The sequence below is a fragment of the Mauremys reevesii genome, linkage group 1, assembly GCF_016161935.1.
Source record: "Mauremys reevesii isolate NIE-2019 linkage group 1, ASM1616193v1, whole genome shotgun sequence".
NCBI classification, from domain to species: domain Eukaryota; kingdom Metazoa; phylum Chordata; order Testudines; family Geoemydidae; genus Mauremys; species Mauremys reevesii.
In genome coordinates, this window is record NC_052623.1 from 237,162,063 (window position 1) to 237,290,712 (window position 128,650).

Consider the following 128,650-nt stretch of genomic DNA (forward strand, 5'->3'; position numbering starts at 1 on the left):
CTAATCCTTACAATCTAACTCACTAGTTCTTCAGTCACCACAGCATCTTCCAGGGTAGATGCGAGCTGAATTTCTAACTGAAACAAGTGGAAACCTCCTCCCACTTTTTTTTTTTTTTTTGGACACTAGCCCCCTTAGGCCATCTTTTATACCTCATAAAGAAACAAAAAATAAGTGTTTTCTCCTTTTGCAAGTCACTGTTAAAGTGTCAAGCTGAGACAAAAATGTTAATGAAGAGAGACTCTTCTATACAATTACACCACAGTTCACATAGCACAGTAAGGGGACCCGCGTTTCCTCTTGGTCTTTAACACTGAAAGGTAAATTCAGTCCTGGTGTAAGCAGATGCATTTCATTTGTAGTCAATGAGAGGTGAGCCTCTGCTTACAACAGGACTGAACTTGGCCCAGATAATGCAGTAACACTGTCTTCCTTGATAGGCCGCTCTGTTAAATGCTTTACATAAAACCTGGCAGCCCATAAAGTGTGACTAATGTGATAAATAGAAAGCAATAATATAGTGGTTTTGAATCTCTCCTCCACATTCTGAGGGAAGGAATGCTATAAAATACATACCCCACAAATAACTTACTTTGGTATTATAATACTATTACTTTTAATAGCCCTGCCCATAACCTGTTCACATAAACCACATCCTAGCCTTGCCTTCTTTGTACATTTAACTACCTATCGCATCATTAGACACGCAGATATGTCTGCACAATCAGGTGAAATCCATCTAGTGCTGTAAAGGTGTCTTGTGACAAGGTAGATACATTCAAAGTGTCTAGTCTTTTCTCAAGCAAACTCCCACTGACTTCAATGGGAGTTTTGCCTAAGGATTATACCACTTGAGTCCAGAGTTCATAGCAGTAGCAAAGTATCATTGGGGATGATGGGATGAAGTCAACTCATCACAGCATCACTGAAAGGAAACATATTATTTTCAGCCCTGGGATCCAACTCTAAACTGTTCCAAATTCAGTGCAGTCCAGTGTGTTCGATACTGGTGTACATTATATGGCGTCGTCCAGAATAACCCAGGAAGCAGAGGCAAAATCTTATTGAAAAATGACCTTGCTCCATTTAATTTTCAAAACAAAAACTGTAGTTCTGTTTACAGACTTTGGGCTCTGAAACGCTGTAACTGCCATTGACTTCAATGAGAGCAGGAGCAGGCACTTTAGCTTTTCCACATGAAAATAAAGGTCAACCTTGCACGTCTAAGCAATTAAACTGTTATTCCCCCTGCTCATTCCACAAAGGGTTAGAAAGAATGCATAAATCCAGTCCGTCCATCCTTGACCAGCTCCTCACCGAGCTGATCCAGGCTGCACATTTCAAGTGTGGCTACAGCTCCCTCCTCAGCACAAAAGGAGGGAGAGAAAAGCAGCTATGACCGGATTTGGCAATAATTCCATTTCTAGGCTAATTGTGTGTAAACATCAAGTGGAAATAATACTGGGTAGTATGAGGTTAACACGAAAGATAGAAAAAGCCCTCATGGTACAGTTTCAGGTGGTGTCCTTGGAAACAAATACAGTAACACACACAAACCTTATTTAATGGAAACTGCGGTTTCTAAATAGAAATACAAAAGCAGATCCTTGCATTGTAATGCAAGGATCTGCTTTTGTATTTCTAACACTCAAGCCTAGCGTATCTTCCACCACCAATGGTAACCAAGTAGTTTACAAAAGAAAGTATATATAGGCACTGCCCCATCAAGAAGGGTTCAAGTTTTTCCTGTTTATCAAAGTAACTAGTAGTATTCTTTATCAACATAACAAGAAAGCTTGTTGACCTTAGCAAACAGACGCGCAAGGATCTCAGAGCAAAGATGTAAAAATGAGATTTCAAAAGGCAGTTAACATAAAATACACAACGTATTTTCAGCGGGCATGTCATGCAAAGAGTTACATGGAGATAATGTGAACAGGAGAAGGAATGCCATCATGCAGCATGGAATATAGTGTAAGGCACAAAGGGAACATAGAGGGCGTTTTGTTTTTCCTTTTCTTTTTTTTCCCCCCCTAAGAAGGTTGTGAGGATTAACATCTCAGCAGCTTCCAGGATCACTCAACATTCTTGTACTTTGTGAACAGGTTGTACAAAACCCTGAGGGTAGACTTCAGATCCAAGTTAACAACATCTGTGGAAGAAAAGGAGAGATTCTTAGGTTGCTTTAGTGCTACCTCCCAGTTTCCTATGAGTGGAAGAAAGTGTCTTCTGATCTGTGAACTCAGAAATAAAAAAAATAAAAAAAACAGGCCCAGTTCCCTTGGATAGCATCATATGATAGACTTCAAGAAACCTTAGCCATTACTTCAATCACTGATATTTTTAACTTCTCTCTGGAGGGAGGAAAAAAAAAAGAACCCTTATCCCTCTCTGATCTACAATTTATCATGGACTGAAGGGTTCTTCTGTCTCAGACCGGATATCTCACAAATAACTGAAAAATACTCCATGTTAGATACCATGTCACAGCTTTAACAATTTCTAGTGAGTTTCTACCAGGGACACTGCTAATCAGGGTTCCAGAGTGGGGATTTAAGTCCAAATTGTATATTTCTTGTGAGATTCTGGACCCAACATATCTAGAACCTCTGCAATGACTTGCTATGCAGTGAGCAGGACTTAAACTCCTGCTTTGTGTGCCAAACCTTCCTGCGTCCCCCCTCTCACTGTGCTGGAGTGTGGGTACATTTTCATCAGAGCAAGGAAGGGAAGAGTGCATGAACAGTTACAGTCCACCATAATGACAGGCCATCTTCCACCCTCCCCATTCTTCCCCTTTGCAAACTTCACGCTTATTGCTCACAGGCTTGGTATTCCCCCACCTCAGATGCACAACAGAGAGAGCTTCTCTCTTTGTTCTTCCTGTCCTGTTGCTACGATAACATAGAGGAAGTGCTGCAGAGAAGTACATTCCAAAGGCTGCCCGCCCAGAGGAAAGTACAGCACAGAGTGCCCTTGCAAAACTGAAGAGAGGATCTCCCAATGTCGACAGCGCAGGAGAGGGGAAAAGCAGCAGGTAAAGATGTAGGAAAGGGAGAGGATAGGAAGGAAAAGTAGGGGGAACAGGAAGAGGAAAATAACTGAGGAGACACAGTGCGGGTGGAAGAAGAGGAAGGAGGACAGGTAAAAACAAAAAAACCCACAAACCCCATTCTCAAAAAAGTGACATGTGAGAGAAGAACAATAAGGAGCAAAGAGAGGAAAAACCTAGTTCTTTGAGCTGGGGAAACCAATCTGAGGTACAATAAAACATCCACAGCCTGCTTGAAAAAATAATTCCCATGACACTCGCTCGCACCTGCTTCACTCTTTAGATGACAATTCACAAGCCCCCCTACGCTTCACACCAGGTTTTCAGCCTCCTCTCATCCTCTCTTTCTTTGTCTATTATTTTGCACAGTTGCATGAAAGGAGGCTCTTTGTCTTTCTCGTTTAACGTGGGGATTGAATACGTGTGAGTACATGCTGGCTGTAGAGCTCCACAGAGAGGACACATCACAGGCTTCCTCACCATGCCCCGCAAATGTGCCTGGCCTGAAATGATCCCTTGTTAGGTAGGAGAGAAATTCATTCTCCATGAACATATGCTTCTCAGCCTCCGTGACGGGATGGCCAACTGGCTCTCAATTAGTGCCACTTGAGGGGACAGATTTGTGCTGCACACACTTGTTTGGGAAGAAATTAACTATTTTACACAAACCTCCGGACAGCCACCACCATTACTAAATGATGAGCAGCTTCTATCAGCTTGGCCAGATTTGAAGCGGTGACTTAGAAGTGAAAAACCACATATCTAATTACCAGTTCCCAGCATCATGCAATTGCCCCATGCTATCCTCTCTTCCTGATCCTTGGATGTGTGCATAAGCAGCAGGAGCAGGGGAACACCTAAGAAAGATCTTGCTTGCATGAAAATGACCACTATAACACAGGAAGAAAAGTCCTAGTTTTAGCAGAATTGTTTCTGTATATCAAAGTTTTCCAGAAGGCATAGGAAGCTGTTTAACACCACAGCATCCCCAGCAGCAAAACACTCCCAAATGGCCTGAGAATGTGTTAGTACATTCTGTGAAACAGATCGAGTTGCCTCAGACAGATTTAAATGTGAATTTAGCCCTAAGGAGCAAAGTTTCTTACCAGCCACATCCTCCACAATCAGCAAGCCAAGGGGAATCTTTGGTGTGGGCCAACGAAACCTACAGGCAGATTCAACCTAATGGTGTTGGCAGCCAACTTGAAGTTCCAATACCAAATGTATAGTTCTGGTAGTGCAGAGCACCCTTAAAGCTGGCCCATGAGGCTAGCTGAGGATACTGTGGCATGAGTAATCAACACCTGGCATAGAGCCTGCATAGCCAACTCTACACCATCCAGCCAACACATAGAGTATTCCAAAGGAGGGAAGGGTGGCCAGAAAGCACTGAGCTCCACCAATCCCCCTTGGGCCCACTGCAGGCAGCTAGGAATTAGAGCAGCTCTGAGGCTGCTCTGATCTCTGCCTGAGACCAAATTAACCTCCAGCAACCCTGTGCATTGGGGGAGCATGAAGGTGACATAAAGCCCACGTCTACTGCTGCACTAAGCACAGCTCCGCTAGAGCCAAGGATCAAGGACTACATCTCTAGGTGCCCAGTACTGAGATTCATTGTCTCTGTTCTTTGTTATAGTACCTGGACTGCAAGATAAGTGAACAGTGCAGTTTAATTGCAATCATCACTTTACAGGTAAGATAAAATGGGATGATTTTTTTTTTAAGGTGACAGATGGTCCTCTGCCTTCAGGGATTCTTAGGGTATCTGTGCCATCTCCCATTACTCCACTGGTTTACTTCTTCCCTTCCCTCCTATTCTCAAGGTCCTGCATCCTAGAGACCTCCCTTGAAGACCAGGTGGGTCTCCTTTCTGAGCCACTGCCACCACTTCTGCCTCAGATGGTGGGAGGCAATTGGGAGGGAATTGTGACATGTTGCTCACTCCTCCTGCTGAAAAGGAATAAACCCAAGTCTTTTACTTGCTAATGTAATGTAATGATTCATAAAATTTAAGGTCAGAAGGGTCTATAATCTTCTAGTCTAACCTCCTTCATAACACAGGCCAGAGAATTTTACCACGTAATTCCTGCATTGAATTTAATAACTTGTGCCTGAATACAACATATCTTTTAGAAACACATCAACTTTTAATTTAACAAGTTCAAGTGATGGAGAATTTGTTCTATTAGTTAATTACTCTCACTTATAAAATGTATGCCTTATTTCCAACTGAATTTTTCCTTCCAAAGAACTTCTAGCCATTGGATTTTGTTAAACCTTTGTCTACTAGATTAAAAAGTAATGTGATATCAGATATAGCCTCACTGCATGCATAATTATAGGTCATGAGATGAGAGGCACTGACAGGAAGGACACCAGACATGTCCCCAAAAAAGCATGATCCCAATCTTCCTTGTAAGAGGAAGTTTGTGTGGCCAGTGCTCACTGACAGAATGCTGACAAAAGGTGCCAATAAATAATAAAAATAGCCTAAAATAGAGTTTAAATGAATAATACCTCTACAGCCTATCAAAATCCCTTAGGAAAATAATCAAGCAGCCCACTAAAATTCACTCTAATGACTTAGGGCAACATTTTGCCTTCAGATGTGTCTATTAAATTCAATGGCTGTAATGAAGGCCAGAATGTGGCCTGTAATTTGGGCAGTGTTGTATAAACCACACAAGATGACTTATGATATTTGACTGGGGTGGGAGTGAGTGGAGCAGGCTATACTAAACTATTCAATTGAAGACCAGACCTGTCTCTTGCGAGAACCGCAGAAAGCACGTACGCTGCAAAGTGGGGTGCTTTCCGGTCCATTCAGCACAAAGTGACACCAGTACAGCAGGGCATACACAGTGAGTTCCACACATAAAACATTCTATGGAGCGTGAGAAACTGCATCACTGCAAATTGTTATTCAAAGGGACACTAATGTTTGCAAGTGCCAGGATTCCACAGCAAGATGAAATGAAACTACTGGCAACAAGCACAGCCTCCGATGCTACTTTCCCTTCCATAGAAATCCCAGCTCTGTGCGGTATATCAGCACCCTCACTCAACCCAGTGTAGCAAATGTGAACCGGGGGATAAGCAGACCAAGATGACTGCCATATTAACTAACCTTGCTCTCCTACTTTTATTAATAAATTTAATTCCTAAAGGTACAATAATCAGCTGATTTAAAGACTATGTTGACACCGAAACCTGTCCCAGTTCTCACTACAACATCCTCTGCTGTACCCTGAATCAGAGGGCAAACCACATGGAGTCTGGAGCAAAGAGTAAAGTAACACTGTTTTGAATGGCTTTCCTGCAGTAATGATCAGTAATGGTCAGACTAAGCTACCTGTCACTTCTGGGGTAGTCATTACTGGTTAAATTGGAAAAGATGGGGATCGAAATGAAAATCCAGAGGTGGATAAGGATTTTATTCAATCTATTTATTGCTGACCTGGGAACCAAGAGTAGGAGTGGGCTGATAAAGTTGGATGACACCAAGTTGATATTCTCCAGGAGATTTAGATGACCTTGTAAACTGGAGTATTAGTAACAGGATGAAATTCAATAGTGAGAAGTGTAAGGTTATGCATTTAGGGATGTCTAACAAGAACTTTAGTTATAAGCTGGGGACACACCAGTTGGAAGTAACGGAGGAGGAGAAGGACCTAGGAGTCCTGGTTGATCGCAGGATGACTATGAATAGGCAATGTGATGTATTTCTAGTAGGGATAAGGAGGTGCTAGTATGTTTAAGAAGGATGAATTCAAACTAGAACTAGAATGATCCGTGGAATGGAAGGCCTGAAGGATAAGAGGATATATGATGACACTCTTTAAATATATCAGAGGGATAAATACCAGGGAAGGAGAAGAATTATTTCAGCTCAGTGCTAATATGGACACGAGGACAAACGGATATAAACTGTCAGTCAGGAAATTCAGGCTTGAATGGAACAGCCTGTTACCGAGGAAACAGACCTCCATGACTTTAAGATTAAGCTAGATAAGTTTATGGAGGATGGTATGATAGGATAACGGGCTTAGTCAATAGCCACACTGGTAAATAGTACAATGGGTCAATGGTATGATATAACCTTTTCCAGAGGGGTTGAGAGGAGAGTCTTGCCCGCATGGGGGGGGGTTCAGCATAGCCATATTTGGAAGGAATTTTCCTCCAGGGAAGGAGGGACTGGGCCTGGAGGTTTTGGTTTTTTCCCTCCTCCTCATGGGGGGGGGGGGGCTGCTAAAGGAGTGGTGGATCGGCTTATGTGGCCTGCATCTTGCAGGAGGTCAGACTAGATGATCATAATGGTCCCTTCTGATCTTGAATTCTATGATTCTATGATTCTATGATTCTATGATAATGAAAATGAAGATTGCTCGATTGACAGTCAAGATGACATAATTCCTCTCATTAGCCAAAGAGCAAACAGTGCAGAGGTAGTGCAAGCTTCTTGACACTGCTCTATTAATTAGCTTCGGTACTCAGAGGTACAACCTTTAAAAAGTCAAAAGCACAATTCAGTCTTCATGCTCATTCAGTACTTAGCCCTGCACCATAGGAGCAAATGGGAGTTTTTGTCACTGATTCCATAGGAACAAAATTAGCCCCTCAGTTATTTGTCTCTGTGATCAGGTTGCTAGCAAATTAGTGCTAATTTTTTATGTAAACGTTCCACTAGGAAAAGAACTGAGAGCAGCAACTGATCTAACATAGGCTACTGGACAGCTATCACAGAGCACTATCATTTACTAAAATCATGGGCCTGACTTGAACCTGTTAATAGTTAAGTCTACTCCAGTTATGATGCACATTAAGGGAGATAACGCAGATATGCATAAGGAGTCTTGGATAAAAGGGAGTCAGATAAACAAAGTTTTACCGTGTGTGCATATATAATACACACACCCACAACATTATTTCCTGATGTAACCCTGTTGACTTTAATGGAGTCACACTAGAGATGTAATTGCCACTATGTCTGTATAAATAGTTCATGCCTCTATAGCGTATATATTACCTTCAGGACGAGCCTTTGGTTTCTTGAGCCCTCCATCTTGCATCAACTCAAAAGCGAAGGAAACATTATGGACCTGCAAAAAAGCAACTGAAATAAATTCCCAAATTCTAACAAATCAATAAAAAAGCAGTTACTTTCTTCTCCCTTCTCTTGACATCAGAAATAATGATCCTGGGATTTATTTGGTTGGTTTTAAAATCAACAACATTTGTTGATCTGAATCCCAGGTGTTTTCCTCCCAAGAGTAAAGGCAACAGAAATCAAACTGACTGAGGGACTCATTTAAGAAGAAAGTTTCCAAATTTAAAGAGTCAAAAATTTAATGAGTAGTCTGAATTAGGAAACCCATGAAAGCTTGGCAGAACAATCAAGTCTCTGTGTTGGAGACTGGTGTGCTACTGAGATCAATAAATCATACAAATGTAGGGCAGGAAGGGATGTGGAGAAGTCAAGATGTCAGAGCCTTTATATGAGGACAGAAACATCTGCATTTCTGGTGAGCTCTTCCTGTCTGTATACTCAAGGTAAGCTATAGTGTTTCAGACTCCAAGGAACAGATCATCTGCCAAGAATGCAGTAAGGAACTTAACAGCAGTTACTCACCACAAAGCAGATGACAATCAGAGAGAGAGAGATTAGAAGTAAGGTCAGGTTTAACATTTTCAAATGATTTTCACTAGATCATTACAAACTTAGTACCAAGCAGCAACAGTAATCCACAAAAAGTACTCTTTGAATTAAGGCGAAGTCGGAAAACAGAACAGGGAGACACACGGGAAAGAAAATATGAGGAGGATCAATTAGGGCTAGTCTACGCTGTGTGGTCGTGGCGCAGTGCTGGGATAGAGCTCCCCCAGCGCTCTAAAAAAAACCACCTCCACAAGGGGTGTGGCTCCCAGCGCTGGTGCACTGTCTACACTGGCACTTTACAGCGCTGAAACTTGCTGCGCTCAGGGGGGGTGTTTTTTCACACCCCTGAGCCAGAAAGTTGCACCGCTGTAAATTGCCAGTGTAGACAAGCCCTTAGAAGAGAAACCTGTTGGGGAGAGAATATTAGTCTGAAAGGATTTAACGTGAGCAATCAGCTTTTCTTCTGGATGCCTATTGAAGTTTAAGAAATTCTTCTTCTCTGCACTTGGAAAGGTAATTTGGATAACGATATCTTTGTATTTTTGTCACCTAAGTGACTGACTCTGGAGATATGTGGCATGAGGGGGGAGATTTAATTAAAACTACTCATCTCAGTGAGGGAGTTAAGCATACAAAACCCCTTTGCAGTAGGATGAGAAAAAGCGCCCTTTGTTGGGTTAATTGATTAGAATTGTAATCTTTCCTCCTACTCCTGTTTTTCCTTGATTTATTTAGGCAAAACCAATTTCAGAGGTAGAAAGAGATGCACAGTTCACAAATAAAAGCTAACTAATCCCTCCCCCATGCTCACGAACACACTTTCTTCTTCTGTGTCTGTTTCAAAACAATATCTAATAACTTTAGTTCAGCATGAATCTCATGCAGCTAGACATAAACAAGCAACAACACAATCACAGCTGAGTAGCTATAGCACTGTAGATAGGTATTGTACGATTTTATACTCAAGAAAATTCAACCCATAAGAGAGAGAGAAAGAAAGAAAGAGTCTGAAAAAAAAGCTAAGTACCACTCATTGAGGGTTTTTTTAATGAGGTAATAAAATATTCATCTTTCCCAACCTGCTCTATAAATACAGTCCACACAGAATATGAAGTCCATCATCACCCACTCCCTTGGCATTTGTTTATTAGGAAAAGAAAACTCTAAAATAACAAAGATCTACTCAGATCTTATCCTCAGGCTCAGTTACTCCTAGGCCTTTCTCTCATAGGATTTCTCAGACCACATCCTGGATTCTCTTCTCTCCAGGAAGCCACTCCTACCTCCCATACATCCACATCTGGCAACTAATCACCTGCCTCAGGGAGTGAGCAAAACCCACGTTGCTGTTTCTCAGCAGGATCAACAGCGGTTAACAGGGTAGGGAGTTTCAGCAAACTCTTCAGCCAGTTAAAATACTTTCCTAATTTGGTACAATATATTTTTTGCCCCACGGTATATAGTACGATCCCTTCTGATGAGGATGAGCTATATCCATCAAAGGTGAGTTGGGCAGTGAAGACCAAGTCCTTTAAGGTGTTGGGCTCCTCCAGGTAGACGCTGGGTCTCAACCACCTCCACTAAAGTCAGCAGGAACTGAAGGTGCTCAGCGTTTTGCAGGATCGTGCCCTTAAAGAGTACTAAGTTCCTGCAACTTTACTAACATGTCAACCCCTGATGCAGCCAGCTTCACTCCTATTCATAACCCCGGAATGCACTATGCGCTCAGACCACAGCTACCACAGAATCCCACCAGAAGAAGGAGCCCCCCTCGAAGGGGGCAGATACATTGTTTGTATTCCAGAAGCATCTAAGGGCTGCAACCAGGGCAGAGCCCCACTGTTCTTGGCACTGAACTCACTGAGAGATTACTTAGCATCAGTGGTGCAAGTAGAAATCATTTCTTGCTGGTGCACTGCACTCATGGGAAGGACACAAAGGGGAGGCATGTGACCTCCCCACATGACTCCTCCCTGCTCCGCCCCCAGCCTGGGGCCCCCACGCTCTCCCCGTCCCCTCCCCATGATCCACATCCATCCCACATTACATAGGGGGTGGGAGGGGTACTGCTGTACAGACCCCAGGCAGGACGACTCAGGAGATGCATGGAAGGGTTGGGGGCGGAGCAGACTCCTCCGGTGTCTTTCCGGTACACCATGCCAGCTATAAATAGCTTACTGGTATGGAGTACCGGACAGTACCACCATACTTGCACCACTGCATAGCATGGAGGAGGATTACATAGCATGGAGGCTAACAGTAAACCAGGATATCTACACCAAAGGCCATCCCTGAAATTTTTCAAATGATATACTCCAGGGCTCCCTGCTGCCCCTCTCCCAGCCAGCTACCCCGTGCAGGCATGCCCTGCGGTTCCTCCTACTTGTAGCAGGCCTTGAGGCTGTCACTCAGCAAGTACTGTGGGCAGAGCAGAGGGGAAACAAGCTGCTGGAAGTGGGACGAGGGCGGGCAAGCCCTGGTGTAGGAGCCAGCCCCCCAGCAGCAGTGAGGAAGAGCAGAGCTGGCTTCCCCTCTGCCACTCAGGTTTGGACCTGCCACCCCTCCACCATGACGGGGGAATGGTGAGGCCAAACCTCAACGGCGCTGCGGCCCTCCGTGCACCAGGTCCAATGCCCCTCACTCAATTTCAACCCTGTGGCACCCCCATCATGAGGGAGGGCCCATGGGACCCAACCTTAGTGGGCAGTCGGCAGCCAGCACTGGCCCTCCTCTCCATGGCTGTTGGGAAGGCCCAACATGGACAACCTGTTGCCCCTCCCAATGGCATGCAATATTCACAACCTACTTATCACTCTAGGCACCACTGGTCTACGAACTTCCCTGCAACAGCCTGGCAAATCCTTACCCTCTCCTCATAGCTCACTTTGTCTGTGATGCCCATCCACAATAACCCACTTTAGCTCAGACGCCATCATTCATATCTTACCAAACTGAAAGTAATACCTGAAAATGCTTAGCTAGAGTTTTCCTCTGGGTCTCCCAGTGTGCTGTCTGTGCACCTATAGTATAAACCCTTTGGGGCAGGAACAATGCCCCCCCCCCCAATTCTGAAGTGACTTGTGCACAATCAGATCCCTGAGCCGGTGTAGATTCCTATTGACTTCAGTGGGGCTTTGCGTTGCATAATGCCTACGGGACGCTCATTGCCGGATCAGAGCCTACGTCTGACTGTGTGTCTGGTACAGAGTCAATCCCACTATCGGTGCTCAGCAAATGAGCTCTAATCCCAGTACTATCAGAGACTGGCTGTGTGGCCTTGGCCAAGTCACCACCGCTCTGCCTCAGTTCCTCGTGTACACGAGAGGTAATATTACTTATTTCCCTCTTTTACAGGGAAGTGACAAAAATTAGGAAAGATAAAGGATGGCTTTGTGGTGAAGGCACTGGACTGAGACTCAGAACATCTGGGTTCAATTCCTGGCACTGTGGTACTGACTGCCTGTGCTAGCTTGGGCAACTCACTTAGTCTCTTTGTGCCTCAGTTTCCCACATGTAAAATGGGGACAAGACTTCCTGCTCCCACCTTTTGCCTTTCTTGGATTGTAAGCAGCTCAGGGCAGGGATTGTCTCTTATTGTGACTATATACGATGCCTAGCAAAATAGGGCCCTGGTCTCAGAGTGGCCTCTAAGCATTAAGTAATTCAATTGGAACATGTTAAAGTTCTATGTAAGTGCAAACTATTTTTTATTTTATACCCTTTGGGTTTATAAACATCATCTGACCACAATTGTGCTGGACATCGCAGGACCTAGCTTTTCTTCTCTTAAATATGTTTATAGGTATTCATGTGCTGAATGCCTTTCTTAGCCTAGCTGCTGGAGTCATTCAGGAGGTACTGGCAAAGTCACTGGGATTTATACCTTTGTTTCACAGTCAACCTTTAAAGTACAGATTCTAGTAACTGCCAAATGGTACAACGAATGCATCTTTGCTACAGCCTTTGAAAGAAAGGATGCGCTATACTCTGGCTTAATTGGGCATGAAGAGAATTCAGCCAATGGATGGAAAATTGCATGGGTGATATGGTAGTGAGAGGAGCACAAACTGGAATTTCTACTCACCTTCTGATCAAAACTTTCAGGCGTTAAATAAAAGTTGTGGAGTGGAACAAAATAGTCTTCAAGCAGACCCATGAGCAATACCAAATAGACGCCATCTGCAAACTGAGGAGAGATACTGGTGAAATTCCCAGATGGCAGGCAGGAGGCATTTGATTTCATGCAAGGCTTTGCAACAATGAAAAAAGTCAAGATAAATAGCCCAAACCATTTACCTCTACTAGCAGCACTTCATTAGCTGGTTTACAGACATTTAATAGTCTACTTTTTGCCCCACTCAGGGCTGGGAAGGAATTTACTGCACTTGTGTCAGAAATAGTAGGACCCTTGGCCAGTTCCTTTTCTCCCCTGACTCAACCATCAAGGTCCTGTATCATGGTCAATATCCTTGCAGCTGAGGAATGCCAAACGGGTTTTTCTTTGGAGTCCATTGACCTAGCCCTAGGTGGCTAGACAGGTTGCTGCAGAGGGCCACAGGGATGTCTCCCCACATCTGAGAGCACTGTTTTCACCCCCCTCACTACGAATAACTACGTGCTACATTGACAATGGGAAACTATATCTTTAAAACACGACCCAGAAGACCACACACAATTCTTTTACACGCCTTTTCCTTGTTTTACACCATATGTAGGTTCACATGACATGGGATGAGGTGCTCGAAACCATGAGGAGAGCCATATCAAGCCTATGAAGAGAACAACCAGTAGAGTATCACTGCTCTAAACCGATACAATTCCTTTTAAATGTTGGTAGGCACTGTATATGTCAAACAGAATTCCCTATATGGATTCCAATACGACCTGTATGGCATCCCCTGGATTTTTTTTTTTATCAGAGATAAGGTGGCATATTCAAAGAGTTCTCTGGGGCAGGAGCGGTCTTTGTGCTGTGTTTTTACAACATCCAGAACCATGGGGTCCTGGTCCATGACTAGGGCTCTTATGCTGTACAGTAATACAAATAATAAAGCAGTGCAACAATCCACAGAGACCTACACTTCCGAAACCAGAGTCACATAAATGTGTCATGGGATAAGGCACTACCGCTTTAGCAGAAGCGGAACCTCCTGTTAGCTGTCAGTAGACTTAAGGGGGAGATTTTCAAAGGCACAGATGGCAGAGCGGTGCCTAACTCCAATTGGAAATGAATAGGAGTTAGGGTCTTTGTTGCCATTTGTTCCTTTGAAAAAATCTTCATCTACATCCGCTTTGTAGGCCAGCCACTAGAGGAAGAAGTTATCTGAAACACTTGACCAGGTCTCATTCCATCTAGTTAGGGACAGCAGTACAGATAACCCAGCCAGCACGTTCATGTACTATTGCACTATCTGACCAAAGTAAGCAACAGTTCAGTGATCAAAATTCTGTGTGATCTAGTAACTTGTCAGACAGGAAAGTCTCTCAACCTACTTTCCAAAGCATAAAAATCCTTGTTAATTCTGACCACTTTGCACTGCAGTTTAGCAATTGCTTCCACAGTGAGTGCAACGATGGTGTTCCAAGATTCTGATTAATTCCTAAAATAGAAGAGTGTCTCATATAACCAATCTTTCCATTTACTCTAACCTTCCCTGGACCATTTTCTTGTACTTTTTATATTCTTTGTGCATTTCAGTCCTGGTGAATGGTGCTGGATTGACAGCTCTGGGAGATCAAAGACCTGTACCCAAAAATCAGATACCACATTGACAGCAATCATACAAAACTCTTGGGGCAAAAGGGTTGATCAAATCTCCATAGCCCAATTAATCACGGGTGTCTCAGCAGAGAGCTCAAGTGTATTTTTGTGATACAGATAGCCAGGCCCCAGAACCGGACTGAAACCTCCTATTCACTAAGGCCCCAGAACATCAATCAGTGGATGATCAATTTAATCCATATCAGCCTAGGCCAGATTCAGACCAATTACCTAAATGAAATGCTCAGTAGTCCATAACCAATTCCCTAGGCTATCTAGTGCCCACACTTACTCTCCTGGGCAAACAGCAAAGAATAAGTTAACCACTTAGTCCCATTATAAAGCAGTCTATCTTTAATGAACTCTCTTCCACTACGCAGTGCAATTGTTTCTATTACAGCAGTTAGAGCTATGCAAGCTTCTGATATACTCTCAGCTGAGTGAAAGCAACATGCCCCTGTGTCTCCAGAACTCACGTTTGATTGGGTTATAGTGTTTTGAAGGATATCCAATATGTAATCTGAGTTAAACACAGACCTGTACCACAAGAGACCTATGCCACAACAATTACTGAATCAACTGAGGATTTATCCTGGTTCAGATCGACAGCCTGAATTCACACAATTGAGAAAGACATGCCGTGACCTGCTCTCATCCATAATTTAATTAATATAGCTAGTGCTTTGCAAATTTTTCCTTTGATGTGTTAGAAACATTGGTCTGAAACCCAGCCATATATTACAGTCAACAACACAAACAAATATTAAATATTCTAAAACTTCCCTGGTTATCTGAAGCCAGGCAAGGTTACAAATTACCAGCAGTATCTGCTATAAGTCATGTGTGCAGTAAGTGGGCAAGAGAAGCAACCAGAGGCAAACATTACTGCCAATTACAATCACCTACAAAATAAGGCAAACACATATGAGTATCCCTCCAAGGGAATAAAAAGGGAGGGATAGCTCAGTGGTTTGAGTCTGCTAAACCAAGTGTTATGAGTTCAATCCTTGAGGGGGCCATTTAGGGGTTGGGGCAAAAGTCCGTCTGGGGATTGGTCCCTTCCAACCCTGATATTCTATAAAGATAAGCACACGCAAAAGAGTTTGCGCAACTGAGGCCTAAATTAGTAATTTATACCTTGAGATTTATTTTCTTGTATAAAGCTCCTACCTGTGTTTCTAATTCTGTCACTTCCAAATTCAGCTTATTTAGGTGTTTGTTCACGAAGGTGATCAGAGACTGTAAAGGAAAATGACAAGGATTAATGAGGTTAGAAACAAGAACCGATGCCCATATGGTAGGGTTAATACAACATTAGACTAAAATAAACTGGTAAACAATTGTCACAATACCCTCTTTGCCAGTGCACAAAAATAAAAAAATATAAGAATTAAGGTGATATAGCAGTGTAAATTACTATCTCCACTGCAATAGTAAGAGGTGACTCCTGCCATAATACAAGTTATTTTTCTTAGCATGCAAGCACATTTTTAGTCTTGGAGGAAATGCTATGGTGCTTTTGATTCAGTTGCAGGTTCTTCGGGGGAGCCATGGTAAGCGGCAGGAGTGTGCGCTGCCTGCCTTAATTCTTTAAACAGAGCCAATTCTTGCACCAAAATTGTTCTATGGGAACTGGGCATTGGCACTGGGCTGAGATTCTTGAATGAAGGGATGGTCTATGTGTGCTGTTTGTGGCCCCTCTGTTCCAGAACTGATGTGTGTATATAAATAAACAAGTTACAATAAGAATATACCCAGGCTCTGTAGGTCTGATTTCTATCCCAACAGGAACCTGGCCTGCAAGGCCCTAGACATCTGCTACCATTCAGCAGAGGGAAAACAGCAGCATGAATATATACTAAGGTATTTATCCCAACAACCTACCCATATGCTTAAAATATTTTTAGAGGGGACGTGGAGTCAGATTTTAAAAGTTTATATTAAATGGACAGCATTCACTTAAAATTCAATCAACATTTTAAAAATGCTTTAGCAGCAGTTTCAGAATGGAAAAATAAAAACTTGTCCAGGCCACAAGCCTAAACATGTTAGTTAGTTTAAATGTATCCTGGAAAAGACCTCTTCTGTCCTGGTCCATGACTAGGGCTCCTAGGTGCTTTAGTAATTAGGGCTGTCAAGCGATTAAAAAAAATTAATTGTGATTAATCGTGCTGTTAAACAACAATAGAATACCATTTATTTTAAACATTTTTGGATATTTACTACATTTTTAAATATATTAATTTCAATTACAACACAGAATACAAAGTGTACAGTGCTCACTTTATATCTAATTTCGATTACAAATATTTGCACTGTAAAAAACAAAAAAAAATTATTTTTCAATTCACCTCATAAGTACTGTAGTGCAATCTCTTTATCATGAAAACTGAACTTACAAATGTAGAATTATGTACAAAAAAAACTGCATTCAAAAAGAAAACAATGTAAGACTTTAGAACCTACAAGTCCACTCAGTCCTACTTCTTGGTCAGCCAATCACTCAAACAAGGTTGGTTACAATTTACAGGAGATAACATTGCCCGCTTCTTGTTTACCTGAAAATGAGCACAGGCATTCGCATGGCACTGTTATAGCTGTCGTTGCAAGATATTTACATGCCAGATGTGCTAAAGATTCAGATGTCCCTTCATGCTTCAACCACCATTCCAGAGGACGTGTCCATGCCGCTGATGGGTTCCCCTTGATAATGATCCAAAGCAGTGCGGACCGACACATGTTCATTTTTATTATCTGAGATAGATGCCACAAGCAGAAGGTTGATTTTCTTTTTTGGTGGCTTGGGTTCTGTAGTTTCCGCATCAGAATGTTGCTCTTTTAAAACTTCTAAAAGCATGCTCCACACATTGTCCCTCTCAGATTCTGGATGGCTCTTCAGATTGTTAAACCTTGGGTTGAGTGCTGTAGCTATTTTTAGAAATCTCACATCAGTACCTTCTTTGCCTTTTGTCAAATCTGGTGTGAATGTGTACTTAAAACGAAGATGTGCTGAGTCATCATCTGAGACTCCTATAACATGAAATATATGCAGAATGCAGATAAAACAGAGCAGGAGACATACAATTCTCCCCCAAGGAGTACAGTCACAAATTTAATTGATGCATTATTTTTTTAAAGAGCATCATCAGCATGGAAGCATGTCCTCTGGAATGGTGGCTGAATCATGAAGCAGCATTTCTGGCACGTAAATACCTTGCAAAGCCAGCTACAAAAGTGCCATGTGAATGCCTGTTCTCACTTTCAGGTGACACTGTAAATAAGAAGCAGGCAGCAATATCTCCCGTCAATGTAAACAAACTTGTTTGTCTTAGCAATTGGCAGAATAAGAAGTAGGACTGAGTGGACTTGTAGGCTCTGAAGTTTTACTCTGTTTTGTTTTTGAGCGCAGTTATGTAACCAAAAAAACCATGCATTTGTAAGTTAAACTTTCACGATGAAGAGATAGCACTTCAGTACTTGTATGAGGTGAACTGAAAAATACTATTTCTTTATCATTTTTACAGTGCATACATTTGTAATAAAAAAATAATATAAAAAGTGAGCACTTTGCACAATGTATACTGTGTGGTAATTGAAATCAATATTGAAAATGTAGAAAAACATCCAAAAATATTTAATAAATTTCAATTGGTATTCTATTGTTATAAGTGCAATTAATCACGATTCTTTTTTTGAGTTAATCGCATGACTTAACTGCGATTAATTGACAGCCCTACTAGTAATACAAATAACAACAATCAGATAATGCAAAGAAGCAAATTTCAGTTCCAATCTCTATGTAAAATAGTTACTCAGTTTTATGCTCAACAATTTAACATTGGTATTTGCACATGCTAATGGTATAATGCAAAGTCTTTGTCTGTTCTCTTCCAGATGAATATATTAACACAAGCTGGCACACATTAATGGCTAGTTTTCCTTTTCCCTCTGCCCCCAAAAAGAGGCATGTTGAAGGTGGAACAGAGAGTGATCTGCATCAGGAGAACAGACCCACAGGACTGTTCCAGTTGTTGTAAGTGAGCATGTGTTAATGGATGTGTTAATGAAAGTGAAGTTTAAGAGTGAAAGTAAAACGTACGTGTGTGTGTAAAATACAACTTCTTGCAGCCATAACTGATGAATCACAACCTATATATCTACCCCTCTGACAGCCACAGTACACTAGTGAGATTCTCTAGCTGTGGAAGGGCACCCCTCGTACAACGCAATTGCTCAGATCAGACACTGGGTGATTATTTTGGATATTAATACCTGCAGTTTCTATCAAAGTGCTGTATGGAAGAGTGCTGACATAAACACCAAGAATGATCCAAAACCCACTTGAAATTATGGGAGTCTTAACTGATTCTAAGGCTGATCTAAAGGCGGAGGAGGCCTGAAATTACTTCAAGTCAAAGTTGCAGAAACTATCAAGAAAGAGGAAAAAATTCATAGGCAGGAGGTTCAGATCAAGCTGGAGGAGTGAGTGGAAATCCATCAACTTCATAAATTTGTTAGTCTCTAAGGTGCCACAAGTACTCCTGTTATCATCTCAGAGAGGTGATTAAGAAAAAGCAGAAAGACTACAAGGAGTGGAAGATGGGAAGGATTAGCAAGGAAAGCTACCTTATTGAGGTCAGAAGATGTAGGGATAAAGTGAGAAAGGCTAAAAGCCATGTAGAGTTGGACCTTGCAAAGGGTATTAAAACCAATAGTAAAAGGTTCTATAGCCATATAAATAAGAAGAAAACAAAGAAAGAAGAAGTGGGATCGCTAAACACTGAGGATGGAGTGGAGGTTAAAGATAATCTAGACATGGCCCAATAGTTAAACAAATACTTTGCCTCAGTCTTTAATGAGGCTAATGAGGAGCTTAGGGATAATGGTAGGTTGACAAATGGGAATGAGGATATGGAGGTAGATATTACCACATCCAAGGTAGAAGCCAAACTCGAACAGCTTAATGGGACGAAATCGGGGGGCCCAGATAATCTACATCCAAGAATATTAAAGGAACTGGCACAGGAAATTGCAAGCCCATTAGCAAGAATTTTTAATGAATCTGTAAACTCAGGGGTTATACCGCATGACTGGAGCATTGCTAACATAGTTCCTATTTTTAAGAAAGGGAAAAAAAGTGATCCGAGTAACTATAGGCCTGTTAGTTTGACATCCGTAGTATGCAAGGTCTTGGAAAAAAAATTGAAGGAGAAAGTAGTTAAGGACATTGAGGTTAACGGTAATTGGGGCAAAATACAACATAGTTTTACAAAAGGTAGATCGTGCCAAACCAACTTGATCTCCTTCTTTGCGAAGGTAATAGATTTTTTAGACAAAAGAAATGCAGTGGATCTAATTTACCTCGATTTCAGTAAGGCATTTGATACAGTTCCACATGGGGAATTATTAGCTAAATTGGAAAAGATGGGGATCAATATGAACATTGAAAGGTGGATAAGGAACTGGTTAAAGAGGAGACTACAACGGGTCGTACTGAAAGGTGAACTGTCAGGCTGGAAGGAGGTTACTAGTGGAGCTCCTCAGGGATCGGTTTTGGGACCAATCTTGTTTAATCTTTTTATTACTGACCTTGGCACAAGTGGGAATGTGCTAATACAGTTTGCAGATGACACAAAGCTGGGAGGTATTGCTAATACAGAGAAGGACCGGGATATCATACAGGAAGATCTGGATGACCTTGTAAACTGGAGTAATAGTAATAGGATGAAATTAAATAGTGAAAAGTGCAAGGTCATGCATTTAGGGATTAATAATAAGAATTGTTATAAATTGGGGAGGCATCAGTTGGAAATAACAGAGGAAGAGAAGGACCTCGGAGTATTGGTTGATCACAGGATGACTATGAGCCGTCAGTGTGATATGGCCGTTAAAAAAGCTAATGCTGTCTTGGGATGCATTAGGCGAGGTATTTCCAGTAGAGATAGGGAGGTGTTAGTACCGTTATACAAGGCACTGGTGAGACCTCAGCGGTATCCTCAGTGGAATACTGTGTGCAGTTCTGGTCTCCCATGTTTAAGAAGGATGAATTCAAACTGGAACAGGTTCAGAGATGGGCTACAAGGATGATCCAAGGAATGGAAAACCTGTCTTATGAAAGGAGACTCAAAGAGCTTGGCTTGTTTAGCCTAACCAAAAGAAGGCTGAGGGGAGATATGATTGCTCTTTATAAATATATCAGAGGAATAAATATCAGGAAGGGAAAGGAATTATTTAAGCTCAGTACCAATGTGGACACAAGAACAACATTAGGACATTAGGAAATTTAGACTTGAAATTAGACGAAGGTTTCTAACCATTAGAGGAGTGAAGTTCTGGAACAGTCTTCCAAGGCGAGTAGTGGGGTCAAAAGATATATCTGGCTTCAAGACTAAGCTTGATAAGTTTATGGAGGGGATGGTATGATGGGATAGCCTAAATTTTGGCAATTAATTGATCTTTGATTATTAGCGGTAAATATGCTCAATGGCCTGTGATGGGATGTTAGATGGGGTGGGATCTGAGTTACTACAGAGAATTCTTTCCTGGGTGCTGGCTGGTGAGTCTTGCCCACATGCTCAGGGTTTAGCTGATCGTCATATTTGGGGTCGGGAAGGAAATTTCCTCCAGGGCAGATTGGCAGAGGCCCTGGAGGTTTTTTGCCTTCCTCTGCAGCATGGGGCACGGGTCACTTGCTGGAGGATTCTCTGCAGCTTGAGGTCTTTAAACCACAATTTGAGGACTTCAATAACTCAGACATAGGTTAGGGGTTTGTTACAGGAGTGGATGGGTGAGATTCTGTGGCCTGCATTGTGCAGGAGGTCAGACTAGATGATCATAATGGTCCCTTCTGACCTTAAAGTCTATGAGTCTATGATTTCAATGAGCACTGGGCCAAGCCACAAAGCTTCAAGATAAGCACTTCAGTTGCAACTTTGGAGTGAAATTTGTATGATTCTGATGGGCATATTTTTTTCCACTGATACCACAAATATTTTCTACAGGTTTCCAGACTTCTGGGACCTCTTTCTGCTTAAAAATCCACTACTGACCACAGTAGGAAACAAATTTGTAAAATATTTTACCTTTTTCACTACGCTGAGTTTATCTGGTGCATGGTCAAAGAGGGTGTCAAAGGCATCTCGTTCTGATTCATAAACAGACGAAAGCAATGTTAGATACATCAATTCTGCTGTAATAGTCATATGTGGAAGCAAATTATGCATGTTAATTTTCTTTGTTCCCTGTCTTAGGAAACACACAATGGAGATTCAAACAAAAATCAGTCAGCCAATATAGGTGTCTAAAGGCCAGAGCAAACTGCAAAGAAGCTACTCACATGCTTGAAGTTAGTCACGCAAGTAAGTGCCTTGCTGAATTAAGGCCTGAACACAGACCTGATTTCCCCCCATCCTCCATCCCAGTATTCAATGTAAAGAACAAGCATTTAGCACTTCCATAGCGATTTACACTTTCACAGGTCTGCACAAACACTATTTAATCTTATTTAAATTGATTTAAACTAATTAAATATGAGTGCATTACTTCTGTTGGAATTATAATGGTAAATCCACTGCATTTGATGAAGGTTGTATTCATGCTGAAATCAACAAAAGTCATTTTCCTTCTGTATGAAGGGAGACTGTGCATTCTCCAGCGGCTCCAGAGCCACAGGCCCCAAAGAGGTTGCCCAACTCTTTTTTTTCCCCTTGGTCCCACAAAATGCTTAATTTGTACTAAAAGAGGTGTCAGGGCTCCAGCGATTTGTTTACATTCATAACTGATGCAGCAAGCCCACAGGTGCCGGAGCTCTGAACTGCCAAGACCAGAGGTGCTGGGGCTCAGCCCTGGCACACCCTGGCACAAATTAAGCACTGGTCCCACATCACTTTCTCAAATCACTTTAGACACAACCTATGCTCTGGATTCATATCATGCTATGGTGGTTTCAGCCTTTAGCTTATTATTAGAGCGGACAGAAATTTCCCAAATTTTGAGGGTCTGGATGAAATTTTCCATTGCAAACTGGATTTTCAGTATAAAAAAAAAATACTGAACATTTTCAAACAAAAATATTTAATTGAAAAACATTCAGTGTTTTGTTCAGCTCTGGAGTTGGCTGAATTTTTTTGATTTTTGTTGAAAAATTTCAACAAAATTTTGACATATTTTGAAGATTCAGTAAAATAATTTGTAAAATTTTCCATATTTGTCAGCTTAAAAACAGATCTACTTATTATCCACGCTCTACATAGGGTATTTATATGCCCGCTCCCGCCCCGCCCCATTACCATAGTATCTCAGCATCTCAGAATCTTTAATATAGTTAATTTTACAACACTCCTAGGAGAGAGAGGAGTGCTACTATTCTCATTTCACAGAAGGGAAATAGAGGCACAGTGAAGCTGCGTGACTTGCCCAAGGTCACAGAGTTTGTGGCGGAGGAGGGATTTAAACCTAGGCCTCCTAAGTCCTTCATAGACCACATGCCTTGAAGATTATTTCTCATTATTTTAAATAACAGTGAGATGATGCACCTAGTCCCAAACAAACAGTGTGAGAGATGCTATGAAGAAAGGAAAAAAGTTAAACAGAGGCAATACCAAAATGCTTGCTTTTCATTCTAAAGGCACAGAACTACTGCACAATATGGCACATGCTGTAGCAGAATCTGCACCACGGAAGAACAGGGTGAGGAGGGAGACAAAAGGGAAGCTATTCCATGCTACTATATAGGAGTGGTAGGAAATGTTGGTAGGCATTGCAGACCACCCTCAGTTCCAGGAGGTTGACGTGTAAGGTGGACTCAGTGAGCATCCATGTGCCCTGTATAGTGTGCTTGCATAGATTCACTCCCCAGCCGAGGAGGGAGGCATCAGTGGTAAGTATCACAGCAGGTTGAGGTTGCAGAAAAGGGACCCCAGCACAGACATTGTCAGGACATGTCTACCACAACAGTGAGTCCTTGACCTGGGTTGGCAGGAGTTTTTGCATGCTGTGCTTGTGAGGAAGATATACTGTATGGAGCCAGCCCTGAAGACACCGCATGTTCAGCCTCGTGTGTTTGACCACAAATGTAGCGGCAGCCATAGGTCCCAGAAGTTGGAGGCATGTACGTGCTGTGATTTGTGGGCATGCTCGGGTAGTTGAGAGTAGTTGTGTTATCACTGTGAACCTATGAGGTGGTAAAAACGCTCTTGCCCACTTGGCATTGAATAGAGCACCAATGAATTCCAGCGTTTGCACTGGGGTTAGTGTGGAGTTTTCAAAATTAACAAGGAGGCCCAGTTTTGTAACGAGTGTCATTGTAGCGTGGACTGCTAGGAGCGTTTCGCTCTCAGATGGCACTTTGAGAAGGCTGTCATCTAGATACGGAGAAATGGTGATGCCTTGTTTGCAGAGGAAGGCCATGACCACTGCAAGTACTTTGGAAAAAAGTCACGAGCTGTGGATAGTCTGAAGAGTAGTACCCTATACTGGTAGTGACCGTGGCCAATGATGAATTGTAGGAAACGTCTGTGAGCAGGGTGTACTGCAATATGAAAGTACGCATCCTGTAGGTCGAAGGCCGAGAACCAATCCCCCTGTTCCAGTGCTGGGATGATGGTGGATCGGGTGACCATCTTGAAATGTTGTAATTTGACAAACTTGTTGAGATTGAGGTGGTCTAGGACGGGGCGCTAACCACCAGACTTCCTTTGTACCAGGAAGTTGTGAGAGTAGAAATTGCATCCTCTGTGTTGTGCTGGGACCAGTTCTATGGCTCCCAGTTGAAGATGATGTCTCACCTCCCACTCCAGAATGGGCTTGTGAGAGAGGGCCCTGAATGGGGAGGGGAGTTGGTGGGATGGTATAGCTAGGAAGGGGATGGAATAACCTTCCTTTATTATTTCCAGGACCCATCTGTCCAAGGTCATGAGCATCCAAGATGGTAAAAATTGAGCTAGGCAGTTGCCAAACTGTTGGTGTGTAGATGGCGGTACAGATGGTAGGGGCAGCTGGGGCAGGCAGGAGGTTCTCTGGACCTCAACACCACCTTCAAATTTCCTGCTTATTAGAGGGTGTGTGGGACAATGTCCCTCATGCAGGCGATTGTCTGTGCCCGTCAGGTCGGTGACGTCGGTGTTGGTTGTCAAACTGCCACTGTGGGTAGTATGGCTGAGGGCGAGATTGTGGAGGGAGCTGATATTTTCCTGATCTTTGTTGTGGCTGTGGCATGGATATACCGAGAGATTTTAGAGTGGCTCAGGATCTTTCAACGAGCGTAAGGAGTTGTCCGTGCACTCAGAAAAGAGTTTTTGTCCCTCGAACGGGAGATCCTCGACCGTATATTGCACCTTCTTAGGGAATCTTGAAAGGTGCAACCATGATGCACATTGCATTACTACCACAGTAGCAATAGACTGGGCAGCTGTATCAGCCGAGTCCAGGCAGGCCTTCAGGGTCGTGCAGGCTATTAAGTGACCTTCTGAAATGAGGGGCAGGAATTGTTCCCTTTTTTCCCTCTGGCAGATCCTGGTAAAGTTCCTCCAGCTTAGAATAAATTTTATAATGATATTTGGCCATAAGGGCCTTGTAGTTGGAAATTCAAAATTGGAGGGTAGCAGATGAATAGGATTTTCTTCCCAAAAGATCTAAATGTTTCCAGTCTTGGTCAGGATGACCGGATCGGGTTTGGCATTGATGGCCTCTCTCTTACACCACATTCACCATGAGGGAATTCGGGGCAGGATGTGAAAATAAAAACTCCACATTTTTTTGCAGGTACATAATATTTCCTATCTGCCCGTTTGCATGTAGCAGGGATAGAGGCTGGAGTCTGCCAAAGAAGGTTTGCAGGTTCAAGTAGTGCACCATTAATAGGTAGGGCAATTTTTGTTGAAAGAATATATGGTTACATCCATGGGGGCCCCTGAAAAGGCTGGGTGCCCTGAATTGCCCTGAATTGCGGCAGGGTAAGGCTGATAAGTTGATGTCAATTGCCCTGATGTTGATGGGGCAAGAGAGTCTCGATTATCACCCATGTCCTACTCGACATCAGGAGATGCTGTCCTTGTGGGAGAGCGCAAAGAATATGTCGATTGAGAAGTGGGTGAAACTTGGGACACCTCCTGTCTGAGGAGTGGAGAATCTGGAGTGTCAGATATTGTGAGGCCTGAGAGCTGCGTGAACTCCTGAGGGTGATCTCTGGTCATTGCCTGTGTTGAGCATGGTAGTGAGGTATGATATGGAAAAGAGTCAGCAGATGGCGCCAGAGAACTTTTTGAAGCCATAGCTTGTAGTAGTTTGCAACACCGCCAGAGTCTCTCTCAAAACTGAGAGCTTCGGGGGTAGAGTACAGGGGCAGACTGGCAGGGGCGGCTCCAGGCCCCAGCACGCCAGGTGCATGCTTGGGGTGGCATGCTGCGGGGGGCGCTCTGCCGGTCGCCGGGAGGGAGGCAAGCGGGCAGCCTTCGGCGGCATGCCTGCGGAGGGTCCGCTGGTCCCGCGGCTCCAGTGGACCTCCCGGTCCTGCCTGCGGGAGGTCCACCGAAGCCCTGGGACCGGCGACCGGCAGAGCGCCCCCTACGGCATGCCACCGTGCTTGGGGCGGCGAAATGTCTAGAGCTGCTCCTGCCGACTGGAGAGCGATCTGCTCTTGATTTTTGGTGGGTCTTCACTAGACCCGCTAAATCGACTGCCTGTGGGATCGATCTCAGTGCCTTGATCCTGGCTGTAGTGTAGATGTAGTGTAGGAGCAGCTTTGTGCCTCTGGTCAGAAGCCGTTAGCACCACGGATCTAGCTGGGGATGGCATTCCTGCAGTTTGCACCTCAGGAGCTAAGGGAGGGACCGCTCTCTTCTTAGTGTCAGCCTGGTCAGAGGATGATCTTCCCTTACTCGCAGGAGGGGAGTGAGGGTCGGCAGACAACGTTACTGAGCGTGAGGGTCTCTCCAGTGAGGAGTAAGAACCAGGGTTCGACGCTGGTTGCAGGGATTTTTCCACGAGGAATAGTTTGAGTTTAAGGTCAATCTTTCCTTGTTCTTGGCTTTAAGCCCAAACAGCGGGAACACTTCTGGGAAACGTGTCCCTCTCCCAGGCAATGGATATACTGTGTGTGGTCATCCATTATAAAGGAAGTGGCCCCACTTAAACCTAGAGGAGCCAGGCATAAGGGTGAGGGAGTAGCATCCCTGACAGGAATTAGAGAAAACAAAAACTAATTACATTTTTTTTTTTTAAGGATGAAGGAGAAGAAAAGGAAATGAAGGAGCTAACTAACTATGAGAGGGAAAAACAGGTAAGAGACTATCTAAATTACGAAGTAGGCTCTGCTAACTGTTCTGTTCCAGACCACAGGTGGTAAAGAAGGAACCGTGGGCGGTCAGACTGCACAGCGCAGGGCAGGAGAGGTGCGCATCTGCGGTCTGACGGGCACTGCTATTGAAGATCTCCGACTCCAGACGCAAAGGCACTGCCGCACCTACAATGGAGCACCCACGGGGACATCACTCGAAGTAGTAGTTCTGGCTCTTTTGGTAACTGTTCCTTGTGCTCCATTCCCCACTCCTCCCTGGCGCTTCAGGCAGGACTCCCCACAGCCAGTAACAGAGCTGTCCCAGCCATGTGCTCCTGCCCTGTGCAATTGCCTGCTCCACTGACCTGGGCTACCCGAGATACACTTATAAGAAACACAGAGATGCTTTGTCACTGTGTTTGATAGGGCAACTTCCAAAGGTTAATGTGTTACTTACCAAATCTTCCCATCATCATCCTGCAAGTGAGAACATGAGAAAACAAACATTTAGTTCATGAATCATTACCTTCAATGAAAAGACCCTGGGCTTAATGGTCCTGATCCTGTGCGGTGCTAAGGACCCTCAACCCTCACTGAGGTACAAGTCTCAGCACCCAACAGAATCAGACCCAACATGCTGGAGGAAGGGAATGGGCCAAATTTATCCTGGGTGTAACTCCACTGATGTCAGTGGAGTTACACCGAGATCAGTGAGGCCCAATGATGCAAAAAGCGTAATTATTACTTTTCCAAGTCTAAGGGTGAATGAATCAATATATATTATTATATACCAAATCCGTGTATACATTTAGATAATAGATTGCATTACACAGTTCAGAATAAGCATTGCCATGGTTAGGTATATCACAGTTTTATTTAGAGAAAAAAATATAAGCTATATATATATAGCTTATATATGGTTTGCATATTTGTATGTTATGGAAATAACATAGGCACATACTACACATGAATCAAGTCCTCAGCTGGTGCAGTCAATGGAGTGATGCAGATTTACATAAGCTTAGAATCTGGCCCATCTATATGTATAGAAGAGTGTTGTGGGAGTTCTGTACAGGGTTTAGTTTTGTGGACTGTTATAGGTTTAGGTTTGGGGTGGGGGGAGGTGTATTTCTAACTTGTGTCAGAGCACTTAGGATTTTAGATAGGTGTCTTATTTATTTAGATCTACACCATATAAAAATACACACAATTACATACACACACTACCACCTTTCCCCCTAAAACAAAACACTTTACAAACTATATCCAGTACTACTGAACTGCAGCCACCTCCAAGAAAGAGAACTGCCAAGCACACTGCACAAGCTGGAGGAACCATCATTTATGGGAAGTGTGTTCCAGCAAACCTCCATTCCCCTTAAAAGGACCATAAGAGATTTAATGTCTACACAGAAAAGCTGTGCCCTCATTTCTGAAGGTTTCATCCAAAAGGACCCCCACAGAGCAAACCACCTGGTAGTCCACTTAGCTACAAAATGATAAAAGGTTGAGACATCCCTACAGGGAGCCTAGACACTGATGAGCGGGAGAGGGCTCATGTAAGCCCCTTGTTAACACTGCCTTTAGGCCCCATGATGGAGAGTCTGAGCTTTCATTTTTAGCCAAAGTGCATTTCTATCCCTTTTCCTTTGGGAGAAATGTAAAAACAGAAAGCAACGTAGATCAGCTGCAAAGATTAAAAGGGACTATGCTGCTGGGCTCCCACTGTGCAGCACGAGAATGGGGAAAACTTACAGATCCTTCCCACGCTCTATTCTTATGTGAAAGCAGTTAGTAAATTTTGAGGAGGTGCCCCAAGGAGGCATCTTGCGGATCCTCCCCAAATTCCCTATACTGCTCTTGTAACAGTGTGGTGCAATAAGGATGGACAGAAATGGATTCTATAGAGGGGGTAAAGGAGACAGCAAAAAATTGTTGCGCAAAGATCATCAATGACGTATTAGGGTAAAGCTAAAATCATTTGTTAAGGAGAAATATTTTTCCTTTGCAATGTATTTCCAGCAATAAAGTGGCTTCTTCATGAAAAAAGTTGTGCATTAAGGGTTTCACAGAGTCAGTTAATCTGATAAAATGAAAGAGCATAAAAATTGTTTGAGTAATGATACACCATATATACCCCCTACGCTACGATCCTCCTCCCCCTCCTCCACTCCCCACCTCACACACACACACTCACACTCCCCTCTGTCAGATGGATAAGGATTTTCTGCTTACTCTGTTGTGGTCGTGAGCTCCTCTGTAACGTGAGCCGTCTGGAGAAGGCCTTCCCGTTTCTGGAAACCAAGATATAAAAATCAGAAAGTGGAACTGTAATGGAGGAGTTCATAAGAGTTCTGCAGCATCCCGCTCCCATTAGCATCCCAAAGGAGAGCACACATTTTATCTAGCTTTTAAAATTAAGTTTCTGTAGAGATGGGGCAAGGCAACTGACACAAGGGGTTACGATTTAGCACAGTGGCATTTATCAGACTGACAGCCAAATGAATGCTTAGGAGGCATATATCTGCAGCCTATAAATTCACTGGCAAGTCTCCTCAGGCGACAGGAGTCTAAATTCTGCCTGGATCACAAATTAGAGAAAGAGTTTATCAATCCCATCTGAAGTCCCCAGTGGATATTTGTTCATGACACAAACATCAAGAAATGGTTTAAATGAATTGGCAGACCCCAGAGCAGTCTGAGGCTGGGATAACAAGGGTTGTTACCAGAGGTCAGGGTTGAGGAGCACTGGCAGAGCTACCAGTGTGTGAGGGAAGCTTGCCCAGCACAGGAATCTAAATGTGGTTGAGTCAGTCTCTCTCTTTCAGGAATAACAAATTCACTGAAGAATTGTCTGGCGGGGGGGGGGGGAGGGGCGGAGAAGACTGACTATTTTATAATGGAAGTTATTTCCCTTTTACTGGACTTTTCAGGATGATTTTCTGCATGACTAAGATCTGCTCTGCCCTACAGACAGCTAGTGCGTGGTGAGACTCAGTTACAAAACAGGTTTCCCCAGACTCTGTTCAAACATGGCCTTTATGCTGTAGACGAGACCAAGCTGTGCTTTAAGCATGTCCCTGTGCCATGTTGGAGCCTTGGGGACACATTTCATTGCTGTAATTGGGTCCTCCCATATGGTAGTTTTCTAACTCAATGCAGAGCCAGTGTTTTCACTTAGGCCTGGTCCACACAAGGACTTTAATTCGAATTTAGCAGCGTTAATTCGAATTAACCGTGCACCCGTCCACACCAGGAAGCCATTTAATTCGACATAGAGGGCTCTTTAGTTCGAATTCTGTACTCCTCCCCGACGAGGGGAGTAGCGCTAAATTCGACATGGCCATGTCAAATTAGGCTAGGTGTAGATGCAAATCGACCTTAGTAGCTCCAGGAGCTATCCCACAGTGCACCACTCTGTTGACGCTCTTGACAGCAGTCCGAGCTTGGATGCTCTGACCAGCCACACAGGAAAAGCCCCGGGGAAATTTGAATTCCTTTTCCTGTCTGGCCAGTTTGAATCTCATTTCCTGTTTGGACGTCCTGGCGAGCTCAGCACCACTGGCAGCGATGCAGAGCTCTCCAGCAGAGGTGTCCATGCAATCTCAGACTAGAAAGAGGGCCCCAGCATGGACTGACCAGGAAGTCTTGGATCTGATCGCTGTGTGGGGCGATGAGTCTGTGCTTTCGGAGCTGCGCGCCAACAAACAGAATGCAAAGACCTACGAGAAGGTCTCCAAAGCCATGGCACTCAGAGGATACAGCCGGGATACAACGCAGTGCCGCGTGAAAGTCAAGGAGCTGAGACAAGGCTACCAAAAAATCAGAGCGGCAAACGGACGCTCCGGAGCCCAGCCCCAGACATGCCGGTTCTACGAGGCACTGCATGCCATTCTCGGTGGGTCTGCCACCACTGCCCCACCAGTGTGCGTGGACTCTGAGGATGGGATACTGTCGACGGACTGTTCCTCGGAGATGTTCGCGGACGGGGAAGATGAGGAGGACGAGGCAGTCGACAGCGCTTACAACGCTGATTTCCCCGACAGCCAGGATCTGTTCATCACCCTCACTGAGATCCCCTACCAACCCTCCCCAGCCGTTACCCCAGACCCTGAATCAGGGGAAGGATCAGTCGGTAAGTGCTTTAAACATGCAAACATTTTTTCTAACAGAACAGGAATATTAACTATGCGAAAAGAAGGTCAATATATATGGGGATGGAACAGAAATCCTCTTGGGAGATTTCCGAGAAGCTCTCCTGCAGGTAATCGAAAAGCCTCCGCATGAGGTTCCTGGGGAGAGCTGCCTTATTGGGTGCTCCGTGATAGCACACTTTTCCACGCCAGGCTATCATCAGGTACTCCGGGAGCATTGCCTCCACGAGCATGGCCACATAGGCCCCTGGTTTGTGCTGGCTTTCATGCAGCATGCGCTCTCTATCTGCCTCAGTGACCCTCCTCAGGGTGATCTCGCTCGGAGACTCCTGCATTCAATTACAGTAATTTGTGTACTATTAGTATTGGGAGTGCTTCACTGTTCCTTTGCATAACAATGAGCGTCACTTTACAGCCACATGGTGGAGGCTGCAGAGTGGCATTATACAGGGATCTTTCACAGGGAACAGACGCGAGGGGGTGCAACAGGGGCAGAGTTTATGCAAGAGGACAGTGGTATACATTGACTTTTAAGCAGCCAAAAGTTTTTGGCTTACCATGCCTGGCTGCTCCACGGATTCTGCTGTCCCGCCCCGCTTGTCTGGTCTGCAGTGCAATCCCCCAGGCAATGAAAGCGAATTCCGAAAATTCGAACTTTCCCTGAGTGAGTGCTGTGCATGGTCTTGTTCACAGAGACTGACTAGACTATGTTTCCTCTTTGCGGAAATGTATCTTTATAAGGAAGTCAATCCCTTTTTCCCATCACACAGCTGCACCTGTATCCCGACCTGCTCCAGCATGCCCCTCAGAGAGGCTGGCGCAGATTAGGCGGCGCAAGAAAAAGACACGGGACGAGATGTTCGCAGAACTTCTGGGCTGCTCCCGAGCCGAGGCGGCCCAGCAGAGCCAGTGGAGGGAGAACCTCTCCCAGCAGCAGCGCTCACACAGCGAACGGGAGGACAGATGGCGTCTGGAGGACCAGCAGGCGACTCAAACGCTGCTTGGACTAATGAGGGAGCAAACGGACACGCTCAGGCGCCTTGTGGATGTTCTGCAGGACCGCAGACAGGAGGACAGAGCCCCCCTGCAGTGTATCTGCAACCGCCCTCCCCCGCCACAAAGTCCTGTCCCCCCCTCACCCAAAATAACAAGGAGGAGGTGTGCCAGGGGCCGTGAAAACTGTCACTCCACCCCAGCAGAGTGCTCAAGTACCAAAAAGCTCTCATTCGCTAAATTTTGAGAAGTCCTTCCCTTCCTGGATCACCCAAGCCCAAATCCCAGTTTTGTTCCCTCACTGTGTAGTTGATTATTAAAAATAGTTTGCTGTTCATTACTGTTTCTGTCATGTTTCTTTACAGAAGACTTTGTGTGAAGGCGGGGGGAGGGGTTTGGTAATTGCATAGGACGGTCACCATTACCTGGATACATACATGAGGGCAGGATCTACAGCAGGTCACACACACATAGTGCAGTCACTAGGCACCCTGGTCAGTCTGGGAGGTGTTTTTCATGTTCTGTGCATAGGCGGAAGGTGCCCTGCTCCAGCTATATTTGGAGCTGGGTCTCTCCCCCGCTCCTGCCTGGATCGGGCCCTGGCCCCCACGGATCTCCCCCCCGCCCCGCCGCACTCCGTACCTGCCTGACAGTAGAGCGGCTCCCCGCAGAAATGCTGTCTGGTGCCCCAGGGTCCTAGCGCCTGCCATACAAAAATGGCAAGGCAGGCTGCCCTTACCCTGCCCTTCCACCATAGGCCTGAACCTCTCCAATGCCCCAAACCCTCAGCCCCAGCCAGAGCCCTCATCCCCCTACACCTCCTCCCTTCCCACACACCCGTCACCCCTTCCTACGCCCCCACCCCCAGCCCAGAGCCTGCACCCCTCACCCCTTCCTTCACACCCACCTGTAAACGTCCTCCCCTGCCACAAGGCCACATAGCCCCCGCACACAGAGTCCCGAAAAGGAGGGATGGCAGTCTCCGTTGAAACAACCAGTCCGGCAGTGCAGACCGCTCTAGGGGCAGGAGCCTGTCATTCCTCAAGTGTAGAAGCGGTCTGTACATCACTGCACACCCTACCCACCACAGTCTGCGTCCCTGTTTCAACCCTTTAAAGCGAATTCATTAGTAAAGAAAACGTTGCTAATTAAAAATATTCCATTAACTTTATTTTTAAACGTGTGTTGGAATGGGGGAAACGTGGTGAACGGGGTATGTCACCGCAGAAGAAAGTCAACAGTAACTGAAGCAGGGGCAGGTTCAGCTTCTCTGTAAAGAAACTGAACAGTCACAGGTTACCCCGCTCCCTGAAGAACCTAGCTTTCAAAGCCTCCCGGATGCACAGCGCTTCCCACTGGGCTCCTCTAATTGCACGGGTGTCTGGCTGAGCGTAATCAGCAGCCAGGCGATTTGCCTCAACCTCCCATCCCGCCATAAAGGTCTCCCCCTTGCTCTCACAGAGATTGTGGAGCACACAGCAAGCAGCAATAACAATGGGGATATTGCTTTCGCTGAGATCCGAGCGAGTCAGTAAGCTTCGCCATCTCCCCTTGAGACGTCCGAAAGCACACTCCACCACCATTCTGCACTTGCTCAGCCGGTAGTTGAAGAGCTCCTTGTCACTGTCCAAGGCGCCTGTATAGGGCTTCATGAGCCAGGGCATTAGCGGGTAGGCTGGGTCCCTGAGGATCACTATAGGCATCTCCACATCCCCAACACTTATTTTGTGGTCCGGGAAGAAACTACCTTCCTGCAGGCGTCTAAAGAGACCAGAGTTCCTGAAAACACGCGCGTCATGAACCTTGCCCGGCCACCCGACGTTGATGTTAGTAAAATGTCCCCTATGGTCCACCACTGCTTGCAGCACCATTGAAAAGTAGCCCTTTCGGTTAATATACTGGCTGGCCTGGTGGGCCGGTCCCAGGATAGGGATGTGAGTCCCATCTATAGCCCCACCGCAGTTTGGGAATCCCATCGCAGCGAAGCCATCTATGATGACCTGGACGTTTCCCAGGGTCACTACCTTTGAGAGCAGTAGGTCAACGATTGCATTGGCTACTTGCATCACAGCAACCCCCACGGTAGATTTGCCCACGCCAAAGTGGTTCGCTACTGACCGGTAGCTGTCTGGCGTGGCAAGTTTCCAGAGGGCTATGGCCACTCGCTTCTGCACAGTCAGGGCTGCTCGCATCCGGGTGTCCTTGCGCTTCAGGGCAGGGGACAGCAAGTCACACAGTTCAAGGAAAGTGCCCTTACGCATCCTGAAGTTTCGCAGCCACTGTGATTCATCCCAGACCTGCAGCACTATGCGGTCCCACCAGTCCGTGCTTGTTTCCCGGGCCCAGAATCACCGTCCCATAGCATGAACTTGACCCATTGCCACCATGATCTCCATGGCGCGGCGTACCGTGCTTTCTGAGAGGTCTGTGCCACTCTGAGACTTCATGTCCTCACCGCGCTGCCGGAGCCTCCTTGCCCGATTTCTCAGCATCTGACTGTTGAAGAGGTGGACAATAAGGTGCGAGGAGTTGACAACGGCCATAAGTGCAGCGATGATCGCAGCGGGCTCCATGATCGCAGTGGAGTGCTGTGGCGTCGGCGCTGTCATTAACAGGAAAAGTGCGCGAAATGATTTCCCACCGGCGGGAGTGACGGTTGAATGCTGACAGTTACCCAAGACCACCCTCGACACAGTTTCCCCCCCCAGCATGCATTGGGGGAAAATCCCAGAATTCCAATGGGCAGCGGGGAGTGCGGGAACTGTGGGATAGCTTCCCACAGTGCACCGCTTCCAAAGTCGACGCTGGCCCCGTTAGTGTGGAATCACAAAGTCGAATTAGTGTCCTTAGTGTGGATACACAAATTCGACTTCGTAAGGTCGATTCCACAAATTCGAATTAAGTTGAATCGAACTACTCTTGTAGTGTAGACATACCCTTACTTACTTACATTCATAACTTGCCCTTCCATTGACTACATAGGTACCCTACAAAATTAAGGGATACATCATTTCCCCTCTGAAGGAAGAGAATGTTTTTCCTCTTCTTTCTCTCACAGCTTTAGATGCTGTCTTAAAGAGCTCAGATCCCAGCAGCTGACTTCCAAGCGAGTTTTGTCAAATTGACTTATGGCTTGGTTAACTCAGACTGCTGCTGCAGGACTAGCTCTAATTCTGGTATCCGAGGCAAACCACCCTCAGGCGTGAAACCCTCCTATTTCTCCCATGCCCTCTCATTCATTCTTGACAGTTGAACCACAAACATCAACAAGAAATGATTAACGAGAACATCACCGAAAAGAGGCACCCCTCTCTGAAGCATTTCGTTTAACCCAAGAGCCATTGCAGGAATTCCTTCCTGTCACCCCTTCTTCACAAAACAAGAACAGATTTGCTGTTTCTAGTGAACAAGTGAGCCTGGCCTGGAGCAATGTTGGAAGCAGCTGTTATCTTCTGTAATTTTGCTGTCATGTCTCCTCTCCAGGGCCTGGCCCTGTACTGTACTGAGGGCACCTGTCCCACTGTGTCTTAAGAACGCATCAAATCCATCTCATGAATACATCAGATTCTGCACCCACCAGGTGGCCAAAGGATTACTGCCTGGATGGTCTAATAATGTAAGATGGGATGACCATGACCACAGGGATGGACAAATAAGGAAGTCTGAGTGAGTGCCAACACTGAGTGCCCATGCCTCTGCTCTGCTTCCTAGATTGGCTTCTGCAGCCACCTTACAGCCCAGAGGCAGGAAGCAACAGCTGTGAGTGAATGAATTCAGAAAGTAAAGCTGGTGAATAATGGGTCTTAAATGTTAAAAAGAACAGAAGTGAATCCTGCTCCTGGTTTGGCTGGAAACAGTCACTGGAGGAAAAAATGCTGATTTTTAGGAGCTGAGCATGCTGGTCCTACAGCAGTCTTGGCACCTAGTCCCATGGATCCGGCCAGCCCAGGCACAAGTGATCAAGGTTTGGTCCTGACCCTTTACATTGCAATCACGGAATAGACTTATTTTTCCATGAACACCACATACCTTCCTCACCTCCGGCCTCTGACTTGGGACTCCAGCTGTTGGAGGCAGGGCCGGCTCCAGGCACCAGCCCAACAAGCAGGTGCTCGGGGCGGCCACAGGGAAGGGGCAGCATGTCCGGCTCTTCGGCAGCAATTTGGCAGCGGGTCCTTCGCTCTGAGAGGGAGTGAAGGACCTGCCGCCGAATTGCCGCTGAAGACTGAAGCGGCGGCGGTAGAGCTGCAGATCGCAACTGTGGCCTTTTTTTTTTTTTTTTTTTTTGCTGCTTGGGGCGGCAAAAACCCTGGAGCCAGCCCTGGTTGGAGGATTATCTCAGATATACCCCCAAAAACCTTTTAGTACCACTGAGGCCAGATGTGCTGCACATTTGTGATATTAAGTGGACTAGGAGAGAGATGGACTCAGTCTAGGTAAGTCTTGAATATAATCCCACAGACACTATGCATAATGGACTTAAGCACTGCCGTTATGATGATTTATGAATAAGTCTTTCTATAGTCTCCTGATTTAAAATATTTCTCTATTATAAAAAATTAACTGATGTGAATCTATCTTTCAAATGAAAGTTAAAACTCGGGAGGGGGAAGTCAGCTGGGAGCAAAGCCTCAGGATTTTCAGTTCTCTGCTTTAGGCAGGTATATCAAGGGTTTCCTCTTTTTTGGGGGGAGAGGGGAGAGTGCTGAACAACTCATATTAACCTTAGCCCAGCTAACTCAGTATCCAAGGCAGCTACTTATAGAGTCGTACAAAACAAGTTAACTTGAGCTCAAGACTTCATGAGTAACAGTAAAAGTCAGATTGTCATGCTAAAAACAGTTTATATTTCATACACAAAGCATTTAAAAAAAGAAACAAAATAATACCACTGGTCAATTTCAAGAGGCAATTAATACTGATTTTGCAACAACCCACCCTGAAGTTAGACACACTGCCATCTTGTGGAGTCTGTCATAATACAGTTATTAAGTAGCAAGTATATGTTTATGCTGTACTAATCTCTCTGTTATGTGAAATATATTTCTTGCTATGTGTGGTACAGAGATTATAGTTCTTTCTGCAAAGAGAGAGAAAGCAGAAAGACCTCTTTTAAACATAAACTTGCATTCTGCATATACTGTGCAGCATGCACTCAAAAGACTACGAGGTATAAACCCAGATCAAATTGCACAGTTTTTCCAGATCCTACATGTCCCCACCTTTAACTGAATAATTGAATCCAGACAGCACAGGAAAGCATTAGCCTTTCTCCTCAAATCCAAATCAGTGTTTTAAAGAAATGGTAGAAAGGGCATTACATCTTTCAGGACCTGCATAGACTACTTCCTCTCACCTGCAGCATGATGCTATGATAAATTTGTTTTATTTCATTGGGTAGGCTCATAGAAACCAGAGAAGGAAAAGACCTACTAGATCACTGAGTGGCTACCAGATTATTTGTTAATAATATTTAGCACTATTGTAGGGTTTTCACCCATAGATCAAAGTGCTTCATCAATGTGGATATATTATCCCCATCTAAAAGCTGGGGACACTGAGAAATAAGGAAGGTAAGGCAGGATTTTCAGAGGCACTGACCTCAGTTGTAGCTGAGAGTGCTCAGCATCTCAGGAAACAAAGTCACACAGCAAAAGCCAGGAACAGAACCCAGTTTCCTGAATCCTAGTCCCATGCTTTATACATTTGACCATGCTCTCTCCCTAAGGAAGCGACTGCAGGTTTACCTTGCAGACTTCTGAACCAGCAGTGTAAATGCCGGGAAGTCTACTCTAATCCACCCCACTCACACATTTAGCCTTAAACAAGGCAAAACACTTCTTTAAGGGATCCCACATCCCTAAGACACCAGGCACCAGAGAAGTCCAAACACTATGGCTGGAATTATTTAGCTATTGTAAAAAATGTTATTAAATAAAAAACTGAAAAAAGAACATACATTGAAGAAAACAGCAAATGTAGCAATAAAGAAAAGAAAAAAGAAAAGAAGCTAACTTACAGCAGAATTTAAAAAAACGAAAACTGGAAATACAGATAGGATTTTTAAAAAAGTAGAAGCTGGCAGGTTATTAAATTAACAACATTATGGAAACAGGCAGAGGTTAAAGAAGTAATAATTAAATGAAACCGAATCCTGTCTATGTAACCTCATCATCTTATCATTGCTACCCTCACCTTTCCTGCCATTTCTCCTGCCTATTGTTTGTTAGGACTTTTCTATATTGGAAATGGTCAGCCGGTTTCAGTTAGACCTTGTCTACACCACAAATGCTTTCCCATATAGCTCTATTGGCAGAGCCTCCTAATGAAGACACAGCTTATGCTGACAGAAGGCATTTTTCTGCCAGCATAGCAATACCACCTCCCCAAAGGACATTAGCGATGTTGACAGAAGCCCTCTTCTGTCAACATAGCTGTGTCTGCATCGGGGGTTGTGCCAGCATAGCCATATTGGCTAGGAGGTGTGGTTTTTTCACACCTCTGACCGACATTGCTATTCTGACCAAAAAAATCTGTCAAGGAGACCTGGCCTAAATCAATTTAAAGCTGATTTAGTTAACCCATGCAAAATTCCAAAGTGGACATACTGAGGCCAGGTCTAAAACTACAAAGTTCTGTTAGCACACCTAAATTGGTTGGGGTGTGGAAAAAAAAATCCTATAGCCACTTATCTCTATGCCAGCTAATCCCCCAGTGTAGACGCAGCTATATCAACAAAAGGGGGCTTCTGTTGCCATAGCTAAAATGGTTTGGGGAGGGGGTGTTACTATGCCAACAGAAAAATTCCTGCTGTTACTGTAAGATGTATCTACACTAGGGGGCTCTGCTGGTACCGCTATACCGGCAAGACATTTGTAGTGTAGAAAAGGCCTCAAACAAATAAGGCTTATGTTGGTAAATTACCAAACTAAGCTAAGCCAATTTTAAGCAAGGGTTAAACCAGTTTAACTGAGTCTACATTAGAAGTTTGCACGAGCTGAACTAAATCAAGGTAAGACTTTTCCAAGGGGTAAAAATGTCAAAAGTGCCTAAGTGATTTAGGAGTCTAAGTCCCACTGACTGTCACTTCTCACATCTTTTCTTAAATGAGGGCCAAATTCTGCAGATGCTTACATACTGCAATCACTTTCCATGATGTTGAGGGATCCCCTTGAATGCACATAAAAGTGTTTGTAGGATCAGGGGCGGGGCCATCTATTATCTTATTTCTATAGCACCTTGTCTAACAGGGCCCTGATTGCGACTGTAGCCTCTAGGCAATACAATGCTAACAATACATTATTATTAATATGTATTATTTAAAATGTTATCAATGCTGATACACGCTTTAAAAACCGACATACGTTATTGAACTGGTATATATTTCCTTAAGACTGAATCATGTACAAATTCAACAACAAATATTTTTCACCTTATTTGAAACTCTTAAAATACAGGATAGTTATACTGTATTTTAAAATACTACAGGACAGTAACATCAGGATAGTAAATGTAAAAAAAATTTCTCAGTGACATGACATACATAGATAGTGCGCACATGTACATACAGGTGAGTCTCATCTTACGCGCATTTAACATGCACGAATTCAGCTCTGTGCAGTCAGCAAAAAAAGAAAAAAAAAAAAGAGAGAAAAATAACTCTTTGAATATTGTACCTGTAGTGCGGGCGATTCCGCCCACCATTACACTCAATGTAATTTTGACTATACGCGATTTTCGCTTTACGAGCTGACAGCGGAACGTAACCCCAGCATAAGATGAGACTCGCCTGTACACACATCCTCTTGTCTCTCCGAGGTAGGTCTACACTGCAGCTAGGAGTGTGCAGATACATGCTAGCTTGGCTCAAACTAGGATTGTACTCGGGAGACTAGCTTGAGCCACCACCAATGCTGCAATATCCATGCTACTGGGGGGGGGCAGCAATGTTAAAGCGCTGCTGCGGCAAAGGACCCTGCGGTACCTTAACGTCCCTGCCCCTTTTGCCTCCCCTGGCCGCTGACAGCCGGGGAGGGGGGAGCAGAGGGAGCGGCTCCCCTGGGGCCAACGATTTAAAAGGACCTGGGGCTCCGGATGCCACTACCGCTATTGCAGCAGCGGCGTCCGGAGCTCCAGGCCCTTTGAATCAACACAGGAGCCCAGGCGGCACGGGCCAAGGGCTGGCTGGGGGATGCTGATACCCCGCTCCACCCCTTCCAGGGGCCAGACCCACTGCCTTCCCGACCCCCCGTACCGGTAAGTGTCCTCAGTTACTTTCATCCCTGCTGCTGAGCAGAGCTAACATGATCTGTCTACCTGGGCTGGGAGGCATGCTCCCAGCTGCAGCGAAGACATACCTTAAGCATTCCAGCTGGCAGCCTGAAAAACGTCAGTGTTTAAATTAAACCAAACTGTATGTCTTATCTGTCATTGTCTAATTTCATCTTACAAGAATGATCTGTGGTTGCAGAGCAGAAGCCTGGGACTCAGTTCCACTACACCATGTATCATCTCATTCCTGAAATGAATCCCACTACAGCAGGGGTGACCTCACACTGCTACTGCCAAATCTACAGTCAATGCTGGCAGCCGTGCATACATTACAACTGCATGGGCCATCACACTGAACATTTAAAGCAGGACATGAGTCAGCAGCCAGCCACAAGGTTTGCATTGGTAGGTCAGTAGCTGTTCAGGAAACCTGGGTTCAGGTCCCATTTTGGGGCTTTTGCAGCTTCATCGGCCAGAGAGAACCACGTGGCCTGGGAAGAGTGAATGAGTTATGATGGAAATCGAGACAAAAAAACAAGAGTGAGAATGCCCTGCAAGTAGCAAAATGCTCTTTGTGGACCAAGAGAAATGGGCAAAAAAGCCAGGACCAGGCAGCAAAGACAGAAAGGACTGTTGCAATGTCTAGAGCAGTACATTAGAAGTCAGGATTCTTTGGGTCTAACCCCATCTCCCTAATCGAGCAGAGCAAACAGAGGAATGGAGCTGTGAGCAACCATGATCAAGGTCAAAATGCAGAACCAGAGGAACCAGAGTGTTACAACCGATATAATGAACTGGTCCCTGGGAAACACAATGGGCTTCCAAATAAGAGATTCTAAACCTCTCCCCAGATCCTGGTGTTGTTTTTGTTTGAATGGTTCCCTCTTCAATGAGCAGGAGGTAACAATGATTTACCTTTAGTAAAAAGCCAACAAATGGAGCTCTCTGACGTGCAAATTGCATTATACACTATTAATTTTTGTGTATGACATTAGCAACTGGAGGCCTCGACCATTATTAGGGATATATTGTTCTAGGTACCCTGTGAACACATCATAAAAGATTGTAAGATTCATAGATTCCAAGGCCAGAAGGGAACACTGTGATCACCACTCCGGCCTCCTGAATACCACAGGGGAGGGATTAGCTAAATAACGAAGACAAAGATGGTGGGGGAGGGGTTGCAGCATATAAGCAGAGTGATCAGGGTGATGGATGGCAGCCATTATTACCCAACTATACTTGGGAGTTTATACTTACCCTTACAACTACCACTTGCACAGAAACGTGCTCAGGAAGTCGAATGGGAGCCCGGAAATGCATGGCCAAAGCTACCAGAAGGTGGAGAATGGAAATTAGGTTCTTGCCATGGATTGCTGAAGTAAAAAACACAAAAGTCGAAAACAGATTTTAAATAACCAGCCTTTTGAGGGGTGGAAAAAAAGGTTGAAAAACTGTATCGGTTAGCAAGGCAACACTTTAGTCCTGTCACATAATGATCTCAAAACAATTTTACAAACATTAAGAATCCAATTGACCTGTATCCACTGGATAAATATTATCCCCACTTTACAGATATGGTTACAGAGGGGAACCGATTGTCTAAAGACACAAAACAAGTCAAAAGTAGAGCCAAGTATTGAAACCAGACCAGTGTCCAGATCATCCCTCTCTTCAGGGAAGAGTAAAGAACCTGAGGGAGCATATTCCATAATATATAGTGTATAATGCATACAGTAGTAATTTAGGTGTACGCACAGCCTCAGACCTACAGCTGACTGTATCAACAAAGTAGTGCATATTCATAAAAGTCACCACAGACGTACAGAATTGCATTGGCTATTAAAGTGAATTAGCACATCTCCTAGAACAAGTTCAGATATGCTCAATTGTATTAAATCAGACCTATACTTGAGAATGCCCACCCTGAATACATCTGTAGCAAAATTACACAGGCTATGGTGTACCTGCTTATAAGCCACATTAAGATGGTTCACTCTCTGGGTGGAAACACATCACAAATTCTTTTGTAGATAAAGGGCCACACTTTAAAGGGACGTTCTTTCTGCTTACTCCATCAGAAATAGTGTCTCTAAACAGGTTTCAGAGTGGTAGCCGTGTTAGTCTGTATCAGCAAAAACAACGAGGAGTCCTTGTTGCTTTACCAAGTGGAGGGGTCAGTGCTAATGAGACAATTCAATTAAGGTTGAAGTGGGCTAGTCTCAACAGTTGACAAGAAAGGAGGAAAAAATCACTTTTGTAGTGCTAATGAGTTCAGTGTAATCAAGGTGGCCCATATCAAACAGTTGATAAGAAGGTGTGAATATCAGCAGGGGGAAAATTAGTTTTTGTAGTTTTTGCATCTTTTCATATGCTGTGTATTCATACCTCTCTACTATATTTTCCATTCCATGCATCTGATGAAGTGCGTTTTAGCCCACGAAAGCTTATGCCCAAATAAATTTGTTAGTCTCTAAAGTGCCACAAGGACTCCTCGTTGTTTTTTACTCTAAACAGGACATCCTAGAATGAATGAATGGGTCCAAGCTCTCAAGTCTCTATCTTGAGAGGCTAACAAGTTTCTCAGATCTACAGAGATTCAGCAAAACAATGTTTTAATGATAATATATGCTTAAAGAAATGACACATTTCAAGAAGTCCAATTATGACATATCCCTCCTCATCTGAAGGAGTTCGAACCAGAACCACAGAGGTAGGAAGATATATGGTATAAGCCCAACCTTCTCATGCTATGTATACAGCCTACACATATAGATTACTATTAATAGTCTGTAAAAACACTGCATCACAGAATATGTGATCAAGTTATTGGTTACAAGGATGGATGCTGCATTTCTGAAATGGGCAGCAGAAAATAATTTCCTCTGCATCCATGAACATGACACAGTCTCACTTCAAAGCAGACTTTTTTGCACATGGCACTTACAGTCGACATTCCACTTGATTGTCCAGCCATGGGGTCGGAGTAAATCATGGACAGCTTCCAGAACTGTCTGCAGCTTTTGTTTCTGTCCAATTTCAGACTGCGTCACTTCTGCCACATTCAGTTTACGGTCAGCCAGCTTTTCTGCATACAAACAAACAAGCAAAGCAGGACTTGTTAGACAAGCATAGGGAAGAGCACAGGACTCCTGGGTTCTAATCCCTAGATCTGTCAGTTTGGACAAGTAACCCACCTGTGAAATGGGAATATTTACCTTCTAAACTTCACAGTGATGTTTTCCAGTAACGTCAGTGTTTGGTAAGACACAGAGATCCTTGGCTGGTAGTATTGTTGAAGTGTTACATTATAATAATTTTCACAAGGGTACTACAAAAATTTAGCCATTGTACCTTCCTTTTTCCTCCCCTATAGTTAAATGAGTTCAACACAGTAAGGTCTTGTCTGCACAAGAAAGTTGCACCACTTTGACTAAAGGTCTGATTTTGTTAAACTGGTGCAAATGCTGTGTGGACACTCTTATTTTGGTTGAAACCTGAGTTATTTCAGTTTAGCTGAAGTCAATTAAGAGTCGGTTTAAGCTAAATCTAAGGCTATGGCTACACTCGAGAGCTTGCAGCTGAACCATTCTGTGCTCTCTAGTGTAGCCGCACTAAGCCAATGGGAGAGAGCTCTCCATCAACTTAATTAATCCACTTGCAACAAGCAGCAGTAGCTATGTCAGTGGGAGAAGCTCCGCCGACATAGCACTGTCCTTACCGGCGCTTAGGTTGGTGTAACTTGCATCGCTCGGGGGGTGGCTTATTCTCACCCCTGAGTGACATAAGTTATACCAACATAATTGACAGTGTAGACATAACCTAAGTAGGCCAACTCTTAAACCAAAATAAGCATTTACACAGAGGTTTATACTCATTTAACTAAGTTGGTTTAAAAATAGATTTAAGTTAAACTGGTATAACTTTCTCATCTAGACAAGGCCTAAGTTGATTGGTTGTTTTTTGTTTTGTTGTGTTTGTTTGGTTGGTTTTTTACAATGGACAAGGCACAGCAAGTTTTGGTAAAAATCACAGATATTCCTAAAATTTGGGATTCCTCAATAGTTCATCTGACCTATTCCCCCAGAACCACACACTACTGTTTCTCCTTTCCCCTTACCCCTCTCCCCATCAAGCCAATGAACTTGGAGTTGAGCCGCCTCTATCTACTCTTCCTCAAACTGGTGGGGGCGAAGCAAGGAGACCAAGTTGTCCTCCAATCAGCTGTACAGCAAAAGGTACCTCCTCTTCTCTTCCTCAGGCCAGGGGAAGAATGGCCAGCTCACTACACTCTTGGGGGTGGAAGCCCAGTGCCTTTACTTCACTTGATTCTCAGCTAGAACATGTTTTTAGGGGGGAAGCCCTACATCTAACAGAAGTGAATTTTTTGTTAGACGCCTCATTGTTACTGGGATCGGGTGTATTGACACAAGTTAGGGATTGGGTGTATTGACAGCCCAGCAAATAGAGATTTTGCTAATCTTTCATGCTGACACTATGTATATCATGGCATCCTAGTGGCACTACTTATCATCTTAATCAAATTCTGCAAAGGAGGCACAGCCTCTAAATAAATCTGTCACCCATTGGCTAATCTGCCACTCTGGGTGGCTTCAGAATTCTCCAGATGACAAGTTCCTGATTTTCACCTGTCATACATTCTCTAAGGCATCTGAATTCTGTTATTAAATCTCAGGGCATCTTTCACGTGAATGAAACAATAACAATCAAGCGGTGCACAAGGGTGAAGGAACCTACTTTATGAGCCTCTTGTGCATGCAAAAGGGTGAAATGAAGGGTCAACTTTGCTCACATATTGTGAGACCCCAAGCAGAAGAAGCCCCTCCAACACCACATACTTCATTGCCTCTTGTTGTGTCACTAGTACAAGACGACATTTAGCCTCAACAATGCAATGGCTATGGCTAAAGCAGTCAAGAAGCCTTGACTAGAGCACGAGATGGAGCCCAGTTGTGATGACTGTGGATCTCCTGTGAAGAAGAGGAAGGGCTGCATGGCAGAAGATGGGGGGAAAGGCAACCCGGCAAGGATCCTGCAAACTCGTACATGCATAATTTTACTCACAAGACTTCCCACTGAGTTTAACAAAGCTATGCACATGCATAAAGTTAAGCACACGTCTAAGGGCTTGTCTACACGTACAGTGCTGCAGCAGTGCAGCCACGCTGCTGTCGCACTTCAGTGAAGAGCGCCTCCCATCGGCATAGTTAATCCACCTCTGTGAGAGGCGGTAGCTTCTCCCATCGACATAGCGCTGTCTACACTGGGGGTTAGGTCAGTATCACTACATCGCCCGAGAGTGTGGATTTTTCACATCCCTGAGCGACAGTTATACCGATGTAAGTTCATAGTGTAGACCTGGCCTAAGTGTCTGCAGAGTTGGAGCATATGTGTGCCACTGTGCCCTCAATAGAATTTCACTGATTTGTATAAACTCTCCCTATGATGAACACCCAGATTATTTAGTACACCGCCACTTACTGAAGCAACAACATGTGGAAGGGAGCACAGAGACCATATTTCTGCCCTTTTATTATCCCCCGCAGCTAGTTGGGAGCCACACACCAGCAATTCCCAGTTTCTCACCGTTGACCAGCGCCAGCTCCCCAGCATGCTGAAACTGACTCCTAGAGAATAGGCAGCACACCACAATTATTCTGAAGTGCTGCCCAAGCAGCACACTTTGTAGGAAGGAGCACCTCAATTAAAAATGCTTGGCTGGGGCACCTGACATGGAGGGAGCCCTGCCAAAACTTTTGATTTATATTGACATGTCTGAATACTTTTTATTCTAAACTGGTGCGGCTGAGAACCATTGGCTAGGACGGAATTCTAAAGAAACAATATAGTCTATTGAATGCAACCACCGATCCATAGCTATACGCGTTTGTGCAAACACTTTCAGCTAAGAGGTACCCCCACCTTCAGTCATAGCCTGACCAGCCAGTGTTTAAAGCTCCTCCATTTTAAGTCAGGCATTCTGCTTCTCGGTGCTCTAGAAAAGTTGATTACAGAAAGCTACCTTTAATAGAAGCAATGGAGTCTGGTCAATTAGGAGACAAAAAAAATTGTAACTATTTTATATCAATCTTTGCAACAATGTTCCTCACAAAAACAAGGGTCCATAAACGACATGCTGGGAAAAGGATGTGGATAGACAAATTACTCCAGAGGAATAGGGTTTGATGTGGAAAAGAGAACCAGCAACCTCAGTCTATAGCACTAAAAAAGAAAAATTCTTTAAAATACTGTTTCATTGGCCCCAACCATACAAACACTTAGGCCAAGTCAAAAAATAGAGACAGATTGAATGGGGGGAAATGTTGGCGAAACTGTGGCAAACAAGGAGATTTCATGCATATATGGTGGACATGTCCAGTCATTAGAGAATACTGGGATGCAATTTGTAACCAAATATCACAAATGGTTGGATATTTATTTCCAAATGGATCCTTTGGTAAGCCTCCTGGGGCTTCTTAGGGGAAATGGTCACACAAACATTGGTGCTGGAACGAAGGGTGCTGGGGGTGCTGCCACACCCCATGGGTTGAAGTGGTTTCCATTATGTACAGGGTTTGCAGTTTGGTTCTATGGCTTTCAGCACCCCCACTATACAAATTGTTCCAGCATCCCTGAGGAAATGAAGAATTAATCTCTCATCTGCTAGTAGCTGCTTGGCTATTGGTAGCCTCTCACTGGAAAAAGAAAAATAGACCAACCATTGAGGAATGGTTCCAAAAAAATAAATTAGAGAGAGCGAGAGAGAGAGAGGAGGTTGTGGTTATGGAAAAACTGACAAACCGATTACATACCCAGCAAAATATACAGAGGACAGAAAGACACTTAGATATTGGGTTACTTTTTTTATTCAGTACTCAAAGTTCACCTGCAAAAAGAAAAAAAGCCCCTAGCACAACTATCCAATTTTTTTTTTTAATATTAACATTTGAGAGAGATACCTGGTCTGTTAACTATATGAGCATAGAGATTTCACTCTATTTCATAAAGTCACTAGAAACATAGGTATTGTAATGATGGTCATTCTGTAACATGGTAACACCCTGTTAGATAGAAAGAGCTGGTGACTATATTCCTGGATAATGTCTCTTTACACAAAAGCTAATTGTTGTAATGTTTGTTTTGTTTCTGACATTTACAAGGCAAGGATCTGCAAGCTTGTTAAAACTTCCAAAATAAATAGTTTAAAATTTATTTTAAAAGCTCTCCTCCCATTTTACTGAGCTCCTTCAAGCTGTGTTTTGAGGCGTTTTCATTGCACAATAAAGCCATTATTGTCAATCAATGTTTAAAAGATTTTGTGAACATTTACCGGAACACTGTGGGGCTCTTTCTAAGTGTCACATGGGGGAAATTCAGCAAGCAGCATCCATAAGGGCTAATGAAATTAGCATAATTGAAACCCCTCACTCCAGCCCTTCCAGATCACTGACAATGGTCCATGGGCAGTCGCTCTCAATCTGCGGGTCACAAGAATTAAGGAAACTATGAGCCTGTTTCTCTAGCATGTCTCCGATCTTCTATTACTTGAAGCTCTAAGGCTTTGTCTACACTATCACTTTTGTCGGTAAAACTTTTGTCAGTCAGGGGTGTGAAAAAAAACACACCCAGGACCAACACAAAGTTTCATCAACAAAAGTGCTGGTGTGGATAGCACTATGTTGACAGGCAAAGATCGGCTACACGGGAGACCTTACAGAGGCACAGCTGTAGCAGTACAGCGGTGCCACTATAAAGTCTTTAGCACAGACGCTGCCTACGTCTCTCCATGAGATGCTTCTAGCTTATGAACCACTGCAATGATTCCTGCAGCACCTTCTTTGAGAAACAAAGGATTCTGGGTAGAAGCTATTAGGGGAGAGTGGTTGCAAATGGAGAAGTGAAGGTGTAAGGGGGATGCCAAGTGATAGCTAGAATAACTATTTACTTAATCTACTGATTGACTGAAGATCCTCTCTCCCCCAAACCCAAGACATGTGTAAGGGCACAGAGTGTGTACTCCACTCATGCCACATTGTACAAATTTAATTTTTGAAAGAGCATCCACTCTGACCGGAAAGATGAACCATTATAATTTATTAAATGGATTGCTCTCAGCCCAAAGACTTTCAAAACTGGACACACTAGATCTAACATTAAGCCAGTTTCACTTTGATTGACCAGGATTAGCACATGTCTCCTTACCCCCCGTTTCATCTATCTGGGATGTTCTCCCGAGTGAGCAGAGTTTAGACATCAGCATGAATCACCCATTCCGGGGAGCAGGATTCTCGCCTATTCCACATGAACAGAAAGATAGGACAGGCTGATGCTGTGTCTGATGGCTAAAGTGGATGGGCTGAATATTTAACTTTACCAAAGCTGCAGACAGCTAGTCTGTGGGGGGCAACTCGCCATCAAACCAGAGGGGCTGACTTCTTTGCAAAGCCCCCCTTCTGTAGCTTCAACTCACCCAAAAGCTTCTGCAGCACTTGCCCATCATAAAGGTCCTCTTCAAGCTGCTTAACGATGATTCTCTCTTCCACCAGGACATCGTTAATCCAGTCAATTAGAACCTGGGAGAATGGAGATGGGAGGCAAGTGTCTAATCACTGAAGCGAGTTACTTGTATCACAAGCAGCAATCAAAGTAAGGACCAGAAACAGGTAACCCTGCATGAATAATCATCTTGTATATTTACTTCCAAACAAGAGAGAGATCAGGTGGTGAAGAGACGCTAGAACTTTTTTGGGGCCCAGATCTTGCAAGAGTTCTCTCCCTCTCTAGAGCCAGTCAGTAATAGGTGATGAAAATATACAGCTCACTGTCATCTATTATTCCATTCAGGTCCTTTTGCTCCCAAAACACAGGCTTCTACCACTTGAGCTAACTCTCTGTTATAGGCAATTAATACAGTATTGGTCTTTAGAAAGATCTCTAAGACAATCACTAGAGGGCAACAGTCACAAAGACCTGAGCACAGCAGAGCAGCGGTATATATACACACTAAACAGTATTTCACAGCTGTTTGGTCACTGGCCAGAAAGGGATGGGTGTTTTACAAAGACAATATGCTCTAGCTCCTACTATGGACTAAACAGACTCTCTGAAAGAATAATCCCAGTCCTTTATCAACCCAAGCAATACATGGATGAGAAGTCACGTGACCAGATATCAAGTGTGAAAAATCAGGACACTTTTGGGGGGGAGGGCGGGGGGCAATAGTTGCATATATAAGACAAGGCCCCTAATACTGGGACGTCTGGTGACCTGAATGAGACTTTACATAGTGCACCCACAGCACAATACAGACAGACAGAGCAGTGTGGAACCAAAATTCTAGCCAGCTGAGCCAGCCCGACAGTCACTCTGTACTGTGCATGACAGGTCCCATATGCTAAATTAGCTTAACTGTAAAATCTTGCATGTGCTAACCGAAGCAGAAAGGAGCATAAAGAATCTTTTTTAAAAGGAACAATATTAAATTTGTCAGGCCTCAGACATAATCCTCTAAAAAGTAACAGGCAAAACAGTGTCATGCCTTTGTTTAGTTGGCACTAGCATGGGGAAAAATGTAGTTCCTCACTTGTTTTACTCCAGTTTACTATGTTAAGCTCTATATATAACGTACATTTTGCTGAAGTAATGTAATTTTTGTAATAAGAGACCTTGCTTTCTGCTATTAAATTTTTGCTTATAAGTGGAGAGGCAGTATTGCCAACCTCAAGTCTTCAAAAACCATGAGGCAGGGTGCCCAAAAATCATGAGAATGGCTACAAAATCATAAGGTTTTAAATGTTATATATACAAAATTGCAGATTCCATTGATTTGCTTTGCTTTCTTGTTAGAATCCCCATTTCCACCTTTTCTCCTCAGCAATGAGCGTTTGGATCTTAATTTGTTTTTCTATATGAAAGCTGACATATATATATAATCCTGTGATGACAGGAGCTGGGATTTAAAAACAAATATTGTGAGACTTGTGACAAAAAATCACAAGAGTCAGCAACACTGGGAGAAACAGGCATGTGGGATGTGCTAATTACAAGGTGTATCTAGCTAATTTATACAAGTTAGTGAGGTTCAGCTACCTCACAGCAGCAGAGAGAGACACTTTGGGCTTGTCTACATGGGGCCAGCAAAGTGCACCAGAGGGACGTAATTGGTAAAGCACACTAATGTGCTGCACTCTAACTGCCCCATGTAGACACTGCTGGCACGCCCTAAAACAGGGGTGGGCAAACTTTATGGCCTGAAGGCCACATCAGGGAATAGAAAGCATATGGCGGGCCATGAATGCTCACAGAATTGGGGCTGGGGTGTCGGAGAGGGTGTGGGCTCTGGAGTGGGGCTGGGGAGTGAGGAGTTTGGGGTGTAGGCAGGTGCTCTGGGCTGGGACCGAGGGGTTCGGATGGCAGATGGGGGATCAGGGCTGCAGCAGGGGTGCGGGAAGGGGTGCAGGTTCTGGCTGGGGGTGTGGGCTCTGGGGTGAGGCTAGGGATGAGAGGTTTGGGGTGCAGAAGGGTGATCCAGTCTGGGATCAAGGGGTTTGGAGAGCAGGAAGAGGATCAGGGCTGGGGCAGGGGGTTGGGGCGTGGGGAGAGGCTCAGGGGGTGCAGGCTCCGAGTGGTGCTTACTTCAAGTGGCTCCCTACCTACATGGGTCTTTTTTTTTTTTTTTTAAATTAAAAATGTTTTGAACAGATTTCCATGAGGCAATAGCAGCAGCTCTTTAATGCTGTGCAAGATATAAGCACACAACTAAAGAGACTCATGTGTAATGTATTTTTCAAGGGGGGGGGGCAAGGGGGAGACAGAGTTCAAAGGCATCTGATGAGTAAGTGCTCTGCAATAGTTTAGACATTGCTCTTCTGTGAGTTCATAAAGAAGCTACATGTATCTGCTTCGTCATTCACTTCAGCCAAGCAAACATCACTTCCTCAGCGTATACAATAAAGTACCCATTCTCTCCTTCTTTGTGCACCGCATGTCGGAGCCCTTCAGTGATCTCTTCTCAGGCCATGTCTTGATAGGGGCTCCGACCCCTCCGTTCTTCTCCTCGACATTTAGACTGAGATTTTTGAAAGAGCCTAAGGGAGTTAGGCACTCACATCCTCTCATATTTCAATGTGAACTAGGTGCCCTACTCCCTTACACTCCTGTGACAATCCCAGCCATTGTCAGCTGGCCAAAGATTACACCCAGAGTAAGTGGGGGGGCAACCTGCATAGAACAGTTTGGAAGGCATTACTCAATAGGGCAGAGCAGCTCTTGCAGACTAGGTCAGGGAACTCCAGCCTACTAACTTATAACCCCCTTCTGCGGGCAGCAGGGCAGTACAGACTCGTTGGTAAGGGGGAGAATGAGGTTACAGTATTTTTTTAGGGTAGGAAGGGACCATTACAGTAAAAGGAAGAGAAGAAGGAAATGGGGGTTGGGGTGGGAGAGGAAGACAGGCCTCCTTTAGCATTACAGACTGTTCTCTAACTCCAGTAAAAAGCAACTCCCAATTAAGCAGACACATTCTTGTCTCAGATGGTAAAATAGAGATATTGCAGCCTCTTCCTGAATCACCTCGATAACTGTTGGACGGGAATAGAAAATGTTTAGCAAGAAAGAAGCTATAAAGAAATACACGATTAGCATCATTCCTTTAAAAGAAGAGGGCCAGATTTTTTTTTTTTAAAGTGCACTGAAGTGGTTAGAGTTTCAAATTTCCAAAAGTTCTCAGCCCGCAGCAGCTTCCATTGAGAACAATGGCCGTTTTGGGGTGTTAAGCTCTTGAAAATTTGGCCCAAAGACTGTGACTGAAGTTACTTCATCACCTTTCTAGTATCACAATAGTGACAGAGAAGAGATTGAGAGAGAGAGACCATGGGTAAACAGATTTCAAAAGGATCCATGTGAATTAGGAGCCTCAAGTGCCATTTTCAAAATAGGAACCTAAATCCCATTGACTTCCCAAGTCACTTAAGTACTTTGGAAAATGTTACCCTATGTAAGGAGTTAAAGTTACAGCACTCACAGTTTAAATTTAGAATAAAAAAGACCTCTTGGCAAAAGCACATAAAGGAGAGAGAAATAAAACAAGGACTAGTTGTCAAGTTTCTAAAAAAATTAATACAATGGCTACATTTGAAAAGGGGGGAAGCAAAAAATGTTAAAACCTCATTTAATATGCAGCCCACAATACCAGCTCACCTAGAGAAAATGAATTTGTAATTAAAAAATAATTCATCCAAACCTTTTGAAAAAGCCCTCAGAGACTGACAAGAGCTGCAGTTTTCAAAAACCAAAGTTAGCCAGACTGCCTCTTGATTTCCTGATTGCAAAAGCTTGTGTCTTGCTGAGGAAACCTGAAAAAATGCTCTCTGCATTGGATATTTTTAACTCTTTCAAGGGGAGAAACAGTCTCATTCGGTTTTATTTAAAATGTACAACAGAGACAGATTTTTTTCTGATTCATTTCCCACAGATGCTTAACTCTTCATATCTTCCAAGTCTCCCATTTACACAAATACAGAGGCACAATCTAGCCAATTAGCTGCAATAACTGACTGTTTAAGCAGCTCAATATAGATTCAGACACAGCAAAGCACTTTAGCATGTACTTAACTGAGCATGTGATTAGTCCCACTGGAGTCAGTGGGAGTATTTGTGTGCTCAAAGTTATGTGCATGCTTAGGTGTTTTGCTGGATCAGGATCTTAAATTCCTAAAAATGGAATTTCTCTTAGTTGTTCTATAGTATTTGGCTAGTAGCAGTTTTAAAACTGCAGTAAAATCAACTCCTCTCCCCACCATCACCTCACCTGCTGCCTCATACAAACGTTGACATGTAAAAACAATCTCCAGCTGTATCAGATCTCCAGGCACATATATGCATAATAAATTGCATAAACATGCCAGTGGTGCTTTAAATTTTGACACATATATTTATTAAACCACTTTCAGGACAAACTCTTATGTCGGATTTAATGAGCCATGTTTTATTATCAAGTGCCGGGCTGAAAATTGAAATTACCACCAGGCAGAACCCAGAAATAAAATGGTGTGAATATCCTACAAGGGAAAAAAAACTGGTCTGCCTGGCTGACTGGTATTATACACAGGTAAGCTCATTTTTTGCCTCAAACTTCACCAGTCCCATAAAGTGCTTTATTAGAAAGGCTGCCTGGCCCCAGAACACATTGAAACTTGTTCAGAGCAAACTTGCAGAGATCAAGGACAAAGAGCCCTAGGTCACCGCCGCTGCAAATAAAGAACACAAAATAAAAACAAAGCAAGTACATAAGAGCATCTGGCACAATGGGAAAGCAGGAAGCCGAGCAACCAAACAGAGCAAAGAAAGCCAACTCCAAGCAAAACGTCGTTAAAACAAGAGTTGGAAGAGCCCCCTGAAAGAATGTGAAAGCAGGCAGAAAACAAGATAGCTTAGCTCACTATGTGGTTGAGTGTGGAAACTGCTGGTGTAAGTCATTCAGGTCTACAAGTCTTTTGGCTAAACCTTCAATGTGGGCTGTTTCTGGACAGATTTTTTTATTTTTAAGACTGAACATGTAGCTTTTTTTAACAAAACTTAGTCACATGGCAGGCAAAACTCACAAACCCATGCTCAAAGCTCACAGCTCAATGGTTTCATTTAAAGTTTTGTCTTCATCATATCTGACACAAACTATGCATTTCATCTTGAAGGAATGAAAACTAACTGAAAATGTTTGTTGAACTCAGGGATTGACCAAGTAGCATTGCTTGGAGCACGATTCTGTTTAGGAGACTGTTCAAGGGCCAAAACATCTCGTAACATCAGTTGATTTTACAAGGTTTCTGTCAAAAATGGCTCACAAGATTTGGTTGCTGTCGAATCTGAACCTGAAAGGGGATAGGTTTCAAGTTTAAATTTGACAACAACAAAATACCGCAAGCTCTCTTTGCAAGATTTTGATCCTAAATGGCAGAAACCTTGTAAGATCAGCTGATTGTAACTAGGGTGACCAGATGTCCTGATTTTATAGGGACAGTCCTGATATTTGGGGCTTTGTCTTATATAGGCACCTATCACTCCCCAATCTTTGTCCTGATTTTTCACACTTGCTATCTGGTCACTCTAATTGTGACAGATGTGAGACCTGGAAAGTGCAAGGAGTTCAAACTCCTTCAAATATGCCAGACAGGCATGGACTTTTGAGACAATACGTGGGGAATCCACAAGGAGTGATTAATGCAAATTATGCAACCCTGGTTGCGCAAAAACCCAGCCTCTTGAAGCTACACCCTGAGGAAAGGGCCATTGACTGATTGACCGTTGACCTGTTCCTGGAGACTGGAGATCAAAGGCACAAGAGCTGTATAAAGAAACAGCTGAAGTGACCAGTCGGTATCAATTGGTGTCTGGTTCCCGATTTAAAAACTGACATGAACTTGTAACCCAGGGGGGCAGCCAGTTGCGGAGTTTGAAAGACTGACGCCTGCCAGAGCCTTAAGCTGGGGTTGGGGGGTAACCTCTTGTAAGCATTTAGCATGTGTGTAGATTCTTTTATTGTTTTTATATGTTTTCTCTTTAATGCTTTTGTCCTAAGAATAAATGCAGCTTTGTGAAGGCTGGTTGGTAAACCGGTGTACAGTGTTATAATCTCTGGAGAAAAAGTTAATGACAGGTTCTGTACCCTGCTCAGATCTGTTGGGAAACCCACAGGAAGGGCAGAGGGAGTGCAAGCCTAAACCTCCCTGTCTAAAGGGAGAGAGGCCCGTTCTCTGCCCCAAGAGAGGCAAGTGCTGGGAAGTCTAAACCTTAAGTGGATGCCATCAAGGAGGGAGCTCAAAGGTGCAGTTAATCCTGAAACTGTGACATGGATGTTGCAAGATTTCCCTCAGCTAGAATGGGGGAAATCCTAAGAGAATAGGTGTTTACATGAGATTTTGGATAGTTTTCAAAAGTGCTAATTGATTTAGGAGCCTAAATCCAAATCCCATTGACTTTCAATGAGATGTAGGTTTCTAAGTCAGTTAAGAATTGTAATACTGAGTAAAGAAATGCCTAAATCCTTTAAAAATCTGGGTCATAGACACTTTTGGAAATTACACTCTTTGGCTGTATCTGGACCAGAACCAAAAATTAGGCCCCTTCCAGTTTTGGATCCAACCAACAACAGAACAAATAGATATGAGAGTTCAAGGGGATTCAAATCTGCATTACTCTCAAGATCACAATATTTGAAGTTATTCAGTAGAAACTGGAATAGCTTACAAATATCCCTAACTACTCATTAGAATTACTTAAATGGATTGGTTTCAACTATGTTCACATCACTTAGGTGTTTACTCTAACAATTTAATGGTAGGAATGTTCACCAAAACAGAGAATCTTAAAGCAACGATTCAGGATATTAACGGGAAACAAATTTTAAATATGTAAACAGGAACAATCATATTGGAAATGTGATAATAAGGGCTTATCTGTAGGGCATAAACTGAAGTGCACACCAAACTGATGTGTTGTAACTGCCCCATGGGGACACTGCTGGTGCAAACTAAAAGGTACCTAGTTTGCATTAATTTATCTCCATCTGGGGCATTTACAATGCAGCACTTTGGTGTGCGCTGCAGTTCACATCCTGATAATCCAAACTGCAGGGTCATGTAGACAAGCCCTAAGAATTATGACATGCTTATCTAATCAGAGAAGAGCCACATACCAAGCAACCCAAGTGACCAATCAGAAGTAACCATCAAATCTGAATTCCAAATACTCACATAAAATTGTTTGCAAATAAGCCACAGAGCAAGAACAAATGAGTTTGAGAAAAGTTTAAGAAGGTCATCCACAGCCAGGGCCGGCTCTAGGTTTTTTGCCACTCCAAGCAAAAAAAACGTTGGCTGCCCCCACCCCAGCTCTGGGCACCACCAGTGCCCTCCTCCACCCACACCCCCTGCCACCCCAGCCCTGGGCTCCCCCCCACCAGTGCTGACTCCACCTGCTCCCCTCCCTCGCCTCCAGCCGGTCCGGTGCTGGCAGGGTCGGGGTAAGCAGGGAGGCTCCTGGGCCGCGCTTCAGCCCAGGGTCCCTCCAGCAGGGGCTCCCGCCACCAGGACCTGCCAGGATCTGGGAGAGCAGAGCCGGGGAACCGCCCCGGCAGGGGGCTGAGGAGCCGGGGCAGGGTAGCCCCAGAGGGAGCAAAGCCCCGGAGAGCGGGACACAGGCCCCGCACGGCAGCACCCCGTCCTCTATGGCCCCACTGCTGCTGCTTCTGGGCAGCTCGAGCCTTGTGCCCCACGGAGCGGCCCCCAGCCCGAGTGTCCCCCGCTTGGAGCCTGCCCATCCCAGCCACAAGGTGCGGGCGCTGCTCCCCCATGGCGTGAACTGCAGTGGCCCCAGGGCACCCCCCACGCACAACGTGCTGCTGCTGCCAGGGCCAACTCTAAGCTTTTATTGCCGGAAGAAAAAAAAATGGCCAGAATGCCGCCCCTGAAAATGTGCCGCCCCAAACACGTGCTTGGTTTGCTGGTGCCTAGAGCCGGCCCTGCCCACAGCAAAAAAGTCCCCAAATTCCTGGATAAGCTATTTACTATGAATTATTGTCTCAGTTCTTACGTTTTGATCTGAGCTTCCAGCTTTGGGCCATCTAGTAAATTTCATACAACTCTAATCAGAACCTTCTGTTCTACCAAAACCAGAACTGTAATTTGCTACACACAGCTGCGAATGAAGTGGAAAACAAGGACTGATGGCCACTGATGGGATTTATTTGATTATCTAGTTGTTCTTTGCAGCTGGACTTCCTACTGACCCATTGTGCCAGACTATTTTTAAAATATATAATTATACTAAACATCACTTTTTTCTTTTTTAAGCCCACCTCTAGCTTGTGCTCATTTTCAGTTCTGTAAGAGCATTCAAAGCATCTATTATCGTGTCCTCCACACAGCAGCCATTCAGTATAAGAGATTTACTATGCTTGCTGGGATGAAAAGTTATTTTCCCTTTTGTTCTTTCTGCATTACAGTGGGATTCTACAGTCTGTCTCCCCCAGAGCTAGGACAGTTATGTTTTAATCACTTCCAAATGCACACAAAAGCCTGCGGTGCTTAATCCACTACGGATACAATTCTTATTGCAGCAGGGAAGAAGAGATTAAACAATCTTTTTCTGTGGAGCCAAATGGTATTAAACAATATGTCACCGTTAGATTCCCTGGTTCGTCTTCCCTGCCCTGACTCTGCTTTTCACAACACTGATTTGTAAGTGTGTATGTGAGTGGAGTAGGAACAATTAAGAAGGGGGATTAAAAATACTGTAGATGTATCCACTTTTTAGAGAGGGGAAAGAACTCATGAAAAGGTTTAGAATAAAAATTAAAGCTATCAAAGTAACTATTCAGTTTTCCCCTCTTTATTTAATGGTGATCTTAGATTGTAAACTCTGTGGAGCACAGACTATCTTGTTTTGGGTTTGTGCAGCACCTAGCACAATGGGGTCCTGGTCCCCAATTAGGGTTCTTAGGTGCTACCACAACTCAGATAATAAGTAACAATAATAATAGACAGCTTAATGACCCATTAAAAGAATACAGAGCAAACAGAAGATCAACCTGTCACACTTTCATTAGGTCATTCAGGTACAATCACAATTCAATCCCCTCTGCCTAACAGTCTCACACCACGTTAGCCCTCAAATTCCTTTCCAATTATGCCATTGTACAAACTCCTGCCTTAAATTATGCTTGTGAATGGTTAACGAATATTTACATTTATATATGGCTCTCTTCTCTGGAGTAGCCTCACAAGAAGAAACACAAGGCTCTTTTGGGATGGTCCAGAGGAGACAGCCCCTAGGGGCTTCCAGGACATAGAGATCAGTTCTCCATTGCCCTGAATGTTGTACAATCATGTGCACCTGTACAAAGTGGGAATGAGTGAGATTCTACTGGGTTTTAGCCCACAACATATTCAAGGGGAATAGCATCATGTGTACTTGCACACAGCTGCTCTCTAAAGCTGGATTTGCAACTGGACAGGAAGCTGGCTTTATGTTCCTAAAGCAATGCCCCGCCGTTGCTGTGCTGATAATACAACGATGGATGTGTTTGTTGTAAGCACATACATAGGCTGCTGTGGTATTTCTTTGAAGCGTGCATTCACTCCAGTGATGTACCAAGTAAAGATACCCTGACAAGAATGTATCAAAGCACACGTCCTTTCCTCCTTCATGGGATTACATAATCCAGATTTTTCTGACACATCTAAGCATTATTGCACTGTGGTTTCTATCCAAAGCAATACAAACCAAAAGCTTCGCACATAGAGAGGCAAGTACAGGAAATGTAGTAAGACAGTAGTATGAGCATGAAAGCTTCTGGGAAGACAGGATGCATTAGGGCAGGGGTTCTCAACCTTTTTCTTTGTGAGGCCGCCACCAACATGCTATAAAAACTTCACCGCCCACCTGTGCCACAATAACTGGTTTTCTGCATATAAATGCCAGGGCGGCATTAGGGGGTAGCAAGCAGGGCAATTGCCTGGGTCCCCATGCCACTGGGGCCCTGGCGAAGCTACATTGCTCAGGCTTCAGCTTCAGCCCTGGATGGTGGGACTCAGAGCCCCAGGCTTCAGTCCAAGCTTTGGCTTTCTGACCTGGGACCCAGCAAGTCTAACACTGGCCCTGCTTCACAGCCCCTCCGAAACCTGCTCGCAGTGCCCCCGGATCCCTGGTTGAGAACCACTTCATTAGGGTACAAACCTGCCAACACTTCTCTCTCTGCTCCATCCTTCACTCAGTTAACCTCAACACCCTAACCCTTAAACTCACCCTTCTAAATGCTACGCACTCTGGGTTAGACTCCTCCACCTCACACAGAGCATGAGTAAATGAGCATTGTGTGGGGAACTGGGGCTGGAGTGGGATGGAGTTTACAACTGTTATAGGACAGGCTATGGGGCAATACTACAGATCCTGAGCTGGAATAACAGCTGCTGCCGCTCCACACACATAGTGCAGATGCACCCAGCTACTGGATACATGACAATCACAGATCCAGTCCCTCCCCTAGCACACAGGTAGATCAGAAGCTTCTGTTCTCCCTGTCTCATAACACAAAAGCAAAGGGACATTCAATGAAATTGAAAGGAGGAAAATTCAAGACCAGCAAAAAAAAATAATTTTCACACAACACGTAATTATACTGTGGAACTCATTGCCACAGGGGGTTGTTGAGGCCAAGAATTTAGTAAGAATTCAAAAGGGGATTAGATATTTATATAGATACCAAGAATATCCAGAGTGAGCATAATAAACAACAAAATATAATGGAAGGGATGTTAAACCTCAAGCTTTAGGGCTTAACCGTAAACCAATCTCTAGCTTTAAGAGATCTGAATGAGACACCTAATGTGGGGGGCAGATTATGCCACATTCGCCTACTGTGGGGTTCTTGCATCTTCCTCTGAAGCATCTGGCTCTAGTCATCATAGAGAACAGCATGCTGGACTAGATGGACCTCAGGTCTGCTCATTATGGCAATGCCTATATTCCTATACTCTCAATGCTCCTCTCCACTTGGACCTAGCCTGGAGCCCACTTCCCCAGTGTGCAAATATGAAGACCACCCTGCACAACCATTTCACCTGCCACGTTCCTGGAACAGGGGTACTGCTGGGGCTCCACAACACAGAGCATGGGCCCTCCTCCACCATGGCAGAATTTCTCACACAGCGAAAAATCCCATTCCTCCTTTACTGATCATTTCATCCATCTGCGCTCCTTTCCTGTAACCCAAACTCACACCTACCAAAATGGTTTCCCCTGCTATCTCACGTCATGAGGAATAGCATTGTGATCATTGCTAGATTCAAGCTGAACTCTGCCTCACTTCAGTATTTAAAGGGATGAAACTGTAGCCTTCATCTCCCCTCCCTAAGCATCCTCAGGCTCTCAGATATCTGCTAACCTCTTCTCATATCTTCTTTGCTGTTGGCCTTACTTCCTAACACTTGTACGTGATCTCAAAATCCAGGAGAGTTCATGAATTATTATCTCTTTACATAGATGTATTCTCAGTAACAAATCTCTGGTTTGTAAAGGATTACATATAGCAATCTAAAGATTTTTTCATGAAAAGAAAAAGGAGGACAAGTATTTACTTCCTACCTTGATTAGTTCTTTGAACTTGGAGTCTTCTTTGGAGTTGGGATCGATCATGGTACGTTCCTCATTTTCCTCTGGCCATTGAGAAGGGAAATGTCTAGTTAGAGCCATGACATGAACACACTGTCGAGGATATTACAGGAGCTATTATTTATTAAGCTGGCTGGAAGTTGATTAAGAAATGGCAAAGTCTAGTCATCATACTAGTGAGGGAACATCAAGTGATCAAAGCATGGGGAATTCTTTAGAGATAAACTGAAGGATTACACAGTACTAACTTCCCTAAAATAAGATTCAACTGGCCTTCATCAGGTCACGTAGCATAGTGTGTGTCAGGCTGCATCATCTACTCTCCTGTATCATGTAGGCTCCTTGGGGCAGAGCTGTGTCTTTCTCCAGACAGACCAGAGCACATTAGTGGCACCCAGCTAACAATGATGATCATTTTATCCCTTCATCGGTTATTTAATTTTCCTTTTAAGCTACATCATCAGACTGCAGCATCCTAAAGAACCCAGTAAACTCACTGCATTATGCAACCTGTAACAGGGGTGACATGGGATTATGGGTCATACTCCTTGTGATGGTGCACTCCATATGATGTTATGAAAATATGCTAATAGACTCATAGACTTTAAGGTCAGAAGGGACCATTATGATCATCTAGTCTGACCTCCTGCACAATCCAGGCCATACAATCTCACCCATCCACTTCTATAACAAACCCCTAACCTATATCTGAGTTATTGAAGTCCTCAAATTGTGGTTTGAAGACCTCAAGCTGCAGAGAATCCCCCAGCAACTGACCCGTGCCCCATGCTGCAGAGGAAGGCGAAAAACCTCCAGGGCCTCTGCCAATCTGCCCTGGAGGAAAATTCCTTCCCGACCCCAAATATGGCGATCAGTTAAACCCTGAGCATGTGGGCAAGACTCACCAGCCAGCACCCAGGAAAGAATTCTCTGTAGTAACTCAGATCCCATCCCATCTAACATCCCATCACAGACCACTGGGCATACTTACCTGCTGATAATCTGGCAATTGATCAAAGATCAATTGCCAAAATTAGGCTATCCCATCATACCATCCCCTCCATAAACTTATCGAGTTTAGTCTTAAAGCCAGATATGTCTTTTGCCCCCACTACTCCCCTTGGAAGGCTGTTCCAGAACTTCACTCCTCTGATGGTTAGAAACCTTTGTCTAATTTCAATTCTAAACTTCCTAGTGTCCAGTTTATATCCATTTGTTTTTGTGTCCACATTGGTACTAAGCTTAAATAATTCCTCTCCCTCCCTAATATTAATCCCTCTGATATATTTATAAAGAGCTATCATATCCCCCCTCAGCCTTCTTTTGGTTAGGATAAACAAGCCAAGCTCTTTGAGTCTCCTTTCATAAGACAGGTTTTCCATTCCTCGGATCATCCTAGTAGCCCATCTCTGAACCTGTTCCAGTTTGACTTCATCCTTCTTAAACATGGGAGACCAGAACTGCACACAGTATTCCAGATGAGGTCTCACCAGTGCCTTGTATAACGGTACTAACACCTCCTTATCTTTGCTGGAAATACCTCGCCTGATGCATCCTAAAACTGCATTAGCTTTTTTAACGGCCATATCACATTGGCAGCTCATAGTCATCCTGTGATCAACCAATACTCCGAGGTCCTTCTCCTCCTCTGTTACTTCCAACTGATGCCTCCCCAGCTTATAACAATAGTTCTTGTTATTAATCCCTAAATGCATGACCTTGCACTTTTCACTATTAAATTTCATCCTATTACTATTACTCCAGTTTACAAGGTCATCCAGATCTTCCTGTATGATATCCCGGTCCTTCTCTGTGTTAGCAATACCTCCCAGCTTTGTATCATCCGCAAACTTTATTAGCACATTCCCGCTTTTTGTGCCAAGGTTAGTAATAAAAAGGTTAAATAAGATTGGCCCCAAAACTGATCCCTGAGGAACTCCACTAGTAACCTCCTTCCAACCTGACAGTTCACCTTTCAGTACGACCCGTTGTAGTCTCCCCTTTAACCAGTTCCTTATCCACCTTTCAATTTTCATATTGATCCCCATCTTTTTAACTAATAATTCCCCATGTGGAACCGTGTCAAATGCCTTACTGAAATCGAGGTAAATTAGATCCACTGCGTTTCCTTTGTCTAAAAAATCTGTTACCTTCTCAAAGAAGGAGATCAGGTTGGTTTGGCAGGATCTACCTTTTGTAAAGCCATGTTGTATTTTGTCCCAGTTACCATTGACCTCAATGTCCTTAACTACTTTCTCCTTCAAAATTTTTTCCAAGACCTTACATACTACAGATGTCAAACTAACAGGCCTATAGTTACTAGGATTACTTTTTTTCCCTTTCTTAACGAGTGTGACTATAATGTAACTGGCATATGCTTCATGCAAAAGGTCTCTTGTAAGGTATCATTACAAAGCTTATAATCTACTGAGTGTAATCATCCTATTTGTATAAATGTATCACTCTAGTATCTGAAACTAGAAATATGAAATATAACTCTGAGGTCCTATTGTACTTATGCAAAGTGTGGGCCATTAATGGTGGTTTGGAATCTTGATGGCTCCCATTAACCAGTACAATTGGTTGTAAATGGCTCTGTTTACTTGTAAGTCTTCCTGTATATGTGTGTGCTGGCAAGTGGGTAATGAAGTCTTACAGTGACATGTGATCACGTCACTTGAACTGGAATCCATCTTTAACCTGGTATTTTTCCATTTAGAAGGAGGGGTGGGAACCCAGAAAGGAACAAAGAATTCCCACCTTGTGCAAAAGCTATATAAGGGAGTGGAACAGAACAAAGGGGGCGGCAGTCATGAGAAATCCCCCAGCTACCACCTGAGCTGGAACAAGGGCTGTACCAGGGGAAAGGATTGGGCCCAGACTAGGAAGAGCATCCAGTCTGTGAGAGAAGCTTATTGAAACATCTCTGAGGGGGAACTTTTATCTGTATTCAGTTTTCTTACTGTATTAGGCTTAGATTTGCATGTTTTATTTTATTTTGCTTGGTAATTCACTTTGTTCCGTCTGTTATTGCTGTATAAGCTTTATACAGGGTAAAACAGATGTATTTGGGGTTTGGACCCCATTGGGAGCTGGGTATCTGAGTTCTGGAGACTGGAGCAATTCTTAAGCTGTTTTCAGTTAAGCCTGCAGCTTGTGGGGGATGTGGTTCAGACTTGGATCTGTGTCTGCAGCAGGCAAGTGTGTCTGGCTCAAACAAGGCAAGGTACTGAAGTCCCAAGCTAGCAGGGAAAACGGGCTTAGAGGTAGTCTAGGCACATCAGGTGGCAGTCCCAAGGGGGTTTCTGTGACCTGACCCATCCCCTCCAACCCCCAAAAACCGCTGTGTGCCCCTCACACCCAGCGTGGCTCAGCTCTGGCAGCTCCAGACAGTTGCTGCCATGCCCCCCCATGAGCCCACAGCCCCCTCCCCCCCCCAGCACTGCCTTCCAGATTTGAACACCAAAAAAATTCAGGCTGCTGCTCGGTTTTTGCAGCAGCTTTCATTTCATTTCAATCAGTTTCCCTCCGAGGTGCCAACTGAAGGTGTTGGAGAACAGAGAGATCGGGTGGCCTCTAATGCCTGGAAAAGATGCTGTGACAACTCCATACAACAAAGTCAGTCAGGTGGGACTCTCCCTCTCTCTCTAAGCACAAACTGTCTCAAGAAGCCACACCTTCTTCCTGGGTCTGACTCGGAGATTCAGCATGCCCTTCCACATCATGCACTTTCCACAGTGAGTCTGCCCAGGCTGGTCAACTGCAGTCATGTGACTTCTCAGCCAGACAGTAAACAGAAGATTTATTAGAAGCCAGCTCTCCCTCCCTCCCTCTCTCCTCCTCTCTCTCTGTGTCTCTTCAGGGGCCACCTGATCTTTGTCCCCACCTTCAGTCAGCATCTTGCTTGGGAAAAAACTGAGCACCCACAGTATTATTCAGAGAAAATATTAAGGACATTCCACTTTCATCACAACAGGTGCACAAAATATAATACTGTATGAAGAGTAGGCAAGCTGCTTCTGACTTTCCACTTTTAATTTGACCTTGTGTATCTTGTGGCACTGATGCATTGTAGCTTCATTTATGGACCCATCACACTCCTTTATCCTGCTCCCTGCCTTTTCAAATCCCACTGTAAAATTTGCTAGCTAGCGAGACTGACAAGGATTTAGGTCAAATTCAGTTGTGCCTGGAGGAAAGTGCCCAGAGCAAGTCTAGCAGAGGTGCAATCTGCTCCATTGCTGTGGAGCTGAAGAGTGGAAAGAAGAGAAATATTTTCTCCTTCTACCTCCAAGGAGCAGCCAGACCAACACAATTTGGGAGGGAGGGGAGAAGGAGAAGGGAAAAGACACAGAAAGGAGCGGGAAATGGAACAGGGACACAGAACAGGAAGTGGAGTGGGATGAGTGGAAGAGAACAAGGAGGACATACAAATGGGAAGTGGAGTGGGGTGGGACAGTTAGAAGGCATCGAGGAGGTAGCTGGGTGCATCAGAACTGGGGACCCAGCTTAGTTCCTCAGTGTTAGCAGCAGTTAGGAGTACTATAGCTAAAGCCCTTGGCAAGGAAGTGTAGGAAGTGTCTTTCTATACAGTTTCTTGGGCCAACCGAAAGAACCATGCCAACATGCTCTGGAGGAAGACCTATCTAGCTCTTCTCAGCTTGAGTATGGTCTTCATAACACATGGGTGAAGGGAGGGAAGGAGAAGAGGGGAGACAGATAAAACAAGGAAGAGGAAAGAGAAGAGGGGGGTGAAAGACAAAAAATCCAAAGGAAGGGAGGAGACAAAGGAACAGAAGAGGGAGGAGTAAAGATTAATTTTAGAAGGATGATTGCATTTGAGGTTTTGTCCACTGAGCCAACACTTTGTTGGACTGGTAACAAATACACTCAAACAAAGGCTCTCCCTATGTTTTTCCCCACCACAATTGAACACATCTGTAGGTGCACACAGCATTCTACCCTAGACGTGAATATTAAGGAGCAATGTTGTTACAGCCTGTTAAATTCTGGTGCTCAATTTCAACTAGCAAACTCAGCCTTCCCCACCTTTCCTCACTGTAATCTCCTTTGTTGCTGAAATGACAGTTGTGATTTAGTTTAGAACAGCTCCTGTAAGTGGAAATGAAAGCACAGCTGCTACACAGCAACAGGAATGCAGCATCACAGCCTTGTTACATGATCCACTGCGCTGCAGCTAAAACAGAACTGGAGGGTTTAACTTTAGCTGTGCACACAGACATCCAGGATGAAATCCAGACCCACTGGAAGTCAATGGCAACATTTCCATTGACTTCCATGGGCCAGAATTACACCCATAGAATACACTTGCCTCAGATTTATGAGGCGGAAGCCTTTGATACATGATACACATGCCTCACATCTCACTGTACCGTTTAAGAAGCCAGTCCCGCTTGAGTGGATCTACTCTGTCGCTGCGAGCAAGCCTGCCTGCCCGGGCAGACTGACTGACGCTAGCGCCGCTCAAGCTAACATGCTAAAAACAGCAGTGTGGACACTGGGGCCCAGGCAGCAGCTCCACCCGACCCCCCGCGCTGCCACCTGACCTGGTCTACTCAGCCATTTTTAGCACTCTGGCTTGAGTAGAGCTAGCATGAGTCCCTCCATGCTGGCTGGGAGGCTCTTTGCAGTGTGGACTTACCCTTTGTGTTGCCTTCATGCACACGTGAATGGAAGATGGACAGAGATGCCAACACATGTGGTCCACACACAAACAATATCATGGTCACAAAAAGGAGTTGTGATGGCCACAGTGCCATGGACAGAGAGCCCTCTGACCTGCACCGCTGCTCAGGCACCAGAACACGACGACCCGTTGTACCAGTATTACAGTTACGTTGCTGTTAGTGATGAAGCTCTGCACTCACACTGGGTGGATATGACAGACTGTACAATTGAGTGGGGTTTCCCTAGACCGGCCCAGACACCTGGGCTCAGTTCTTTGCAGGGTCCACAATCTATTAAAAAACACCTAAACTGAACGTTGAAAACGTTTGCCAAATTTTCCACAAACCTAGGAAGAGCTTCTGATTCTGTAAGGTTTCCAGTTTCTTTTGGTTCTTTACTTCCTCCTGTCTACTGGGATGAGTCAAGCAGGCTAACGCTGAGGAAGTTACACCCAGCACACGCCCAGCCCATGAGGTTGCGAGCTGGAACTTTCAAAAGAGGGCTCACCCATGTTTGTGCAACACCCACCTTTCCTGTGCGGGGCCCTAATCTCTCTCAGTCTCTCTCACCCACCTTTAACAGAAGAGGGGATTAGAAAAGCTCTTATGTTTCTTTTTATATAAAGACCTCATGATGTATTGTTATTTGCTTGAGGGTCTTACCCATATCAAAACAGGACAGAATTAGACCAAGGCTCCAGCTAATCCAGTATCCCATCTCTGAAAAGATTCAATACCAGATGCAGCAGAGGAAGGCATTAGGTCCCCCGCCTTTATTCAATTATGGAATAATCTCTACAGAAGTTAATTTTCTTCCCCATTCTGGTCAGTCAGTGCCTGGCTTATGTCCAAAAGAATGCAGATTTGTCTCTCTGGTTTCCTTTGCCTATTTAATGTAACCATGGGTTTTCCCATTATCCATATAAACAGTTACTCCTTTTTGCAATTGCCCAGAATTATTTGCCTCAGTGACATCCTGTGCCAATGATTTCCACGGGTTAAAATATATATTGGGGGGGACGGACATTTCCTTTTATCATTTTAAACTTGTTGCTTTTTAATTTCAATGTGTGCCTCCTTGTTCTCATAATATCAGAAAGGATAAATAAAAGCTCTCAATTTACCTCCTCTATCACATTACTTATTTTACATATCTCTAGCATAGCCCCTCTTATTTGTCTCTTCTACAAACTAAACATTTATCATCTTTTCAATCTCTCCCACCCTCTGTTCATTCTCCAGACCCATATTTAGTCCCCTACTATTTCTTCTATATCATCATTTGTGAGATGGGATGACCACAACCCAATACAGCATTCAAGGCTGGAATGTATTATCCATTTATTTAATATGTACTTTGAGAGAAAGGATGGTCTAGTGGTTAGGCTCAGAGACCAGGAGCTGTGACATCCATGTTCAATTCCCAGTTCTCATACTCTGTGAGTTTGGGCAAGTAACTTAGGCTATGTCTACACTATGGACCTTACAGCAGCACAGCTGTACTGCTGCAGCTGCATCACTGTAAGGTCTTCCATGTAGCTGCTCTCCGCCAGCAGGAAAGAATTCTCCCGCTGGCATAATTAAACCACTCCCCAACAAGCGGTGGTAGCTACATGGCACTGTCTACACCAGCACTTCTGTCAGTGAAACGTATGTTGGTCAGGGGGGTGTTTTCTTCACACCCCGACTGGCAAACATTTTGCCAACGAAAGCGCTAGTATAGACACACCCTTGCGTGCTTCAGTTCCCCGTTAGTACAACGGGAATAACAGGAATTCCCTACCTCACAGGGGTGTTCTGAGGATAAATACATTAAAGATTGTGAGGTGCTCAGATATTACAGTGATGGGGCCAGGTAAGTATAACAAGATATATATTCAGTATTATATTCGGTCTAATTATTTACACATCCTAGCATTTATTTGCTTTTTTGACACTGCTACACTATAAGCCAGGGATTGGCAACCTTTGGCACGTGGCCCGTCAGGGAAATCCACTGGCAGACTAGGACGGTTTGTTTACCTGAGGCATCCGCAGGTTCGGCCGATCACAGCTCCCACTGGCTGCGGTTCGCCGTTCCAGGCCAATGGGGGCTGCAGGAAATGGTGGCCAGCACATCTCTCGGCCCACGCCACTTCCTGCAGCCCCCATTGGCAGCGAACTGCGGCCAGTGGGAGCTGCGATCAGCCAAACCTGCGGACGCTACAGGTAAACAAACTGTCCCAGTCCGCCAGCGGATTTCCTGACAGGCCGCGTGCCAAAGGCCGCTGATCCCTGTTATAAGTCCATGTTCCTATTGAGATGCCCGCAATGATGCCAGCTTTTTTCCTTGTTGATAGTTAATTTAGAACCCAGCATGATGTGTGAGTATTTCAAATTATTCTTTCTGGTGTGCAAAACCTTGCACTGGTCAACAATGAATTTCATCTGCCATCATGCTGCCCAGTCATCTAGCTTAATTGGGTCCCTCTGGATTTCCTCAGAGTCTACTCTAATCGTAACTACCTTAAATATACTATCTGCTCATTTTTCCATCTCACTGCTCACCTCCTTTTTCAGATCATTAATGGAATATACTAAAAACATCAGACCTTGTAGAGAACCTTGGCACACCCTACCATGAAAACTTTTGGTATGTTGAAAACTGACCATTTGTTCCTACTCTGTTTTCTGTCTCTTGATCAGTTTCTGAACCACAACAGTACTTTTCATCTCATCCCAAGACTACTTAGGTCAGGTCTACACTACCACGTAAGTCCACCTAACTGACATCGCTCAGGGGCATGAAAAAGACACCCCCTTGAGCAACGCAATTTACAGAGACCTAAGCACCGTCCACAATGGCGCTATGTCAGTGGGAGACGGTCTCCTGCAGACATAACTTCTGCCTCACACAGAGGTGGAATAATTATGACGACAGGGGAGTGGCTCTGCCATCGGCATAGAGCTTCTTCACCAGATGTACTGGTGCACGGCAGCATTGGTGCAGCTGTGCTGATGTAGTGCTTCTAGTGTAGACCTGCCCTTAGTTTCCTTAATTCCTTAATATGTGGCATTTTGCCAAAGACTTTTCGAAAGTTCAAATAAAATTATATTTATGGGTTCCTCTTTTATCCACTGTTTCACTGACATTCTCAAGTTCTAGTAGATTGGCATCCTTTACAGATGCTATGCTTGTCTGTCTTATCACAGGTGTTTTATCATTCTGTTTTTTAATTACTGTTGCTTAGTTTCCCTGGTACTGGAGCAAGGCTCAATGGTCTGTAATTCCTAGGATCACCACTAGCACCTTTGTTAAAGTTCGGTGCAGTACTTGTTACTACACCAGGAGCCTGGGAGGTGCGTAAGTGAAATTAATCAAAGTCTCAATATTTATATGAGCACGTCAGCCAATACATTCTTTCGGAAGTCTTGGAAAACACCCCTGGTGGCTTGTTGCTCTTTAATTTAGCTGTTTGTTCCAAGGCCTCCTCTTTTGATATGTCAATCTCTGACAGTGTCTCATCTTCATTACCTGAAAAGACTAGTTCCAGGGTAGGTATTTCCTCAATATCCTCTGTGATATGGAATGATGCAAAGAAATCAGTTAGTTTCTCTGCAATGCCCTTGTCGTCCTGATAGTCCAATTCTCTTGCTAGCTTCCTGGCTCATACATACTTGAGTAGTGGGCTCACTGCTGTTCAAATTTCCTCGCAGCCCTTCTAATTTTTCTTACATTTTACATACCATAGTTCATGCTCATTACTATTGGCTTCAATTAACTTCGATTTTAAATACCTACGCACATACTGACCTCCATTAACACACACTTGCTTATGCCTGTAGCATTAATACTGTACCTAATAGGGTATCTTCAGGGTGGATATCAATGGTGGCGGGAGACATTGGCGCGTTGATAGCATTTTTGCCCTCTTCCTGCAGGTCGCTCACTGAAGAGAAGAAAGGAAAAAGAGAAAAAAAACTTTTGTAAACACAGAATTCTGTACTTTTTACACATTTTTTTAGCTACAGAGGGAGAATATATCTGGCAGGCCCATTTCAAAGCGAGTCTACAGCTTATGGAAATAAGAACCACAGCTGCTGTGGAAAAGAATCAGAGATTAAAACATTTTGCCGTTTCATATTAAACAGCTGGTTAGCCTGGTGCTTTAGCGGAGGTTATTTTGCAGGAGTCTCGAGCTTGCTGTAAAGATGAACTCAGAATTTCCATTTCCCACACCAGGAAGCGTTCAGAGCTCTGTGGGCACCCTCTCAGTCTGGAGTAAAGATGGTTCCTTTTGTGCACCTCATGGGGCTGCACATGAGACAGAAAGGGGAACTAAACACTAGTTGACTGGACTTCTATGACAATAAGAACAATCTTTTCCACCTGCAAGGATCACTATGTGCCACTGTAATTAACAAAAAGCCTGAAAGAACCCAAGGAAGACTTGAGAAACAGTAAAAGGGGTTTTAGTGAAACACTGGCATTGACATTATAAAAAGGCATAGTATGGGCTAGGCTACAGCAGTGGTTCTCAGACTGTTGTACTGGTGACCCCTTTCACACAGCAAGCCTCTGAGTGCGACTTCCCCTAATAAATTAAAAACACTTTTTTATATATTTAACACCATTATAAATGCTGGAGGCAAAGCGGGGCTTGGGATGGAGGCTAACAGCTTGCGACCCCCCAGGTAATAATCTCGTGACCCCCTGAGGGGTCCCGACCCCCAGTTTGAGAACCCCTGGGCTAGGGGATCAAGCATAAGACCAGAATCTTTAAACTTGAGCTCTAAACCCAAAGCTATCACGGACCTCTCTGTAGGATCTTGGACAAGTCGCTCAACTAGTCTGTGTCTCCGTTCAGCCATCTGTAAAATGGATCTATAGAACAAGATTCCAGGATTGTCACTCTGTATGTCCCTCTGAAGCCTAGAATGACTGTTGAATCAGGGTGAAGCATGGCTGAGAGGTTTTTTTTGCCCAGAATATCATTGGGTTCAATTATACCAGCATTCACGGTCTGCTACCATCCAGTTTTTAAGTTCTTAGCCATTTTGACTTTATGAATTACACCTGTGTGACAGAAAGGTATGTATCTATGATAGTCCAAGAGTCCTACACCGCTGCGATATCAGCAGTAACTCAACCAATCACCACCCTTTCTTTACAGCTAATTTTCATTCAACAACAATTTCATTGGTTGTATGAGGGAGACTGAAGAGATGGTGGATTACTTGGTGTAGCTGTCACAGTTCCTCAAAACCACCCGCACAACATCACAACCAGCACATACAATAACCCAAACAATACCCATAACCCTCATGGCAACACCACTATCCCCATCCCATTCACAACTCACACAAATCAACAAGTCTCCCAGCACAATCCTCCTAGAAACAAATCAACACAACTGACATGCATCATAACCCCAAACATCTCTCTGAAGCCTAGAATGTCTGTTGAGACAGTATGAACCAACGGAAATGGCTACAGGCATGGCTGAGAGTCCTTTTTGTTTAGCATATCACCAGGTTCAATCAGCCTTGGGATGTTCAGCTATTTACAGCTTTTTTTATTTATTTATTTATTTTAAACACACAAGTTTACAAATTACACTGCTGCAGCAGCATGGCCTTTCAGCTATTAATATTAACATACCTAACTCTCACCAGTGTTGGATGGAATAACAGCGTTTGTGCACAGCTAGAAGAAAAGCAAAAGGATTGTATGTGCTATTAGTACCATCACACGCTATTAACGGATATCACCTTAAAGCGCCTATGGATAACAAAATCCACCACTTATTTTAATTTAAAGGAACAGGTGGGATTGAAATAAGACAAAAGCGCTGTACAAGGAAACTATGTAGGCTACTTGAACCCACAGAAGCTCAGTGCAGTGCTCTGCGGATCTCCAGTAGTGGCTGGTCACATATAGAGATTGATGAGCCTGCTACAGCCTTGGCTAACAGAGCTGGATTATTTTAGCTCAAGAAGAAGAGGTTCATGCTTCTAGATCCAGAGGCACCATGTTCAATCTCTGCTGACAACAACCCACTTCAGGGCCTGGTGCTACACTGAACTTAGGGGTGGATAAAGTCCAGGAAAAATAAAAACCCACGATCAATCTTCACCCCCCAGATTGAAGCTTGGATAACTTTTGCTGCTGCTGTCATTTTCAGTTTCACGTCTTTCTGCACTGCATGGTCATGGTGAGGAGTGAAAGTGGAAATGCCAAAATATCATGAGAAAGCAGCTCTTGCAGTATTTCGGACCCATCTGAAGGCAGCAGTAGAATTAAGGTAGAATCCTTAGGATCTGGTCTCCCTGGGCTATCACGCTTTGAAGGAAGATCAATAACTCAGGAGTGGAAAAAAGAAAATTATCAAGAACAGTGGGAGTCAGCAAGGGACTATGGGATAGGGAAGAGATAGGACCTATGTAAGGGGGAAAAATCTCAAAATTATGGTGGATCCTGGTCCTATTTAACCTTAATCTGCTTTTATCATGAAGTGCTAGTAATCTACTGTTCTCATGAGATTAACAGACCAAGAAAAAGTTAGGCTACATTAGGGTGCCACAAAAGCTGCCACATTTATGGATGCTTCTCCCAACTTTTTAGGTTTGCCTATTGTAACCCACACACCTCCTAGGTGTGATGTTCTGTCCTATATAGTGGCACTGAGACCACTTAGAGAGAGATTAATGAGTCTGCTCTACAGCCTTAACTAACAGCCATACGTCTTTTAGCTCATGCAGTAGAGGCTCATGCATATATCTCCAGAGGTCCCAGGTTCGATCCTGCCCACCGACAACCAGGGTCTGTCAGCATTATGCTATCACCTGCTTCACATAGTATTGGCCACTGAGGAAGGGTGTGGTGGACAGGGATACAAAGACCTAGGTTCCAAGGCACAGTAAAAGCAGAACTTTAAGTTTGTAGAGAACCAGTCCTTCTCCAACCTACCAGGAGTGACAAGAATGTTTTCATTGTCTGTGCAGGAGACTACACGGGAAGCCCAAACCCATAAGGCTCTTTTGGGGCAAAGCAAGGATTTCCATATAAACAGGGAAATAACCACAAACTCAACAGGCAATCTAAACCTCACCCATCTCCCATCAGGCAGTTCTTTTAAAAATAGATCTCTACTCCCTTTCCTGTAGTGAGATCAACCCATATACTCTAGCCATTTGTATATATATTACACATATTATAAAGTCCCAAGTCACCACTCTCCACCTCCCCCACCATACAGAAAGAGGTTAACAGAGAATTAGAATGCTTGGGACACACACGCGATAATCTCTGTGCAACATTTCACTGGCAGCCAAAGAGAAGGCACTTAAAACCATTTATCACTTTTCCTAATGAAGATTCCAAGAGGTGAACTAGTTTCTGCTTTCTGGCAGGCTATCAAGTATAAATTCCCTGAATGCCACACGTTGTCCTTATGGCCCCAGAAGAAGCAAATGCCAGATTCATATATTTTGAGAGCCGATGGATTAAGATCCACGTTAAAGTGATCTGCTAGAGTTAATATGCAACAAGAGTGTATCCTGCCAGTAATAAGGTACAGCTCACTTTTGGTATTGTATACTTCTTGCAAAAGGACAGGAGCAAAACTGCATTCTCTACTATATATGGAATATGCTGTATATACTGTAGCTTTTTACCTAAACATATTTAATTTAAAAAAGACACTAAGGATTTTATTAATTTTTTCAAAATTCCTCTAAACAAAAAATCGGAGAACTAAAAAGTCACATGCTAAGTTGAGTGTCTTTTCATAGCATGACATCCACTCTGTGTGTCCACTTAGGGCTCAGTCTTGCAAACCCTTATTCCCTTAAGTACTCCTTACATTGAGAAGTCAATGGAAATACGCATGCAAGTAGGAATAATCACAAATAAGGTTTTGCAGATCTGGAACATGGAGATTTTGAAAGCTTCCCTAGAGATTTGGACACCCAAATCCCATTCAATCAAGTTGCCTTCCCCCCATAATTTCCCACAACTCTGACAACTTAAATTGAAAAAAACGCTTAAAAATAATCATCGCTATTATCCATCGAAATTGTCCAAAAAAATCAAATTCTGCCAAGCCTTCTTCTAAAAGGCAGCTAAGTTGCTTTTATATCCCCAGGAGTTTGATTCAAAAAGGAAGCTCTCTGACCAAAGTAGATAAGGAAGAAGATATTTTTAAAATGCAAAAATTACATTTTGAAATCAAAACAAAATAAAGTATTTTCAGCAAATAAAATCTCCTTTCCACAACACCACTTCTATGGCTAAGGGCTCAAAAACAGATAAGGAAAAAGTTAAAGGTGGAAATAAATACAGTCATGCATTATGCACCCAGTGCCCATCTCACACACAGTTGAAGAAACATGTTTGCTCTTAAAAGCCACTTTGCTGGGCTGAATTCCACAAGAGCAAAAGGTTCTGTCCTATTTCTGAAGCAAGTGCCTAGTCAGAGCAAAGTGCTGCCATTTCAATAAAGCAAATTCTAAAAGACAGTCCCGCAGACAGAGACTCACTTACAGAAAGCCAGAAGCTCACAGCAAGAACTCTGCTCCACACGGGTAGCTTACAAACCTTAGAGTTTTGTGCATGACAAATCCTTTTGCATACCTCCTTTTTTTCGTTTTTTACAAAGCAGCCCTGCCATTTTGGCTCCCTACAGTATGCGATGGTCCGAAGCGTACCTCTGCAGTGCAGTATGGACAGTGCAAATGTTAAAGGAAGAGTGGCAGCTGGACAGGGACTGACATGCCTGGCCAGTCAAACTTGGGTTAATTCGGTCATGGTGACTTGGGAGGAGAGAGCAAGACAGCAGCAGTTATACGGAGGGGAGAGTAGGGGGAGAAAAAATACTTTGCTTGGTAGCCTGAAATTCAAGAAGGATGAACTCCCAGCATGGAATTGGCAACATAGCTCATGTTCTGTAAGAGAGACAAAAGAAGCCATAAGTCCATCGCGGTCAGCTCGGGGCAACAGTTGACACACGATTTTTAAAGGTAGCACTTAGCCCACAAAAAGTCCCTGGTGACAGTCATCTTTGCCCATTAGCCAGGGCACAGTCACATTCCCCCACTGTCAAGCAATCACAATGGCTTATCAAAGAGAATACTGAAGTGCAGAAAGGAACGAGAGGTTCAAAAGGCACTGATCAATTATGCAGATAGTCAGAGACCTAATAGCAGGTCTTATTTCATCATCTTCCATTCCCCTGTGTGGCTACGTTTGCTTTGAGGTTTAAGCTTCAGTTTTATCATAATATTCCACATGCCAGAGTTTCTGAAAAGAAGAAACTGTCCCAGGAAAGCAAATAAAATGAAGCTGCAAAGTTCAGATCAGGATTATTCACAATTCTAGTGCATATGCCTGTGTGAATATGTATTTGCTGGGGTACTCTCAACATGGTGAACTCTGAAGTGTATTCATAGGGTTTTTTGGTAACAATTCTGTGTCACCGCTTTCGCCTCCACACCAATATTGTTAATCAGATACAGCAATGAAGCAGGAGGGGAAAAATAACTTATAACACTCATACAAAAGAGACCAAGACAACTCAAAAACACACAACGGAGACAGCAACAAAAAAACAAATTATTCAAGATTGAGCGATGTATCCATTTCTGGGAAGAACCCAATAGATGTTTTAATAAAGGCCCACAAAAGTTATGCAAAAATATTCAGTCTAGCTGAGACAAGTTTCACAAGTCTCCAGATAACAGAGGCCATCTGAAAAGGGCTTGCCAGGGTAGCTATTGTATACCTATAGAGCTATACCAGCAAACCCCCCTTGTGGAAAAGCACCTTATACTGGCAAAAAAGGAGTTGCCTTTTAACCAGTATAGCATATACCAGCTCCTCAAATGGGAAAAACTCTACTGGCAAAAGGACTTTTGTGGCAGTAAAACTGCATCTACACTACACTAGGATTTTTGCTGGCATAGCAAAGTGATTTTTTTTCCCCCACACTCCTACCAGACACAGCTATGCCAGCAAAACATTCTAGTGTAAACCAGCCCTCAGCCAGAATGGGGGAAAGCTAACTTGCTTCTTCTGAGTCATGAGGATTGGTCTCACTCCTGATTCACATCTGGTCTGTAGTAATGTGAGAGACTCTGCTAAACAGTTATAGCCCCCGAGTCAAATTTTCAAAAGCCTGTGACTTAGAAGCCTGTTGATTAGGTGTGAGAATTTTTACTGATATAATTATACTGACATAAGCCCTGGTACAGACTGGTATAAGGGCTTGGCTACACTTGCAAGTTGCAGCGCTGGTAGAGGCTTTCCAGCGCTGCAATTAGTAACCGTCCACACCTGCAAGGCACATCCAGCGCTGCAACTCCCTGGCTGCAGTGCTGGCTGTACACCTGGCCAGGTTGGGGTGTAGCGATTGCAGCGCTGGTGATCCAGCGCTGCTCATCAAGTGTGGACACACACCAGCGCTTTTATTGGCCTCCAGGGAATAAGGAGATATCCCAGAATGCTTTTAACTAAATTACTCCCTTTGTTTTGTTATGCAGCCTCTCTTTGTTTTGTTGTGAACCTGAGCTGCTTATCAGCTCCTGTTTGCTGTGATCAATCTGTGAACAATCAAATGAGATCCTCCTCCCTGTTGTGAACGAGCTCTGTGGAGCTCCTCGCTGCTGCTATCTAAAAACAAACAGAGCTCCTGTTTGCTGTGATCATCTGTACCTGGCTGTAAACAATCAAATGAGAGGCAGGCAGGGAAACGTTGCCTGCAGGCTGTTTGCAATTAAGAGTTAAGACTAAGGGGTCGGAAAAATGTTCTGATTTTTCAAGTCAGGAAGCTAACACACAGTGTTGGCTCCAAAAATCCACTCTCTCTCTCCCCGCTGTCACACTACGCCCCACCCCACCCCCCCTCTTTTGAAAAGCACGTTGCGGCCACTTGAACGCTGGGATAGCTGCCCATAATGCATCACTCCCAACAGCGCTGCAAATGCTGCAAATGTGGCCACACACCAGCGCTGGTAGCTGTGAGTGTGGCCACACACCAGCGCTGCTGCTACACAGCTGGACAACCAGCGCTGCAAACTACCAGCGCTGCAAACCGTAAGTGTAGCCAAGCCCTAAGTGTGCCTTATACCAGTATAGCTTATTGTGCTTCCTAAACTAGAGTAAGCTATACTGGTATAACTGCATCCACACTGGGGGGTAGGGGGAGGGCGGTTGGTGCTCTAACTATATTAGTTAATGTAGCAAAACTTTCTAGTGGAGACAATCCCTAAGCAGGGCCGGCTTTAGGAAGTGTGGGGCCCGATTCGAATACCCGGCAGCAGTCCAAGTCTTCGGCGGTGGGTCCTTCACTCGCTCCAGGTCTTCCGCCACCAAAATGCTGCCAAAGACCCAGACCACCGCCGGGTGAGTAAAAATTAAAAAGTTAGGCGCTCTTCTTTAGGGCGCGGGGCCCGATTCGGGGGAATCGACCTAAAGCCAGCCCTGTCCCTAAGTCCTATTTACAAAAGTGATTTAGAAGCCTACATTCCACTGACAGTCAATGAGACCTAGGTACCTAAGAATTCCACCCTAAGTCCCATTGAAAGGCCTAAATGCCTATCTCATTTTGAAAACAGGACATAGGCACTTTTGAAAAACGTACTTCCATTTTTGCAATCAGATCCATGTAGGCAGACATTAGAACATAAGAACGGCCATACTGGGTCAGACCAAAGGTCCATCCAGCCCAGTATCCTGTCTGCCAACAGTGGCCAATGCCAGGTGCCCCAGCGGGAGTGAACCTAACAGGCAATGATCAAGTGATCTCTCTCCTGCCATCCATCTCCACCCTCTGACAAACAGAGGCTAGGGACACCATTCCTTACCCATCCTGGCTAATAGCCATTAATGGACTTAACCACTATGAATTTATCCAGTTCTCTTTTAAACGCTGTTATAGTCCTAGCCTTCACAATCTCCTCAGGTAAGGAGTTCCACAAGTTGACTGGGCACTGTGTGAAGAAGAACTTCCTTTTATTGGTTTTAAACCTGCTGCCCATTAATTTCATTTGGTGGCCCCTAGTTCTTATATTATGGGAACAAGCAAATAACTTTTCCTTATTCACTTTCTCCACACCAATCATGATTTTATATACCTCTATCATATCCCCCCTTAGTCTCCTCTTTTCCAAGCTGAAAAGTCCTAGCCTCTTTAATCTCTCCTCATATGGGACCTGTTCCAAACCCCTAATCATTTTAGTTGCCCTTCTCTGAACCTTTTCTAATGCCAGTATATCTTTTTTTGAGATGAGGAGACCACATCTGTACGCAGTATTCAAGATGTGGGCGTGCCATGGATTTATATAGAGGCAATAAGATATTCTCCATCTTATTCTCTATCCCTTTTTTAATGGATTCCTAAAATCCTGTTTGCTTTTTTGACTGCCGCTGCACACTGCATGGACGTCTTCAGAGAACTATCCAGGATGACTCCAAGATCGTTTTCCTGATTAGTTGTAACTAAATTAGCGCCCATCATATTGTATGTATAGTTGGGGTTATTTTTCCCAATGTGTGTTACTTTACATTTATCCACATTAAATTTCATTTCCCATTTTGTTGCCCAATCACTTCGTTTTGTAAGATCTTTTTGAAGTTCTTCACAGTCTGCTTTGGTCTTAACTTTCCTGAGCAGTTTAGTGTCCTCTGCAAACTTTGCCACCTCACTGTTTACCCCTTTCTCCAGATCATTTATGAATAAGTTGAATAGGATTGGTCCTAGGACTGACCCTTGGAGAACACCACTAGTTACCCCTCTCCATTCTGAAAATTTACCATTTATTCCTACCCTTTGTTCTTACCCTGTCTTTTAACCAGGTCTCAATCCATGAAAGGATCTTCCCTCTTATCCCATGACAACTTAATTTACATAAGAGCCTTTGGTGAGGGACCTTGTCAAAATCTTCCTGGAAATCTAAGTACATTATATCCACTGGATCTCCCTTATCCACATGTTTGTTGACCCTTCAAAGAACTCTAATAGATTAGTAAGACATGATATCCCTTTACAGAAATCATGTTGACTTTTGCCCCCAACAATTTATGTTCTTCTATGTATCTGACAATTTTATTCTTTACTATTGTTTCAACTAATTTGCCGTTACTGACATTACTTATTGGTCTGTAATTGCCGGGATCACCTCTAGACCCTTTTTAAATATTGGCGTTACATTAGCTATCTTCCAGTCATTGGGTACAGAAGCCGATTTAAAGGACAGGTTACAAACCCTAGTTAATAGTTCCGCAATTTCACATTTGAGTTCTTTCAGAACTCTTGGGCGAACACCATCTGGTCCCGGTGACTTGTTACTGTTAAGTTTATCAATTAATTCCAAAGCCTTCTCTAATGACACTTCTATCTGTGACAATTCCTCAAATTTGTCACCTACAAAGGACGGCTCAGGTTTGGGAATCTCCCTAACATCCTCAGCCGTGAAGACTGAAGCAAAGAATTAATTTAGTTTCTCCGCAATGACTTTATAGTCTTTAAGTGCTCCTTTTGTATCTCGATAGTCCAGGGGCCCCACTGGTTGTTTAGCAGGCTTCCTGTTTCTGATGTACGGTACTTAAAAAACATTTTGTTATTATCTTTTGAATTTTTGGCTAGCTGTTCTTCAAACTCCTTTTTGGCTTTTCTTATTACATTTTTACACTTAATTTGGCAGTGTTTATGCTCCTTTCTATTTACCTCACTAGGATTTGACTTCCACTTTTTAAAAGATGCCTTTTTATCTCTCACTGCTTCTTTTACATGCTTGTTAAGCTACGGTGGCTCTTCTTTAGTTCTTTTACTGTGTTTTTTAATTTGGGGTATACATTGAAGTTGGGCCTCTATTATGATGTCTTTGAAAAGTGTCCATGCAGCTTGCAGGGATTTCACTCACTGTACCTTTTAATTTCTGTTTAACTAACTTCCTCATTTTTGCATAGTTCCCCTTTCTGAAATAAAATGCCACAGTGCTGGGCTGCTGAGGTGTTCTTCCAACCACAGAAATCTTAAATGTTAAATGTTATTATATTATGATCACTATTTCCAAGTGGTCCTGTTATAGTTACCTCTTAGACCAAATGCTGCGCTCCACTCAAGACTAAATCGAGAATTGCCTCTCTCCTTGTGGGTTCCTGTACCAGCTGCTCCAAGAAGCAGTCATTTAAAGTATCGAGAAATTTTGTCTCTGCATTTCATCCAGACCTACTGGGGTTCCCCATGGGCATGGGGTCTAACGTTGCCAAACCTCCAGGATTGCCCTGGAGTCTCCTGGAATTTACATCGATCTCCCAGTGACTACTGAAAGCAATCCAGGAGATTTTAATAGGATTTTTAAGAAAATGGCATTACATCATGTTGGGGAAAAAAAATCTCCCGGAATAACTTCAGTCAGAGTTGGCAACCCTCATGGTGTCTCATCTGTGTGGGTCCAGTTGCAGGATCAGGGCCTTTGCTTGTTCCAGTGTCTGGCCATCACACACACACACACACACTTCTTTGGGGGAAGGGGGGGGAGGGGAGACATATTCCAGTACTGCCAACCCCAAACAAAAAAATCATGACCTAGGCCCCCCAAAATAATGCGATTTTAATAAATTCAGAGTTCATTGCCTTCTAACTTCTGTGTCTTTTTTGCTGCACTCTTGTCATGTTTTCAGGCTTTTCTCTGCAACCAGAGGACAAGAAGTTTCTTTGTAAAATAATTAAATAAATAATTAGTAAAAGAAATGAAAGCTGAGATTCTCCTGTAATCCCCTGAAGAACAATGTGAGTAGGGTAAGGCCATGAGGCTTGCGATAAATCACCTGAGTTGACAACAGTTAGATACTCCAAATTATTTAGCTCTAGGGTCCCTATTCTAGCCCAATGGTTCCCAAACTGGGGTTCGTGAAATGTTACAGGGGATTCTTGGGAAAAAAATTCCCAATGGCGGCCAGAGCTGTCCCTAGGGACCCTAGGCAGCAAGGGGCCAGCAGTCTGGAGCCCCTGGACTTCCAAGAGCTAAGAGGTTCAAAGCAAGCATATCTATCACACTGAGGAGATTTAAACTTCAAGACTCCTTATAAGAAATGGAAAGGGAGGTGGATATTTTTTGCTGTTTTTTAAATTAAATAGGCAGCTAGTGTTGTTTTTTAAATTATTATAACAAACAAGTTTAAGCTTTATTGTAACATGCCTTGTTTGCCTGGACTGCTTAAGACCTGAATGCTTGTGTAGGAGGAACTCTGAGTTGGCTTCTTAAATACCTTCATGCTGTTTCACATCTGATACTCCTTGATGAAACATTGAATAAGCCTATTATAAGACCAGGCTCCTAAATGATACAAACTAAGAAAGTGAGATCTTGGAAGAGTGTTGCCATTTTCATAATGTAATACTACTACTATAATGATAAATAAGAACATAAGAATGGCCCTACTGGGTCAGACCAAGGGTCCATCTAGCCCAGTATCTTGTCTTCCAGGTGCCCTAGAAGGAATGAACAGGACAGGTAATCATCAAGTGATCCATCCCCTTTCGCTCATTCCCAGCTTCTGGCAAACAGAGGCCAGGGACACTTAATAATAAATTGTGTGTAATAAGCATATTATAAAAACAAATGTTATATTTCCAAGTTCACTGCTTTTATAATTTATACTCAGGTAAATGAGAAAATCCCTGGAAATATTCATTTTTAAGAGGGGGTTTGCGAGACTTGACATTTTAGTGAAAGGGGTACACAGGTTGTTAAAGTTTGGGAACCATTGTTCTAGCCCAATACCCAGTAATATAACAAGTTAGGTGCTCAGTACAACACAGCAAAAAAAAAGGAAATCAAAGGTAGCAGAAAAGCAGCAGTGAGAGGTCCTCAACCCCAGTTACGTGTTTTAGGACTCACCGAGACCTATACCTGTTCTAGTCTGAACTTACTATGGCTTTAAAGATCAGTGCCCTGGAATGGACTACACTCTCATGCTGCAGTCATGGGCATTCAGACAGCAGCAAGACTCTCCCCTCCTTCCTTTGGCATGCATGGTGCCTCTTCTCAGGCACCAAGAGTCATGAGATAAGGAAAATTAAACAGCACAGGCTGGGATTTGAAAAGGGAAATAGGAGACACCCACATTAGCCTCCCAGGAAATGTGTCCTGTGAGATTTCCGAGGAAAATGCAGAGGCGGTCATTCAAAACCCAGGACATCATCCTTGTAAATCAAACAGTGCAGTGGTTTACAGAATCCCCTTTACTTGCGCATTGTCTCTAAAGAGCCCAATCCTCCCTTCCGCAACTGACACGAACTTCTGCCTTACCTCTCCAGTAGTTCCACTGAAATCAGAGTACAAGCAGGAGTGGCAGAATTTAGCCCTTACATTTTAATCTCTTCACAGCAGGGACCTCACTTCTATCATTGCCTCAGGCCTGCACGTACAGTGGCACTATTGAAATAGTAAATAACAATAAAGAATCATCAAGTGGCCAGTGGGTTTGTCAGACACCATGGAAGCTGCCCTAAATCATCCAGGCAACAGAGCATTCTCTGGCTTAAGGGATTCCCACAGTGGCATAGGGCCATAAGCCACCCTGCTCTCAATCTCAGTGAAGGAGCCATGGCTAGGGCATCCATAGGCCCTAACAACCCTCAGATGCCATAACAGGCCCTGGTGATCATTGACAGCCAACACTATATAGTTGTGCTGACTGACCTGGCCTTATCAACTTAAACTAATATACTGGCTGTACTGTATATCCACATGCCATGCTGTACAGTTTACACCCACAATAGTAAGTTGTGCTGTTAAAGGCACTTCAGTTCCAAATAGCTGGCTGCTTCAGTGCAAAAGAATGCACACAACTGCCCAGAATGAAAGTGATCAGTAGCAAGAAAGTGAAAGCGCCCATGAGATTTTCAAGCATTTCTCAAGAGGCATGAAAGTGAACTTTAAACTCAGCTTGAACCCAGTAAAACAAAACAAACAAAAAAAAGGAATTCCAATTAGGCAAATTCCACTACCCATGAAGGTAGGAACAATTTGATTTCAACACAAGATACTTGCTTATCTGTGTCCTCAATAACATCAGCATCATTAACACTGTGTTAGTGTTTTAGGATACAGTGCAGGCCACCTTTAACTCACCACCATTAATGTTCTTGTTACAAAGGGCAATCACTAACTCTCAGCTGAAAATTTCCATCAGAACAGTCTTTCAGTGGAAAATTATGTTTGACAAAACAAAATTTTCCACCAAAAAAAGTGTCTGTTTTCCATGGAATATTTCAATTTTTCACCAAAATATTTTGACTCTGACAAAATCTTTTGGTTTTTGAGTTTTCAGCAAAAACTCGGAAAATTTCCATGGAAAATTTTAAGAAAAATCTTTTTTTCTATTATTGTTGAAAACTGCCATAGAAAAAAAATAATTCAGACTAGCTGTATTCAGGATGTAAATTCAGTACGATTGTGATGTGACAGAGCCCCAAAGGGCACATCTACATTACAATAAAACATCTGTGGCTGGCCCATGTCAGCTGACTCAGATTGTGGGGCTATAAAACTGCATCGTAGACATTTGGGTTTGGGCTGGAGAACGAGCTCTGGGACCACTCGAGAGCCCAGTCATGATGGAAGAACCATACACTGTTTGGGGCCTTCGGATGCTTTTCCTTTGCAATATAGTTAAGCAGCATTTCTTTTCTATAGCTGAAATGCCCACTGACACACTGAGTCAAAGAAACAGGAACTTAGGACAGATGAATGAAGTCTCAAAATTGATTTCTATTTTTAGCCCATAAACAAATATCTCCATACCCTCAAATAAAAGCATGTGTCCAGCTCTTTTCCCTGACAGAATCTGCTTTTAAGGATTCAGCAGTTATGAATCCTTTTAAATACACCAAAAAGATATTAAACTTGTTACCTGAACTAAGCAGAATGGGACCAGGACAACTGGGAAGATATTGCTGAAATGAACACTGATCTGGTCCTTATGTAGCTATGGGGCTTAATGAGGATCAGCATGTGGATAAAAATTAGAGAAAGAAAATAGAGGGGCTCAAATTCTGTAACAGGCTCTACTGGGCCGTTGATCACTATTTTTTGTTTTGTTTTGTGTGTGTCAGTCGTCATTTCAACTATAGAAAAGAAACAGCCTCTTACCTACATTGCAAAAGAAAAGCATACATAAGTCCCTAGCAGTGAATGGTTCGTCCCTAACTCAAGAAGAGAAAGAAACAAGAGTTCCCCTCATTTAGATAAAGTCGTCACAGGTCAACAATCCCAGCTCCTTCATTTATAATATATTTAACTCTCCCCGTACATCATGGAAGTTTGCCTGGGATGCTTTGTTACTGTCACAATTAAATCGCCTGCATGGCAGTTGATCTTTTTTTGTTCTTCTGCACTTTGGAACAGAAAGTTATTCAAAACAAGCTTGACAAGGGAACATGGGTCAGGAATGTCCTACTAACATCCCGTATTAATTGTTCTCAATGTAGGAACCTTCCTCCTATGTTTCCTGCTTATCTCCACCTCTTCCCCAGTTTTGAATGCATGCCACCTAGAGAAGAGGTGATTATTTAAGGACGACTGATAACTAGCCATCTTCTCTGCTAGCTTATTCACTGCTACCTAGTAAATGGGAAACTCTCCCAAGCAAATGAAAGCCATCCATTTCTAGAATTTGAACATTTTTAAAGGAGAAAAATGTGTCTGTACAGCACCTAGCACAATGGGGTGAGGGTCCATGAGTGGAACTCCTAGGCACTAGCACAATACAAATAATAAAGCTTCTGTCCTTCAAGACGTGAAGTGAATGGAGCCAATGAAGTATCAACTTCCTGAGCCTGCAAACGGATTGCTTCAGTCCATGAGTTTGCAGGCAGGCAGAGGGTGGGCTGAAATGATGCCTAGAATTTGTGCTGGCTCCCAGCACAGGGGTGAATTTTCACCCTGGAAGAACACTGACAGCAATTACTAAAATAAATTTCTATTTAGAGGTTAGGACATTTATTCCCTCCACCCTTGCTCAGTTAAAGTTCTGCCTTAAAAAGCAGAAGGGATTTTCCACTTATTAAACAAGGGTGCGTTGGTGGTGGAATGGATGTGGTGGTTGGTCTTCGTTGTTTCCCACTGCCTCCTGTATGAATAACAGGAACCTTACATTTGAGAGAGGGAGGCAGAGTCTGAAAGTTGCCTGTTAAAACATTAAGGAAAGAGAAAGTCTAATGTGCAGAGGAAAGCTATGTGGGGAGACTTACTGAAATAAATCTGTCATCCTTTAGTATCCCTGCACTGGCCTTGGGCAACATCAATACTCCCTTTGGAGATGCTTGTTCTTCCCTCCTTCCCCTACCTTGCTATATAGTTAATAAAGAGGTTATTTTAAATTTAGTACAGCAAATTCTATATAAAGCATTGCGTATTACTATGTAATCCACAATACTACTTTGACTTCTACTCCAAATAAAAGTTCAAAGAGATTGATCAGAATGAATTAATCTGCACAGACATTTTTATTACTGTATTATCTCTATTTTTAAAAAGATAATAGACACTGAGTCTCTGAGGGCAAAGTTTGGAACCCAAGTTAGGCACCTAAATAAGGGGCTCGTTTTCAGATGTGCTGACACCCCCAATTCCCATTGAGCAATGAGTGCTGAGCACCTCTAAAATCAGGCCACTGACATGAGCACCCAAGTTTCTAAATTTTGGTCACAGTGACTAGCAAAGGACAAATCAGCCAGTTAACCAGCAGAGCCAGGAATGTAACTGAAGAGTTCTAACACAATCTATTCATTTTAATCTCTCGTCACACAGCACCACCCCCAATCTGGCCCCAAATAAGGGCTCAATGCTGCAAACACTACCACTTGTTACCATTAGCACTTCCCACTGAAGTTAGTGTGATTCCACAAGGTAGTAAACATTACAATGAGCAGTATTTGCAGAAACAGACTCGAGAATAAACATTTCCCCAGCCTTCTCAGTTGGATATAGATCATCAGGAGTAGTTGTACATGCTTCAGCTTATTGCTTTTCTTCTCCTATTTGTTCTAATTGATATAAAGTGTTTTGCAGAATTTTATAATAAGCATACATATGTGTAAACATTTGCACACGTCAAATGTTTTTTTCTGAATATGTCAAGAGAAATCAAAGGCAACAGGACTCACTGATGAAGGCAATGACAGCAGATAAACACCGGTAGTAGCAAGAAAATGGCACTCTCCAGTTCAGCCTGCGATATGGAAGTCAAGAAAGAAGTCGTGTGCTATATATGAATTTGCATCTACAGCTATGACTTGCAATTCAAGGAAAGCAACTCTTTTTGGTGCAGAAAAGTGACTCTGCAGGAAAAGTACACTGAAGATAACAGATGCTGCAAACCACAAATATATGTTCTCTCTGAACTGTTACTAACAGCTCTAGATGCACAAACATCAACTAAACAGGAAAGGTAGTCTTGCTTTGGGGTTTTTCTAAAACAAACAAACAAACCTTACAATTCAGATATTTAATTCAACTAATTTTAGGGTTTTATAGTAAAAACTGGGTCTGAACCCAGTACAATGTAAATAAGGTTCAGCCTAGGGATGGGCAGACTATTTCACAAGGTTGGAAACCACACCCAAAAACTCAACTAAAGCTTTCAAAGTGTTTACCACCTCTTCCTGTCCCAAAGCAGCGAAACAGCAGCAGCCAGAGTCTACCACTCGTAGCCATGCTGGATAGTGCCTTCACTCTGTGAATACATTCAGTGATTTCAGCAGAGCTACTTGCAGGATAGGATATTACTCCACATGAGCAACTATGGTAGAATCTGACCTTTTAAGGAGTTTTATTAATGGTTTCCAGTTCTGCCATATTCAGGAAATTATTATTTGTATTGCAAGAGCCCCTAGGGGTCCCACCAAGATCAGGGCCCCATTATGCTGGCTGCTAGACAAACACAGAGTAAGAACAACAAGGTGTCCAGTGGCACCTTAAAGACTAACAGATTTATTTGGGCATAAGCTTTCGTGGGTAAAAATCCCACTTCTTCAGATGCATGGAGTGAAAATTACAGATTCAGGCATTAGTAGCAGCAGCACAGTCTTGCCGGGCAGATGTTCAGTGGGCTTGGGCACCTTGAAGAGGAAGTGAGCCCTTCAAATCCAACCGTTGGCCAATCCAAATTTTTTTTTAAAGCTATACAGACTGACCCTGACTCAGGCTGGTGGGGAGAAGTGGGCAGAACAGCTGCCTAGCGAGATAGACGCCTTCCTTCTCTAAGGCAGTGGCCTCAAAGCCAGGAAAGAGAAGCGGCTTTGCTATTATTTCCTGTTTCTAATGTAGTAGTGTGCAAGCATCCCAAACAGGAATCGCGGCCCCATTGCTCTAGGCACCGCACAAAAATCCCACACAAAGGCAACCCCTGCCCCAGAAAGTTCACCCAGTATAAGAACAGCCCTTGCATAGATCCAGCAGCCAAGAATCATCACATAGGGGCTGCTATAGGTTAGCATGGGAATCTTTCCTTCTCCACATCCTGCTCAGGCCATTCAGAGGGCAGAAGCCTGATTACTTGGGTTCTGTTCTCCAGTGAGAACTCCTTCATCCCAATGTCAATTTACAGAGTCATGTTACTACCCACACTGTGACATGCCAAAATACCCAGCATTCTTGGAACAACAGTCTGTGTCGCTTGTGCAGTCCTGTCCATTGCAAAAGTGAAATTTCCCCACGAGGACAGATTCTTGTTATCTGTATTTTCACTTTCTTGAGAAAACTCTGCACTGTACCACGCTGCCTCTCAAGCAAAATCCCTTAGTGCAATGAAATTCCTTTCACTATATCCTAGGAAGTCCCATATTGTTTCCAGGCACTTCAGTGGGTATGTAAATTCCAATTCTGATTACAGTGAAGTTAAATGGCTTCCTTCAGTATGACAGGGCTCCATGATGGGGTGTGAACAGCCTTACCAGTGAGTCAACAGTGGCACAGATCCGTAAGGGGTTGGACTCAGCATAGACTAAAGATATAGTGCCGGCCACTCCTTTCCTACCCAACATCCTAGTGAGGTAGTGTCACTGTAGCAGAGCTCTGGAGCATGAACAGGAAGGGAGGCAAATGGTGATCCCAACTAGATCGCAGATGAATGAAGACCAGAGGAGAGTGAATTAGGAGAGGCACATTAAGGGAAAGTCCACAATCAGATGCCTGGGAACCCTTCCAAAACTCCACCGCCCCTGAAGAAAAGATTCAGTCCTCTGTGTGTGCCAGAGCTATGTATTATATCCATACCACTATACCAGACGAAGACTACAGTATGCAAGTGCTATTCTATTTTAAACTGAAAAAGACAGCAATCTTTGCATCTATTTAATAATACGTCTTCAAACACTTGCCAAGCAGGCTAAGTGGGAAGATGTGTTTTGAGGATCACACATTGTTTTTATTTAAAGATAGTGAGAAACAGACCACATGCTCTATAAAGAAACTGTAATAGCTCTCCGTCTCATCCAACTCCCACGTTTCAGGACACCAGGAGTTTATTTCCCCTCCCCAAAGAACTGGTATACATCTCTCTCTCTCCCTCTCTCAACTAATTAAAAGTTTTCACTGCCAACATATGGCAGCTACACTGAAAAATACATCGTTTCTTTTCAGTGTATATTTGTATTACAGTTCAATCATTTTAAATAAGAAATATTAAATGAGGAACTGGAAGTCATTAAAGCCTGTTTTATGATCGCTTGAAAATACATTTTATTGGGTGTTGAAAAGTGTTTTTATAATAATAATAATAATAACAATGAGCCCTTATAGAGATCTCCAAGTGTTTTACACAAGAGGCAAGTATCATTATTCTCTTTTTCAATTCTGAGAAACAGTCACTGAGAGATAACAGACTTGCTCAAGGTCACCCTGCCAGCCAACAGCAGGGCCAGAAATAAAACCCTGTCCAGGGCCATATCACCTAGGCTACACTGCCTTCTCCCCTCTCCCTCCAACTGACTCTCCAATACATAAATAAATAAAAAATAAATATTCTGCTAACCAAATCCTTAAGGCAAGAGTGAACTGAAATCATGTTGCACACCATGTTTTTCAATTAATCTACATGCAGGACAGAATCCATGATTTCTGGCTGCAGAAACACAGGTTTCTTCGTGATTAAGATGTGGAGTCCCAGTGTTGTCTACATGGTGACTTATTGCACAGTAAGCCACTGTGTGAATGTGTAGTGCACCAACTTGTTATGCAGACATTGTTACCGCACAGTGAAAGTCCTAGCGTACGGCTTAGCATACTACTTCAAAGTGCAGTACGTTAAGCCACACACTCAGACTTTTGCTGTAGCAGTATCCACACCATGAGTTACTACACAGCAAGCTGGTGTAATGTAGATTCACAGTAACTCCTCATGTAGACAAGCCCCAAGTCAAGAAATACATATGTGGGCAGGCTGGACACATTCCATCCAGTAGAGGTTAGTTGTGTGTACACACATGTGCATGTACACACGTGCATGCATACAGACAGGGATTATCCATCTCAGAGGTGGAGACTAAAGAAGGTAACAAAAATAGCACATAAAGCAAGAGGTATTCCAATCTACTACACATGTGGCCAGGAAAACATCATAAACTCTATATTTTGCAAATCATAGCATGTAACTCCATCTATTGCATCAACTGACCTAATACAGCCCCTGTGGGAATCAGTAACCTCCAGCAGTAACAATTAGTGTATTTCACATATTTCAAAGACAAAACCTACCTAAAGTAACAACGCATCCCTCCCAACAGTCACCATCCTCTGCTGGAAAACGATGTGATGGTGTGGAGTATTACTGCCACAAGTTGTCACAGATCACCACATTACTCAGAGTCATGGAGGCCTCATGCGATAATAAAAACTGGATAGAGAATATACTGGGGGAGGAGAAAAGTGTCAGGTGGTAATGAAAACATAAGAGCTCCATTAGAGAGTAAGGCATCCATAGAATCGACACAATGATCGCTGACTAGACATAGCCTGTTGTGTCAATCAGGTCACAACAGGCACAGATTTGCATTGACTAGCAGGTCAGTTTTTTCTCTTTTAGATACAGCAAGCTGACTTTTAAGTCACTGGCTTCTGCAGTAAATTATAAATAACTGCATCCAGTTACCCCGAGATGTCAGAGAACAAAATCTGCTGAAGTCATGACTGCTTTGATGACTTGAGGTCAGTGCAAGGGAAAGCCTGCGGGTAACCAGCTTGTGTCTTCCCTACTTCCTGCTGTCACTAAGTCTTCTTAAAAAAAACAAAAAAAAAACTGTAATGGGTTTGAGGGATGCCTCTTAGCTTGCTGATGTGCTGAGGAAGATAAACCACTGAAACAGAAACACAATAAGGTTGAAAATATGAAATGGTGGTGCACAACCGTGAGGTTAACAGGGGAAGCATAAAGCAGCTCCAGTTACAGGCTCTACTAGCTGTAATGATGGTCAAAAGTCCCAAAGAGACACTGCTATATGAAAGCAGTGGGTCCTTCTTATGGTATATGCCAGTGTCTGTTTACTGTGTTCTTAGCTTTTCTGATGTCCCTAACAAGTAGTCATCAAGGGTTCTCTATGTCATCATGTACCCTCACATAATACACCCCCACTTCCAAATTCAGAAACACAGACTGAGATTTTCATCCACACGCACGGGATTTGGAAACCTAATCACCTTTACAATAAATGGGAATTGGATATCCAAATCCCCCTAGGCAACTTTGAAAATCTCAGTCAGATACTTTTACTCACTCCCCACGCCCTCAAGTTTGAAACTCTGGACCTCTGTGTCCACGGTATTGACCATATGCATACCTGGTACTTTCTGTATCAGGAAACCTCTCTGCACCATGGATAAAGTTATCACGTAGGCTGAGCAGCAAGCCTGAAGCTGCTAAAACACTGAACCCTACAGCAAGCAGAGTCTGCCTCACCTAGCTCTTGTCCCAGATCACCTGGCTCTTGAACCCTTACCTAGAAACTGTCCTGATAGATTTTGGCAATGGAAGGAGTTAGGGTGACCAGATGAGAGGAAGAAAATATCAGGTCACATGGGGAAGGGGGAGGGGGGTCGCCGGTGGAGCAAAAAAAAAAGCTGAGTGCTGCTGGCAGGACAAACGCCTACATATCGGGACGGTCCCAATTGTATCGGGATGTCTGGTTACCCTAGAAGGAGTTCACTAGCTGAGCCCATATTCTTGTGAAATAAAGGCATGATCCAAAGTCCAGTGAAGTAAGTTGAAAGTCTCCCATTGACTTCAGTGGGCTTTGGAACAAATCTTAAAAGCAGAACATTTTGGACCACAGACAGAACATTCTCTTGGGTGAAGAATGATGGAGGCAATTTCGGTTTGCTGCAGAGAGTGAAAAGATGGCAGGATAAACATCAATCATATGCCAATGTTTGGCCTAGGCGGCTACTGTTAAAATATGCCAAAGAGATTTAATTCTACAATACTCCTTGTGTATATAAAACTCAGAACTGTATTGAATAGGCCCTCTGTACTCCCACAGTACTGAGCTGTGAATAACTTGAATAAAATTTACATTAATAAAGAGCCCTGAAATATTACAATCCATAAAAAGTACTGAAGTAGGTATGATTTCATGCACTGCAGATATAGTCCAGCCTAAACCACCACAAAGGAACTGAGCAATCTATAAAATGCCTTTTCCCCTCCAACAATATTTTTAAAAACAGTTGTGAAAACTGATTTTCTATAAGTTAAGTATTTTGATAACTATTTTGCTAATGTTTTTTTTTTAATTAAAAAATCCAAAAATTTTAGTGAAAACTTTAAAAAAAACCTATTTCAAAACACTTTGAAATGAAAACAACTTCAGTATTTCAATTTTTTTTAAAAGGTTTTTTGTTTTTCAACCTGTCTAATAAAGATGCAGAGCTATTCTGCTGACTCTTGCTGCTGCCAGATCAGGTGAAAGTTTTTAGCTACAACCCAAGATCGCATATAAAAAAATCCACCATTTCTCTCAGAGGTATTATCCACACTTAAAAGCTTTTGCTAGTACAGCTTAGACAAGTTCCCTGAATGAAATAAACTATACTGGCAAAAAAATTCTTTTGCCGGTATAACTGCATCTACAGGGTTGCCAGGTGTCCGGTTTTCAATCGGAACACCCAGTCAAAAAGGGATCCTAGCAGCTCCAGTCAGCACCACTGACCAGGCCATTAAAAGTCCGGTTGGCACAGGGCTGGCAGGCTCCCTACCGGGCTCCGCGAGGCTTCCCGGAAGCGGCAATGTGTCCCTCAGCTCCTAGGCAGAGTCACGGTCAGGGGGGCTCCACGCACTGCCCCCCATCCCGAGCACTGGCTCCACAGCTCCCATTGGCCAGGAACCACAGCCAATGGGAGCTGCGAGGGTTGTGTCTCCAAGCAAGGGCAGTGCACAGAGCCGCCTGGGAGCTGCTCCTTCTGTGGACTTGGGAGCCACCCAAGGTAAGCACCGCCCAGAGCCCACACCGCCTTCTATGCCCCAACCCTGAGCTGCCTCCCACACCCAAACTCCCTCCTGGAGCCCACACCCCGAAGCCCCTCCCACATCCCACCCGAACCCCCTCCTGCGCCCTAACCCCCTGCCCCAGCTTGGAACACCCTCCCACATTCCGAACCCTTCGGCCCCAGCCCAGAACCCCCTTGTACCTCAAGCCCCTCATCCCCAGCCCCATCCCAGAGTCTGCACCCCCAGCCGGAGCCCTCACCCCAATACCCTGCCCCAGCCCGGAGCCCCCTCCTGCATGCCAAAGCCCTCATCCCTAGCCCCACACCAGAGCCCACACCCCCAGCTGAAGCCCTCACCCCCTCCCGCACCCAACCCACCTGGCCCAGCCCAGTGAAAATGAGCAAGTGAGTGGGGGAATGGAGTGAGCAGGGGACAGAGCTACTGGGCAGGGGCGGGACCTCGGGTAAGGATGTTAGGGTTTGTTCGATTAAAAAGTTGGCAACCTAAGCATTGCCAGCATAACTACATCATTTAAAAAAAGCAGCAACAAAAAAATACACTCCTAACTAACTGACACTGCTATGCCAGCAAAACTTTTAAGTACAGACCTGACCCAATGCAGAGGGAACTGGTGGCAAGGGCAGAGGGGCCCTGCAGGGGAGAATCCTATGAACAGCCAAGCTCAGAAGCAAATTCATGTTTGTTGTTATTTACGGAAACACTAAGAAGGGAAATAAATTGGACTCAATCCAGTGTGTGTCCAGCAAGATAGGAATGTCACCTACCTCCATATAGGTACATGTATCATTTTAACAACATAAAACATGTAAATTCTGCTTCTAAAAACAATCAGTTCTGTTTAACCAGCTTTCATTCCACCATTGATCTACTTATTTAACTTTACATAGACAGGAGCAGCAGTGATGCTGCATAAATAGATCATAAAAGCTAACCAAGTGTAGACCAAAGAGTCCGTGCTGTCTCTCTCTCTCTCGCTCTCTCTTGTTGTTAATATATCACCCTTTCATATGCAGATCACCTAGAAGTCAGCGTTTCCAACTCTGACACTGAAAGCTGTGTGCCACTCTTCCACTACCTCAGAATACCTCGCTGGGCATACATGAATAATAAATGACACTTGGCTCTTACAGTGCTTTTCATCCACAGATCTCATGAGATGAGTTTACAAGAAATGAACTAAGTATCATTCTCCCTGCTTTACACAGGAGGAAAACAAAGCACAGAGAGGGGAAGTGCTGTCACAAGGCAGGTCGGTGCCAGAGCCCGGGACAGAACTCAGGTTTCAAGGTTCCTAGTCTAGTGCTCTATCCATTAAGACTCATTGCACCGCCAATGCTTTCCTTAAGTAGCTATTGGAACTGGAAGTATCCTGCACAAATGATGGGTTACCTAATACACAACATTGGTGAAATATGGCATTTAATACCTAGAATGTTTTCCACTTTATTATTAATTTGCTCTGTATTTAGGAATACTAGTGCTGCAGACCCATTGGTTGAAATGATGTAAGAATTGTCTGGTCTGTTCTTCCACTTAAAGTTGCATTTCATGGCTATGGCATTTCAATTGTATTGCAGCTGTGAAATATGATCCTCCAAACTGGCCCTGAGGTTTGCGATCATTTGTCAGAAATGTCACTGCAGAGCCTTGCGGCAAGAGTTTTTACTCATTATTTCCACATGGCACACAATGGTCGCCAAGAGGGGAAGAACTTAGAATCAGGAGGAGAGGAGCAAACATCCCGCCAGGCAGGAAACAAAAGGGACACAGAGTGCCTTGTTAACAAGATAAGGAGGCTACAAGAAGAGCTACAGTATTAGTTGTTTCCTGCTATGGAACGTGGCTCTATGGAACACGGATGGGAGGGACTCCCACAGTCATCAACAAGACAGAAGAGAGGAGCCAGTTCACAGACACAGAAAGGCAGAGCATCATTGAGGAAGAGGCTCAGAATCACTGTTGTAGCTAGGGAAGGGCTCAAACCTGCAGCTCTTACTTGTAAAAGTAGCACCTCCTTATCCAAGCAGTCCTCTTAACTTCAATGGGGCTACTTGCATGAACAAGGATCAGGGCCCTACTTATTCCCCCCCCCCTTACATTTAAACACAAGCCTCCAAATTACACACAATATGATCCCTTCACATAGTGAGTGATGTTAAACAGAAGATCTAACACTGGTCTCTGGTAACCGTCTAAACCAGGAGGGAGCAAACTTTTTGGCCTGAGGGACACATCGGGGTTGGGCAACTGTATGGAGGGCCAGGTAGGGAAGGCTGTGCCTCCCCAAACAGCCTGGCCCCTGCCCCCAATTGGCCCCCTCCCACTTCCTGCCCCTGACTGCCCCCCTCAGAACCCTCAACCCATCCAACCCCTCCCACTCCTTGTCCTCTGACCGCCCCCTCCTGGGACCCCCTGCCCCTAGCCGCCCCCCGGGACCCCGTCCCTATCCAACCCGCCCCTGCTCCCTGTTCCCTGACTGCCCCAACCCCTATCCACACCCCTGCCCCCTGACAGCCCCCCCCTGGACTCCTACCCCCTATCCAGCTCGTCCCCTGACCACCCCTTTGGGACCCCTGCCCCTAACTGCCCCCCGGGATCCCACTCCCTTATCCAACCCCCGCCTGCTCCCTGTCCCCTGACTGCCCTCCTGAGCCCTATCCACATCCCCACCCCCTGACAGGCCTCCCGAGACTTCCATTCCCAACCCTCCCTGTTCCCCATCCCCTGACCGCCCCATCCAACTGCCCCCTCCTTCCTGACTGCCCTCCAGGACTCCCTGCTCCCTTACCAGCAGCAGGAGCTCGCAGCCACAACACCCGGCCAGAACCAGCTGCACTCCCCACGCTGCCCAGCGGGAGCGTCGGGCCAGAGCGCGGCCCGCGCAGCAGCATGGACATGGGGGCCGGGGGACAGCGGGGGAGGGGCCGGGGACTAGGCTCCCCCAGCCAGGAGCTCAGGGGTCAGGCAGAATGGTCCCGCAGGCCGCAGTTTGCCCACGTCTGGTCTAAACACACAGAACACCACGCCAAGACACCATATGCAGTGCTTAGTGGAACCCTGTCTCAAGCACGACCTCCAGGATTTGCAAGAAACAGGTTAACTCAAGAGGTTTCCGGTTGGGCAAGAAATACCACAACAGTGCCCAGCCATTTGCAGTTATTTGGCACTCTGTACCCTGGTCATAAAATGAAGAAGACACACATCGGACTAAAAGCTTCAGCCAAGGCAGCAGCAGTGCAGGATTCCAAGCCTCAACTCTGATGCTTAACATTTCCAAGGCTGAGCTATCGGCTTGGCTTGGCCCTACTTTGGACCTGTCTACAGCATAGCTGCACCAGTGCAAACCTCTGGCATAGACAGTCAACACCACTATAAGTGACCCCTGCTTGAAATCTGCAGATCAGCAATGGCTGTAGCCACAGCAAATCCCCAGAGCAGACAAGACTGCCACCAAGAATGCCAATTGTGATGCAATGTGAAATATTGGCCTGCTACGTTTTGGCAATGGAAGAAGTTCACCAGCTGAACTAGTTGAATGACTCCTTTAAATGTTCGGCTGAGGTCCAGGCCCAGGCTTTGGGGAAGAAAACACCAGCCAAAGCACAATTTAAGCATCTGAATTATCTGAAGCATATGAACTCTTGCTGAAAGGGATTTTCCTGCTGGTTACTCAGACCAGGTCTACACTACAGACCTATACTGATATAACTAAGTCACCCAGGGATGTGAAAAATCCAAACCCCTGAGCAACACAGTCATACTGACCTGACTCCCCAGGCAGACAGTGGTATGTTGACAGACGAGCTTCTCCCATTGGCATGGGAGCATCTTCACTTAAACAGTACAGTTGATGTGGCTGCACCAATGCTGCACTTTAAGTGTAGATCTGCCCTCAGAAGTCATTCTCTCAATCAGCATTACGCTCTGCAAGGTTCAGGGGAAGAACGTTAGGGTTTTTGTTTTGTTTTAAATAGTGGAGCATTTCATGCCATGGGAAGCAAAATGGTGCTCACTCTGTAACATAACATGTTGTTAAATAGAGAGATCTGGTTATATTACTGTATAGTTTCTCTAACAAAAGATCGCTGTTGGAATTATGATTGTATTGTCTCCGATATTTACACAGCAAAGATCTGTTAATTGCTAAATAAATAAAGAGTTTAAAAAGATAGTGGACCATTTAGTGTCAGTTTGTACACTCAGTTACCAGCCATGGAAAGATAACCAGCCACACACACATCAGTTCATAGCCTTTACCTAAGGACTGTATTTATTGTTCAACACAACAAAAGAAATGCTGAGTGACACAACAAAACAACAGTCCTATTCTTAAACCAGACTGTGGGGGGCCCTGGCAGTTTAGGCTATGTCTACACTGCCATTACAAACCTGCAGCTGGACAGTGTCAGCTGACTCCAGCTCACGGGGCTCGGGCTAAGGGGCTGTTTAACTGCCGTGTGGACGTTCAGGCTCAGTCTAGAGCCCAGGCTCTGGGACCCTGCAAGGGGAGAGGATCCCTCTAAGAGGGGAGGGATAGCTCAGAGGTTTGAGCATTGGCTTAGTAAGCCCAGCGTTGTGAGCTCCATCCTTGAGGGGGCCACTTAGGGATCTGGGGCAAAATCAGCACTTGGTCCTGCTAGTGAAGGCAAGGGGCTGGATTCAATGACCCTTCAGGGTCCCTTCCAGCTCTATGAGATACATACATCTCTATATTATAATATTATCCCAGAGCTCAATCTCCAGGCCAAGCCTGAATGTCTACACCACAAATGAACAGCCCCTTAGCCCAAGTCAGCTGACATGGACCAGCCACCGATGTTTAATTACAGTCTAGACATACCTTTAGCAGTCAGCACCTCCACCCAGCCAATACTCTCATTACCTCCCAGGCTTCAGCTGCTTTTCCAGGAGAGTCTTCTGCAGCTCATGAGAGGGCAGGGAGCTTTCAGCTGCATCCCCTCACTGGTAATCATTAGGCCCAATCACCTCACACTACCAAGCAGTTTGGAGGATTCCCAGCACCTGCCTGCCAGGCTCTTCTTCCAGCACAGGGCTGGCTGATCTCTGGCCTCCTTGGCCCTTTAAGGGGCAGACCACTCTATTACATTTGTGTTGAGGGATTAGATGGGGGACCAGTAATATGTTATGACTGAGTCAGTTTCTCCTGTTGCGGTGAGAAGCCAGCAAAGTAAGGGATCACTAAGATGAGAATCTCTCAGTGGGGTACCTCTGGCCAGCCAGGCTGCGTGGCACAGGTGATGGTAGGATTAGAAATGTGGAGTTAGAGAGGACAGCAGGCAGGGTGTTCTCTCCGAGGGCTGTGGGTCTGTGGAATGCCCCATAGACACACTTTTGGTCCAGAATAGCCTGAATTTGGTACCCTTCAACGTAGGCTGCAAAAGCCATCTGTTTGAGAGGGTTTGCGGAGAGGGCTGAGGGTATGCTCACACAATGACAAAAGGAGAAAAAAGAGTTTTTGTAAGTGGCTGGCTGAGTTCCTGTTGAAATTATTACTTTAATGCTCCTGGGATTTCAGTGTATTATTAATGAGATGTTAAGGTGTCTAAAGCCTTGGATAGGCATCTTTTCAAATAATTTAATCTAAATTAAATAAACTCTAGCTAACCGCAGAGCAGCAGCAGGAATTAAGCTCAGCACAGAACATCAGTGCACTGGGAGTTAAAGGAGTGTAATTTTTTGGTACACCCTGTCTCCCGTTCAGGCATTGTAGGATCAAATTAATATAGATTTGATGGCTCCAAAGCTTCCACAATAACAGCTGTGAGGCAAACTTGGTCAAACTTGGCTATGAAGTTCTGCTTCCATCCATTCTTCCATGTAGAGGCAATCCAATGGAGCAATCCTAGCCTGAAAATCATTGACAGAACTTTGATGTGGAGGGATTGGATGGACAGCGGAATGATTGTGTCACAGCTAATTGACAATAACTTTAAACCATTTGTAGATCTTCGGCAACAATTTGTTTTGCCTTGCTCCAGATCATGGACATATCTCCAGTTAAAGCATTTACTTATGAATGTATTTGGACCAGATGCATTGGGAACTCCAGAAATTCTATGATTTTGGAGGAAACTTCCCGGATTTACTCAGCCAACAGTATCTTTTTATGATTTCCTGGCCCAAAAAACTCTTCCAAAGACTGTATGCAAAGCTTGTCTCTCTCACCAACAGAATTTGGGCCAATAGAAAATATTGCCTCACCCATCTTGCCTCTGCTAAAAATTGATAGTTTCAGAGATGCTTGGAATAGAGATTTGGATACACAACTATCTCTGACCCAATGGAATACAATTGTATCTGATGTTAAAAAAAACAACTACGGACCCCAAGACTACAGTTTAGTCACCAAAAGACACTTTTTCTAATATACTATTCCCAATACAGGATATTGGTAATGGGCCTCATTAATGCTGACCACTGCTGGATATGTAACTCCACCGGTGTTACACTAGCTCATATGTTTTGGGAGTGCCCCTGTATCAAGAATGTCTGGTACACCTCTACCTCGATATAACGCTGTCCTCGGGAGACAAAAAAATCTTACCGCATTACAGGTGAAACCGCGTTATATCGAACTTGCTTTGCTCCACCGGAGTGTGCAGCCCCCCCGGAGCACTGCTTTACTGCGTTATATCCAAATTCGTGTTATATCGGGTCATGTTATATCGAGGTAGAGGTGTACGAGGTGGGTCAAAGGACCAATTTGATATTGGATGCTAAGTTGAGCTCTTCCCCCCTTAAGTTTCATTCTTGGATATGTTCCTGGTGCCTGGAGATTCCCTGGGTAGGGGGTGAGTCCAATGTGCAGTTTTGATCACTAAAAAAATTAATCTGTCAAAAAATGGAAAAATCAATCCCAACCAAATACTGATGCCTGGCTTAGATATGTCACTTTCCCTCCCATCCCTTTATCCTAATCCTCTTTATGACAAATCTAGTATTTTGGAATATTTGCTGTATTTGGAAAAACAAACAATTAATTAAAGAGTAAATTTTTGCAGCATATCTACTCAGATACACTTTCCGGAGTCTACATGACAGATTCTGTGAAAAAAACAAGACATGCTTTTACAAACCATATTCCACATAATCTATTCAAATAAAAAAAGATGAAGTTAGTTTTCTAGTGGGTCCAATCTGGCCATCTTCTTGATTGCAATGGCACTACTTCACAGGGTAAGGCAGCACCTAGCATGCTGAAAGATGGTGACAAGAGGCCTGTGGACCTGATTCAGCACACTTTATTCCATACTCACACAACTAGTCCCATTGATTTCAAAGAGATTGAGGAACTCTCGCCCTATTGTTCACTTTGTTGTTGGGCTCATTTATTTCCCAGGATTTCTCCCCTCCCTGGCAATGAGAATGGAGAGAATAGTGGGAAAGTCTTTGTCTGGATGAATCATAAGGTGCTTTAGACTGGGAGATGGATTTCAGTTTGTGTGGAGACCTATGCATCAAAATGAGCTACCCAGAGTAGTAAAGTGGCTATAGGGTGCATTAGTCAGTGGATACACAGCTGTTTATCCTGCTGATCCGCCTGTAAGTGAACATAGTGGCAAAGAAATATCCATTTCTGTTTCTACCTAATTGACAGAGCACTATTGATCCAGGCTATATCTTCTTTTTCATTGGTCCTGCACTGTCAGCAAGGGGAAACCTGCAACTGTCAACTGTGCACCAAGCAACTGGCTGCTCAGTCTCCCTGCTACATTGGAGCCCAGATCTCAAGGACCTTACCTTACCCTCCGCTGTGTATGTCATTGTTGGTATCCATCAAAACCGTAACATTATTTAGATGCAGTTACATTAATTGTGGCTTCTGCAGCACTTGCAACCCTCTCCCCACCTTTCCCTGATTACATGATAAATCATAAATTGCTCTTTTTCTGTAACAAGTTCCTTCACCCTATACACTTTCATTTGGAAATAGCACTTAGCAATTAAGGCTGGTGTATTTCTCTCATCCACTCCCCAATACAGGCATTATATATAGCTACAAACAGTCGACACCTGCTGCTCAAAACTTTTCCACAATCTCTGGCTAGGGAAAAAAGCTTTGCAAGAACAAAAGAAGTGAAGATTGCAATGAAACACTCTCCTTCTTTATTTCCACATAGGAATGTCACTCTAATTTGACTGACAGGTGTTGGGGGAAGTTAAAAGCTGAAGACAACAGCTTTATCTTGCACTGCATCTTTTATATGATCTGAGTGACGCAAAAGGTCCATCTTCTGCAAATTCAATTGCATTGGGGAACTTCAATTGCATTACGTCCCTGATGATGTTAAACCATGTTTTGGTTTTACATACAGATGGGTCCAAAACAAGTTCCTGAATCATGTTACTAGTTTCTATTTCAGCATGAGACTGAACCACATTCCTGTATAATATACACCAAGACCAAACCGTGTCAGGGCACTACCATGTTACATGGAGGTTGTACAGTACTTCCTACAGTGTAGATTTGATACAGATAAAGGAAAAGGAGAAAAGTAGTTTCTGACTGAGGTAGGGACTTGCACAAAGGGAGCAAGGGTATGTGACATTATATTTAAAGTCAGGAACACCTAATGAATGAATGAATGAAAGAGAGAGAGATTATATATTTATTTGCTCTACAGCCTTAGCTAACAGCCAGCTGGTTTGAAGCTCATGCAGTAAGCTCCAGAGGTCCCAGGATCGATCCCGCCTGCTGATGACCAGGGTCTGTCAGCGTTACATATGCAGATGCAGATGCAGATTTTGAGACCTGTGACAGTGTGGGAGTGGGAATTAATAAGGGATATATTTTGCTGCTGCCAAGAGTTCATTAAGCAACAGTCTCTTGGCAGTGAGTAGTCTTAAAGAGAGACTATTGGGCCCTCTGCTGGCCTGCTTTGGGAAAACATCCACCAACTATTGCCCCCTCCCCAGCCTTTTCCTTCAATAAACAACTTTGAGATTGGGGAGCAATTTCCCATGTTCCCAACCACAGAGGAAAGGGTTGACCACATACTTCTCAAACATATCATTTCAAGGGATGACACTCATTTTAATCTCAAAGTTCCCTCTATTCCATGCCCTCTCACATTATTAATGAAAATTTAGACCAGAACTATCTAGAAACAAAGTACTGCCAATGTAGATGACCTCTCAAGGTCCCTCCGAGTCTTATATTTCCATGAGTCTGTGAATTCTGGCAACATTATCTTGAGTCTCACAATTTGTGTGTGTAAATCCATAGTTCCTGGAAGTGTATCATTAGGGGAGAATCCCAGCTTTTATTTTTAAAAAGGCAGTTTATAGCCCTGATGTTTGCAGAGCAAAGCTTGAAAATGTGCACCCAAAAGCCTCAAAAACCAGGAGGCAAAGAAAAAGGACCCAACACTTAAAAAAAACCTCATGATTTTTAAGCCAATCTCATGAATTGTTTAGATGCAATTCATGATTTTTAAATGCTTGGAGTCTGAAATACTGGAATCATTAAACTAAGGTTAGAGAGAAGGCTATTTATATTAAAGAAATGAAACCTACCATTTACTTTAAGTTTCCTGTATGTGCATTTTTTGGGGCTTTCATTTTTGGATCTTTATCACATACTGTATATGGGCCTTTGCAGGTTGAAAGGAACAACTGGCTGATGTAGGTAAGAAGGCAGAAGAAGCTAAAGGAATGGAAGCCACTTCCCCTTACAGTGAATAACCTCCATGCCCTCAAAGTCATAATGCTGGCCCTGCCAGAACATAAGCATGCAAATTGTTGGTAACTACATAGGTCTGTGGAAAATTTTTGTTTTTCATGTCCATTCATCCCATTTAAAGGAAAGAGTCACAAATTTAGATTTCCTTCCCATCAAGAAAAGTAATACAACTCAAGCAGTTTCCCTCTCAACACAAAAGACAAAAATTAAAATAAGAATTCTATAGCCAGTGGGAGCTGTGGCCACAACAGGAGTTGGCAAAATAACAGGCAAGCTCAGCAAAACACGTGTTTGGCCTCATCTAAAAGTGACTGCGGCAGCGGATGTCCTGAAAAAATACAATCTTACAGTATGGAAATTGTTTGTTTAAAAGTGATGCTGGCAACCTATTTAGGCTCAAAGAGTCACCTTCAAAAACCAAAAACATAGTTGTATATTTGAAAGTTTGGGGTCCCTGCCAAGAAATCAATTCCTCCATCCCCTTCTTTTGAAACTGACTTATATCAGGGGACGTTGTGACTATATTTCTTCAGTACCTCAGAAATAGAATAGTGGGACAAAGTCTCAGACACTCTGGATTAAAAAAGTATACTAATCAAAGGAAATGGCTTTTCTTCTCTCGGGTTACGGTTTGGTGTGGCCTAGCAACATTTCTTTTGATCCAAGTTTGGATGCCAAACATTTATATTTTTTAAAAAAACCCTAAAGTTAATTGCTGTTCATAGAATAATTAAGTGTAATTAAAACGTACACAATTTCAGCAGTTAACTGAAAGAAGTTTCAAATTAAGTGATTTATCCCCTTCTCCCTCACCTCCAATCTTAATCTACACCAGAGCCAAGAATGTCTCTGATTAGCAAGAAGGTCAAAATTAGATTCAAACATAAGGAAATGACATTCAGATATCAGTTGTTTGTGAGTAAGGATGATGATGATGAGGGACACTTCCTGTATAGGACTAGACATGCATTCAGACTCAAAGAATCGAAGGGCAAGAAAGTGAGTTATCCTTAAAAGGGACATTTTCAATTAGTTTAGAGGAAAATTTAAGTTTAGTTTATAAAGAATTAAAACTAGTTCTACAAAATCTAATTGCAGTATCTTTTCGTTTACATAAAAGTTGCATCATTTTAACTATACTGGTACAGTTAAAGCAGTATCACAACCCTGAGGGCTTGTTCACAGTTAAAATGTGATAGCAGCACAGCTGTAGCACCTCAGAACAGACACTACCTATGCTGATGGGAGGGGTCCTCCTGTTATCACCTCCCAGAGAGGCAGCAGCTAGGGCAAGGGAAGAATTCTTCTGTCAACCTAGCACTGTCTACAAGGGGAATTAAGGTGACCTACCGTAGTTATATTGTTCAGAGGTGTGGATTTTTCACACCTTTGACTGATGTAGTTAAGCCAACTTAATTTTCTAGCGTAGACCAGGCCTTAGTGTGGATGCAATTTATACCAGCAAAACTGTGCTTTAGCTGGCATAGCTTATTCCAGGCCTCCCTCACCCCAAGAGAAATAAACTATACGGGTAAAAGTAGTGGTTTGAGCATTGGCCTGCTAAACCCAGGGTTGTGAGTTCAATCCTTAAGGGGGCCACTAAGGGATCTGGGGCAAAATCAGTACTTGGTCCTGCTAGTGAAGGCAGGGGACTGGACTCAATGACCTTTTGGGGTCCCTTCCAGTTCTATGAGATAGGTATAGGTGTATATAAGTAGTGACCAGTATAGCTAAGCCAGCAAAACTTTATAGCATAGACATGGCTTGGCTCCAGTACAACTGTGTCCACCGTAGGGCTACATTTACACTTAAGGCATAGTTGCAACACTGCAGCTGTGCCGCCATAGCACTTCACTGCAGACACTCACTACAGCGAGGGAAGGGATTCTGTCACACCCCTAGCCAAAATAGTTACACCTGCAGCAAAACATTACGCAGACCAGCCCTGAAAAACAACTGCTCGGATTTAAAGGATCTCTTGCATTGTTTGCAACCCAAACACCACAGTGTTCTGCTGGAGCAGCGGCTCTCAGCCTTTACCAACGATGAGCTCATTTTCCAACAGAAAAAAGTTTCAGGCTTATCACTCCTAACTGCGAGCCTATGTGCAAGAGCGTGGAAGCTGGGAAGTAAAACTAGACAGAAAAAAAAAGTGAAAGTGGCTCGTCCTGCCTAAGTGAACAAGGAGTAACTAAAGGAAGAGCTTGTAGTAAGTAGTAAATGGGATGTTTCCAATATTCAGCAAGCTGGAGCTTCGGGGGTTTCTAATGTCAGATCAGTGCATTGCTCTGCAGCCTTCGACGTTAGAACTGGCCAAACAAGGACCGGTCTTTAATGAGCGGTGCCCTCGCAACCAAGCTGAGCTGGAACCGCTCCCCGAAATGTCTCTGTGCTGCCCGGATGCCGGCCCCGCAACAGCGAGCACCCCTCAGCCCCACGCTGCTACCAGGGGCCAGGCTCCCTTTGCTGAGCACGGTCTCCACAGCCCACCGCTGCGGGCCAGGCCCTGGCACACCCGCCCCTCGCCCCAGCAGGGCACCAGACCGGCCGGGGCTCAGCTGCCTGCGGGCTCTCGCTCCAGCCCCCCCCCTTTTTTTTCTGCCCCCCACTCATTCGCCCTCAAGCCCATGGAAATAACGGGGGGGGGCGTTATTCCATAGCTTCCCCCCCCGCTTTCCCTGGCCAGCGGCTGGGGAGGGAGCAGCAGCTGCTGCGAGTCACGTTGCTCTGATTCACTTTCTCCCCCCCCCCCGGCCGTGGCAGACTCACCCTCCTTCGCTTTCTTCTTCCTCGCCAGGGTCCCGCCTAGCTTGCCCAGGAAAGACTCGTCCTTCTTCATCCTGTGGGGCCGCAGGGTGGGCGAGCGGAGAGGAGCAGAAGACATTGGGCTCGTCCCGGGGGATGGGCCGCGGGGCAGGAGGCGGTAGCGGGCTGGGAGAGCCACGGGGCAGGAGCGGCGGGGGAAGCAGCGCAGGGGAGGGCCGGGCGGGGTGTGTGTGTGTGTGTGTGTGTGAGCCCCACACGCCGGGAAAGGGGCGGGCTGGGGCTGGGAGCTGCAGGGATCGGCCGCTTTCCAGCCTGTCACAGCGCCCTGCCCTGGCGTGGAAGTCCAGGGAAGCCCCCTCAGGGGCGGCCCGCCCAGCACGGCAGGCAGCGGGCTCCCTCCCTCCTGCCGGTGCCGCCACCCCTACCCTGCCCGGGAGCAGCCCGGCTGCTTGTGGGATGAGCCCTGGAGAAGTGAAATCCTGCTGGGCTGAAACACACCAGTGTGGAGTGTGGTTAAACCAGGGTTCGGCAACCTTTCAGAAGTGCTGTGCCGACTCTTCATGTAGTCACTCTAATTTAAGGTTCCACGTGCCAGTAATACATTTTAAAGTTTTTAGACGGTCTCTTTCTATAGGTCTATAATATATAACTAAACTATTGTATGTAAAGTAAATAAGGTTTTTAAAATGTTTAAGAAGCTTCATTTAAAAATTAAATTAAAATACAGAGCCCCCCCGACCGGTGGCCAGGACCCGGGCAGTGTGAGTGCCACTGAAAATCAGCTCGCGTGCTGCCTTCGGCACCCATGCCATAGGTTGCCTACCTCTGGGTTAAACCGTACCTGTGTCAGCACCACACACACGGATTGTAGGCTTGGGGTTGTGGTATGAGGCTTACACACACAAAAATCCCACCTGTGCGTTGAACAACCCCTCCCCTGCCCAAAAGAAAAATCCTGTAAAGTATCATCAAAGATCCAGGTGTCCTGCCATTGCTCGGGTTTCCTTAGCTAATAAGCCGGATGAGAAGAACAGGGCTCCGAGGTGGGGCTGGTACATATTGCTAACGTGTGTATGTTGTTATTGTGTGTGTAAGAAAGACATGAGCTCTTAGAGGATGCCTCTGAGATCTAGGCACCCCACACGCACTGAGGAGCCAGCCCCTGCCCTGAAGAGCTGACAATAGAAACAGACAGGACGGGGGAGGGACAGGCACAGAGGTGTGAAGTAATTTGCCCAAAGTCGGTGGCAGAATTGGGAATACAGCCTAGGGGCAGCATCTCAGCTGGTGGCAATTATCACAGCTCTATGGCAATCAAAGGAGCTATGACAGCTTCCAGTCCAGTGCCTCATCCATTAGACCTCTCAAACAGTATATATGTTACTGTCTCCTCTCCCAGGCTGCGTGAGTCTCTTGTCACCTTAGGCAGCAATCTTGCAATGAGCTCCATGAGGGCAGATGCTTGCACCTACTGGGACCACACTGATTTCAGAGGGACTCCCCATGGACACAGATGTGCAGAGTTCATTATAGGACAGAGGTCATTGACTCTGGAACCATGCTTAGTGCAGCACCTACCACAGGAGACTACAAGGCAAAGTAACTCATGATCCTGCTGAAAGACTTACTTATTACTTATCAGTTTATAGCTCCCATGAGTGTGAATAGGTGTTTCACAGAACACACATAAATACAGATCCCAAAGAGGTAACAAATCTTAGGCTCTAGTCCTGCCAAGTCCTATGCATGTTTAATAATTCCACTGAGTTCAATAGAACTGCTCAGGTGCTTAGCATTTAGCACATGCCTTAGGCTCCAGTGCCGCATGCTGCTCCAGGGGAGCATGTCATGGTCTATACCATGGGTGGGCAAACTACAGCCCGCAGGCCGAATCCGGCCTGCAAGCCATTTTAAGCTGGCCTGCAAGCTCCTGCTGGGGAGTGCAGTCTGGGCTTCCCCTGCTCTGGTGCTCCAGCCGGGGCAAAGGGTCGGAGGCCACACCATGTGGCTCCCGGAAACCATGGCATGGCCCCACTCCAGGTCCTATGCACGCCAATGGCCCCCTCCAGTGCTCCCATGGGAGCTGCAGGGGCAGTGCCTTCAGACGGGGCAGCGTGCAGAGCCGCCTGACTGCACCTCCGTGTAGGAGCCGAAGAAGGGACATGCTGCTGCTTCTGGGAACCGCTTGAAGCAAGAGCCGCTGGGAACCTGCACCCTGAGCCTCTCCCCATGCCCCAACCCTCTGCCCCAGCCCTGATCCTCCTCCTGCCCTCCAAACCCCTTGATCCCAACCCAGAGCAAACTTGCATCCCAAACCTCTCATCCCCAGCCCCACCTCAGAGCCTGCACCCCCAGCCAGAGCCTGCACCCCTGCCTCAGCCCGATCCCCCTCCTGCTCTCCAAACCCCTCAGTCCCAGCCCAGAGCCCCCTCCCGTACCCCAAACTCCTAATGTCTGGCCCCACCCCAGAACTCTCACCCCCTCCAGCACCACAACCCCAAGTTTGTGAGCATTCATGGCCTGCCATACAATTTCTATTCCCAGATGTGGCCCTCGGGCCAAAAAGTTTGCCCACTCTTGGTCTATACTATTATACTTTTACAAGACTATGATAAATTTTGTACAAAGTATGCTTTGTGAGGGATCATTTGAAAAGTCATAATCGGCTGAATATTATTATCTTGTTATATGTGTAGCGACACTATATGAGAAGTTATAAGATTCTACTGTATGGCTGTTAGTGAAATATGTTGTAATATTTGGTAGCACCCAGAAACCAGTTTTTCCAAGACAAAGACATACTAGCACCCCAGATAGGTGTTAAAGAGCCATTACCTACTTAAGCAGCCATCCTCCAGCAGGGGACAAGGTGTGAACAATAAATTTACATTCAATCACAAGGAGATTCAAACCTCATGTCCAGATGCTCAGCAAGGATGATTCTAGTACAAGAAATGGAATTATAAAGAGGAAGGAAAACACTTGACTTCACTTTCCTTCCTCCCATCTCTCTGCTCATGACATCAACAAATCTCAAAGAACTGAACTAAGGGGGGAATGGTCCCAGACTGAAAGGAAATGCAACCTGTGAAATTTACTACAGCATAAGGTGAGGAAAGCCTTTGTTTTTAAGTTCAGTTACCTTGTGTATTACTTTTATTTTCTTTATAACCAATCCTGACTTTTATGCATCAGCACTTGCAATCACTTAAAATCTATCTTTCTGTAGTTAATGAAGTTATCTTATTGTTTTATCTTAACTAGTGTGTTTGGATTAAAATGTGTGGCAAACTACATTTGGGATAACAAAGCTGGTGCATATATCATTTTCCTTTGGTGAAATGATAGACTTTCTATGAGCTTGCATTGTTCAGTAGTATGCTGGACTCGCTGGACTGTACATTTCTGGAGGAACAAAGCTGGGACTAAGAATTTGTAGCTGTTGCCTTGTATGTAATTCACAAGTGACTGGTGGTCAGAGTGCTCATGTATTTAGCTGGGAGTGAATTTGCATGCTGAAGGCTGTATAAGCAGGCCAGGAGTGGATGTTCGGACAGCACAGCAGTGTAAAAGGCACCCCAGGCTAGAGAATTAAGGGGACACGTCTGTTCAACCATCCAGATTGTACCCTGGGTAATGTCACAGAGCAGACACTTCCCCCCACAGGGAGCCTCACAGAAGTCAATGCGTCTCTGCACAGGGATCCACCCATGCAGAACAATTGCAAGATTGGGACCTTAATGATGAAATAGACAGAGAAATGAGAAACTGAGAGGAGGGGGAGGGAAGAGGAGGAGATGTTTCTGAGCTATGACTGGGTGGTGACTCATTAGGCAGACATAACGCTTGGTGGTTTACATACAATGTTTTCAAATGTGAACACTTGCATTTCTTTAGGTGATGCAGCAGAAGTGAGTTTTTTAGGAGCAATCTGAACCCTGGGAGGGTGAGGGAACTAACAGATTTTGGAAGGGTCTTCCAACAGTACAGGGCAGCATGGAAGAAGACCTGAAGGCATATGTCAAGAGGAAGAGATAAAAGGGGTGTCAAGGTTGTCACTGACCAAATGGAAGTGGAGGGAAAATACAAAATAGAGATCAGATCAGATGTATGCAGGGTGTGTGCAAAAGTAAGGACAAGCAGTATGAACTCTTTGCATATGGAGAAATAGAGAACAAGGTGCAATTTGTTTCTGTTTTAAACTTTGTACAAGTAACGGAAGTTATAGGAGGGGATTATGCTAACTGGAGGTTATCTGGCTCAGTATTTTGTGTTTCTACAGCAACTTTCACTGAAGTAACTCAGAGCAGTTTATAAATATAAAGGGACATTGTTGTTAATTTAACAATCCCACTTCTCTCTGAAAATTAGGGCTGTCAAATGATTACAAAAATTAATTGTGATTTATTCCGCAATTAATTGCATTGTTAAACAATAATAGGATACCATTTATTTAAATATTTTTTGATGTTTTCAAAATTTTAAAATGTATTGATTTAAAAAAAATACTGTTTCTTTTGTTTATCATTTTACAGTGCAAATATTTTAAATACAAATATAAAGTGAGCACTGTACACTTTGTATTCTGTGTTGTAATTGAAATCAATATATTTTAAAATGTAGAAAAACATCAAAAAATATTTAATAAATTTCAATTGGTATTCTACCGTTTAACAGTGCAATTAAAACTGGGATTAAATGCAATTAATTTTTTGAAATCGTGATTCATTTTTTTGAGTCAATCGTGTGAGCTAACTGCGATTAATTGACAGCCCTAGTGAAAATCTTTTCCCTGCTATTGTTACAAGTAACATCTAATGTGGCTGTAACTGAAAGATGAGAGATTTTTTTTTTAATTCCTCTATTGCTTTGGTTTGTTTTCTTTGTGCATTTGACCACACTTTGTGTATAGTTAATTTCATGGTGTTCCTTGCACGATAAGGTTAGTCACCTGCCCCTGTTGTTTGTGTGAATTTTTCACAAATCAACAGAGGAGGGAAACATTTTATATGAAAATAGGGTTAAAGCACCAAAACTGACAGCAGATCTCAATTACAAGTAGAGAACCATGAGCTACTTTTAACTTTTTAAAAATTGACTAGATTTCAAGTTTACAGTGCCCCTTTATTTAAGCCGCCTATTGTCCTTGTGAATCAGGTAGTGTTTTCAACCTGACTTTCAATTATCTCTGTTAGTAGGAGCGATCAAGAGTAAATATTTTACTGTTATATCTTCTGAATATAGACAACAACTCAAAGTCAATACTGCTATATAATGAAACATTTCTTTATTTTTTAACATTGTACTATAAACTACTATTGTAATGAATTTGTTAGGTTTGCCATTTACTAAATACTTTTGTTTGGAAACTACAACCTCTAATAAATTTAATTACTTTTGCCTGTGACTTTCATAGTAAAAGCATGGCTACTAAATCTCACATCTTGCAAAGACGTAAGCGTGTGCATCATTTTACCACCAGGAGCAGTCCCCTTGACTAGTCACATTGCAAGCACATTAGTCTTTTCAGGATCAGGGCCTAAATACAGGCAGTACCTACTAAAAACATCCAGGTTACAGTCCAGGTGGTTAACTATGTGGTTACTAGATGAGAATATTGTGAAAGCAGACATGAAATATTTGTCCTACAAAATCAAATTGCCAAGATATTTGAATCATGTTGTAAAACAACATGCTTACTTAGTGATACAGTGTCAGGGTATGATGAGGCCCAAGATATAGTTGGGAGTCACTATAAAAACTGGCATTGGTCAGTGGCAAGGGGATAAGTGGCAAAGTCACTTCCACAACCTCAGTTCCAGATGCAGCGTTTGGTTCACAGTGAGCTTCCTGCTCTTTAGCTAGTTTTCTCTTTGGGATTAATAGAGTCACAGAAGACAAGTGACTTGTCAAAAATCTCAGTATTCAGCAAAAGAAAAACTCAGGAGCTCCATACCTGCCATCTTCTTATCACGTATCCTACTCAGCAAAGACTAGAACTCAGGCCCTTGTGGCCTGCCACTTGGTCATATGCCCCTGTACTTAACAGATGTGAGCTGAGGTGATCAGTGAACAAAATATTTCATTGAATTTGGCCTTTAATGATAAAAGTACCCCCTTGCTTGGTTGTTAAGCAGATAAATGTAACAATTATACAATAGTATATGGTATTGCAGTCAATTTCTCTTTCTCCCAGGAAAAGGATGGTTCATGTGGTTAAGGAATATGACTTGGAACAGGAGACCTGGTTTTTGTTCCTAACTCCATCAGACTTCCCTTCTTTATGTAGGACACTTCACTTCTCTAGTCCTCCATCTCCTCTGTTTAAATGTGAATAATGCCTACCTCATAAGGGAACTCTTCAGCTTAATCCATTAATACTGCTAAAACACTTGGAAAGCTTGGGCTGGAAAGCACAGTGCAGTGGGTACCGTTAACGCTTATTAGTATTTACTCCCACCACAGTATTTACCTTTTACTGCAGTATTTTCTCTATCCTGCCTCCCTGGTGAGCCAGGGAACTATTATTCCCATTTTACAGGTGAGGAAACTGAGGCACAGAGGGAGTAAGGCCTGGTTTCCCAAAGGTACTTAGGTGCCTACCACCCATTTAAATCACTGGGGCTTAAGTGTCTAAATACCTTTGTGGAGCTGGACCTAAATGATTTGCCCATGGTGACACAGTGAGAATGTAAGCAGTACTCAGAACTCCCGCTTCCAAGTTCTAACCACTAAACTATCCTCCCTTAGGTACCCCGTAACCTAGAACTCTGTTTCTTCAAGGATCACTGCTGTACTATAATACAAAAGGTTTTAAAAAATATTAAGCCTTTAGTACATGGACATGTTATGTCTTCTGAAATCTGCCGGATTTTCTGGAGCTCCTCATGCCTGCTGTAATCCTAAACACAAAACAAAGTAGTTTGTGCTCTCAGGGTATGTCTTTAACGTGGCTGTGTAGTCGCGGCACCAGTGCTGGGAGAGAACTCTCCTAGCACTGTAAAAAAACCTCCCCCATGAGGAGAGTAGCAGATGCACTGTCTGCACTGCCACTTTACAGCGCTTAAAACTTGCAGCACTCAGGGGAGTGTTTTTTCACATCTCTGAGCGAGAAAGTTGCAGCGCTGTAAAGTAGCACTGTAGACAAGGCCTTAGACGCCCCATTGTCCCTATTTTAATCAGACATCCCTCCCTCAAGCCCTGAAGGTATTTGATCTGTGGATTGATCCAGTAGCATGTTTGTGTATGAAGACTGTTTTGAGAGTTTTTTTGTTTTGGGTTTTTTTAAGCCTTGATACTTCTCCATAGGAGGAATAAATAATCCCTGCCACTTGAAACAACAGTGTGGCCCAGCGCAGCAGCTTTTAGAATTTCTGAGGCAGAGGATATGGAAACGACGTGTGATACGAATCATACCACCTCACTGGGAGTGAAATTGCCCCCTATACCTGGTTTTCAAACTTTTGTACTGGTGACTCCTTTCACACAGCAAGCCTCTGACCTCCTATTATAAATTTAAAATGGGGAGGGGAGATTTAATTTAATGGGGGCTCAGAGCTGTCAGCCCCATGGAGCTGACAGCTCGCCACCCCCATGTAACCACCTTGTGACCCCCCCGAGGGGTCAAAACCCCCAGTTTGAGAACCTCTGCCCTATACAAAGGATCCATGCAAGGCCTATGCATCACTTAAGTCCCACCTAAACACTCAAAATAGAACTTAAGTGATGTAAGGTCTCCTGCTGGCTTTCTGCCCAGGGCTGAATTTTACTTTTTGTGATCTGTTAAGTGCACTGAAAGCATAAAGCGCATTGAAAGCATTAAGCATTCCATTTTGCTCACACACATATATACTCTGACTTAACTAAATGTTACATTGTTCTGATTAATGTTTCTCTTCTTTGAGCTGTAACCGAGATGCATATCTTGCTGCCTGGGTTTGCATAATAAAAACACATATCTTGGTGAAACATTCCTGTGTTTCTTAGATTTCAGTATGTGCATGTCTGTCTCTTACAACTGGGTTAGATTCTTAATAAGCTTTACTACTCAAGCGTATTTTAGCAGAAGTATTTCCATAATATGGGGGTGGAATTGCATAAATCTGTGATTTAGCTATTGTACTAGGAAGATTTAAACACTTTGTAGATGTACTTTAGTAGCCAAGCTGCACTTTACTAAATGGAATATATATCCTATGAGGCTTTTTTTTATGTGCAATGCAAATACTTACAAGCAATCACAAGGCCTATATACTCCTTAAGTAGGGACCCAAGTGATGTATGGGCTGTCTACACAGAGATGAATTTCACCTTTAGAGAGTATACTGGTCGCTCTTCAGTATTTTCTATCCTAAATAAAATCCTCTTATACTACTGTAATATTTTTTGAGGGGGGAAGAGACTTGCAAGAAGAGGCAAATATGGTGGTAGTTTTTATATAATTTAGGGAGGTCTAGAGAAAGTATTTTACTGCCTACCTTGTTCACACAATTTTAGGTCTGCATACAGTTTTGGGAAAAACATGCAATTAATAAAGGAACTAATTTCATCTTATTTGCATAGCGCAAATGAGGCAGCTTTCCAAACTCATGTTTTCAATCTTTGAATACATTGAAATAAGGTAACTGAATCCAGAAAATATATACTAGAAACTGCTAAACAAACAAACGTTGATCAGCAGCGTGACTGGCAGAGTGCATTTTTCATTTCCTAAAGTTTCCACTGAAGTGTTAAAATATGCATCATTTTTAGCGACATGGAAAATTAAGTACTTCAGCATCCCATTCAGCCATTGAAATAAATGGGTGTGCAACTGGTAGAGTAGATTATATGGTTGAATCAGTAAAGTACTAAAGTATGACTCAGTAAAGCTCATGAGCTAAAAATGCAGTCCAGAGAGCATGTAAACCTTCACTAACTTAAGTATGCCAGCAAATCAGAAAAATACAACACATGAAATGTAAAATACTGTATGCAAACATCTTCAAATCTACTTGTGTCTCCCTTTTATGGGGGGGGAGGGGAAAGAATAATATATAAAAATAGAACTGGTAAAATTTAGGGAATAAGCAAAAATGGACTAAATAGCTGCTGCATATACAAAACAAGGAGAGAGAGGCTTATTAGGAACCAGGACAGGGAAGGTGTGATGGAATGGTAGGCATCAACACCTGAGCCAGCACTCTGATCACTTCAGCACCAATTAACTCTCCTGGGGTGGACCTGATTTGCCTACCTAGTGGATTAGAATTGGCTGGGGAAGGCTAAAGTGCTAATTATCTCATTAATTCAGAGGGTAGAAGGTGGCACAGGAAGAAAGTGCTAGGGAGAGGCAAGCTAACAGAGCCAGAACCAAGGAATCTCTCTGGGTGGAAAGATCACTGCCCTTCCCTTGGTAGAAGATAGAGGTAAAACTGATGTTGTCACCCCTGTGTATGGATGAATAAGCTGGTGGAAAGAGTAATGAAATAAATTGCATGGTGGGGCTTAACAACGATAGGTGTCTGAATACTCTTTGGAGATAAAGGAGAAGACAGGAGTGTGACCTGGCCCTGTCAGACAGAGCATAAGCCTCTCAGAGGGAAAATATTCTAGAATATTGGAGATCTTCATTCTAACTCAGATTAAATGGGTCTGAGCAAATGATCCACTTTTCTACATTGAGGATGAATAACTTAAGTCGGTATAACACTACTAGTTGTTAGTCCTTAAAAACATTATTTAGTTCACGGCCAGTTTTCCTGACATGGCTTTTTTGATCCATGATGCAGAAGGCCTAGGAGCTTGAACCAGAGTACAAGGTGCCTCTAAGGAAAGGCTGCAAGAGCACCAGGAAGGCAAACTGCATTAGTCTTCTAATCACCTTCCAGACTGAATGATACACCAGTATTATATATCCTAGAAAAATCACATCTCCAGTGTTGCCTTGCATACCGGCCATGCAATGCCTTTGACTGAGTATTCATTAGGAAATCTGCCAGACCGTGTATGAAGAGATCTGTGGAGCCTGAAAGCTTGTCTCTTTCATCAAAAGACATTGGTCCACTATATATAGTATGTCCTATTAGGAATACAGGATTATATTTGGAACTTGGTGCAGGACCTGCTGTTAATTTCAGCATATGTGAAGTAAAGGATGTACCTTTAACAATGAGGAGTCATTTGAATGTTGCCCAAGTTCTTTCCCCATGGTTTTTCCATTTGCCTCTATTTTAAGCTGCATGCAAAGTTTTGTACTTAGTTCAATATTTTAAATATGTGAAGCGGTCATTTATAATTGAGTGTCAATGGAATGGTGTTTGAAATTATATTCCAATTGATTTATTTTATTGATTTTAGGGTAAAAATGAGAATATCAGTAATTTTTCAGTAACAGTGTGCTGTGACACTTTTTTGTATTTTTATGTTTGATTGTGTAAGCAAGTAGTTTTTAAGTGAGGTGGAACTTGGGGGATACGCAAGACAAATCAGATTCCTGAAAGGGGTACAGTTGTCTGGAAAGGTTGAGAGCCACTGCAGTGGACAATATTTACAGTTACAATTCTTTTTTCTGTTATACCAAGTGAGTGACAGGTTTTATTGAGTTAGGACTGTGCTAGTTAACTGATGCTACTGACTTGCTTCAGAATAGTTTAAAGGACAGATGATGTATTTTATTGAACTGAAGACTAGCTTATGCAAAGTAGTAAAGATTATTTTATTTTTGTATATACACTGAATTCACTGGCTGCAGGCTGACTCCCCTCACACCTGGGACATTGTTTAGCTTGCACTAATCTGACTGGCACAGTATCCATTCAGTACAATAAGGCCGTTCGCAGCATGGGTGAAACATTGCTGTAAGCACAGCAGCAGCTAATAGGGTTCTAGCATGAACCACTGCGGACAGTGTTGTAAAACTGTTCTAGATTTGGCTGCACAGTTTTGAGGAAAAAAAAGCTTCCTCATGCTGTGGTCAGAGAAGTCCTGCTAAAACCCTACTAGCAATAGCTACCCATACAGTGGTAACCTGTGTGAAAAGCAGGCTTGTAGAGCAGGTTTAAAATCATACAGATTCTGAATCCCACCCATTTTAGGTAGGTAGTCCTGCATGTTTTCCTATATGAAACTCAGGGTACTGATGGGTATGAAGTGACAGCTGGTCATTTTAAGTGTTTATTTTGGGATGACAATATTGACCTCCTTTGTAAAGCACATTGGGCTAGATTCACAAAAGGGCCTAAGAGTAGTGATGCTGAGCATCGTGCGGGCCTACAAAATCACAGGAACAACACTGTGCTCCTGAGTTAGGTGCCTGTATGATGCAGGCAGTGATAGGTGCCTTAGAATGCGATCCGCAAAGCCGGCATGCTCGATGGGGAGCTGCCTAAGGTGGCCAATGGGAGACATTGACCAGAGGGGTGTGTCCTAAGCCCTGCCCCCCTCACCAAGTTGAGCACCTAACTTGGGGTTGCAGGGAGGTGCCCTGCCCACTGGGCAATAGAGTAAGGATGACTTACTCTTTTGGGGGCCCATTCCCCATTAATACTTAATTATTCAATTGAAATGGAACTTCAGCTGGAGAGACTGAGGGAGTCCCACATAGCTCAGTGGCTAGAGCACTCTCCTGAGAGGTAGCAGATCTCTTTTGAATCCCTTCTCATCAGGCAGGGGTGGGGCTTGAACCCATGCTCTCCCACATCCCAGCTGAGTGCTCTAACCACTGGGCAAATAATTACAAGGGAGGTTCTCCTCCCTCTCCCAAACTGTTTTGTGTGGAGTTAAGTGGCCTCTGAGCATGCTTAGTGGATCAAGCCCTGCACATGACTTATGCAGAGAAGTGCCTATCTTCTCCTGGTTAATGAATTTCTCAAGGGAAGTGGTTCTCAACTGTTTCAGGCTCAGGCCCCACTGGTAAATGTTTATGGCCTGTCACGACCTAGTAAATAATCTAGGGGTGGAGGCTCTATGGTGGTTTTGGTTGGATCTGAACCAGGAGAGAGGCAGGGTCCTGCCCAGCACTCCCCACACAGTGGTAGTTCCCGTGTTGTGGGGCTGGCTCTCCACTTTGGGCATTACAACCTTTGGGGTTGTGGCATTGCTCAGGTTTGTCCCTCCCTGGGGTCAAATTTGTGAGAGTGGAATTGTGACTTGGCTCATGGGTTGCAGTGCCACTCACTGACACTTGTCCTACCTAGACTCCCATTATCATAACAGCTTAGCTTTAAACTTGAGTGGTGCTGGTACCCCAGAGGTTGCAGTGCCTGGTGCAGAAAGGAAAGGCAAGTCCAGCCAGCCCCATGGCACAGGAGCTGCTACAAACCCTTTGAAACATTCTAGTAAGCCAGTTGTGGGTCCTGACCCACAGGTTGAGAAACCCTGCTATAGGGCTTAAGTAGGAGACAGGCATCCCTACACTGTGTGAGGCAGCAAGGCACATGCTCAAAGGCAGAAACATAAGCACTTAAGGAAGTTTTACTGCACAAATTTAGACTCCTTCAGGGTTAGGCAGCAGCTCAGCAGGAGTCTTGCAGATCCCAATAGGACCTAAACACAGGATATTGATGCCAATGTACCTTTGTGAACCCCACCCTTGAGATCAGTGGATGGAAAGCATTATAAGTGCCTGGTATTACTATTTAGACGGAGCCCAAATGTGACTTCCTTATTCAGAATGACAAGCAATTGTTTGCATGAGGAGTTTCATTGAAGTCAATAGAACTAGTTGAGTGAGCAACTACCTGTGAGCCAAGGTAGCATAATCTAACATAGTCCATGTTTGTACTGTGCCAGTTTTATTACACCTAAGATGGTTTTGATTCTATAAGCTCATGGTTGGTGCTGTCATAACATCCCCTTCATCAAACATTGCCCATCCCATGGGCATTATCTCATCAATGTTTAAGAACAAATTATTGCTGATTATTTGTCTCACATATAGTAATAAAGTGCCAGAATATTAGCTTCTTCCCCTCTATGTACTTCCATTGACATTAAGCAGAGGCCTAGGTAATGCTTAAAATGTAATGGTTTTTATTAACTGATTTGCCCCAATGTTCTCCTGTTTAGAAGCATCTAATTTTGAAATGTGGGGATTTTTTAAACTGCAAAGCAATTACCTTTACTAATGTCATAGTAAACCTGCTTCCAAGCTGTGAAATTTTTTTTAATAGAAGAATCAATCACCCTGGCAGTTTATTCTTTTGTCAAATATTGTGCTATGATCCTGTCAGCTGTCACAAGTGTAAAAGCAGGGGAGTAGCTTTTCACATGGACAGAACAGTTTAAAGAGAGATCTCACTGCTAGAGGAAGCAGGGGTGGTGGTTCATAAGGTGATACTATTCCTCCTGCATTGCCGCTGACCACCCATACTACTGCCTTATCATGATGTGAGGGGACAATGCAGCTGAGGATACCATCTTTCAGATAATATAGGCAATAGGGGTCCTGATCACCTACAGCTAATAATGAGCCCAAGGGATTTTCACAAAAGTATCCTGGTCCAATTGAAAGTTGAGTAATTAAATGTTTTTCCAATTTGTCGTAAATTGTTGAGCAGGGTTAAAAAGTAAAAGCATCTCAACCTACTTCCAGCTGAAGAGATGTGTAAGTCACCAGTTTAAGGGCTACAAAAATGCTTTCTCATTGTTCAGTGAGTGAGCATTAACCCTTCCATTGTTTTCTGACCACTGAGCAAACCCTTTCAGAGAATGTTCTGGTCAGTCTCCATTGGAAACAGAAGAAGTTGTTTGCTTCATGGTTGCAGGAGCACAGTCAGAGTTTGGGGAATCTCTGGTGTGAGGTCAGCACAACAGCACTTTAGCAAGAGTACCAGGAATGACCAGGCATAATCAGCAAATAGCCAAAAAACTGGCAGCACTGCAAATTTACTGGACCAGTCACCAGTGCAGGGAGCAGATTAAGCAGCTGAAGACAGAGTACCAGAAAACCAGGGACCAGAACTGTACCTTCGGCAACTTGCAGACATCATAGCCATTTTATGAGGAGTTTGACTGGATGCTGAGTACTGCACCGAGCACGAAGCCAATAGTGGTGTACGCTGATCTAGTCAGCCAGGATGGCACTCTGCTGGCTCCAGAATCCAGCATGGGGATTGATGGACCCAGCCGCTGGTGCTGAGAGAGGCCAGCAAAAAAACCAAAACAAAACCAGTTACCTACATTTTCGTAGGTATTGTTCTTTGAGATGTGGTGCTCATGTCCATTCCATTCAAGGTGTGTGCAGAGTCAGATTTTTGCCTTAGTGGTAGCCATAGGGTTGGCTGAGGCACCCTTTGGAATGCCATGCTCATGCTGCGATATATCAGGCGCTGCCGATCCCATGCCCTGAGTTCCTTCTTGTCAAAATCCAGAGGGGCAGGAGGGCAGGTAATGAAATGGACATGAGCAACACATCTTGAAGAACAGTTACAAAAAGGTAGGTAACAGTTTTTCTTTGAGTGCTTGCTCATGTCGATTCCATTCTAGGTTACTCAAGCAGGATCCTCGGAGGTGGGCTTGGAGTTCAGTCTTGCAGCACTGCTCTGCTAAAGGCAGCGTCATTTCAAGCTTGCTGGGTAAGTACATAATGAGATGCGAACGTGTGGATGGATGACCAGGTGGTAGCCAGATATTTCTTGGATCAGCACCTGCGCCAGGAAGGCTGCCGATGATGTCTGTGCCCTAGTTAAGTGAGCCGTCATGATCACCAGCAGGGGCACCTTTGCCATCTCATAACAGTAGCAGATGCAGGCAGTGATCCAAGATGAGATTCTCTGGGCAGACACTGGGCAACCCTTCATCCTTCCTGTCACAGCAACAAACCGTGACTTACAGAACGGCTTGGTTCTATACATGTAGAAGGCTAGCGCCTGCCTGACATCCAGGGTACGAAGCCTGCGTACCTCATCTATCACATGAGCTTTGACCAAAGACTGGCAAGTATATGTCTTAACCAGTACGAAACTAGGAGAGGACCTTGGGCAGAAAAGCCAGGTGTGGACGCAGCTGGACCTTATCCTTATAGAAGACTATAAGGTAGCTCCAATGTGAGCACCCTGATCCGACACCCTATAGGCCAAAGTTATAGCGACCAAGGAGACCTTCCACCTACTTAACACTATTAAAGGCAAACTATGTACAAAGGCCTTAAGGCACAAAGTTCAAAGAGGAGAAACCGCTAGCGCTTGCTAAGCAAGAAAGATGCTCCAACTGACCACCACAGGTGGTAAGAATGAACTGAGAGGGCATAGGGCCAGTGGCACCTGATATACTGTGGCATGAGCATTGCACTCTAGAAGGCACCACAGCTGGCCCAACAGGTACCACTAAGGCAAAAATCTCCAACCACGCCCATGGGCACATGCATACCTAGAATAGAATCTACATGAGCAAACACTCGAAGAAAAATGGCTGTTACTGAAACCGGTTCCAGAGACGGCATTGCTGCAGCAGCTGCACATCCTGGGTATTTACTCAAAGAAGTTTTTTGATGCCCCCGACCAGAGAACAGCCACTATGGAGCCTGCAGAAGACAGGGAACAGGCAGAAGCCATTCCAAGGCCTGTACAGTTTAGTCTCTGTTTTAATGTTTATTACTGGGGAATGGGAGATTAGTGAGGAGAGTAATAAAACTGGAACTTTTCAGCTTGGAGAGACAACTAAGGCAGGGATATGATAGGTGTCTATAAAATCATGACTGGTGTGGAGAAAGTAAATAAGGAAGTGTTGTTTACTCTCTCATAGCACAAGAACTAGGGGACACCAAATGAAATTAATAGGCAGCAGGTTTAAAACAAACAAAAGGAAGTATTTCTTCATACAATGCACAATCAACCTGTGGAGCTCTTTGCCAGAAGATGTTGTGAAGGCTAAGACTATAACAGGGTTCAAAAAAGAACCTATCCTCCATGAATTTAATCATCAACAGCAAGGATGGTGTCGCTACCCTCTGTTTGCCAGAAGCTAGGAATGAGCAACACGGGATGGATCACTTGATGATTACCTGAGCAGAGGTACGCTAAGTGCTGCATTAGGGGGACTGCGCTGGTGAGTATCTGAGTGGCTGTTGAGGGGACAGTTTGGCAGTTTGACCGTGTGCTTGATTGTTTGATTGCTTGTTTGAACAGTGTGAATTGGGAGTGCTTTGTTCCAGCTGGGCCTGACTGTCATAAAAAGGCAGTCAGCTGCGAACCAGCTGAGCAGCTAACAGCAGAGCAGCAAACAGAAGGAGTTTGCCTGGGATTGTGCCTGGAGAGAGCCTACTGAGGCTCCCCTCTCGCAGGTTTCTCTGAGTAGCTTCTGCCACAAGTAAGGAAGCTCTTAGAAGGAAGAGACTATGGATGCTGAGCGATCCACTGTTGTGACCTGCACAGGATGCGCCATGTTTGTCTTCCTTCCACAGGATAGAAGCGACTTTGTCTGTACAAAGTGCAAGCTGATCTCCATATTGGAAGAGAAGATTTAAGGTCTGGAGAAACGAATATCAACCCTGCGTTCCATAAAAGAAAATGAGGATTTCCTGGATAGACGTCAGGATCAGCTTCAGCGGGCACAATGTTCTGAAGATTCAGAGCAGGCTACGCAGCGGGGACAGAAGGCCAGCAAGGATAATTGGCGGCATGTGACTTCCGGAAGAGGAAAGAGTACCAGAAATGTCCATGTACCAGCAACACAGATGCAGGTGAGCAACCATTTTCATGTTCTCTCCGCAGGTACTAGTGCAGAGAGTGGAGTGGATGATACATCTGAGGGAACAGAGCAGAAGGAGACTCCACTGATTGGAAGGCATGAGATGCACCATCCTAGGGATGGGGGTTCCATGACCACCACTCCCAAGAGGAGGAGGAGGGTGGTGGTGGTCGGGGACTCTCTCCTCAGGGGGACTGAGTCATCTATCTGCCGCCCTGACCGGGAAAACCGAGAGGTGTGCTGCTTGCCAGGGGCTAGGATTCATGATGTGACGGAGAGACTGCCAAGACTCATCAAGCCCTCGGATCGCTACCCCTTCCTGCTTCTCCACGTGGGCACCAATGATACTGCCAAGAATGACCTTGAGCGTATCACTGCAGACTACGTGGCTCTGGGAAGAAGGATAAAGGAGTTTGAGGTGCAAGTGGTGTTCTCGTCTATCCTCCCTGTGGCAGGAAAAGGCCAGGGTAGAGACCGTTGAATCATGGAAGTCAACGAATGGCTACGCAGATGGTGTCAGAGAGAAGGGTTTGGATTCTTTGACCATGGGATGGTCTTCCAAGAAGGAGGAGTGCTAGGCAGAGACAGGCTCCACCTCACAAAGAGAGGGAAGAGCATCTTTGCAAGCAGGCTGGCTAACCTAGTGAAGAGGGCTTTAAACTAGGTTCACCGGGGAAAGGAGACCAAAGCCCCGAGGTAAGTGGGGAAGTGGGATATTGGGAGAAAGCACAAGTAGGTGAGTGCAAGAGGGGAGGGCTCCTGCCCCATACTGGGACACCAGGACGATCAGTGAGTTATCTTACATGCCAATACACAAATGCAAGAAGGCTGGGGAACAAGCAGGGAGAACTAGAAGTCCTGGCACAGTCAAGGAATTATGATGTAATTGGAATAACAGAGACTTGGTGGGATAACTCACATGATTGGAGTACTGTCATAGATGGATATAAACTGTTCAGGAAGGATAGGCAGGGCAGAAAAGGTGGGGGAGTTGCGTTGTATGTAAGAGCAGTATGACTGCTCAGAGCTCCAGTATGAAATTGCAGAAAAACTTGAGTGTCTCTGGATTAAATTTAGAAGTATGAACAACAAGGGTAATGTCGTGGTGGGAGTCTGCTACAGACCACCAGACCAGGGGGATGAGGTGGACGAGGCTTTCTTCCAGCAACTAACAGAAGTTGCTAGATCACAGGCCCTGGTTCTCATGGGTGACTTTAATCACCGATATCCGCTGGGAGAGCAATACAGCAGTGCACAGACAATCCAGGAAGTTTCTGGAAAGTGTAGGGGACAATTTCCTGGTGCAAGTGCTGGAGGAACCAACTAGGGGAAAAGCTCTTCTTGACCTGCTGCTCACAAACAGGGAAGAAATAGTAGAGGAAGCAATAGTGGATGGGAACCTGGGAGGCAGTGACCATGAGATGGTCGAGTTCAGGATCCTGACACAAGGAAGAAAGGAGAGCAGTAGAACAGAGACCCTGGACTTCAGAAAAGCAGACTTCGACTCCCTCAGGGAACTGATGGGCAAGGTCCCCTGGGAGAATAACATGACGGGGAAAGGAGTCGAGGAAAGCTGGCTGTATTTTAAAGAATCCTTATTGAGGTTGCAGGAACAAACCATCCCGATGTGTAGGAAGAAAAGTAAATATGGCAGGCGACCAGCTTGGCTTAACAGTGAAATCCTTGCTCGTCTTAAACACAAAAAAAACAGCTTACAAGAAGTGGAAGATTGGACAAATAACCAGGAAGGAGTATAAAAGTATTGCTCAGGCATGCAGGAGTGAAATTAGGAAGGCCAAATAACACCTGGAGTTGCAGCTAGCCGGAGATGTTAGGAGTAACAAGAAGGGTTTCTTCAGGTATGTTAGCAACAAGAAGAAAGTCAAGGAAAGTGTGGGCCCCTTGCTGAATGAGGGAGGGAACCTAGTGACAGAGGATGTGGAGAAAGCTAGTGTACTCAATGCTTTTTTTTGCCTCTGTCTTCACAGACAAGGTCAGCTCCCAGACAGCTGCACTCTGCAGCACGGTATGGGGAGGAGGTGACCAGCTCTCTGTGGAGAAAGTAGTAGTTCGGGACTATTTAGAAAAGCTGGATGAGCACAAGTCCATGGGGCCGGATGCACTGCATCCGAGGGTGCTAAAGGAGTTGGCCGATGAGATTGCAGAGCCATTGGCCATTATCTTTGAAAAATCATGGCGATCAGCGGAGGTCCCGGATGACTGGAAAAAAAGCTAATGTAGTGCCCATCTTTAAAAAAGGGAAGAAGGAAGATCCGGGGAACTACAGGCCAGTCAGTCTCACCTCAGTCCCTGGAAAAATCATGGAACAGGTCCTCAAGGAATCAATTCTGAACCACTTAGAGGAGGGGAAAGTGATCAGGAACAGTCAGCATGGATTCACCAAGGGCAAGTCATGCCTGACTAACCTAATTGCCTTCTATGATGAGATAACCAGCTCTGTGGACGAGGGGAAAGCAGTGGATGTGCTATTTCTGGACTTTAGCAAAGCTTTTGATACAGTCTCCCACAGTATTCTTGCCAGCAAGTTAAAGAAGTCTGGGCTGGATGAATGGACGGTAAGGTGGATAGAAAACTGGCTAGATGGTCGGGCTCAACGGGTAGTGATCAATGGTTCCATGTCTAGTTGGCAGCCGGTATCAAGTGGAGTGCCCCAAGGGTCGGTGCTGGGGCCGGTTTTGTTCAATATCTTCATTAACTATCTGGAGGATGGTGTGGACTGCACCCTTAGCAAGTTTGCAGATGACACTAAACTGGAAGGAGTGGTTGATACGCTGGAGGGTAGGGATAGGGTACAGAGGGACCTAGACAAATTAGAGGATTGGGCCAAAAGAAATATGAGGTTCAACAAGGACAAGTGCAGAGTCCTGCACTTAGGACAGAAGAATCCCATGCACTGCTACAGACTGGGGACCGAATGGCTGGGCAGCAGTTCTGCAGAAAAGGACCTAGGGGTTACGGTGGATGAAGACTCATTCAGTTTAACATATGCCCTTGTTGCCAAGAAGGCTAATGGCATTTTGGGTTGTATAAGTAGGGGCATTTCCAGCAGATCGAGGGATGTGATCATTCCCCTCTATTCAGCACTGGTGAGGCCTCGTTTGGAGTAATGTGTCCAGTTTTGGGCCCCACGCTACAAGAAGGATGTGGATAAATTGGAGAGAGTCCAGCGGAGGGCAACAAAAATGATTAGGGGGCTGGAGCACATGACTTATGAGGAGAGGCTGAGGGAACTGAGATTGTTTAGCCTGCAGAAGAGAAGAATGAGGGGGGATTTGATAGCTACTTTTAACTACCTGAAAGGGGGTTCCAAAGAGGATGGATCTAGACTGTTCTCAGTGGTAGAAGATGACAGAACAAGGAGTAATGGTCTCAAGTTACAGAGGGGGAGGTTTAGGTTGGACATTAGGAAAAACTTTTTCATTAGTAGGGTGGTGAAGCACTGGAATGGGTTACCTAGAGAGGTGGTGGAATCTCCTTCCTTAAAAACCTCTAAGGTCAGGCTTGACAAAGCCCTGGCTGGGATGATTTAGTTGGGTTTGGTCCTGCTTTGAGCAGGGGGTTGGACTAGATGACCTCCTGAGGTCCCTTCCAACCCTGAGATTCTATGATTCTATGTTCTCTTCATTCCCTCTGAAGCACCAAGCATTTACCACTGTCGGAAGACAGGGTACTGGGCTGACGGATCTTTGATCTAACCCAGTATGGCCACTCCTATGTTCTATGAACCAAATGCAAAAATGTATCCACTAATGGCAGATTGTATGCCCGTGCCTTTGCTCACCCCCACCTCTTATCTCCAGCACATGGGGTTCAAATCGGCAATCAGGAAACTTTAACAGTAAAAACTGAAACCAAATTTTTACTTGAAAAGGTGCAGATTTTGCTAGCGCATTCCTGTTTGTTAAAAATAAACTTACATTGCTACTGTTGTAAGTACACTGCTCTGTGGCCACTCAATGGTCTAACAGACTATCTGAAAGCAATGAACTGGGGGAGGGGTGAGAGGTGGAACTGTGTTCCATTTACAAATCGAGTAAGTTTTAGTTAAATGTAGTCCACAAATGAGTCATTTGCCCCAAAATAAGAGTGGTTTGAATTTCGCCCACAAACATGCTGGGGAGGGAGATGGTGTTAGGATGGCCATGGAGTTCTGCTTGTTTGCAAGCAGTTGAAACCCATCTCCAACAGGATTTCAATTTGCCAAATGCACATTCAACCACCATTCTACACCTGCTGAGTAATCAAACTGTTGTCTTTTGCCAGGAACTCTGATATCTGGTTATGGTTTCATAAGCAAAGGCAAGAGGTAGGCAGGGTCCCCCAAAGTAACAGTAAATGTTTGTGACGATGCCATTTGGTGGGAACAGTGTCCCAGCCTGACCATGAATGTAGATGCTTGATTTAAAACAAAACAAACCATCATGAACTTTTCCACTGTAACCCACATTGCCATTCATAGAATGACCTCTGTAGTTCTCAAGGACCTGCATAATTTTGCAATTTATGTATTTGTGCTCCTTGCGGAGGGCAAACTATGGGCATGAGTCCCATCAATGGCCCCAATAAAATTTGGAAACTCCATTGCCTCAAAGCCAGCAAATATCTCAGGTATACTTTTTATGAACACCACTTTGGGGTAAACTACATGCTTGATTGCCTCAGAAACCTTTGCTGCCACTTTACCCACAATTGAATTTCCAACACCAAACTGGCTGGCAACTATGGGCCCTGACTTCCCCTCTGCTTGGTGGGTGCTCGACCCCCCCCCCCCGTCCTGCCCTTCCCCACCCCCATGCCATCCCTTTCCCCACGTCCCCACCCCTGCCCTGCCTTTTCTCTGCCTCCTCCCCATCCCTCCCTCCCAGGAAGTCCTAAGTGTCGTTAAACAGCTATTAGGTGGCAGAGGGGGCAGGAAGTGCTGGGAGGGAGGGGGAAGCAGGGATGTGGCATGTTTTGGGGAGGGTGAGAAGGGGGAAGCTTGGCTGCCGGTGGGTGTGGAGCACCCGCTAATTTTTCCCTAGGGGTGCTCCAGCCCCACAACACCCATGGAGTCTGCGCCTATGCTGGCAACAAACCTGTAGCAATATGGGTGGCCATCTTCCAGATATTTATAGGGACCTGATTCTGGACTAGCCTGGCTGCCCTTATGTGGGTCTTCGTGCTGAAGGGTTGGGACAAGCTGCTCACAAAGTTCCAGAAATTTAGTTTTCTTTAGCAAAAAAGTTCTGGACCAACTGCAGATCCCCTCAGGTCTGCATGACAATGTGGTCTGACCACTCTGCTCCAGAAATGTCAGTCTAAGTCAGGGGGCATTAGCAGCTGTCCTGACTGTCATGAGCAGAATCGGCCAGTTTGACTCTGCCATGTCTGTGTCCCCTCCTCATAACTCTATCAGGTGCCCTTCAGTGGATCAGAAAATGCAGCTGAAATGTCCACCAGTGTCTCATGGAAGCTCTGCCCATTTCTGACACAGGAGTGAAAGTGCAAGCAAATGTAGTTCTTCAAAAGGCGCCTCCTCCATGTTGCTCACTTCAGCTGCTATGGAGCACACAGACCAATATGACTGCTCAGGAGGATGTGTTGCGGGTGGTTCAAACTTCCAGGACTGTGCAGGGTGCACAGTCAAGTTTTCTCACAATGCACCACAGCCAAAGAGCTAGAGTGGCCACATTTTGGGAGGGTGATAGGGAGTCTGGGATATGGCTGACTCTGGTCTGTGTGCTGCAGTGCGGACACAGGAGTTCCGGGTTCAAATCTAGGTTAGAAAATTATTAACCTATGATTGACAATCAGTGTAGACACTCAAGCCCTGGGTTCTCTAACAGAGGGTCAGATGACAAGTCCCATTAATTCTCAACTCATATTGCAGTGTAGACATATCCACAGAGGCCGCAGCAATAAGTTTCAGTTGGAGGTATGTCAACTACAACTATGCTAGCCTGGAGTGATCCCTGGAAGTAATAGCGTTTTATATGATTGCTTCAGGGAAATACTTATACACTTACCACATTAACTCGTACAAAGGCAATATATGCCAAAAACCAACTCTGTCTTTCATTATCCCTCAACAGTTCAATATCAGATCAGATTTCTGGAAATTAAGGTTGGGATTAACTAATTTTTTAGTGTGAAAACTGAAGCAATTTTTATAGATTGTTTAGGATTCAATTCAGGCATGTAACCTTGCCTTTTAAAATGACTGATGGTTGTGGCCTTGGTATTCTCTAGCCCTGGAAAGTACAAGATTTTAATTGACCTGTTTTTCCATCTGGCAACAAGCCTCGTGTATATAAGGAACTTTTCAGATCTCTGGAGAGAGTGATAAAGCTAGTAAAATTCATCTAATTTAGAAGCTTGAACAACTTGGACAAATTATACTTTTAATTGCCATGAAAGAATGCTTATGTTACCCTTTATTATGTAAATATTCCCACTCTTACTAAAAAGGTTTTATGTCAATGCATAAACAACACTACAAGGAAACTCATTTGCTGAGCTCCTTAATGTAATAAAACTTAACAGTAAAAAAGTTGTCCCTCATAACTGTTAAATATTAATTTGTGGTCAATTTTAATTTCAAGAACTAAATTGCATTTGCTTTTCAATACACTGCTAATGATTCAATCAGAAAGGTTTTTTAAAGCTATCCTGTTACTAACAATCAATACACTTCATTTCAAGTTCACTATCCAGTTGATGCAGTGTTTTAAAACAGACAGATGTTTGGGAAAGTAGAACTTCACACAACCATACAAATCAATACCATTTTTAAGTGGGTTATCACTATGAGTGGAGCAGCAACTTTCACCAACACCAAAACATCTGAGGGTGAAATCTTGGCCTCATTAAAGTTAATGGGAGTTTTGCCATTAAGTTCAGTGGGACCAAGATTTCACTGCTGGGTTTTATAGCTTTAGCCACTAAAGTCACAGTATTTTGCAAGTGTGGTAAACCTGAGCCTTCAGCAGG

At 44.2% G+C, this 128,650-nt stretch overlaps 1 protein-coding gene across 5 annotated transcripts; it reads right to left on the reverse strand.

Annotated features, from left to right (window-relative positions):
* Positions 1-2,029: 2,029 nt before the first annotated feature.
* Positions 2,030-105,477, reverse strand: PARVB (parvin beta). 5 transcript variants are annotated; one of them, XM_039512113.1, is made up of 13 exons: positions 104,996-105,477; positions 69,875-69,964; positions 60,322-60,392; positions 48,653-48,755; positions 43,109-43,249; positions 41,422-41,537; positions 28,979-29,037; positions 27,201-27,220; positions 21,552-21,613; positions 15,640-15,708; positions 12,793-12,894; positions 8,079-8,151; positions 2,030-2,152 (listed from the first exon to the last, which is right to left on the reverse strand). In XM_039512113.1, exons 1-13 carry the CDS (start codon positions 105,108-105,110, stop codon positions 2,076-2,078), a joined length of 1,098 nt encoding a protein of 365 aa, XP_039368047.1. In that variant the 5' UTR covers positions 105,111-105,477; the 3' UTR covers positions 2,030-2,075. The 5 variants fall into 5 exon arrangements, with proteins under 5 accessions (XP_039368047.1, XP_039368083.1, XP_039368063.1 ...); XM_039512149.1 differs by lacking the exon at positions 104,996-105,477 and adding an exon at positions 89,778-89,797; XM_039512129.1 differs by lacking the exon at positions 104,996-105,477 and adding an exon at positions 86,189-86,258.
* Positions 105,478-128,650: the final 23,173 nt, after the last annotated feature.

Coding starts and splice junctions, on each gene's coding strand:
- PARVB (XM_039512113.1), bottom strand. CDS start 105,110: ATGTCTTCTGCTCCTCTCCGCTCGCCCACCCTGCGGCCCCACAGGATG. Junction 43,250..48,652: donor AGTGCTGCAGAAGCTTTTGG/GTGAGTTGAAGC, acceptor GTTTGTATGCAG/AAAAGCTGGCTGACCGTAAA. Junction 41,538..43,108: donor AATCAAGTGGAATGTCGACT/GTAAGTGCCATG, acceptor TTTTTACTTCAG/CAATCCATGGCAAGAACCTA.